This window comes from Phoenix dactylifera, chromosome 2, assembly GCF_051530095.1.
Source record: "Phoenix dactylifera cultivar Ajwa chromosome 2, Ajwa_hap1_PhDact_Kaust_v1.1, whole genome shotgun sequence".
In the NCBI taxonomy this organism is placed as follows: Eukaryota; Viridiplantae; Streptophyta; class Magnoliopsida; order Arecales; family Arecaceae; genus Phoenix; species Phoenix dactylifera.
Genome location: NC_143191.1, coordinates 2,600,115 through 2,724,586, shown reverse-complemented (window position 1 = coordinate 2,724,586; position 124,472 = coordinate 2,600,115). Strand labels below are relative to the sequence as shown.

At 37.9% G+C, this 124,472-nt stretch overlaps 10 protein-coding genes and 1 pseudogene across 28 annotated transcripts; 5 read left to right on the top strand and 6 right to left on the bottom strand.

Annotated features, from left to right (window-relative positions):
• The first annotated feature begins 7,255 nt into the window (after window positions 1-7,255).
• On the top strand, window positions 7,256-11,847 carry LOC103716614 (amino acid permease 6-like). The gene is made up of 6 exons (XM_008804680.6): window positions 7,256-7,443; window positions 9,288-9,521; window positions 9,611-9,704; window positions 9,792-10,140; window positions 10,755-10,982; window positions 11,108-11,847. The coding sequence occupies exons 1-6, from the start codon at window positions 7,389-7,391 to the stop codon at window positions 11,537-11,539; spliced, it is 1,392 nt and encodes a 463-aa protein (XP_008802902.3). The 5' UTR covers window positions 7,256-7,388; the 3' UTR covers window positions 11,540-11,847.
• A 4,229-nt stretch (window positions 11,848-16,076) lies between these two features.
• On the bottom strand, window positions 16,077-16,879 carry LOC120110170 (uncharacterized). The gene is made up of 2 exons (XM_039124348.3): window positions 16,696-16,879; window positions 16,077-16,589 (listed from the first exon to the last, which is right to left on the bottom strand). The coding sequence occupies exons 1-2, from the start codon at window positions 16,732-16,734 to the stop codon at window positions 16,227-16,229; spliced, it is 402 nt and encodes a 133-aa protein (XP_038980276.2). The 5' UTR covers window positions 16,735-16,879; the 3' UTR covers window positions 16,077-16,226.
• Window positions 16,880-20,561: 3,682 nt separating this feature from the next.
• On the bottom strand, window positions 20,562-23,167 carry LOC108511633 (serine/threonine-protein kinase-like protein CCR4). The gene has a single exon (XM_017845076.5). It carries the CDS (start codon window positions 23,025-23,027, stop codon window positions 20,778-20,780), a length of 2,250 nt encoding a protein of 749 aa, XP_017700565.4. The 5' UTR covers window positions 23,028-23,167; the 3' UTR covers window positions 20,562-20,777.
• Window positions 23,168-32,519: 9,352 nt separating this feature from the next.
• LOC103716635 (uncharacterized) lies at window positions 32,520-39,998 on the bottom strand. Of its 5 annotated transcripts, none has more exons than XM_017845073.5 (4): window positions 39,618-39,979; window positions 37,626-37,825; window positions 33,651-36,249; window positions 32,520-33,137 (listed from the first exon to the last, which is right to left on the bottom strand). In XM_017845073.5, the coding sequence occupies exons 3-4, from the start codon at window positions 36,223-36,225 to the stop codon at window positions 32,788-32,790; spliced, it is 2,925 nt and encodes a 974-aa protein (XP_017700562.2). In that variant the 5' UTR covers window positions 36,226-36,249; window positions 37,626-37,825; window positions 39,618-39,979; the 3' UTR covers window positions 32,520-32,787. The 5 variants fall into 5 exon arrangements, with proteins under 5 accessions (XP_017700562.2, XP_026664066.2, XP_088571093.2 ...); XM_026808265.4 differs by having other exon boundaries at window positions 37,626-37,828; window positions 39,618-39,914; XM_088714967.2 differs by having other exon boundaries at window positions 37,626-37,828; window positions 39,623-39,871.
• A 3,820-nt stretch (window positions 39,999-43,818) lies between these two features.
• LOC149768173 (large ribosomal subunit protein uL3 pseudogene) lies at window positions 43,819-49,979 on the top strand (annotated as a pseudogene).
• Window positions 49,980-50,695: 716 nt separating this feature from the next.
• Window positions 50,696-61,515, bottom strand: LOC103716615 (KTI12-like, chromatin associated protein). Of its 3 annotated transcripts, none has more exons than XM_088714965.2 (9): window positions 61,207-61,515; window positions 56,915-57,018; window positions 54,812-54,868; window positions 53,987-54,072; window positions 53,472-53,557; window positions 52,470-52,585; window positions 51,762-51,842; window positions 51,606-51,691; window positions 50,696-51,059 (listed from the first exon to the last, which is right to left on the bottom strand). In XM_088714965.2, the coding sequence occupies exons 1-9, from the start codon at window positions 61,358-61,360 to the stop codon at window positions 50,891-50,893; spliced, it is 939 nt and encodes a 312-aa protein (XP_088571091.2). In that variant the 5' UTR covers window positions 61,361-61,515; the 3' UTR covers window positions 50,696-50,890. The 3 variants fall into 3 exon arrangements, with proteins under 3 accessions (XP_088571091.2, XP_088571092.2, XP_089784778.1); XM_088714966.2 differs by having other exon boundaries at window positions 51,762-51,812; XM_089928652.1 differs by lacking the exon at window positions 56,915-57,018 and having other exon boundaries at window positions 61,207-61,336.
• A 6,256-nt stretch (window positions 61,516-67,771) lies between these two features.
• On the top strand, window positions 67,772-70,031 carry LOC103716636 (uncharacterized). Its single transcript, XM_026808285.4, has 3 exons — window positions 67,772-67,912; window positions 69,311-69,642; window positions 69,864-70,031. The coding sequence occupies exons 2-3, from the start codon at window positions 69,349-69,351 to the stop codon at window positions 70,011-70,013; spliced, it is 444 nt and encodes a 147-aa protein (XP_026664086.2). The 5' UTR covers window positions 67,772-67,912; window positions 69,311-69,348; the 3' UTR covers window positions 70,014-70,031.
• Window positions 70,032-72,106: 2,075 nt separating this feature from the next.
• On the bottom strand, window positions 72,107-80,450 carry LOC103716616 (prohibitin-1, mitochondrial). Its single transcript, XM_008804683.5, has 6 exons — window positions 80,302-80,450; window positions 79,983-80,209; window positions 76,856-76,972; window positions 73,541-73,711; window positions 73,205-73,417; window positions 72,107-72,668 (listed from the first exon to the last, which is right to left on the bottom strand). Exons 2-6 carry the CDS (start codon window positions 80,151-80,153, stop codon window positions 72,471-72,473), a joined length of 870 nt encoding a protein of 289 aa, XP_008802905.2. The 5' UTR covers window positions 80,154-80,209; window positions 80,302-80,450; the 3' UTR covers window positions 72,107-72,470.
• A 6,623-nt stretch (window positions 80,451-87,073) lies between these two features.
• On the top strand, window positions 87,074-94,473 carry INH3 (inhibitor-3). Of its 5 annotated transcripts, none has more exons than XR_015974936.2 (4): window positions 87,074-87,548; window positions 89,733-89,793; window positions 90,206-90,282; window positions 94,158-94,473. XR_015974936.2 is itself a non-coding variant. In XM_039133920.3 (2 exons), the coding sequence occupies exon 1, from the start codon at window positions 87,148-87,150 to the stop codon at window positions 87,514-87,516; it is 369 nt and encodes a 122-aa protein (XP_038989848.3). In that variant the 5' UTR covers window positions 87,075-87,147; the 3' UTR covers window positions 87,517-87,548; window positions 94,158-94,473. The 5 variants fall into 5 exon arrangements, 1 of the variants encoding a protein (XP_038989848.3); XR_015974934.2 differs by having other exon boundaries at window positions 90,140-90,282; XR_015974935.2 differs by lacking the exon at window positions 89,733-89,793.
• Window positions 94,474-95,065: 592 nt separating this feature from the next.
• On the bottom strand, window positions 95,066-102,506 carry LOC103716618 (protein YLS7-like). 7 transcript variants are annotated; one of them, XM_039133910.3, is made up of 5 exons: window positions 102,197-102,506; window positions 100,870-102,105; window positions 97,689-97,966; window positions 95,851-96,675; window positions 95,066-95,572 (listed from the first exon to the last, which is right to left on the bottom strand). In XM_039133910.3, exons 2-4 carry the CDS (start codon window positions 101,537-101,539, stop codon window positions 95,887-95,889), a joined length of 1,737 nt encoding a protein of 578 aa, XP_038989838.2. In that variant the 5' UTR covers window positions 101,540-102,105; window positions 102,197-102,506; the 3' UTR covers window positions 95,066-95,572; window positions 95,851-95,886. The 7 variants fall into 7 exon arrangements, with proteins under 7 accessions (XP_038989838.2, XP_088571090.2, XP_088571087.2 ...); XM_088714964.2 differs by having other exon boundaries at window positions 100,870-101,680; XM_088714961.2 differs by having other exon boundaries at window positions 95,851-96,671; window positions 97,685-97,966; window positions 100,870-102,505.
• A 5,335-nt stretch (window positions 102,507-107,841) lies between these two features.
• LOC103716619 (D-isomer specific 2-hydroxyacid dehydrogenase family protein) lies at window positions 107,842-118,909 on the top strand. 3 transcript variants are annotated; one of them, XR_015974932.2, is made up of 11 exons: window positions 107,842-108,035; window positions 110,870-111,008; window positions 112,523-112,667; window positions 112,802-112,929; window positions 115,078-115,149; window positions 116,380-116,497; window positions 116,588-116,712; window positions 116,795-116,836; window positions 117,326-117,538; window positions 118,655-118,778; window positions 118,858-118,909. XR_015974932.2 is itself a non-coding variant. In XM_008804687.6 (10 exons), the coding sequence occupies exons 1-10, from the start codon at window positions 107,947-107,949 to the stop codon at window positions 118,721-118,723; spliced, it is 1,140 nt and encodes a 379-aa protein (XP_008802909.3). In that variant the 5' UTR covers window positions 107,842-107,946; the 3' UTR covers window positions 118,724-118,909. The 3 variants fall into 3 exon arrangements, 2 of the variants coding, with proteins under 2 accessions (XP_008802909.3, XP_008802910.3); XM_008804687.6 differs by having other exon boundaries at window positions 118,655-118,909; XM_008804688.5 differs by having other exon boundaries at window positions 107,857-108,035; window positions 110,875-111,008; window positions 118,655-118,909.
• Window positions 118,910-124,472: the final 5,563 nt, after the last annotated feature.

Below are 124,472 nucleotides of genomic sequence, written 5' to 3'. Positions count from 1 at the left end.
TATCTGTTTTGAAGTATAGAAAAGCTGTGAATTGTGAATGGCGTAAAATATTCAAAATGAGCACATGCCAACGATGACTGTGAATATATAGGGCATGCAAGATCCATATATTAGGTTGTATGATGATGGTCATAATTTTGCTGAGATAAATTATGTCTAGGTAAAGTGAAGGAAAAAGATCAAACATAGTTTACAGACATATAATATTTGTGATGATAGATGTTCCCTTGGGCATTGGCTACAGCAGAACTATGGAACATTGTTTCCAAAGAAATTTTCCAGTGATTGCAGATGCAGGAGAAATATCTGCATGCTTACATGTTTATTTGGTTTTGTAACAATTGCTAAAGTTCGGATATCAGATGGTTCTTAATTCAGTCTTCATTGATAATTGTAATTATAAACTAGGGTCTGACTTCTTTCTTTTCAATGAATGTATATATCCAATGAAATATTTGTTGATCCAATAGTAAAGAAAAATAATTCTTTAGCTAGTGGAAATGCCTACTCATTCAGCATAAATGAAAACAGCCTTGCGTTACAAGCAACAAAACCAACAAACATATTTTCATCAAGCAACATAGAGCATATGCAATGTGGTTGCCAATTTACAGAATTACTCAATAAGAAAGCATGAGTTGTAGCAAATTAAAGTTATTCCAGGAGTTACCAAATTTAATGCATAAGATGAATACTTCTACTCTACTAAGAATGACATGGTGACAGCAACTGATCCAGAGATCTTTGAGGTAATCTAAGACTTTTAAACTTTAAGGGATGTAAATTTGTCATATATGGCTAAAGAAACATCACAAAGGACCTCATAAGCACCCCTACTTATTAACCAAGGCTACAAGGAGAAGGACACTTAGAAAACCTACTCAAACTTGATGTTCCACCTAAAGAACATGGATTTTACTCCATTAAGCAATCCATTTGAAGGACCAAACTAAGCGGCCCCATAGAAACATGATCATTATCTCTTGTGCAGCTCCATGATTCCTAAGCCCCAGTTGAATCCCTTCCATCATCTCCTCTTTCAATTTCTAAAATTAAACATAAATAAATGTTGAAAAAAAAAATTATTACAAAACTATAGGGCTTGTTTGGTTCGCAGGAAAAGAACGGGAAAAAGTGTGGTCAACGGAAAAGTAAAGAGATGCGTCTTGTTTGGTTGGAATTTTCAAAAAAGAGAGACGAAAAAGTTGTATTCCCGTGGGAATATGATTCCCACGTTTCATGGAAAGTCTTTCCCATGAGAAACATGAAAAAGTTACTTTTCCATGATCCGAGAATCAAAACATTTTTATTTTTTTCCAAAAAGGCCCATCAGCATCAAATCAAGGATCCTTATTTGATCCAAAGTATTAAAGATCTAATTTTTATTATGGGTATAATAGGAATTATACATAGCTTTTTCTGGAAAATGGATGGTCAACTAAACATAAGCACTCTGAAAATCTGTCACTTTTCTATGGTCAACCAAACATGCCAAAAGTACTTTTGCAGACATCCTCTTTCTAGGAATCTGCTTCCCAGAAATTATATTCCTATGAGGAAAAATGCTTTCCGCGAACCAAACGAGCCTATAGGGTTCCAAGTATGGAGAGCTATGAATTGGTGTAATTTGAGAACTTGAACACATCAGAGGAAGGAAAAAGAAAAGAAATTCTTTTGTTTCTGGACAAACACAACAAGAGTACAAGAGGGTTGTAGTTTACAATGGTATCAACTAGAAACAAATTTATTAGTTGAAATCATGGCCTCAATTGTGAAGAAGAAAAAACCCTTGCTTAGTTCGAGAGCCCATATCGGAAAGACTCGTTCCAGAGCCTGGGCATATGAGGCGGATGTCTCCAAATCCTGCAGACGCGTTTTGGGTGGAAAACAAAACCGGGGAGGGGTGAAGGACGCTTGCGTGAAGCCCCAGAACCAGACAATATCTGGCAAGGGAGCCTCGTGTTCCCCCCTCATGTGGCCCCCACGTGGGCACTAGGTGCCTCACGTGCCTCGCAGAGGCGGAAGCGTGACATTTGGTATCAGAGCCGAGGACGGCTCTTGTCCGATGGTGGGAAGGGTGTGAAGCCCAATAGTCCTACATCGGAAAGACTCGTTCCAGAGCCTGGGCATATGAGGCGGGTGACTCCAAATCCTGCAGACGCATTTTGGAAGGAAAACAAAACCGGGGAGGGGTGAAGGACGCTTGCGTGAAGCTCCAGAATCGGACAATATCTGGCAGGAGAGCCCCGTGTTCCCCCCTCATGTGGCCCCCACGTGGGCACTAGGTGCCTCACGTGCCTCGCAGAGGCGGGGGCATGACATTCGCTACAAATCATATCCTATTGTCGTATTGGAAACATTTGACTTAAACATATAACCCAGATTAAAAGAGTCAAAAATAAAAACTGGTGTCTATGTGAATATGGCCCACATCTGCATGGGATCCAATCATACCAGATCCAGCATAAAAGTACTATTAAAATTAGTTTAGTATTTATTTATTAAAAGTTTTTAAAACACTTAAACAATTGAAAATCTCAATCAATATATTAAAGTAAAAAAAAAACACCATAATGGTGGGTGCAGTATACTAATAATACTGATCTGTCACTGAAAATGAAAACCTTTGAAACATGGTGAAATTGATGTAGGATTCTTTTGATCGCCAGCAAAAGTTTGAAGTAGAGGTGAGAGACAATGAAAACTAATAATGACTATAAAATCTCCCTAAGGAAGGAGGTACGATGGGGGAAAAATAGAAAAAAAAAAAGAGGAAATGTCCAAAGACAATTGTGTTTAAGCTTAGTATAATTCAATATATCTAATTGCATTGGCTTGGGCTCATAATGGTCTAAGATTTTTTTTTTCAATAATATTATGCGTCCGAAATTGGTTCCCGTCCAACATTTCACCTTCAAAGGAAACATCCACAGGGAAGTCAATTCAACCTCCCAGTGCCATTTATTTGTGTTTTACCCTTCCTTTTCATGTTGCACAGGAAGGTTTGGTACTTGTTTGCCATAATTTGTCCTTCTCCAAAATCCAAACCCATACCCATGCATGCGAGACCTTCTTAAATGGCAAAAGACCTTGTGGAACCACACCCAAATCGCATCCAATCATGCAAGGCCACCCTGACCTAAATTTTGCTAAACCAAGCTAACTTGTGTCTGTTTGAGTCAAACTGCCAACACCCACTTAAATAACAATTAGAATTCGCACCATAGAGTGTGGTACATCCTGGGATGGCTGCTACCAAGAGATGGATGGCCAGCAAACTACAGGCATCGTGTATGACACAGCATATGCTCATAGACTATCTTGTATGATGGCTGCTGATCTCTTGATGGTGGCTATCTATGACTACACAGCACTGTACAACACCGTGCATGCATTACAAAGGACCGTAGAGGATATGTGCTCCTCTAATACGTCACCGTGCTGGATATGTTTGTGAGGATTCGTGCGGGCATGTGTTTAATCCCACATTAGTTATTCGTCGTGAAGATCTTAAGTACTTATACAAAACTAATAAGAAGACTAAAAAAATATCTTTCGGCTGGCCATTTTGAATGATTCCTTGGGTTGTTACAATGTTGAAATGCTCCACACCCTTTTCCATCCTCATAACCAAGCCATGCAGATGTATAACTACATCAGCAGTGCAATCGATAGGTCCAATATCTTGTTGTTGACATCTCTCTCTCTTTCTGTCTCTTCCTTTTCTTTTCCAAAAAATGGTGTAACAATCCAGGATCTCATCTAAAATGGCTAGCTGGAAGGTATTATTAAAGTTTTTTGATCCTGTATAAGTACCCAAGATCTACCAAGTGAATAACCAATGTGGAACTAAACACACGCCCACACGGATGCTCACATACTTCTTCCGTTTAAGCTCTAACATCCTCGTCAGGCTAAAAAAATTGTCCACAATAACACAAAGAAAGGAAGATACCACTAAGTGTCACTCTCTAGATCCGAGAGCATGACATAGTCGTGCTACCGTAGAGAATTGCTCACAATAACATAATGCCCATGATAACACTTCATATAGCATGATAAAAAAAAAAATCTAATATCATTTGCTAAACAAAAAGAGGCAGGAGCATCTAAATTCAATATTTAAATTTTTTCGACTACATAACTAAATTTTATAGTCAGAACTACACTTATTACTAGCTTGCAACTATGCTTCAAGCTTTATTCTTTCATCATTCATTCGTTTATTATTCTCTGCTTCTATCAACCTTAATTATCTGAAACAAAAAAAAAATATAAAGAGACAAATGAGCTTTACGCCTTAGTAAGTAAACATACACTACCTTATCGGATCAAACATAAATTTTACATGATTCAATGCATCATTTAGAAAGTAAAATTATATTGTAAAATAAAACTTTCATAAACATAATAACAAATTGTCGTAGCAAACCAATCATGTATGCACAAATCATATAATTTCATAAAGTTGAAGGTGCTATTTAAAATATCCATAATCGTCAAATATTTGCCATTTATCTATACTTTTAATCAAAACAATGCTCATAGATTTTCACGTTATGGTCACTATAACCTGTGACAGAGATATCTTCATAATCGACAAGATTTTATAGTTCATATTCGTTACCAACTTTAACCCGTTGGCAGATCCATTTTTAGAGACGGTTACAGCTATATAAGAGCTCGTAAAATATTTCATATTTTTCATAAATCATACCTTTATAAATAGGTTGGAAATGCTAAATGGCATCGCAAAAGTTTTAAATATATAATCATGCCACAAAAATTATTTATAATAAAATAATCAGTAAGGATGATATTTGGCCAAAAACATGGAACATCCCGCACAGACAAACGTTCCACATCCAAAAATCTGGTTAATTTCGGCAATTACGACGCACAACCAAGATGGAAAGTCAGCACTTGCCATCCCGCATGTACAGACGTTCGGCACCTAAAAATCTGCCTAATTTCGGCAATTACGATTTGCAGCCAAGATGGAAAGCCCGCACCCAAAAATCTGGCTGGGGTTTTGTGACGACCCGTGCGGGCGTGTGTTTAGTCCCATATCGGTTATTTGCTGGATAGATCTTGGGTACTTATACAGGATCAAGGAATCCAAATAATACCTTCCGGCTAACTATTTTGGATGAGGTCCTGGATTGTTACAAATGGTATCAGAGCGGACCCGGCCCATAACCTATGTGGACTAGGGGACACTGCAGCATGGATCCAGTGGGGCTGACCACGAGCCAATCATGGTGTTTGTGATTAGATTTGAATAGATATGAACCCTTAGCTTGACGAGGATGTCAGGACTTGAACGAGGGGAGTATGTGAGGATCCGTGCGGGCGTGTGTTTAGTCATACATCGGTTATTCGCTGGGTAAATCTTGGGTACTTATACAGGATCAAGGAACCTAAATAATGCCTTCCGTCTAGCCATTTTGGATGAGGTCCTGGATTGTTACAGGTTTCTTCCTTTCTTTCTCTCTTTTTTTTTTTTTTTGTCCACATATTACGGGGACCAACCAAGATACACATGGGGGAACATGTGATAGTCCACGGGACCATAGTTTGGTCCCTCCCGGTCACAAGGCCAAAAGTTTTCAAAAGATAAAGATGATAAGAAAGAAGAGATTTCTTGTGCGAGATGTTAAAGATATATATATATTGCCGACCCATACTGCCTGCTTCCACATCCAATCCACATGTGCAACTGAAACTGTTAGCATCCCTCATCCAGAAAGACATCTCGTTCAATATGAAACACTGAGGCAACAACCACTTTGTTAAAGAGAAGCAGTTGCACCGGAAGGAATGGCTTTATTGTGGCGTCTGGTTTTGAAACTCTAGACCAAAGTTCTCACTTGAGACTTAGTAGGTCAGCTGAATGAGTTTTCGTCTGGTCCTAAAAAAGAGGTCAATTAATTTGGAGATCCAATTGTGGCATCCCTTGCACGATCATGAAAGTAATGCGTTTGCCGAATTGAGTGGAGATTGGAATGAATTCTCCTACTGCTGTGCTGCAGAGTCTAACAACCAAGACTTCACCTAAAATGGCTAGCTAAAAGGTATTATTTGGATTCCTTGATATTGTATAAGTAACCGATGTGGGACTAAACACACGGCTGCACGATTTCTCATACAAAGAGTTGGTGACATAGCTCTCCCTTGGTTCAAGTGAATGTTGTGGTTTCAGAAGCCCAAATGGCACTAATTGATGCACAATGAAATGATGTGCTCCACTACCATTTGGCTCCGGCTTTCCAAAGAATCCAACCACAGAAGGTTGTCGGAAACTTTGGGCGCACAAAGTAATTCCAGCAAAGTTATTAAAGCAGTCCCTTCGATACGTTTCATAAAGAACAGAAAACTTTTCAGAGGGCTCATTTTTGCTAGCAGACAAGCTTGGAATAAAGAAGTTGGTGGACTAAACTGTAGCAGAAGGTGAGTCCTACGTAGATTGCACCATGAGGTAAAGGGTGACAAGAGGGGTGATTTTTTGAACCTGTACTCATTGCCAGCCATGCGAAAACAGCTAAGTTTATCCATACATGATATTTGCTGCCTCGCTAGACTAGCACTTGATATTGATGCTTCCATCACTCTTCCAAGTCTTTAGATTAGGCTCTTTTCCATCTAGCATTGGCTCCTTTATATATACCTCTATATATTATTTGCAATGAGGACATTATTTTGTGTGTTCTTTGGCAAGCTATTAGAAATATTTCAGGTGCTTTTCCAAGGTATTATCATGGATGTTGTCATGGTGCCACTTTAGGTAGGATGTGGGATTTGAGCATGATCAGGATGCGCATTAAGTTCCCTTTGATAAAGGGTCCACTAGCAAAAGGTGGGAGTCATAGATCAGTCTGTGCACAAGTTTCTTTGTCTCCGAGACAACTTTGTGCATGCGTTGCACGCAAACACAACAGTATTTACTTCAAATTGCTATCCTAGTAGTGGGTGCCTAGCTCCTTAAGGGACTGGAGATCAGGTCCCAAATTTGGCAGGGCATTGAATTGAGCTTTGTTTTATTTTTTCAGTTCTCATATTAATAACAGGTTTAGGTTCTCATAGCTTTTATTTTAAATTTCTTTTGAGTGTACGTCATTGCCACAAAAGCAAGTAAAGTGAGAGGAGTTCAGCATACGAACGGAAATTAATGCACAACCACCCTCTTTCTTTTCTTTTCATTTGATTTTTTTCTTCTCATTGTTTATGACAAGGATGAGCACTTATATCCAATCCTGTGAGAGAAATCAATGGCACACTATATATAAACATCCTAAGACCATTCCTCTATTGCAGCTCCTCTATCACTGTCTCACATGTGAACCGTGGAGGCCGTCAGGATTAAGGACAGTGCGAGGAGAGAATTATATATGGATCAGAAAAGAACCATAGAAGACATTGACGGGGGTGATCACGCAAGACAAGGTAAGTGCCCATAATACTACTTTTATTAACTCATCCACCTATGTTTGATCTGCTGAGTTCACTTCAGAAACATGATGTAACTTGTTAATTTTTTATGCTAAAGGTGATGAGCATGGTCATGGCTTTTCTTTTCTACTTGTATTATGTTACTCGAGACAGATTATCTTTTCTTTTCTACTTGTATTATGGGCACTTACCTTGTCTCGTATGATCACCCCCCTCAATGTCTTCTATGGTTCTTTTCTGATCCATATATAATTCTCTCCTCGCACTGTCCTTAATCCTGACGGCCTCCACGGTTCACATGCGAGACAGTGATAGAGGAGCCGGATAGAGAGTTAGCTGGGATGGGCGGCATGGATTGGGCCGGATAAATCTATAAAAATCAATTTTATTTGCATACAAATAATTTTTTTTTTAATATCTTAAAGAAAATTTGTGAAGAGTTATATAGGTGGTTTGGGGTGGGTTTTTTTCTTTCCTCTATCTGCTACAAGTCGGGTAAAACCAGCTACATTAAGATCGGGTCGAATCAGGTATCCGATGGGATGGAATAAATTACCATGGAGAATATATATTAGATGTGGATGCAACTCCAAAGAAATCTACATGGAGAATATATATTTTGAAGATAGAGAACTCTGCGAGTAATGTTAGTTTCTCTTTGAAGTTATATCCTCTGTAACTTGTTGTGGCTCTTCTGAATGCGTTGCAATAGAGTTGTCCAAGGACAGCCCACATGAGCAGAGATACTGGGCCTGAGCCTGTACTTATTCTACTGGCCTATGTTTAACAGGCACTTGTTGGGCCTCTTAAACAACAGCATGCCATAAAGAGGATGTGGCTTCGAACTTCCGAGTCTAACTAGCTTTTCCCGGTCGTCATCACAACCAGTCTAATGGTGGTATTAGTTAAGGTTCCATTTCCTTATTCTCATCAGAGTCAACATTAATGATCTTGCTTTAATCTGCCACTTGCGTGACGTCAATGCTTTCCTTCTTCCTCTCTTTCTACCCCCATCAGGTCCCAAACATTAATTCTCCAGCACGGCTCCTTTGCAGTTTACACCTTATTAGTGCCGTGAAGTATCTGATGGTCGTCGCTATCAGAAGATGGATAGCTATCAAATAAAATGGCGTGACATACTATATGCGGTATATTGCTGTTGATAGCCGTCTATCTCCTGATGGTAGATGTCGACCCTACAGTATTCTGCAGTGCAAATCGTGCACGGAAGAAAATTCTGGTTCTCCGTGCTCACACCCGCGTCAGCCACAACCAACTAAATTAATTGGGTGGGGCATATAAGCTGTCTGGATCATGGATGCTCAAAATAGATATGGTCAACCAACAACAAGCCATGTTTCACTTATCTTCGCTTTTGCTTGTTATATGTAAAATTAATTTTTCCTAAACCGAGTTGAATGGAGAAAAAGGATTCATACAGCTAGCCGACTCCAACTAATTTGGAATTAGGGTGCCTTAGCTGAGTTCAGATGAGTTGAGTTTATGGGAAATCAGTTTTAATTAGGGTATTTTGCTTTTAAATGAATACTTGTTGTATGTTGAGTAGTTGGATGGTGTCATTAAGAGGCAGGAAAGTTATGCTTAAAGGCAGAGTAAAGTGATAAATGAACCGTCTGGTATGGGCTAGAGGCATCAGGTGAAAACTAAGAGGAGTTGTTAATTTGCTTCAAAGGTTAAGAATGAGAGTAGCAAGTTGCTTCTTTAAGTGTTAGCACATGCACAATCTGTTTGAGGTCAATGCCTTGCTCCTAATGGCTGGCATTTTCGAACCCTTTCATGGAACCCTGTATTGAATTGGACTCGACCAACGTATGCAGGAACCTTATGGTCTGCTACAGCGCATATTGTTACCGCGGTCATCGGCTCGGGGGTGCTAGCCCTGGCATGGAGTGTTGCACAATTAGGCTGGATTGCAGGACCGCTCGCTCTCTTCGGCTTCTCCGGCGTAACCTATTATACTTCCACCCTCTTAGCCAATTCCTATCGATCACCCGATCCAATCACCGGAGAAAGAAATCGAACATATATGGAAGCAGTCAGATCATACTTAGGTGACCTAACTGCTCCTTGGTCTGAATTTTACATGTGTGCCATCTTCCAACTTCTGCTCATTAACAAAATTGCATTGCTTCTCCTCAAGGCCCTAAGGAAGTATTCATGTGTGGAGTTGCTCAGTATGTGAATTTATGGGGGACTATGGTGGGCTACACTATAACAGCTACAACCAGCATGATGTGAGTAATCTCTATCTAATAGATCAGCATGAAAGATTTTTGCTAGCTAAATGAGATTTCTTTGTTCCTCTTGTGTGGCACCCTAAGCGCGATAAGGCGATCGGACTGCTTTCATCGAAACGGGCACGGCGCAAGGTGTGAGGCCTCCGGGACTGTGCTCATGGTAGTGTTTGGGGTAATTCAAGTTGTGCTCTCTCAATTTCCAAGCTTGGAGAACATAACATGGCTGTCAGTGGTGGCAGCTGTGATGTCATTTGCTTACTCCTTCATAGGGCTTGGTCTGTGCATAGCACAATGGGCTTCTAATGGTGGAATCAGAGGGGGGCTGGCCAGTTCCAGTGCGGTGTCATCGAGCAAGAGGGCATGGAATTCACTACTAGCATTGGGGAACATAGCTTTTGCTTACACTTTTGCTGAGGTCCTGATTGAAATCCAGGTACTAATTTTCTTGGTCATTTTCTAGTTCTTCAACAACCCTTTTTTCTGTTTTTTTTTACACCATCAGAATATGATTACATCCATTATTGCATCGTTATGATAAAACATATAGTCTAGCCCTTCCTTGGTGGCTCATTAATTTATGTGTAGATGCATCTTTGAATGAATGCAAGATGGTTGGAAAGAATTTTAAAAAATCTTACAAGGATTGAATGAAAAAAGATTCCATAGAACTAACCAACATGTTGGACAAGGCTTGTTGGCCTTATTAGTAGGGGAAAGCTTGTGAGTTTGCGTCTAAGAATTGTGAGGTTCCATAGAATCATTCTAGACTACTCTAGACTGATTCCATATATATTCTAGTTGACCTTGATGATTCTGGTGATCTTGTACATCTTTGATTAGGACTTTAATTGATTTGTGATTGATTATATTACCAAACTTAGTCAATCTCAGTACTATATAAAGGCTGCTCTTGTACATTATATTAGACACAGACAGAAATACAATTCTTATCTCATTCTTCTATTCTCAACATACAATTCTCTTATCTCATTCTTCTATTCTCAACATACAATTCTTTTCTCTCATTCTTCTATTCTCAACATGCAGGATACATTGAAGTCCCCTCCACCAGAAAACAAAACAATGAAGAAGGCAGCCATGTATGGAATAGGGGTCACCACAATCTTCTACCTTTCTCTTGGCTGCATCGGATACGCAGCTTTCGGGGATGATGCTCCTGGAAACATTCTCGCTGGTTTCGGAATCTACGAGCCCTTTTGGCTCATCGACGTTGGAAATATATGCCTCATCCTTCATCTAGTGGGAGCATACCAGGTCTCTCTCTCTATATATACATATACATTCATCAAGCAATGACTAGCATCTAAGCTACATTACTGCTGAAGGCCAGTATCATGAACAAAACCACTGACTAGCTTCCACGTACTTTATACTTTCAGGTCTATGCACAACCAGTCTTTGCCACTATAGAGAGACGGATCGCCTCACAGTGGCCAGAAGCCAAGTTCATCCACAGGACCTACACTGTAAGAGTGCCCCTCATGGAGGGCGGCCCCTTAAGCTTCACGCTTTCGAAGCTTCTCCTCCGATCGGTCTTCGTCCTCCTCACGACATTGGTGGCAATGCTGGTGCCATTCTTCAATGCTGTCTTGGGCCTTCTTGGTGCATTGAGCTTTTGGCCGCTGACCGTCTTCTTTCCAGTGAGCATGCACATAGCTCAGAGGGGGATTGGGTGGGGAGCTCCTAAGTGGGTGTTGCTGCAGAGTTTGAGCATGCTGTGTCTTCTGATTTCAGTTGCAGCCAGCATTGGTTCTGTGGCTGACATTGTGGATAGCTTAAAGCTCGCCACCCCTTTCAAAATTGTGAGCTGAAGGTGGTGTTCATATAGCTCCGAACTGCTGAAGTTTGTGCACAACTAAATCAGAGTTAGGAGTCTGATGCATGCTGAAATAATTTACATTGTGATCCTGGTAGAAACCAAGATGACAGTTCTATGTGCAGACAGTCCTAAACGAGAAGATTTTGCCTGTGTCTTGGGTCAATTTTGGACTCTGTCATGGCATATGGAAATCCAAAGAAAGACTTGTCGTGGGCTCACATATCTAAACTAATCAAGTTGGAACATTTGCTAGGCTTACTGAAATTTGTTTGATGCTAGCACTTGGAAAGCTGCCTAAAACATGCTTTCATTGACCTATCAAATTGGCATTCCCTCTATCAGACTTTTTGTGCATGTAGGAAGTTTGAGACAACATTATTCTTATATTCTCTGGGACACAATTGCGTCAGGGCTAGGCTTAGGTTGTCGATGTCTGGATTAGTTAGTTGCTAATGCCCAAAGTCTAAAGTTACTAAATTGCCGATTGATATGGACAATAACGAAGATAATAATCAACGGCGACTCTCTTTTTATCGCCCTATTGCAATATTTTATCAGTCAATTATTAATATTAATTTTTTGACCAATTTGATGGTAATGTGCCACCAAAAGGGACTGATCCATGGACAACTCCTAAGAACAAAAATGGAGCATTTGGATTAGCTAGTTGCTAATTCCCAAAGTCTAATATTCTTAAATTGCCGACATGGACACTAATGAAGGCAATAATCAACGGTGACTCTCTTTTTAATTATTGCCCTATTCAGTCTATTGTTAATGTTAATTTTTTGACAATATGATGGTAATGTGCCACCGAAAGGGACTGATCTATGGACAACTCCTAAGAACAAGAAAGGGGTATTTGGATTAGCTAGTCTAATATTCTCCAAAGCCTAATATTCTTGAATTGCCGACGTGGATAATAATGAAGGCAGTAATCAAAGATGACTCTCCTTCTTCTTTTTTTCCATTTTATCATTTGATCAATCCATCATTAATGTTATTTTTTGACCAATATCATGGTAATGCGCCACTAGAAGGGACCGAACGATGGACCACCCCTAAGAACAACAAAGGGGTGCCAAACATTGGATCCAAGTCCGGGGCCTACCATTAGTCTTATCCTTGCACATCTATCTCACAACCAAGATAGAGCTCAAATTGGTCCAACAAATACCTGCTAGCAGCACAAAAATATCCAATTAATTTTGGAACAATTATTGGGTATGGATGTAACTCATTAACTATGTTTATATTTTATCTCTATGCTTTATGCATATTATTTGATTTTGGATATAAGTGGACACAACCCCAACCAAAACCTGCTCGTTGACAACCTCTAACAGCCCCTTTTTTTTATTTAGAAGAAAGAAAAAATTGGGGGGGCAGTTAACTGAGCTACCTACCATTGCCTATAATATCTATAGGACTATAATTTCATCAATTTTTTTGCCATAGTTGCATAATGTAAATCTCCTCAAGTCCAACAAATTACTAGAGCTAAAATAAGAAGTGGGGATGAGCTAGTTGTCACACCCCAAACTCATCACCAGGGTTGACACGAGACATGGTTTTTCGACTGTGCAATATGCAGCCATGTCATGTATCAACTTAGATGATAGATTTGGAACATGACATCAGTCAGATGCACCACACATTACAATCATCTATCAAATAATATTTTTAATTCAATACGTGTGGGTTCCACATGCCAACTTCTACTCGAAATTAAAATTGTAATTTTGAAATTATTTTGTCACACGAAATTTGCACTTCAATGGAGGAAGGATCTGATGACCCGCTCTCTGCCCCTCTCCAGTGGACTGACTATCTTTGAATATATAGCTGACATGAGGAAACAATCATATAACCACATATAAACCCAGTCTCATGTCAGTATTATATCATTCAGTTGTACTTATCTCTAAAAGCTGAGAATATGGTATTCTTCTTGTCCCATATTTCGTGCCCACGTAAGCTTTTGCATGAGTTTTTGGCCACCTATATATTATGGAGGAGGAGGAAGAGGAGTGTCACGCCATAAATTCTCCTTTGCCTTGGTCACAACTTTTTGGCACAGCTCTCCATCTTATTCCCTGCGTTCAAACCTTGGGCATGACTTCGCTGCTCCGGAATAAAGTAGGGACTAGGGAGCAAAATGGAGAATTTGCCGGCCAAGTTGTGACAGTTCTATGTTTAATATTCCCAGGTTCCCTTTTATTTTTGGTAGACTCCCAAGTTCACATTTCCCATACCAGAACATCCTGGACTCTCACTAAAATTGTTAATGAATCGCACAGCTCAGCTAGATGTGTCATTATCCGACCTATGAAAGTAGAAGGTTGGGATGTGATGTGCATGATTAACACAGTAATTCTTCTTTTTTTTTTCGTTCAAGAGAAATGCAATTATAAAACTTTCATGAGAGGAAAAAAACAAGATTGGAGTTGGGTGGCACCCTTTTAGTCACCTAGAACCGGGTTGTATCTTTCGCACAATCACATAAAGCCACCGTTGGGTTGTTCATTGCATAGATCTCAAAGCATTCCAAACTCTATCATTCATCCGTCAATATGGATCTCAAAGTGATCAGCTGATGATTTATTAGTGGATTCATACGAAGGGAAGGTGAATCCTTCTTTTGCGCGAAAGACCTTATTCCTATGCATGAATACTAGTGCTTCTTTTATTGATATGATGTACGTTAATATATATGTTCTTATATATGCACGCATGTCCCATGTAGACAGATGCATGCATGCATATGCATGTGGTTCTAAATTTTATAAGTATTTGATAAACATCTGCCAATTTTTCTTGTGTTTTACTTTTCGCTTCTAGTATCATTTTCAAATGCATTTAACATGCAAGCTTCATATTTCCCACTAAGAAATGGTTATGCAAGACTATTGAGGCACAACCAACTCTATTAACTAACATTGTATTGGATCTAATCCAGTTGCATAGTCTTTCTAAACCTACTTTCCTTTCGAACCCAGCGCATATTTGTTAAGTCTTGAGTTCAACATAAGCCTACTTAGTGGACCATACTCCTAACTAAATTTGTTTCGATGATGCTACCCTATAGTGGGCAATGGTTATGTTTGATGTTCATATGATAGGAGAGGAGTAAACACATAGGATGGTCCTCCAATCAATCACAAGAAGTCATAAAGGCATAACACATAACTGCTCTACTAAGGAGTCCAAAATCATAAGCCAGATTATTGCATGAAACCAAAATTTTAGGTAAAAAAACCAAATTTCCTTGAGGACTAGAATCAATAAGTCTAGAAATCTGACATCATCCACTTCATAGTAAATTATACCACCAGAACAGAAAGGGAAACAAATAAGACCTAACACAAGCTAGCCACAACATTAAGAGATGTAAAAGAAAGCTGCATATATAGGACAAATAAAACTATATACCATAGGAAAATGCTCCTTTTCTCGTGAACTAAAAAAGAAATGATGCAACTAAGAGCATGGGATCAAGTGGCACTTACATTTTGTTGACAGATTTGGTTGGAAAGAAATTGTAGGATATATATTCTCGAGAAAGAAATCCCCGACGCACTCTATACTTTCCAATTATCATCTAATCTCTATTGCGAGAAGAGAAAAATAGGATATCTAATCTTAGAGAGGAAGATTGACACTATACTCAATCATTGAGATTAACTATGTCTTCTACATCATCCTCCATGCATTGTCTTTACCTCTCTTGTAACCTGATATTTTTTGCTGTCTCTCAGAAAATCTTGGGGAAGGTCTTCATCCCTCCACCTGCATCAAAATAACAAGGTATAAATGAAGCTATATGCAGCAAGCAAAACCAAACCATATATTAACAGGAATTCCCTATACACTACTTGTTATGGAATATTCACTACCAGAAAACACGCGTATAGTGACGGAGATTCCCGTCACTATACCGTGTTTCCGGTTACTAATATGGAATTTGTGACCGGAGCTCCCGTCACTGACTTGGTTACAAAAACACGCGTCACTAAATTCTCAGTGACGGCGGCGATTCCCGTCACTAACCTCCGTGACAGAACCGCCGTTACTAAGCCGTTACAAATTCAAGAATTAAATATTTAAGAAATTATGTATTTTCCGTCACTATCCAGTTGCGGAGTTAGTGACGAAGGTAACTTGGTCACTGATTTTGTCACAGAATGCGGTCACAAGTTTGGTCACTAATCTGTCACGACCTTTAGTGACAGATTTAGTCGTCACAGACATGGTCACACATTTTGTCACTACATTTGTCATTAATCCCGTCACTGACCTAGTGATAAGTTTACGGTCACTAATTGGTTACAAACGCGCTGAGCAAAATCAATTTTTATTGACCAAAATCCTGTCACTAAGTTTATGACTGCTCGTCACAATACTTGGTAAACAATTTAGTAACCAAAATTTGGTCACCGATCACAATCTAATAACCTGGTACATTTGGTACATTGATTGGCACATAATAATAATAATAGTAATATCATTAATAGCAAAGGCATTCAACATTACGCAAAAGTCATTTTAAATGTCATTCAAAATTGGCATCAACATGTCCTGAATCCATCAAAATCAAAGTCTAAAAATATGTCATAAAGATCAACAGAGATTTCATTCCTCCTAGGAATGCAAAGACCTATCATCTAAGGCAAAAACAATTATAATGAAGCATGATCAGCAGAACCAGAATCACCATTACTCCCCCGATCTGCATGCCTTGGTCCAAAGCCAATCTCTTCTCTCATCTTTTGAAGAACCTCCTCTTGCCATTTTTTCTTTTCCTGCTCAAGAATACGTAGAAGGTCTTCATGAGTGTACAGCTCTGGAGCTTGACCTGTAGAGGTGGAAGCAGATGATGATTGCCCAATAATTCTAGTGAGATCCTCTAGGGGACTAAAGCCATAGACATGGCCATGAGTTGGGACACCAGTTGCCTCAAACCACAAGTCATAATCACGTGGAGGAGCATCTGAGGTGGAGGCATCACCATATTTTTTGGAGTATTCAGCTGAATACTTTGCCTGCAAGTTGATTTAAAAGAAGAGAAAAACATTATGGTGGATCAAACAAGAGATAAACATGAGCAAGCTCAATAATATTTATGAATCATAAAAAAATTATACTTACCATGACAACTTCACTTCTCTTATCTACATATCTTCCCATGCCTTGCTTTGTCTTATGCGTCCGATTAAAAGATTCAACTATTGTTGGCTCCCTACCTAACTTTAATTTCTACAAAAGAGAAAAGAAAAAATTCATTAACATATAATGGGCTAATTTAAGATGATTGAACAATAATATAAAAATTATTATAGAAATCTAATTGAATAAAGATATGTACTAATCGTTCGTCATGATTGACAAATGTGATTGATCCTCCACAGTTTATAGAAAATGGATTTAAGATTTTTTTAAACAGAGCTTATTTTAGACAAGTCTCTCCACTCAAGCAAGTTGGACTGCAAATGGACAACAAGGAGAACATAAATCAAAGTAGCAATTAAAATTTTGAAAATTCTAATTCTATCAGCAGAGTAACAAATAGATGCATTTACTAACCAGAAGAACACCTACATATATACATACCAAAACCAAAAAAGAGAAGGGATGAAAAATCCCTCCTCTCGGGAAACATATGTTTAATCAACATACAAATGGCAGTGGTATCATTATTGCAGAAAGTGCGCTAAGGAAATCAGTGAATAAAATTGCAAAATTACAACATCTAGTCAGAACGTTATAGTTGCAGACTGCACTCATCCAAATATATTTAAAAGTCTTTTGAGGCTGGTGGTGGTGGCTTTCTGGTAACTGCTACTATACATGAGCTGCAAAAATGACTATTGAACCAAATTTTTAGGACCACCGATGAAAGGCTGGTAAAAGGACTAGTATAAATCATCAAAATAAGAGTTCAAAAGCTGTAAAAATCCATCCAAGTGGCAGTTTCAACTTTTAATAGATCATAGCAAAACAATAATCAGTGAAGCAGTCTAAATATATGCAAACCATTGGTAGGACTAACAAATGTGTCAGAATAAAAATGCATAATATTAAGGAGCTCCTCAAGTACAACATTATTTTTGTCTATTTTAGCAACAGTAAATTCGACACAGTGCCGGTATCATGATTTACCCAACCAAGTGATGTGTCCAAGTATCATAATAAAAGCAGCTACTCAGATATATCAAAGTTTCTTTCGTCTATTTTAGCAAAAAAAAAAAAAAATCCCTCCTCTCTTTCTCTGTCTCCTGTCTCCACCCAAAACAAAACCACTGTCCCCACTCCCCACTCTCCCACTGTTCCGAGCTCTCTCGCTGCCCCACCACCTCTCTCTCTCTCTCTCTTTCTCTCTCCGGGCTTGGGCAAAATCTACCGGGATCGAGCTTGAAGAGGAGGAGGAGGAGGAGAAAACTCTTACCGGTGATTGTGAGTCGGTGACCGAAGCCGCGGAGGTTGCCGTCCGGGGGAGAAGGACGCGAAGAGCCGCCGGCCGGTCGTTGAAGAGGCGACGACACCGAGAGGAGGCGGCTATCAGGCTCTCAGCGAGGGAAAAGGGGGGGCGGGGGCGGCGGCGGCGGCGGCTCTCAGCGAGGGAGGGGGGCCGGCGGCGGCGGCTCTCAGCGAGGGAGGGAAGGCAGCGGCGGCTCTCAGCGAGGGAGGGAAGGCAGCGGCGGCTCTCAGCGAGGGAGGGGGGGTGCGGCGGCGGCTCTCAGCGAGGGAGAGCGGCAGCGGCTCTCAGCGAGGGAGGGCGGCGACGGCTCTCAGCGAGGGAGGGGGGGCGAGGGAGTGGGGGGGCGGGGGGGGGGGGGGGGGGTGGGGCGGCGGCGGCTCTCAGCGAGGGAGGGGAAGGGAAGGGAAGGGAAGGGAAGGACCCAAAGGTTAGGGTTTTTGTTAAGTCGGTTTGCAAGCCAAATTGTATATCTAAGGCTGATTTGGGCTAAATCGGTTTGCAAGCCAAATTTCATATCAAATTATTTTTTATTTATAAGGCTGATTGGACGGGACTTGCAAGGCAAAAATATTTTTGAACTATAAAGTATGGTAAAAAAATTCTATAAAGCAGGAAACTTGCAATAGGGGTGCAAATGGGTCATGGCCGACACCATGAGATTTTAAAATGAGAAGAAGAAATTTGAGTTTTATAGAGAGCGATTGGAATTTGGATTATCGAAGAAATTTGGGCGGAACGGCGGGCACACTTAGTTTCATTTTGGATATTCCTCCTTTTATCTTTTATTTTAATTTAGGTTTACTCAAAAATAATATTTTTAATATTTTTGGAATTAAAAATTAAATTTGGTGACAGAAATTTTTGTCAATAATCTGTTACTGCCAAAAATAATCTTTTAAAAATTTATAAATACTAGGGTTACTATATTTGTGATGGCTGCATTTGTCACTGTCTGGTTGCAATTTTGGTTATCATATTGCTGACAGATACCCCGTCACTATGATGGTCACTAAGGTTTGGCGCCCATCCTACCCGCGCATTCTGTGACCGGTCTGTCACTAAACGGTCACTAAGTTTACACCACGGTGACCAAATTTCTGTCGGTCACTAATCCGTCACAAATAGTAACTGATAACGGTCCGTCACTAATTTTCCGTCACTATACGCGTGTTTTCTGGTAGTGATTCTTCCTTGGCTTCTTCTTCTTCTTCTTCCTCCTCCTCCTCCTCCCAAATGTCTAACCCCTTCAAATAGCATCGATTTTACTTGAATTTTGTAACTTTTCTTTTACTTGTTACAAAACATGTGTTAGATCTTCGACTATATTGACACACAGATAACCATGTCTCGTATTCTTAGAAACAATTACATCAATAGCCAAGGAACTCAATAATAGGTTGGACCAACGATCACACATGTTTCCAACGATTACTTAACATCAACTAGAGCTTTATAATCTTTTTCAACTATCAAATTCTTGAATTTGTTCTTCGATCTATATTACCTTAGTATTGACAACTCCCAGCTACAGCGCGATAAACAACTTTCTTACTTGGTAGTATTGGACCATAATGCTAACCTTAACCAATCCCAACCTATCCTCTCTCTTAGCCAACTAACCTAATCTAGACCACGACTACAAACAAGTCGGATCGGACCAAGCCATGCTTGACCCCGATTCAATTCAATTTTGTATTTAGGTCATGATTTTAGACCTGACCTAACCCATTAGACCCGATCAAGTTAAGTCAAGTCAAGTTTATGGAAAGGATTTTAAACTCAACTACTTAATCGGGTCAGGTCGAGGTCAAGCATGACCCAGACCTAACCTAATATATTTTGGTTCGAGTCGAGACTAAGTTAGGTTAGATTTGCAATTCAAGTCATGATCTAGTTTTTCTTTTGTAGCTCAAATACGATAATCAACAATCAAATATAAATCATTAAAATTTAAATAAAATTATACGAGTTAACTTAACTTCGACTTTTCATTCAAAAGTTTTAAATTTCATCCAAGTAATTGATGATCCTCAAATCTACAAACTACAATTTTCATATATAATACATATAATGATATACATGAGAATATTATAAATAGTTAAATAAACCTCGGTCATCCGACTTGACCCCAACCTCTCCAATCTAATCCAAACCTGACCTACCCGATTTGACCTAATTTTATCCAATGTAATCCAAGCATTGGACCCAATTTGACCCTATCTTATTTACCTTAACCTAATCCTATTCGCTCTAACCCGACCGTGTCAAATTAACCCCATTTTGGGAGCCAAACATACATATGCTTAGTTAGACCCAAATTCATTCATACATTGGTTCTTAAAAATAAGATCTGTATTGATGGACTATTGCCTTGGTCCAAACAATTCTCACCCTTCTCCTAGATGAAATCATGGTCCGTGTTCCACCAAGATGCTTAGGTTTTCCATGCACGTGGCAGCGGGTGCACGGGAGGCAATTTGAAACGAGTCCATGTTTACACAGGAAGAAAAGAATGTTTTCGATTTTAAGTCTGACATTGGGGGAAAAAATATCGACTTTGTTAATTGAATGAATTACACGGGGAAAAAATCAAACACCAATTGTTAATTGATTTGTTTACGAGCCAAGCAAAAAAAAAAAAGGAACAAAAAATCAAAAAGGTTGCGAGCGACATGTCGCAATTACTGAGATGCGGCCATCACACGTAACTCTCCCACCTCCACTTGCGAACACGGTCCAAAACCCACCAGTTCTACCGAGACCGCTGCGTCTCGGACCGGTCCAACCCCGCCACCCAACACGCCGCCACCGCCCGCTCCAACGCCGCCACCACCTCGCTCATCTCCGGCCTCTCCCTCCCCTCCGGCCTCACGCACTCCGCCGCCACGTACCCCACGTACGCCACCGCCTCCACCTCCGCGGGAGTCGGCGGTGCGATCCTCCGGTCCAGCACCCGGTCCACTTCATCGGCCTCGATCCACGGCACTGCCATCTCCACGACATTCCTCGGCGAGTCGCTCCCCTCCCCACTCCGATGGATCGCCTTGCACCCCGTCACCAGCTCCAAAAGCACCACCCCAAAACTATACACGTCGCTCTTCGCCGTCAGCCGCTGCAGCCTGTAGTACTCCGGGTCCATGTACCCGACGGTCCCCGCCGCGCTGATTTCGTCGCCGGGGCTCGTCAACGACAGCCCGAAGTCCGCCACCTTCGCCGTCCACTCCACATCGAGCAAAATGTTTGACGACTTGATGTCTCGGTGAATGATCGCCGGCACGGCATACCTGTGCAGGTACTCGATCCCCCGCGCCGCGTCGAGGGCCACCTTCAGCCTCGCCTTCCACGAATTCAGCGGCGAGTTCTTGAGCTTGTGGAGGTGGTCGTGCAGCGTGCCATTGGCCATGAGCTCATACACCAGCACCTTCTCGCCGTGCTCCTGGCAGTAGCCGAACAGCCGGACCAGATTCTTGTGATTGACTCGGGACAAGACGGCGAGCTCGGAGAGGAAAGCTCGTTCCTGGACTCGGCGTTTGTGGATGGTTCGGGAGGAGGAGCTCGCGAGGTGCGCGCGCTTGATGGCGACGACCCGGCCGTCGGCGAGGGTCGCGCGGTAGACCAGCCCGAAGCTGCCGGACCCGATCTTGTGCGACTCGGCGAAGTCGTCCGTGGCCCTAAGGAGGGCTTCCATGGAGAACTCTTCAACAAATGGACCGAGTCGGCCGTCTAGAATCGGCCCGACTCGGGGAGTTGGCCTCATCGAACCCATCCCCAACGTGTCGTGGACCCGGCCGTCGCTTCTCTTGGTACAATGTTTGAAGACTACGAAGCCGATCGCGGCTGAAATTCCCAGACCGAGTCCAACCGATCCCAGCACTATGAAGACCAGTCTTCCCTTCTTGCTGCTGCTGGTGCCGCCGCTGCTTTGGGTTGAATTGGTCGGCGGCGGAAATGGGGGTGGGCTGCTTGACTTGAGCCGGAGGTTGCAAGGCTGGCAGATGACTTGGTTGTCGGAACAGAAGCTGCCGGAGCCGGGGAAGTAGCTGCAGTTACAGCGCGAGGTCGGCACGCAGGTCCCCGGCTTGGCGCGGTCGTAGACGACGTGGTTTTGTCGGAAAATTTCGCTCCCCCAACAGACCACAGAGAAGTTTGCCGTCAGGATGCCGCAGACCGCGTCGCCCTTCGCTTCGATAGTGATGAATTCCTCGGCGGCGATGTCGCAGGGCAGCTGAGGGTTGTCCCCCCAGCAGAGCACAGTCCCATTGGCACGGAGCACGCATGTCCGGTTAGCTCCCAATGCCATGGAAACGATGCCGGTGGGGAAATCAGGTACCTTCGGGGCTCCGGCGCCCCAGCAAGATAATTTGCCGTCGGTGGTGATGCCGCATGCATGTCGGGAACCAGCGGCAACCGAGCTGAAGTTCCCGGGATGCTCGCGTCCGACGATATCGGAGTCGTTTCCAAAGCACTTGATCGATCCATAGTTGGATAACCCGCAGACGAAATCCCTGCCGACGGCGATATCGGTGAAGCTTAGGCCAGCCGGGAAGGAGACTTCGGGCCACCGCCAGCAAGTGGGCTTGCGCGCATCGCCGATGAGCCCGCAGACGCGGGAGTCGCCTGCGGCGAGGGCCACGAGAGATGGGCCCCGGTAGATCCGCTTCCCGGGGTCGGAGCCATGGATGGCGAAGTGCCACCACCTCATCGTGGCATACGAATTGTCGGGGGGCGACGTGAGGGCGCACAGGAAGTCATCGCCTGCGGCGACGGCGGCATAGGGCACGGCGCCGGAGGGGTAAGAGCGTTGGGTTCGATAAGGGAGGGCGGTGCAGTTCAGATCAAAGAAATTGGTGGGGGAGGATTGGACAAGGGCGCAGACTAAGGTGAGGTTGGAGAAATGGGAGATGGATATGGTGGAGAGGGGGGAGGAGAAGGTGGAGGGGATTGAGAAGGAGAGGAAGACTAACAAGAGGAAGAGACATGGAGAAGTTCTTGAAGGAGACATTGAAATGAAGGTTGGTTGTTTATGGTGGTGGTGGAAAATTGCATTGTAGCTTGGAGAAAAATGAGGTGGTGGTGGAGAGAGGAGGGATGAGAGGGAGGAGGCGGTGGTGTTTGAAGGGTTAATGGAACTTTCTTTTTTGGTATTTTGTTCCTAAAGGTGGGGGGATTCAACCTAGCGTCATGCATGAGGAAGAGGAGGACACGGGGGAGAGCAGACGCGGCTTGGTAGACTAAACTGACCAAAGACCAAGTCTATCGCATTCTAAAAAGACCCCCACCCAACAATCCCCAACCCACCCGACAAAAAAAAAAAAAGAAAAAAGAAAGAAAAGAGTAAAAGAAGTTGAGACCTATACTTTACTAATTCAAAGGTTATACATATAGTTGCCTCTCTCTCTCTCTCTCTCTCCCTCCTTCTTTTTCTTTTTTTTTTCTTTTTTTTCTAAAACCGGTATTTCGTATAATATGTGTATGAATACATCTAATAAAGTAAGAAAACAAAAGATCATAGAATGCCCGGTGCAACTCTCCCTCTTCGGCGTATATGGTACTTTCGGAATGGTTGGCCACGTAGACAGCCACCCAATTTGCAGCTTCATTAGCCTCTCTAAATATATGGCCTGAAAAGTAATTATGAGTGTTTTAGGAATAGAATAAATGTTGTCACTCTGAAGGCATTTTATGGACGGAGAGAGAGAGAGAGTTACTTGGAATATTCTGAGATTTGCTGTTTTTTGTTTTTATTGAATGTATCTACATATAAAATGCCCGTTAAAAAAAAAAAAAAAGGATAAATGTTATATGTGATCTTTATTGTTTGGGTGAATAGTGTTGGTGTGGAAAGGAAATTGAATGAATAGTCAAGAGAAATAAAGAGATGATATCATGGTGATTTATGTATGTGGGATTTGGAAGCTGCTAACTAAATAGGTATGGTTTGCAGAGTTCAAGGAGTGGGTCAAATCCATGGAACGAAGGCTTTGTCACCTTGTAGCAGGAATCAGAAGACAGGAGATGACATGGCAGTACTTGTCAACCATAGGATCAGCATCTGACTGCTGTGAGCCTGGGATCATGAATTTTAAATGACGCAGGAGATACGTCATGGAATTTGGTTGACTTTTAATAGGTTGGTGGTTTGTTTTACATGTCATCGCACCTTTTCCATTATTTTTTTGGTTTTTAGGGACTTCTAAAGTCCTCTTGGAGCCTCAACTCCGTGGTGAAAACTAAAGCAGTGCAATTAACTAAGCCCGGATTTTAAATGCATTTTAAGAGCTATCACATCTCAAAGAGGGACTAAAAAGTAATGGCGAGGGGCACGGGCTAAACTTTATTCATCTTTAGATGGGGGACAGGTTTGAATGAGATCTTTGGGCATGATGGGAACTTGGCCTTGACTCCTAAGACAACTTATATTTCTATATTCAATACATGGACAGATGACCGGCTGAAACTTAATTAATTGAAAGACATAGCATTGGATAGTCATTGCTCAGGATTTTGCTAATCGTTTTAGAATAGTTATGATCTAGGTTAGTTGAGATGGAGTCCCTAAACATTATTTTTTTCAATGCATTATAATATTTTGTATTATTGTTATGGTAGAATAAATTAGAACTGTAAATTGGATCAAGTTAGTGATTTGGTCAATATAGACATGCATAATCCTTCACGCAAGTACTTTTAGAAGTGAATTTCTGATTTCAAATGCTGATTAGCTTGAAAAAGCAATCATCTTTCTCATCCTAGATTTAAGCAAATTAGTATTGTTGAAGATGAATGCATGCATGCATGTCAAAGGACATTAAATTTTAGTATCAACCTCATAGGTGCATTTCTATAAACTGTATCTTTGTCAATTTTGATGATAGTTTTTCATCTGATTCACAAAGAACAAATGAAAAAAAAAAATAGAATCGATCAACCTCAAGTGGAAGTGGATCTAAATTTCTAGCCAAGATCAAGCATAATTGAAATGGTCATGACTAATAACTCTGACTAATATCCAGCCACATGCATGCCGTGCCATCATCACCACGAATACGCCTCTTAATCTCTATCACCTTTGCTACCCTAATTCAATGACACCTTTTAAGTCCTATCCCATTAAACGAACTAGTGATTCTACTTCACATCTACTCTAATTTGAAATTTCAAGTGCTTTCTATGTAAATCAAACCTAGGTCCTCTTCAAAAGGGAGAATTAGAGTAGATTAGGGATTGGTGCAATACATGGGGCCTAATGCGTGTCGCACGCGAGTAAGCTATGGAAGTAGAAACATTTTCCTTTTAAGAGTTATACATAAGCATTTTCCTTTTAAAAGTTGTTCATGTGACAGTATAGAGAACACAAAACTTTGATATGGTTAGAACATTGAAAACTTTGGATGCTAACCATAGGGGAAGGTCTCCCATTTTATAGAAAGACCAAAGACTCTGCACCTTAGTCCTCCTCTTTTTCTGTTCTTTTTCTTTTGAATAGAAGGGGATTTGACCACACAATTTAACCTTTAGTCCTATCTTATTAAAGGAGAGGCAGCCATTTCAGAGTTTGGCATGAATATGCTTGTGTGTATGTGTGTGTGTGTGTGTAACCGCGTCCGCCAATTTATATATGTTTCATGTGTGAAAGCAAGACGTGTATCCCAGTTCAGGCCAACCAAGGAAATCTACATGCAAGAAAAAGCGTAGGATGTTTCTTCCTTACAGTGGTTGAGTGGACTCGGAGACGCGGACGCACGGCTGAGGACCGGCCATTGATCCATAAAATTCGCAGGTTGATAGAGGAGTGCGACTCCCACCATGCTTCACGCGTGTTTAGGGAGACTAACGGAGCGGCCAACTGAGTGGCCTTCTATGTGGCCTACCACTCCGACGATTTTGTTTGGATTGGGAGAGGGTCTGTTCCAGAACTATTACATAGTATTTTATTTTTTGATTTTGTTGGCCGCATTCACACCCGTAGTGTGTAAGCCGTCGTTGCACCAAAGAAAAAGAAAAAAAAAAGGAACATGTAAGGTCAAGTTAGGACTCAATTTGTCATCCATAATTTCGTTTCCCCTTCTTTGTTTGTTATTTTTCTTTCATTTTTTTTCTTATTTACTGTGCTTGTTTCATTTTATTTTTCAATGAAATATGAAATGGTCTGCCATTGTTGTGCTATTATTAAAAAAAAAACAAAGAAAGAAAGAACATGGTTAGATAAAGATATATGATGTATCTATCACCATTTAAGAGCTAGCTTCTTGAATTAGGAGAAAAATTCACTAATCTGACGTATAAATTTAACTTATAGCATCTGTTCTAATCGCTCGTAACAGCCATATTGAAGAGCTTTGATAAATATTTTTCGCATATGTTGAAACTTTCAGAACTGATATTTAAAAATAATTATTATAGATTATGAGAGAATCTTGAATTTGAAAGGCTTTTCCAACACTTGTATTATAAATAACCCATGCCCCATGATGCACCACAGCGAGCCAACTGCCTAGCAAATACATGATGTTTCAGAGTTCAGAGAATTAATAGATACTGGAATGGTGCTGAATCAATGCGTAGACGTAGTTCTAATTGGCTATGAGGAAGGAGTCATCTATGAGAAGTCTCAAGAATTCTAATATGGAAAGAAAAGCAAAAAGAAAAAAAGAGTGAAAGGATTTCATCCAAAACAAAACCAAACCAAACCAAACCGTTTGGTGTTTTTATGAGTTTCGATTCAAAAATGTTATAATAAAATACAAAAAAATATATTTTGTATGATCATCAAGGACTATCATTTTATAGCCATTTTGTTTTTCTCTACAAATCTCTATTCAGGTTTGTTATGCTGTCATTGTAATAATCCAGAACCTCATCCAAAATAACTAGCCGGAAGATATTATTGGATTTCTTGATCATGTATAAATACCCAAAATCTATCCAGCTAGTCCACATGGGCTATGAGCCGAATCCGCTCTGATACCATTTGTAACAACCAAGAAGCTCACTCAAAATAGCTAACCGGAAGATATTATTTAAGTTCCTTGATCCTATATAAGTATTCAGGATCTATTCAGCGAATAACCGATATGGGACTAACCACATGCCCGCATGAGTCCTCACAATCATCATAGTATTCCACCAATTAATCTGTCATCAAACATCAGCTGAAATCCATCTCACATGTCCGGCGATACTTTGTCATCATTTGTGTGACAAAGTCTTGGTTGTTAATTTGTTGTCTTTTTTTTCTTTGAGACAGTAGACAGTCTTCTTCAAATCTCTGTGTAGGTGTGTACTGTAAAGATATTTGGAAAGCGGTACACCAGAAAAGTTAAAAGTCTTTCTTTGGCTTGCTTTAAAAGAACAAATTATATATAGATGAGACGTTAACTAGAAAAGGATGGGGAGTTAGTCCAGGATGTTCCTTGTGTGGTGCCAACATAGAAACTGGTTCACATCTTTTCATCAAATACCTCTTTACTAAAAGTATTTGATTCTCTTTAAAGTTTCAACGCAAGATCGAAGCTTGGCCAACAAATCTACAGGATATTTGGACAACATGGCAGCGTAGAAAGATAAAATTTGAATCAAGAAGAGCATAGGACCAGCGCACTATGCCGGCATATTTGATTGGAAAGGAATTGTCTGAATTTACCTCAGAAACAGGTCTCAATCAATTCAATCCTCTACAAGACTCTAAAATCCTTTCAATTATGGGGGCACAGACTGTGAAAAAGCAGATGAGAGCCACCAAGCACTACCAAACATCCTAAACTCCATTTTTTCTGAAAGAACTGTCTAATTCCTTTTCTCTCTTTACTTTACTATCCTAGTCCTGTAAATGGAACAATAATCAATAATAAATGCAGGGGGAAGTAGTTCACTTCCTCCATTTCCCCTCAAAAAAAAAAAAAAAAAAAAATCGAAACCAGACATGGAGAAGTCCATGTCATTCTATCTCAAATCACATATAACAAGGTTAACTCACAAATCAGTAGAGTTCTGGATAAAAGAAATTGAAGAAAGCTTTATAGAGCAATCAGTCCGAGGGCCAGGAATTAGATCCTTTATTTTCAAATGTTTCGGTGTCTAAGTCAACAGCCCCCTACAAGTGATGACAACCACAGGAACTAATTCTAGATGCAGATCTCATATCAGACATTTGGAACAACTCTGTACAAAGATTAAAACAAAAATTAAATAGAAGCAGCAAGTGTTCCAACTGTCACCATAAAGTTTGAGGAACTCAATCTAAATTAAATTACCAATCCATTTAAGATCTCAGCTGACTTCCAGACCTTGATAGCCATGTTACCACTAGCTAATCGATGGCCTGGCCGGCAACCAGATGGTCAACCCATCGAGGAATCCAACAGATTCCAATGGATATGAGTATGATCCCAGACAGGGATCCTAAAAATACTTTAGTTTCCATAAAGGCTAAAATTCTCCATAGAATAAAGAAATAACTAGACAGATAAAACATAATGTCATAAGTCTGTAACACCTAGAGATTAGGTTATCATCTTGTTGTCACGAGCACTTTATAAATTCCAGCATCCACTTGAAGCTTATATAAATTAACCATGTGAAATGCCTGTCTGAAGTTTTCTAGCAGATCACATCTTAACCAGCCCCACCATCACTCACTGCTGCATTGCTTGGGGAACCACCTTAGCATGGCTCTTCCATTATCGAATATAATATCTGGTTAATAGCCCATGCATTAGCTACCACTCAGCAAGTTCTATGCGGTTTCCATGTCTGTATGATATCAAATTTTTCTTCTCTAATGGTCGACAAGAATGCGACACATGGCCAACAAAGCAAATTCCAGCAAGAAAGATCCTGGCAGATACCTTAAGACCTTCAACCCCAACAACAACACAACAACAACAACAACACAAGCAATTCATATTTTAATGCTATTAAACTCAACAAGAGAATGAAAACAATAGCTAAAATAGTCTATAATATTCACCCCCAGTAAGGTACTTGTATTGATGATAATAAAGAGAGATGCTGACTGGTTAACTGACTGGTAGGATTTCTATATATATTATGCGAGAATACCACAAAAGGTGCAAAGACAGCTGATAACATCGAGGCATGTCCGAAAGCAACGATTGCAAGCTGTTGTGACATTGTTATTATTAATAATAAATGAAGCAGAGGAAGTTCTATGTTTAGATGGAAATGAAGGGTGGATCCATAGTTTACCATAAGTCCCCAGGGGTCAAATCTCTAGTTCAGACCATAGTAAGGGCAAAAGAACAAAGAACACCTAAAGAATAAAATAGAAAGAGAAGAAAGAATAAAAATGATATGATGAAAAGATTTTAAAAGAAAGTATTTTAAGAATTCTCTCATTTTGGAAAGAAACATCACATGGTGGAGGTATCCACCTATCAGAGTATGATGGTTCTTTCCAGAAGGGAGAGTTTTGATGCATGTTTTGAACTCTGGCGTGAGCACGGCATCATTTTTTTGAAAGAAGCGAAGAATAGGTAGTAGGAATCTGGCCTTAGTTTTTTGCTGTTAGTCTTAAGTTTCTAAGAGGATTTCTTGAGAAAGATTGCGTTCTTATAAGGGGTACAGCATGTGATAGTGTCCACAAAAAAAATAAAAATCAAGTTAACAGCACTCCATGGGTTAGAAATAGGTAGAAGCTAATGTTGAATAGAACAAGAATGTGACACGCAAAGGAGTTTGATGGAATATAATGTTATTCAAGGTAGGTAGTTGGCCAATTTGCTCAAACATAGTGACAATTGGAAACTACATAACATGCTGATATTCTCCTCCAGAGAATTGATTCAGTAAAATTTATACAATATAAACAGGAAACCGAGGAACATCTCTGGTTTAGGTGGGTAAATCTTGTGATGGAAGACCAAAGTAGTTCTGTAAATTCAGATATGAATGATGGTATAAAGACAATAAGTTGTCTACGGAAATAGTGATCGACATTCAGATTCTGTTATATAAGGTGACAACATATAGATTACCAGTTAATAGACCAGTTACAGACTCTGGTCATTCTCATTGTCCAGATCAGATAGAGGATGTTGATCATCATCTCTCTGATGCCATGTTCTTGGATGGTTACAGACTGCTGGAAATCAGATGGAAAAACACAAAATCATATTTATAAAGATGGAGATCTTCATGAAGTAAAACAATGTTATATACAAGAATGAATTGGTCGAATAAGTTGGACATTGTTAGACACATCTGGTGAAGCATAATCCACTTCGTTCTCTCGCTCTGCTCGCAGTGCTCCTTGCTCGCGGAGCAGCATACTGGAAAAAAAAATCGTCCCTTATCGGAATTGAACCAAAGCCTTCTGAGTATATTTGAACCAGCGTCAAGTTAACTCTAGATGCTAGTAACTATGTACACGAATAGAGAAGCATCAAAGACTACGAAGAGACATAAAATGGTCATTAGTTTCAGCAATCAAATTAAGTTGACCTCTAAGACCAGATGAGTGTTACAGTACAGGCCTCCATTCTAATATAGCAATGGGTCGCCTCTTAATGATCAAGTTGTTTCATCTAGGGGTTCATTTCCTGTTCCATGACCCTTACAAACTATCATGATATTGGAGAGAAAAAAGTTCTTTAATTACTGATCCAGAGAGAATCACTAATAAATCACGTGAATGTCATAATCCTGATCATGAGTATATAGAGGGAGAGATCAGAGATATGCGACTGACATTTCTTATCAGCATCACATTTTGTACTAACATAATATTTTGTGGTATCTGATTCACGAATGTGGAGGGAAATATGCATAACGTCAACATGCAGACACCATTATTACTCTAACCAGCATGACCATAGATTATACTGCTCTAACACGCCAAACCATGACCATTTCTGTTTGAAATGGCAGCAATATAATAATAGCATTGTAATTGATTCTTGGATATTTGAACTTCATATTCATTATATGAGTTTCCGAATACACATAAAAATCAAAGCAAATTCTAAGTTCAGAAAACTATAAGATGTTGAAATAGATTTAAATTGATATGAAGTCAAGACATATCCTGAGATAAATGTGGAAAACCACCTTCACCGAACCTATAAATGGTGAATCTCAATGCGAGGACCCATGCAAGCACATGTTTAGTCTCACATCGGTTATTCGTTGGAGAGATCTTTAATACTTATACAGGATTAAGAAACCTAAAAAATACCTTCCGGCTAGCCTTTTTAGATGAGGTATTGGGTTAGACCCGGCTTACAGCCTATGTGGACTAGGGGACACTGCAGCACGGTCTCATTGAGGCTGGCCATGGGCCGATCGTGGTACTTGTGATTAGATTTGAATGGATCTGGATCCTTAGTCTGACGAGAATGTCATGGCCTAAACGGGGAAAGTATGTGGGGATCTGTGCGGACGTGTGTTTGGTCCCACATCGGTTATTCGCTGGGGAGATATTGGGTATTTATACAGGACTAAGAAACTCAAAAAGTACCTTCTTTTTGGATAAGCTCGTGGATTGTTACAAATAATAGAGGGGTGATGAAACTTGAACTCCAAACCTTAACAAAGTCTAACCACCATCTTTACCGCCGAGCCACATGATCCTACTTGAGGACTCATACGAGCGTGTGTTTAGTCCCACATCGGTTGTTCATCGGAAAGATCTTGAGTATTTATACAGGACTAAGGAACCCAAAAAATACCTTCCGACTAGCCATTTTGGGTAAGATCCTGGGTTGTTACAAATAGTATCAGAATGGACCTGGCTCACAGCCTATATGGATTAGGGGACATTGCAGCACAGTCTCATTAAGGCTGGCCATGGGCCGATCGTGGTGCTTGTGATTAGATTTGAATGGATTTGGATCCTTAGCCTCATGAGGACGTTAGAGCTTAAACGAATGGAGTATGTGAGGACATACGCAGGCGTGTGTTTAGTCCCACATCGGTTATTCGTTAGAAAGATCTTACGTCTTATACAGGACTAAGGAACCCAAAAGTACCTTTCGGCTAGCCTTGTTAGGTGTGGTCTTGGATTGTTACACTCAACATAAATGGATCTTAGCAACCAAGTTCCGCAATTACAAGCAACAATAACCGCAACCATGAGGCGAAGTGAATGGAAGCCAGTGCGCTAGCCATTGTTCCTTCTAGGTCCTCTGACGGGGAACATGTTGTTTTTAGAGAGAAGGTGAGAGGGGTACAGATTTTGACATTAAAGCTTGTAATTTATTGATACACATTGGAACTTGTAAGCAAAAATTTGCTTCCATGTACTTGCACCAAATGGATGTTAGGAGATAAATGATAAGGTACCAGGACTTTGACTGAAATTTCAGTTTACAACACGCATAGAATGCTATTCAAATGTGTGCAGATTTTTCTTTCAGAAAACTCGTATCATTCTGGCATTTATCAGTTCTTAGTTTTTGCATGAATGCTAAAGATTGCTTGAAATACTTATCAATAGAAACCTAACTACTTCAAGTTTAGGATAATGGGATGAAAATTACAAAAATTAATAATTATTGTATTATACATTCATAAAATGGAGAAAGCTACAGCCTATTGTAACTATACAGTATAGATACAGAAATGTCAACACATACAACATGAAACAGCACAGGTTTGTCAATCCAATGCCTCTGTCAATAAGACCTATGATACAGGGCAAGCATTCTAGGCCAAAATCTCCATGGGCCTAAACTACCTAATTACAAGCATGAATGCCATTAAATAACTGATGTCCTTATGCAGAAGAGCTGCTGAAATGAAATCTAGCAGTTCTTACCATAACTTTTTGCTGTTGTGACCACAGTGCAAGGATCTGCATCAATAAGCATATTTACTACCTCTCTCATGGTAGGCCGCAAAGATGACAACTTGGTGGTGCATAGGATGGCAATTTTCAAGACTTTTAGCATGTCATCCTCAGAATTTGACAGCCTAGAATCAAAAACTTCTCCAAGATTTTGGACATCAAGATGGGTTGAAACCCAAAAAACAATATCTTTTCCTCCGAAAAATTGAGAGTCTGTTGGACTAAGGCCAGTAAGTAATTCTAGCAGGACAACACCAAAACTATATATGTCGCTCTTCTCAGTCGCCTTGAAAGAATACGCAAGCTCTGAAAAAAATTGATAAAGTATAGAATAGAAGTGAGATAGATATGTTTAAAACAGTGCCCAAGATGCATGACAAGAGAATGTGATAAAATATGAGGCACAGATGATTATATACACTTAAATTGGTACAAACTCAAAATAAAACTGCTGTAAGCTTTATTCCTTCAAAATCAGATGCAACTATTGGCCATAAGATCTTTATATGAAAAGAAAACTTTCAATACGGAAAGAAAGAAGAGAAGGCAATAATGTAGCTACGTTACTAGCAATGCATAAACCATAATCTCTACTGGAAAACAAGCAAGACAGAAACATTGAAACCTAGGATCAACATTTTAATAGAACTGATGGATGTTGGTAAGCTGATATCAATAAGTTAAGAAAAATGAGACAGAAGACAAGATATCGGCTGCAACTTCATCGGAAGATAAAACATAATTATGTTCAAATAGATACTGTTAAACCAAGCAATCAAAGGAGAGAATGGTGGACCTAAACATGGTTTGTTAACATACCAGGAGCCATGTAACCATGTGTACCAGCAAAACAACTCATTTCTGACTCTTCAACAATCTTTGCAATTCCAAAATCAGCAATTTTTGCTTCATACTCCTCATCCAGCAATATATTGGTGGATTTTATGTCTCTGTGAATAATTGCTGGTGAGCAGTCATGGTGAAGATACATAATACCCTGTGCTGCCCCCAATGCAATCTTATATCGCTTGTTCCAGTCCAACTCAGGCTGTCTGCCCTTGATCTCCCGACGAAGAGCTTGATAGAGATTACCATTTGGCATGTATTCAAAAACAAGAAAATTTGATCCACCTCCTCTCAAGCAGGCATATAGCTTCAGTATATTTCTATGCTTAATCTTCCCCATGATATCTATCTCTGCCATTAAAGCTTTTGCACTGTCACCTTTCCATAATTGTTTCACAGCGACGGTTCCTCTGTTCTTATTCAAGTCCACTCGATAGACTTTCCCGGTGCTTCCACATCCAATTAAATTCTCCTCTTCCAAATTACATATTTCTTCTGGATCAAATTTGGTGGGATGGAAAGACTCCAGAATCCACTTTGAATCCTTTTCCATGCCTTCCTTCAGCTCTCTCCTTTTATCACATTCTTCAAGCTTGAAGCTTTTGTAACTCACAAATGCCAGAGCAGCCAAAAGGATGCTCATGGCCAACAATATTACAAGTACAAGAAGAATTTGCTTTCCAAATAATTCTTCATGGCTATGACTCACATTGCAAACCATTATGTCAGGAAACCTCTGACTTTCAGGAATCTTATCAATACAGAGTGCTGTGTTGCCAAGAAAGGCTTCATCTCCTGCCATCATCAGAAGCCCCGGTGGAATCCTTCCTGACAACTGGTTTTCAGATAAATCAATTAAACTAAGCTTCAGTGATTCTAGGCCCTCTGGAATTGAGCCTGTCAATTTGTTATCTGATAGATTAAGTGAGTTGAGTGAGGTAAGCATGGACAATGTCTCAGGAATGTCACCACTCAATGAATTTTGTGCAATATTTAGATCCACAAGTCTGTTGCACATACCAAGTTCTAATGGTACATATCCTATAAGCTCATTATTTTCCAAATGCAAAGATGACAACTGCTTCAGGTTTCCAATTTGAGAAGGTATCTTACCAGAAAAGGAATTATTAAAAGCAAATAATTTCTGCAGCTGGGGAAGCTTTCCCAACTCTATTGGAAGCTTGCCAGAGAATCTGTTGTTCTGCACATACAACTGTGTTAAACTAGCTGAAATCCCTATATCAGAAGATATCCCTCCAGTAAAACTATTATCTGATACATCAATGATAACTGCAAATGGCAGTCCCCACAGTGCATCAGGGATTTTCCCACTGAAATTGTTCTGACAGATCCTGAACCTTTGCAACGACTTGCAGTTAGCATATGAATCAGGAAATTCACCCGAAAAGTTATTATCCAGAGCAAGCAAGAACTGCAGGTTGTTACTTTGGCATAGGAACCTCGGGAATTCACCAGAGAAACTGTTTTCAGATATGTCTACAGCATTGAGTGACGAGAAACGACCAAGGTTTGCTGGGAATTCTCCCGAGAAATTGTTCTGATATATGGAGAATGACACAAGAAACTGAAATTCACCAAATTCTTTGGGGATTTCACCCCAGAAGTTGTTACTGTATATATGAAAAATTGTCAAGTTCTTCAGGGTACCAATCTCAGCAGGAAGCTTCCCAGTCAGCTGATTTCGAGAGATGTCAAACTCACGAAGTTGGGACAGATTGGCAAGATCAGGTGGGATCTCTCCAGTTAAATTATTCTGGTAGAGCTCAATTTTGTAGAGGTTGCGTAAGTTTGAAATTGCCTTTGGGAGCTTTCCTGAAATTTGGTTGCCAGAGAAATCTAATGTTCCAAGTGATGTCAATTGAAAGATGGAGGCTGGTATCTCTCCTCGCAGATTACATTGTGCCAAGAAAAGCCACGTCAAGTTCTTCAAATTTCCAATACCTTGTGGAATGTCTCCCTCCTGAAAATTATTCGCTGCAAGGCCCAGTTGAACTAAACCTGGTAGTTTCCCAACCCATGAAGGAAACTTGCCAATAAATCTATTTGTTGATAAGTCAAGAACTCGAAGATTTTGCAGAGTCGAGAGGTCCGGCAACTGGCCTATTAAACTATTTGTTGAAAGATTAAGCACTTGAAGATTTGTGCAATTGGCCAATGCAGCAGGAACAATGCCAGAGATGGCATTTGCTCCTAGATCTAGGGAACTTAAGCTGTGCAAGACAGAAACTGATGGTGATATCTTGCCAGATAATGATAAATTTGCAAGAGAAATTCCGATCACTTGGCCAGAGTCATCACAAGTGACCCCAACAAATTGGCAGGGAGGCTGGGATTCCTTCCAGCTCTCAAGATAACCCATAGGATCATTTAACTGCCTTCTTAATTCAAGCAGTGCTTTAGTCTCCACTGACAGGGAGGTAGAGATTGGTATAAGAGCAACTGGAAGAAGTGCAGTTAAGAAATGGAGGGAAAGGAAGAGATCCAACATTGATGAGAAAATCGTTTGAGTTAATGTAAGAAATTTCATCTCATTCCCAGCATGTTGTTAGACCTGTAAAAAAAAGAAAATGGAAAATCATTAGTTGGTAAGAAGAATTACATTATGGGTTTTCCTTTAAAATGCAAGAAATATACAGTTTAACATATTTTGAACATATAATCCATATGAGGCTGCTTATTAACTAGGTATGCCTTAAGCAACAAATCTAACTATATGGCTGAAACTCTAGTTCACAATAGCTGCCACTTAATGGCCAACTATATCAAAAGAGAGCAGTTCATAAGGCAATTTTTACCAAGATTAATTAGCTCTCGGGTTTGATAGTTATGCTGATGGCCAGCTCCATTAGTACAAGCAGTTGGCCCTATATTTGGATAAATCCTCTGCAACTATTGTGGAAGGTAATGCTTAATAATGTAAAAAGATGATTAAAGAACTGATTCTAAGATGTCGCTAGTAAGATTGCCACTGCCATGAGGAAAAACTAATAAACCAATGTCTGCAAATATGATGCAACTCAACTCACCATCAAAAGTTAGACAAAGAGTTTCTTAGCTAGAAATTTCCATGTTTCTTCACTTGGAGACATTAACCGAATGAAGAAATTTTGTACAAGTGATGATACTAAAAGACAAAGTGCTTTCACAAATACTAAATACATGTTGTGTAGCAATGCAACTCTCTCATATAGCATGTGTCAATCTTTCATAGGTCAAACACTGGGAAGGAGCTCCTTGGGCCAAAGGCCGGAATTGTATCCACAATTTTGTTTCACTGCTCCCATATTAATTTAGCTATGCTGCTTTTACAACACCACCCAGCATAGCAGCCAAGGCTGGAACAAGAATGGAATGCTGAAGAAGAATAATCCATTGAAAAGGCGGAAAAGAAGAAGAAGAAGAAGAAATGTCATGCAAAATATGAGAAAGAGAAACGAGTACTTCATAAGGTAACAGACATAAAGCACCTGGTTTCTAGCTTCCCCCATTATCATCCTTCTATTAAGCACTCAAACAAGAAACATATAATGGTTAACTCTTTGATTATTAGATCTTTCGATTCTATGTAGAAACTCAGTGTTTACTGAATTAAGTGCTCCCCATATGTTTCCAAGATTTGCTTACCATGTGTTTGCCTCCATTTGGAGAAGTGGTTTTCCATCAGAATATACTGATTAAGCCTTTCAATAAAAAGCTTCTGGCAAGATGCTAAGCATGGATAATAAGCCTCCTTGTGACTACCATGTCTACTGATTTCAACTGTCAGGTCAATGTTATAGCTGCCTCTATTATTATGATGCATGTTTTATAAATAATTGAATCAGATGGGATTATCAAATTCTCAGAGCTCAATATATAAGTTACAAGTGTTCTACTTCATGTATATTAGGAAAAAAAAAACACTTAGAAGTAACAACAGTTCATTACCAAACTATCAGATTAGCTTTCTCCAATCTGAAGTTGCAGAACTCAATTATTTTTGTGGTTTGTGTGGAAAATTGCTCCTAATAATTTCAGCGTCTTCAAGTACATTGAAGAAACTCGAACGCCTTCAATTGCTTCCTGTGTCTGTGTCTTCTTCATTCTCTTCTTGGTTTAGCTGCCAGCTGGCCAAACACGGGCAACACCTACTAATTCCAATCACAAGATTGGATCAGTCTGTAATTGAACTCAATATTGTTCATTTCTAAAAGCTTAAATTGTCTTAGTGTCATATTCTGAAGCAGGATCTCTAAAAAGAGGACTTAATTTGGTCATTATGAAAGAAAAATGAGCTTTAAGTCTTGAATCATGATTTCTACAAGTTAGCATCTTTCAGCTCTGTGATTCCCAAATCCCCTTTACTTTATTCTTACACACTAATTTCTATTATTGTGCTATGTGTAACAAGACACTGCTTATATTAAATGCACTGTGCAGTCGGGATCGCATCCACATATGTGGCCACATATACAGCTGCATACACTGCATTTTAAAACAATGGGTATATTTATTCATTTTTGGCTTTTCAGTTCCATTCTGGAGCCATTTGTTCATTTATTTAAATATGTTTGTGTAATTAGGATCAACTATGGCTTTCTTCTGAGCCAACAAAAGGGCCCAAATTACATGGGATAAGATCTGGCCTAAGTGAATTGTCTAATCAAATAATTTTTTTGGAATTTCTAATCAATATGCAAAGTTTGTTTGATAAACATATCTAAAAAAAATAGATTTGTCCTCACATGTCACAGAAATATATAAGTAGATGATGAAGACTACTTCAATATGTTTTAACTTCCCCCAAAAATATCAAAAAAAAAAATGCAAAAGATAATAGCCATCATTGCTACATAGAGTGCGCATAATTCAGAATCTAGTGTGGGATAGGAAAAATAAAAACTTCCAATGGGGAGAGACTTATCATCAATCATTGCTATGGTATAGAAAATTAAAACCAGCAAAACTGGTTTAAAAATAAATAGGCGAAAACTATAGCTATATTATCATATAGTATGTATGTAAGATAACATCAAAAACATTTTGGTCAAAAAAAATACTGGCAATATAATCTCATAACGGGGAGTTCTGACAATGAGAAAACGCATCCATAAGATATTCCATACATGAGGAGAGAGAACTTGAAGGGACATTTTGATTAAAGCAGAGTAGAGGAGGCAAAGAAAGAGGTAAGTAGGTGGGATAATAGAAGCAGTTGATGTTCTAAGATTTTTGTAATGCCAACAATAGCCTCTATCCAAACAGCTCGTAAACCAGAGGAAAGAACTTTATAAAGAGTAAGCAATACATACAAATCAAAAGAGGAAAACAGATTAAAATCACAAACCACTTAACAAACAATCCACCATCAAACATAAAACAATACTACAGCAGGAAATCAATAGATGAGCAACTTCTCTTCCGCATATTTCATCGCAGACAAGGGAAAATAATAGGATCATTCTAACATACAACACCATGGCTTCGCTTCTTGTTAAATATTAACAACAACAACAAAAACTGCAGCGATTATAAAGCAGAATTTTTTATTATTAAATATCAATTTCTCCAAATAATCCTTGAACTGAATCTACCAGGATACGATCTGTCTAAGAATGCTGCCTCTACTTCATTTTACTACCGTTTGTTTTTCTTCCCTCCTTTCGACAAGCAAAGAAGCTTTTCACCTACTAAAATTCTAAAAGATTTACAAACTGTGACACAAAAACAGAAAGGCTTTTCAGTTTCGCAAATTTAACTCCTTTAATTGCCAGAAACAAAGAGTCAAAAACAGAAACTTTACTAAACAGGCCCATAGTTTTTCTTATTCATACTCTTACCGACTACTTCCAGCTTTCAAGAACTCAAACCAAATTAGTTTCCCCTTTTCTTCCCATTTTCTAACTAAAATCTCTACAAGTTGGAAAAGGAGTCTCTTACCATACCAGAGCTGGTTTCTTCGAACTCGATATCAATTTTAATAGATTCCGAGTACTAATAGACGCCACCATGCAATCCTACCACCACGGCTTGCAGCTCCAAAGACCAGATGAGGAAAGAATGCCAAACAACGTATCTACGGAGGTCGCTGGTATGCTGGAATTCTTCCAGCCATAGACATCGATCGACGAGACGGAGAACAAAGATACGCCAGAGAGCGGAGATAACCCTATCCGAGCTCTCTCTCCCTCGGCAATGGCGAAGGAAGGATGAGGCTCGGTAATCAAAGCTAATGGTGGGGAAAAAATCGAGCGCCGCTTGGTTTTTTAAAGCCCCCCGTTACTGTGTTGTTGCTCCAAGACAGACAAAGTGGCCGTCGATATTTCTGGGAAAGACAAATATCTAAAAAAGAAAATATCATGGAAAAATATTATACGTGGCAAGTTTTACTGGATGTCAAATGAGGAGTTCATGTGAGCCATGAGAAAATATTTTAATGATTCAGAAAATATTTTAATAAAAATGTTAAAATGTTTTATATTTAATATTGTGACATTATTCTCAGAAAGTAAAGCAAATGAAAGAAAAAGAAAAATCAATTACGCGATTTTTTGGTATCTAATAGAAAGATGATTTTATCTACAAAAATATACATGTTACATGTTGTATTATATATATTAAATATGCTACATAGCTTACAAAAAAAATCTACTTCATACGTCATGCTACAAATAGGAAATATTTTTTTTTTTTTGCTTTGAAAAAGAGGAATGGGGGAGGAAGGGACAATCCTATCCCCGCTTAGCAGCTCACACCCTGCCAGAAGAATGTTCGATGCGGGCAGAAATGACCGTATGTTGAGCATCCCGGCCGGTTTTACTCATATCCTGCCCACCCATGAGTTCGGCTCGTTACCCCTCTGGACTCCGGTACGGTTATCTTCCGTGTGAGTACGTCACACCTGGCATCACCGAGGCTACCAGCCGACCAGTAGCACTTCTAGACCCCGTATCCAGGCATGGGGCATCCGGTCTTCGAATTTAATCGACGTCCGTGCGTTTCGTATCTGGAACCACTTGGTTAGAAGCAAACGTTTCGTTCCAACTGAGCTACCATCTTGATTAAAGCAATACTTTACAATAGGCTTTGATATATATTCTATTTAATAATTTTTTAGATAAATTCTAATTTATAATTATTTTAAAAAAAAAATTAATGGGTGCAGCATCTCTCCACGTATAATTTAGAATTTCTAGCTAATGCGAGAGCTTGTCGAGATCTCATTATCCTTTGAAGCATCGGCTAGGTTAATTTGAAAGGTGCAAATCTATTTGCATTTCTCGCATACTTGTGTGTAAGATCCATGGCAAGAAATTCACTGTAAAACAATCCAATTTCCATATTTTTCTAACAGCAAGAGCATATATGGCAATGAAGTAACTGAAGGTATTGCAGTCACCATCCAAACAGGATTTTTGCAGCTCTGGTTCACGGACGACCAATGGGAGAAAAATATAGACAACCAGTCTCACAAGAACTGGACCAAAGTCTCCATCAAAGATATTTAAAATCTATATATTATTATAGAAGACTCAAAATATAGAGATAATGTCCGCTTAGTTCATTATTCTAAAGCCTTTTACTCAACCCCGTGAACGCCTACAGTAAACGACGGGGGCCTCGTCAAGGTTCATCAATTTGCAACGTTTTAAAGAGTCCTCCTTCATACGACATGACGTTAGAATACTTTGACAAATATTTAAATGGACAAGAGAATACTTGTTTTGTTTCCTTTCTCTCTCTCTCTCTCTTTTTTTTTTTTGAGGTAAACAGAACATTTGCTGCTCACATCATCACTTAAACTATGAGCAGAAGAACAATCCTTTCATTTTTAGGTCCAACTCTGAAGTCTGAAGACAAAGTATATACCAAACAGAGCTAACATTAATAATTGAGCATATAATTTGAGAATCACAGTAGACGTACACCCACTCCGCCACTCAGAAACTAGGCACCTAATATTGTGGGAGTAGCAGGGCAATCGATGTAAGGTGAGGAAAAAATTAAGCTAGCAACGTTTGTTGTCATAAACGGTATTTATTTTTGATAGAATTCGGTGCATTAGTGCTAATATATATAAAAATATGTCAAATATATAAATAAATCTATCTTATCTTATTAACTTAAGTTTTTGGAACAAGTTGTGATTTCATTATGATATCAGAGTAGAGGTTTTGAGTTCGAACCCTGTCTCTTTACTCTTTAACCCCATTATTAAAAATTTTCACATGTTGGACTCACCCATTAAAAAAAAGTCCAGCCCACATGTGAAGAAGAGCATAGAAAAATATAAAATATCTAAATAAATCTACCTTATCTTATCGACTTAGAGGTTTTGAGTTCGAACTATGTTTTCGCACTCTTTAATCTCATTATTAAAAATTTCACATATTGGGCTTATCCATTAGAAGAAAGTTTAGCCCACATGTAAGAAGGAGTGTAAATAAATATAAAATTTATAAATAAATCTACCTTATCCTATAGAATGTGAAAAAAAAGCCATGCTGGTAGTTGATGGATGGTCCACGCCCTGTGACTTGTACCAATTCCCTCATGCCGCATCTACCGGAACCGGAGAAATACAAATGCAGCAGCTGCATGCACCAATCTAGGAATATTTGTGGTCGATAGTTGTAGGTGGTGGTAACTCCAAATTGTTTGGTGCATAGTCAGCAGTTTTATTTTTTTATTAAAGAAAATTTAAAGGCTCTTATGTTAAACTATTTGAGTTTTTCCTATTTAAGTTGCGACCTAAGAGGCATCTCTTTGATGGAATGCCTTGCCAATTATTGGACTTAATCGTTTAAAACAAGGTGAATGGACCCAACTCCCACCCAATTATTATTATATGAGTTTGAAAGCATTATTTCTTCTAAATCACCGGATATTATTTTAGCAATCTTTTGTTTTCCAGTAGTTTCAATACTATAGTCTGCAGACTTTGTCAATGATGTCACGTCAAAACTATAAGATAAAGAATGGGCAAGATGCATATTGCTCCTCAAAATATTCTGCCGTCTTTTGGAATGAAGAAATTATATCCTACACTCAGTGTACCAGCTTAGCAATATGTCGGACCAATAATATGCTACCATATCGATACACTGGCTCCGCATCATCCTTGCCGCCTCCGCCAGGGCTTGGATCTAGGGCACCATGTCCTCGGCCGCCATTCCTTGGCCTCCGTCGATGATCTCTCCTTCACAATTCACGTTCAAGCAACGATGTAGCCATTGGTTTTCCATGTCTTCTGAAGGACCAGAAAAGAGAAGTTATTTTTCCGGAGAGTATTAATGCATAAAAGAAAGACACCATCTATATTGCATGAAAATAACATATTTGGACTCAACTCTCAAATCATCAAACCAAATGACATGAACATAGTTTTTGGGCGGCAAGCCAGATAGCCAGGAAGACCTTTCACCATCATCCTTGCTAAATTATTGAGTACTATTATTCTAATTATCCTTGCTATATTATTGGTATGGCCTGAAAGGACCCCATGAATAAGAACTGATCGAGTCCAATCAGGCCGTCCGAGTAGCCATGTCCATCTGATCGGTGTTCCAAACTCCCTGTGGGGCAAGATGACATAGAAGCTGCGAAACAACATGGAACATCAATTCCATCGATCTCAATCTCATTGCCTCATTCCATTCATGGCTCAATTGAGACAGAGAGATGGTCAAAGTTCAATTACAGGGTCTAAATCAGTGGACCCATCTGCAAATGGACAGTGGTGATGGACACTGCAAGGAGGAAAATTCCATGGTTGACACACACCCAAGTAGGGTGACGGAAGCCTTTCATAAGGTCCTTGTCTTAGTGAACTTTACGGCGACGGAATCCCTTATATAAAAAGTTATGATAGATTCGTTATGTGTAATGAGCCAAAAACCAAGGAAAGGTGACGACCATGCAATCCATGTGGGACCAAATTAGTATCCATTTGGAGGCGAATGGAAACAAAGGACACATAGGCAACGACTTGAGGATAAGCAAGGGAGATGAGCCAAAGAGCCATCAATGGCTGGATAAGGGAAGTGATCTTTCTTGGTGGATTCTCTCAACCAAAAGGAATTTTAACAAGAGGATCATAGCATTGCTATCCTTTTACTACAAATTAAAAGAAGAGTTAACCATGAAAGCGATCGCAGCCATCGAGAATGACAATTGCAAGGTAATGTAGAAAGAAGTAGTAATTGTAATAACTCAGGACCTCACTCAGGTGAGGTTAAACATACGCTCGCAAGGGTCCTCACATACTCTTTCCATTTAAGCCCTGACATTCTCGTCTGACTAAGGGTTCAAATCCATTCAAATCTAATCACAAACACCCATGATCGGCCCGTTGTCAGCCCTAATGAATCTGTGCTGCAATGTCCCCTAGTCCACATAGGTTATGAATCGGATCCGCTCTGATACCATTTGTAACAACTCAAAATCTCACCCAAAATGGCTAATGGAAATATATTATTTGAGTTCCTTGATCCTGTATAAGTACCCAAGATCTACCCAACGAATAACCGATGTTGGACCAAACATACGCTCGCACAGGTCCTCACAGTAATAAGGGTGTCACCGTTACATACTTCACTTCTCTAATCCTATAAAAATGTTTAAGAAACAAGTAATCATTTGCTAACGACAAGCGATGCGAAATGATTTGTCCAGCTGCAGAATGATATAATCATGCAAAGGCAATAAAGGAGCTCTCAACACATGTTTTAGCGTAAATGGATTAGGGTTGGCTGACATGCAACCTTATGGTTTACAGTTTATGCAGTGTTCTGATAGCATCGAAATTAATAAAGAAACAAAATAAGTAGCACAGCTACTGTATTCCATTCAGCATCTCACTGATGGTGCAATGCAAGGTATTGACTGTTACTGAGAGGAAGAACAACAAGGGTTGCAGATAAGTTATGCAACCTTTTTGTGTGAGGTTTATGTGTCACACTTGAATTTCTCATGCAATTTTGACAAGGGATTCCATGGGCATTGAAGTCTTCTGAAAAAACAGATAGCCTGCATGCAGCTAGTTGATGTGCTTATCAGATGTACAGCACAAGGAGCAATGGAGTTGGCCTCGCTCTAGCATTTTGATGGCCTCGGTTATGTCCATGATAAGCTGAATGGGATGCAAAAATTTCCATGGAAAGCTGAAATTTTTTGCAGCAGGACCAAGTCTGCATGCAGTGCATTAATGGGCTAAGCTAGCAAGTTAGCAAGTGAGGTAGCAAGTCAACAAGACACCTCACATGTGACTTTGAACTCCTCTGCTATGGATTTTAATTAAACTCCTTAGGGATGGTCTGCAGAATATGCTTCTTTTTTTTGAGTAGGTAATGTTACTTCGATGTCAGATGTAAGCTTAATTGTTTGTCGGTAAATCTAACAGTGGGCCTGTAAAAGGGACATTAAATTGAAAAAAAAAAAAAAAAAAACAAGATGAGCTTATATATTTATCTCCCATACTTATTTGATTTTATTAAAAATGTGTAACTCTTTAAAAGAGGCAAAACTATGGAGTAACTGTGTGTCATGTATAAGAGTTAGTAAATAAGCTAATTAACAAAAGGTATGTACCAAGTTCTCCTTAGGTTTTTATCATCTACATAATCTCAAACACATCAAGAGATTATATAGATGGAGATATATAGGTATAGATATATAAATAGATATATAAGTATAATATAATTGCATCCAAGAGTCATTGTTCCTTGTCAGAGAAGAAGTCCAAATAATAATTGATGGCAGTCCTGAAAAGATTAAACAGGCCAAGAAAATGACACTTGACAGAGCATCAGTCTTTGCTTGTAATTGGTTGAGCAAGCTCGGCTATTTGACATGCCATATATGGAAAAAAAATTTGTAACTTTCTTTCATATGCACTCTCAAAGTTTTGGTTTCACTGAGCTGCTACTGTATGTTTGGTTTGTCCCTTGGTAAGATCTACAGTTCAAATGTCTGCCTGCAGCTCATGTAGGAACCTTTATAACCTCTGCACAGTACCCCATAAGTGTCAAAGGAGGCAGAATATAGAAGTAGCTGAGTGCCAACTTGTGCCAGTTATATGGAGGGTGGCCAATGAAGAACAAAAACAGCCCAGTTAGGGGAGAATGCAATCAAAATGGTCACTGATTTCTGTAGTTAAGCATGACATAGCACCAAGGATGCTGCACAAGCACACATATTAGAGCACATCAACAAGATACTAACATATCATCATTGGGAAGTGCAACAAAAAGGCTAATTTAAGCCTGACATAGCACTGAGAAAATTCAAGCACAATCACATAAACAGATGTATATCAACAACAAACCAACACACCATCACAATAATTTTCAAGGAGGTGTCTCCAATCCAAAAGAAAAAAAATGGTGGCTGGAATTATTCCAGGTATAATGATTGCATTATTCCTGCTTGAGCACTTGGTATCTTGGATGCACATTGGAGATTGCAAAATGCTATTTGATGGTTTTTGGGGATAAGGGTGATTTCTTTTAGACAGTGGACAAGCTTGCCCTTCCAATCCTCATTATTCCAGGTTTATTGCATTGGTGAATCATGAATGCGTTGTGATAATTTTCAAATGTGATGAATTATTTAACATTATTAGTTATATTATAATGATATATCGTATTATATTATCATAGTATTTTCATCGTTGTATACTGTATTAAAAGAATTACATGGAATACATAACAGACTAATGATATAATAACATCATAATTTATTGCATAGGAATAATAATTCATTTCCAAATTCTTAATTATAATTAAAATAATATAATATATTGTGTCATATTACTGATTATGAATTAATGGTTGTACAGGATAATATGATATTAGAACATGATAATACAGTTTCTTGGGCCATGTATGACATAATAATGATACATTAATTTATTTCAGTCATGAACTATACAATATATTATATAATGTTCATTATTAATCATTTAGTTTTATTTTCTATCCCTTAAGAATAATTCTCGTCGAGCTGATAAATTCATATGCAAGAAAGTGAAATAGGATGCACTGGCAAGTCATTACAAGTGAAGAGGGTATGCAAGGGATACACTTGGATAATTCATATCACACCTAATAATTTTTGGTAGAAATCTGCAGGCTGATATAAGGTAATAGAAAGTAACTTGCGCAGATGATAATGCATCGATTTCTTATGGAAGTAAACTACACATGAAGATTCATAGTATAACTTATAGAAGATTTCAGATGAAGCTAGAAAAGGAGACTATCCAAATTAAGGATATGCACTGTATGTTTTTCATCACAAAATTTCTAGATTATGTTGCATGAGTTTGGGTAAGCATGCATCGCAATGTAGCAAAAACAGAGTGCATCTTTGCACATGTCAGCATGGAAGTTACATAATTAAAAGCATCTACGTTTTCCTTATGATCAATTATTGTGACTTACTCAACCTCATCATTTTCCTGCATAGAGCCTTTGGCCTATAATCTAATTGTATATATTGGAACCACAAAGAAAATGAGCACTGTAAATTATGGATATAGATGGAGTAGGCAAGAAGAACAAATGGTTATATGGAGGATCATAAAGATGACATGAGGTATCGGCAAAATTTTAAAATGACAATAACAGATAATATGCATGCAAGCACGTTCAGAAATGCTTGCCAAGGAGGTTTACAGTAAGCTTTTTTAAATCTTTAGCAAGGAAGTCTCAGAGTGGTGTAATCTGTTAGGAGTTTCTCATAATTTTTGAAGCACTTCAGACAGTGTTGACAGCAAACAGGTTACCTTGAAACAACTTAAATTTTGTTGTCACCTGGCACATCAGCCAAATGTTTAAAAAATAATCATGAAGGACATAACAACACCCACCTTAAAGAGTACGCCTCTTACCACCGAGAATGTTGCAGACAGACCAATTCTAATTCCAATCCATAAAAGGGGAATGATGGAATTTAATGATGGAATGAATTCAAATATCTTGGGTGTTGATTTTTGAATTTAAATAGAAATCAAATATCCCACCCTCGTAATGCTCTATTTAAAGAGAACTTTGGAGTCTCCTTTGGTGAGGTGTGAGAGGGCCTTCTTGTGTGACTTAATTTTTTAATAAATTTTTTTTTCTCTGTCCCAAATTTTTTTCCAACATCTCTTTTCTAATTTTTTTTTTTTGTATTTATTCTGAGTCTTGGGCCAGCACGGTCAATCTATTCCAGATAGAATGCCATAGAGATTTATAATTATTTTATATTTGATTATCTAATTCTGATATTACGATTTTGTGCATAAAACTGAAAATTCTTGTTCACTGGACATTCTGTGAATCTTTCTTTAGTTGCCTGTGTTTCATGCCCATTGTCCTATCCCCCTGACTTTCGTACAGAGGTCTGTTTCATGTTTCTGTTTATTTTTGATGTGCTACAATTCTAAAGAAAAGCAGAGACGCAAATTTTTGCAAGCATCTCATCTTCAAATAATAGTGGCACATCCACAGTTTGTGGTCAATTCCAAGTGCTCCACCACCATGCATGCAAGCACATCCAGAGGTGGAAATCAGGTACATCCCTCAGGGGAATTTACTTATTCGCGCACACATGCGCGCTGTAATGACACTACGTGTCATTTTAAGGTGGATGGAGCACTGTTTCTATTTCCTTGGTTTTCTACCTCGTTTTGCATGAACAAATTTTCATCTGCTGAAGATATGAAGTTACTTGGAACTCCCATGGCTAGGATTCTGTCCATACAGCACCAACTTTATTTCCATGTTTTTGTCTGTAGATTAGAAGAATGAAGGGGTTGAAAAAAAAAAAAAAAAAAAAAAAACGGTGTCAAGCATGTTTTGAGTTTAGAAGCTCTAAAGAGGCAAAAAGTGACCTTTTTCGTGGAGCGAAGCGAGTAGAGAGAGAGAGAGAGAGAGAGAGTGTGTGGGTGTGTGTGTGTATCATGTAACTCTAAAAGAAAATAGTAATTACTAGGGTTTGAGAGAAAATCTTATACTATGTAACCTCTAATTTTTTATAGTAAAATTTTTGTATTACCTCTACCTCATGGACATAGGTCAATAGATGGAATCATGTAAATATTGTGCATTCTTATCGTGGACTGCCGAACCAGGCCAAACCATTAAGTTCGGGCAATGCCAAACCTACTCAGTACGAAACCGGATCGGTTCGTCTGTTACATTCGATTCCAACTCCGTACTGGCCGAAACCAGTCGTTTACTGACCGAAACTAGCCGATAAGTGCCTGAATCAGCTGGAACCGGCTGATTCGGTGCAAACTCGGTGTGAATCGGCCGGTTCAGTGCAAACGGTGTGAACCAGCCAGTTCACATTGAGTTAACCCAATTCCAAACATTCTGGCACTATAACACTGTAGCACTTCACCCGACACACGATGCAACTGCAGATGACTTCGTACATAGAGTAAGATCCATAAATATATCAGGCTCTAAGTCGTATACTAGATCTTATTACCCGCAGCCACAGGTAGCCTATGACCCATACAGATACGATATGGATATGGCGCGTCTGAGGTATCTTCCGGTGGCTACTATCCTATGCAGCCCGGAGCATCTAATAGGTTGGATTTTGCTATCAACATATTCGAATGAGCCCCTCCATAGCCGCATTGTCAACTAAAAGACACACCTCTGAGCTAAAGCTTCGGCGAGAGATTCGGGAATGCTTATAATCCAGCACACGTTTCTTATGAACTGAACGTACAAGACTACAACACCGCTTAGTTAGAGGGATGAGCTGATGTGCCTCCTGACTATGCTAACGATCCGGATATCTATAAGAGGCATCGCCACTAAATTCGATTTTAAATATTGGTATGTATGTTGGACTTTAAATATATATAATTGATTGTATTATTTTTTGATTTTTACATCACCACTTGATTTGAAAATATTTTATATTGTTCATTTTATGATTTGTATCATATTAAAACAATAAGATATATCATATAGATTAAAATAGAATTATAGAAACATCAAAAAAAATATTAAGAAAACATAAAAAAATTATAAAATTAGACTTAAATTCATTGAGCAGGTTGACTATCTTTTTGAGAAGCAAATTCTTGTAGATGCTGTTATCCAGAAGTATGAGATGATGGACATCAAAGGAGTTACCAAGGGCAAGGGTTATGGTGCGGTGACTCATTCACGTATCACCGGGCAGAATGGTTACGACCACCGGACAGAGTTGGCCATGAAAATCTATAAGCTTGGGAAGGCTGGAGAGAAGTCTCATAAGGCCATCACCAAATTTGACAGGTCAGTCATCCTTCGCTAGATCTGTTTGCTGGTAATGCATGACAGTTTGAAGAATGTTCTGTTCTTAGCTAGGTCTGTGATGCAATTGCGAGCAACATATAACCACATGTGCCATAGAAAATGGACTAACCAGCAAGGTTTTTCTCCAATAATCTACTGCAGCATCACTGGCTTATAAATATTCGAAGACTAGTAAATTCAGAATGATATGATGATAATTAAAAGTAGCACAAATATGAAGACTAGTGAAAGATTTCCAGGATACAAATGGTAGTTGCGTACAAAAGAAGTGTTCCACATAAAAGCAAATGGAGGGGAAATGTAGCAATATTCAAACATAAGGTGGCATTAGTTGTGTATTTATTTATTTATTTTGAAGTAACTAGGAATCTTTAATAAAGTTCTTAAACTTTTCCAACCCCTGGATGGAATCTTGCTGCAATCAATGTGGGCATACATAAATTTATTATGTATGCCTTCTGGTTAGAGAGAATCAATGTGGCAAGCATCCATATCTCAAGTCATCCATGCGCATTGTGTGTATGGTGCACAACTGAAATCATATTTTTAAATTAAAGATATGAAGGTGGCATAGTTTTCATCCTAGAAACTGTGAGCATACAGCATTTAACTATCCATCCTTGTGCTCTCAATGCCAGCAATCAGCAATTATAATTTATAAATAAAAATAAACAGAACTTTGCTGAAAAGAAAAGAATAAGAAAATACCTAGAATCAATCAGCAATAAAATTTCTACTACATTGCAAGAAAGTTTTAACATCCTTTAATCTATTTCCTCAGTATTTTTTACTCAATTCAACAATACACATCGTGCAGAACACCAAGTGACTACCACCACACAACAAAAAAACTGTCACAATATTGTTGCTATAAATTGGAAATCACAAAGTCAAAGCATAAATCTGCATCTACACAGCTCCAATTTCCCTATTCAAGTAGTCTATAAACATTCTCTTTGCACTCTCTGCATCTGATGGTGGAGGAGGTCCACTGAGACTGGACTGTCCTGCTAACTTTATAAAGGTGCGCCGCAGGCTCCGGAGCTCAGGCAGGCCAACTGTTCTTTGAATGTCGATGTAATTTACCAGTCAAGGTCTCATTATTTATAAACGATGCTTCAAGAATTGCTCATAAAATAAAAAATTAAAAAGAAGCTGATTGTCAAAACTTCAGGTTGTAACGTCTTTGGGGATTGGTACCAAGGACCTGGGGTCGAGTCCTATCTTCACCCCAACTTCGGCTAGGATTTCTCCTGCCCTAGTTCTCAAAAAAGAAATATTTAGATTGTAAAGATTAAATGGATCATCTAATGACATAACTATTGGAAACACTAGTCCAGAGACCTAACCATTTATCTGCTAGTTAATTTGATGAGCTCCTTGATGTGTATAATGTACAGTCTTGCAGGGCATGGCTGCTGTTCGAATATCTTTTGTAGGCTAATATATTGAGGACAGTCAATTTAGAGCAGCCAAACCAGTGAGATTTGGGTGAGAAAAAGCCAAGCTTAGGCCCAATAAACAGGTTCACCAGTTAAAGTAATGCTATGATTTATCGACAAAGGGAGTATGGTCTAAACCAAACATAGTTAGCATTTCACTAGTTTTTGCAGCGAAGGATATGGTTGGCAAATGTTGACTGAGGGATATCTTGTTCACTGGGCCTGCAAGCCCACACGATTGTGCTTCAACAATTGCATTGATCACCTCCTAAAAAACAATGAACTTTAGTTGAAACCTTTTACACAATTCAGAAAACCAAGATTATCCTTGGAGATACCTGTGTTGCCCTATCCATCTCATACAGAGAATTGGCCTCTGTTGCACGTACCTGAAAGAGCTCCAGAGGATCAGAAAGATTCTGCCATATACAAATGCAAAAACAAACAATAGCGTCCTTCACAGAATGTTTCCATACCACTGACTACACACATGGAGAAAATGCAACAGTTGACTGCACAATCAATGCAACAAAGAATAAAATTTGTGAGAGTGAATATGTGTCTCTGTGCGTGGGAAAGAGAGAGATTCTGAATCCAAGCCCAACAAGTCCCAGCAGCTGGCATTGACATGTAATATCTTGATGCCAACAATTGACCGTATTCGTGATGGACAACATATTTGTTCAGCCCTAAAATCCATGCCAATTTTGAATGCGTCATTTTTAGTTTTTTGAGAGTAGAAAAAATGCAAAATAAAAATAAGAACATTCCGGCTTCTGAATAATACCAAACACAGGTATATCCTCCATTCGGAAAACCAAACTCGGACTACTAGAAAAATGCCCATTCGGACATGAGCATCAGAATAACAAGAGAATGGATGCTAGACATGGAAAATCGATGACAAGAATACTTTGCTCAATTGAAGCATATATGTGAAAATAAATAGTTCTTAAACAGGATCAGCCAGCCGAAGTCTTACAATTATTTATGTGCATACACTAATAGCAATTTATTTATATGTAATGTTTATTGTAAGTACTTACATTCTGAGTTGCAATAGTAGGCTGAAGAACTCTAACATCTCTTGTTTTTGAATCCACCTTTTTCGTCAAATAGGATACCGCCTCAGAAATGGCCGGAGATGACTGCTTTACTCCATCTTCAAAATAAAATCAGTAGGAAAAAAGGATTAGAGATTCTAGATATTTGTTAGGAATAATAAATATCAGGTGGTTTCACACACTCAAGTAGGCTGGAGGCAATTCAGCTGCTCACTACTTCACTCAGTCTCCGTGCAGAGTAGTCGATATGTTTGCATCCTATGCAAGCAATATGAACAACAACGGCTCATGCCTTTACATGTTGCAATTAAATGATCTAACAAATTTCTTTGACAGAATTTGAATGGCTGTGACTAAGAAAACCTAAGAAAGAAAGAAAGGGGCCGCATTTACATGTTGCAACTTTTCGCAACTTAAATGATCTAAAAAATTTCTTTGACAGCATTTGAATAGCTGTGACTAAGAAAACCTAAGAATGAAAGAAGGGGGCCTTACTAGGCAGTAATTTCTCCTTGCCCTTGTTTAATAATGTCTACGAAGTGGCATAAGGAGGAAAAATGGCAAGAGTGCACCTATCATCTTCTCAGGGTCAAAGTTTTGTTTTGTTTTGTATATTTATTAAAATGAAGAGAGAGCAGAGCCATCTCCACCTATGACCCAAATGAGTAATAAGATACTTCATGCAGCTATTATGTATCTGCCCCAGAATTTTGATAGTATCCATTTCAGCTCTAAAATTGCTATAATTGCTAACTGGAAGCCCCTGAAAATGATCGATCAGTTCAAGCTAGTATATGAATTCTCAGCATGCTATGAAACCATTTAGGTAATAAATCAATGTTTCATTCTGATAGGTTATACCAAAACTGGCCAACCTGAGGATAGCACCACAGGAAATGCCAACTTATTCAAGAATATATATATAACCCACATTAATTAATACATAAAATCTGGATTATTAAAGACTCCACAAGCATTAGTTACCTCTGGACGGAAACAATTCAAAAAGTGGGGAATCCCAACGGTTCCGACTATCAGGTTTCTCAAATCTCCGTACCAAGTCTTCAAATCTGTTCAAGCAGAGTATCAGTTAATAATGGCCAATATCACATGATCAACAGAAGGGCAAAAATCCATCCTCAGTCATAAACTGGAAACACATGACACCAAAAGAACATAGAGCTTTTTGAACCAGGTAGACTCTACTTAATGAAATAAAGATTTTTTTTTTTGTTGCACTTGGTATCCTTTGTATGATAGGACTGAAGTGCAGACAACCTTTTCAGATTGAAAAGGTTTACTGGTTTTGGACCACTCCATGTATAAAGAGAAAACATGTTAACAATGAATTAAACAAATCATGTCCAACAAAATGAAATGAAATTAAATGGATTCATTAGTAAGATATCAGCTGTTTAGCAGAGTTAAGCATAGAATGAAATACCTAGGTTGTGAATTAAAAAGCGCACACATAAAAAAATAAAAATGATTTTACTTACATCTTTGTATCATATGAGCATTCTCCCATTTCGCTGCGCTTATTGTTCCATTCCCTACAATGGTTTTCTTCCGTATCACAAAAAATCTGAATTACAAAGACGAAAATGAAATGGACCTCATTTTCCATATGAACATATCAAGTTAAGCTAGTATAAGTCCACAATCATCATTACAATCCTTCCAGCAATGCACTTTGCATTGGCCCTTCAATGTTCTCATTCCACATAGGTCATTCCTCATAAATTAGCTATCAAACTTTGAGACTTATTCCCATCCCCTCCAGTGCCTCGTTCAATTAAAAGGTTCACCTTCTCACCTTCTAATTTTATCATTAAGATCAATATTTTTTCCCACTTTTCTTCTTATGTTGGCACTAATTTGCTCAAGATTTAATTATTCTTAATTAAGATTATAAAGTGAGAACTTCCCATTCTGTTTTATGGCATCAATAGATAGATATCAGCATTAGCTTCATGAGAATTGTGGTTTACAAGGACTGTTTCCAAAAGAATTAGAGATATATTGACAAGGAAAAGATGTCAATATACTTAAACAACAAGTAGTTCCTTAATAAGATCAGACTGAATAAGAAAATTGGACCATATTATTGTAATATTTATTGCAAACACTTCATTAAGCTATAAAAACCTAAATATGACACATGTCGAAAGTTTTACAAAGCATCAGCGCTAATCTTTATTGCAGCATATTGGTGTGCTATCCTGAGATACATGATGAATCATAATGGCATGATAAATTAAATTAAAGTGGCTAAAATGGAGAGCATGAAAGAACATTTGTAATTGTCATCGAGAAATGATTACCACACAATATCTGAATCTAGAAGCTCGAGCAAGGCACCATAACTCATATCTATAACCCTGCATTTTTAACAGAAGAGATAGCATATGAATAGGTTATCTCAAAAAATCTACAAAAATGAAGCACCAATTTTCAAAACGGGATTAGCAAAAATAATTTCCTTTAATAGAAAATAGGCATCCAAAAAATGAATCAACAAATTAAAGAGAAAGCATATCGTACAGTGGATAGAAACTTCGGTCTTTCAAATGAATTAATATCCAAGTACAAGCATTACAAAGACTGAATAAGTTCATTAAATTGAAATACGTAAAGATGAGTCCACACTGAGAGAAATTCAGGGTTCCAAACAGTTCCCGCAGGTGAACAATATGCAAGAATGCCTCCGAAAAACAGATCATTCCATATGGTCACTGACACCACAGAAGTAGAAACAGCCATATGCTACTAGAGCTCACTCATCAGGAAACTAAGGTCAGGAAGGCTGAGCTTCTCACTTGAACTCTATATATGTTACCCTAGGTCTTCCCTTCCTCTTCCTACATTCTTAAACAGAGATCACAAGTACTTTTTTTACTAGAAACTCTTAGATCTTTCTTGTACATGCTTATAACATCTCAATAAATCTTCATTACTCTATCCTTAATTTGTGCAACTCCTATGAATTTTTTCATATACTTATTTTGTACACTTAACTTTTCTAGTTTTACCACACATGACACATCCATCTCAACATTCTCATTTCAGCTACATTTCACTTGTTTTTATCGGATAATCGCTATTTCCCAATACTTTGAGCAATATAATATTACAAACCTTGTCATTTATATATTTTTCTTTTAGCTTTCCTAGATGTGTGTCAAACACATAATACCCCAGAATCATCTCTCCACCTCATCCAGCCTGCTCTAGTTCAACACATATCTTCACCTATCTCTCATCAATTTGTACAGTAAATCAAGAATATAGAACCCCTCACTTTTGTGGTATCTTGTGTCCATCAATCTTGAGTAGGCCCTATTCATTTCAATTTTTTTCTGAAATTATATGCCATGTATTTGGTCTTTCTTCCATTGATTTTTAAGCTCCAATCTATGTCTTTTTCAAATAATCCAATTGAGCATTTAATCTTGGCCTTTTCCCATCAATAAACACTGTATTATTTTGATTATATAAAAGGTTCAAAAAACCAACATGTACCACTGGTGTGGGGTGTGACAAACCAACCCATTACACTACCAGCATGGTATGGGGGCTTGCTATGCCCCAGCATTTACACATGGCACACCTGCTGTGAAAGCCAACTCCAACGGTGTACCATGTAATGATACGAGGTCATGTCATACTGACCTAACTCATACTAGTAAAGTACCAATATGGGGTCTAATACTGAGACTTAAAACATCGATTACACATATTATTGAACAAGTTCATAGATATTAATAACTTAATTATATATTGATATACATGATGATGATTATAATTCTTGAAATTTGTTGGAACTAAGGGCCTTATGCAGCATTAACTATAAAAATGCATAAAAATCCAAAGTATCATATACCTACTTGGGGTCCAGACTGAGTACTATTTTACTTCACTTACATAGTCAGTTAGCAATTTGTTAAAATAAGCATTGCACTAGCAGCCCTTATAGAATTGTAACAACAATAGTAGGTTCTGGATGAAAAGGGGCCTCTAAAAAAATGAGGGTAGATATGACATCCTAGGCAGAAAAATACCCCTTTTTGGGCCTCTATATTTGTTTCATGCTCGCAATTTTCTTATGTCTCATAGTAAAGTTTGTACTGTCTAACCATTAACTTTCTTACTTTGCAATACATGTGTCTTTTTTAGATGTTCATTAGCCAACCGAGTAAGCCTTTGAGGATTATAATGGTTAAAGATTACCTACAAAATTTTCAGCATGCCATGTCATCATACAAATATATGACCAAACACATAAGCATATATTTGATTGGTTTGAGTTAATAGGAATAAGCCAGATTATCTAAATGTTTCACACAAGAACATGTTCATACTTTACACTAGCTGAAAATAATTGAAGCACAGACATTAAATCAAATAAGTTTTACCATCTTTCTCACCTTAATATTGTTCAAAGAGTCCACAATGATAATATTGTCTCTTGATAAGGATCTATCAACTTCTGATCTAAGAACACCCCTTAAATTTTTCTCCACGGTCATATCTATAACAATGCAAGAAACACATTATTTAAAAACTTCCCCCAGAAAAACAAAAGAAAATGCAAAAAGATTATTTAAGGCATGTATTTTATTCTAAATATGTAAAATGTGCAGGAGATAATTCATGTTTAACATATATATGCACATGTAAGTTGGCACCATAAAAGTAGATCTCTTTTTTTTTTTACTGTCAAGGGGACAACCACTTTTTTTATGGCAACTTTAGTTAGTCAACATAGTATGCCATTATCACATAATTGTTTTGCATTTTCCTATAGATTTCTGGCCAGTAAAATGCCCAGAATGAATTTGATCTGGAATAAGATCTGTAAGCCATGGAATAAGTTTTGGATGAAACTCTAAAACCAAAACTGAAACCCTTTGGTTTGTTTGGAACCAACAAAAAAGGAGGCTCGCTTCAGAGATCAACTGAAATTATATGGCCATATTCCATGCACATGCGCAGCTTTTTTTGAGGTCACCAAATTGCTTATTTAAATTTGGAAAGCATTTTATTAGCATCAAACTTATGTTTCGCAAGTTTTCCTTTTGAAGAAAATAGCAAGCATATACGTGTTTGATTGAGAAGGAAAAGATAGACAGTTTTTGGCTTTAAGTATTTTTTTTCTGAGCTTTTTGAGAAATTTTTGAGGGAAAGGAGAAGAGGGTTTGTTGAGTAGATCTTGCATCATGATTAATGAATCACAGATATCTGAGTTTGGATTTGCAAGATTTGAGACCAAAATCCCCTGCACAAGTGTAGAGTAATTTTTTGAGAGTATATCATGAAACTTATGAGTAAATCATGTGATCCTATCATGAAATTTTCTGAGTTCTATGAGAAATCCTTGCAATTTTTCTAAAGAGCTTCAAAAGGCTTAGATTCTAAGGGCGCTACTGGGGTGTAAGCCCCGAAAGCCTTTGGTACTTACGTAGGGTGAGCAGCCCTTAAACAAAATCAAAGGCGCGACCATCCCCCCTTCCCTTATTTCTGCATTTCATTCTCTATTTGGCCCGCCTCATGAAAAATGAGAGGCCTATTGATTTGAAGTTTTTAATTTTTGTTATTTCTGTAGATTGGCAGGAGTTAGAATGTCATCAAAGACTTGAATAGTCCATTACTATGAAGTGAAACGTGCAATTTACCCTTTTCTTTACTTTTCTTCTCTGGATTGTTAGTAGTTATGGCCAAAGTTGTCAAAGGCAAAAGATGCCTTAAGGTGCTTGAACCTCATGTTGCCTGAGCCTCTATAGTCTAAACAAGGCACTCATCTAAATAAATCAAGGGACTAATTTATGGAACATTCTGCAAATCATTAGAAATTAATAGCACTTGTATCTTAGGAGAAGCACAAACATCAAAAAAAAGAAATCAAATTCCAACATCACAATTGTTACGGACTAATACTGATACGTAGTCAACAAAAATAATCAAATGAAATATAGATCATAAAATGAGATAATAGAAAGCAGAAAACTAGGGGAAAAAAGAAAGAAATATGGAATCAGAAAACAGAAAATCAGAGCAGGGAAAAAAAAAAAAGTGCCAGAAAATGGATGTAAAGAAATAAAGAAGCAAGATAAAATGTGAAACCAGAAAAAGGAAATAAAAGGATGATAACAGTAGCAAAAAAGGAACTAAAAAATAAGATATAAATCAGAAACAAGGGCAAAAGAAATTTTATCCTGGCAGATCTGATTAAGCACACACACTGACAGAGAGAGGAGGGAGATGATTGTAACTTAAAGCCCTAATCCAACCAGAAGAGCGAAAAGGGAATGAACTTCTTTTATTTCTTTTAATCTTTCATTTTATAACATTGCATTGGGCCAAAATGCCCCTCACTTGTACCTAATGAAACCCTTCCACAATAAAGAGCAGAAAGTATTCTGAGCACAAAAGTTTACTTTCGAGAGATGCCTGCTTGAACACCTCTCACCTGGACTAAGGACTCGCCTAGGTGTCACCTCAGTAATGTCACCTTGCCTGGCACACCTCAAGGTGCTCTTTTGGTGCCCAGGCAAAGTGCCAAGAGTGCATTTCACAACAAAATTTATGGCTGAGCCTGAGAACAAGTAATGTAACCTCAACTATTATAGTGCAAAGTCCTTTAAGACTCCATCAGCAAAGCCCATAAGTCCCACATCTTGAGCCAACTATCCACAAATCCCATTAAAATATAGTCCTTTTCTAGTGAAAACACTACCTCATTTTTACTCTCCAAATTAAATGACTACTGAAGGATATATATATATATATAAACAAAAGAAACTACAATAGAAAGTATGTTTATCCAATGTACAGCAAATAGTCTTGATTGATGGGAGTGATCCATCAAATTCCTTAAGAAAACCACACTGAATCACATGCAAAAACCCCTAGACATTGTGATGTCTAACATATTCTCTTGACATGTGTTATGTATCCTAAGCTCCTAGATATTTGAACCTCTTTTTTACAAAAAGATTTTTTATTTTTGGACCAAAATATAAAAACTAAAATTGTAATTTCCAGAAATAAGGCAAATGAAAGAATAATGAAAAAAATTTATTTTTTTATACATACAATACACATCATTAAAGAATAATCCCTCCTCAGACACAAAACAAGGCAAGAATAATGTGACATTAGAAAATTACCATCGTAATTGTTCATGTACCATGTATCATCATTCTTTGCTTCAATTTTCTTTTTCAACTGAGACTCCTACAAATTGGAAATACTTTGAAATGACAACTTTAAGGGCATACTTGGTGAGAGAATAAAGCTATAATATTAAGTGAAATATTGCTTCATCAACTCAAACTATTTTTTGCTGATTCTATCTTTCCATAAATCACAGTTCCAGTATATGTGCATAGGAAGGGGAGACAATGCAAAAAAAATCTTGGAATTGAAGGATCAACAGCCTCTCCAATCTATTTAACTTCTCCATTACTGTACATTCTTTCCTTGTATTAGCTAAAAGTTTCATGTTTAGTTTCCCACCCATGATTTGGATTTCATTAAAACAAAAAATCTTGCCGAGCATCCAAAAAACCAATAAGACCCTATTTGGCATTGCTTTTGGAAGGCCAAAAAGCATTTCTTGGAGGGCCAAAAGATCTTTTGGGTGATTTAGAGGTGTTTGATAAAAATTTGAAACAGCTTTCTCATCCTCAAAAGCTGAAAAAGGTCTACTAGAAAAAAGCTCCAATTTTATAAACAACAAACCAACTCAAGTGTGTTTGGTATTATTCTCAAATGATATGAAATCAGTGGTCAAGGAAATGCCTCCATATTTATTTAGGTGCAAAAATAATGGTTTAAAACAATAGCTCTTAACACAATAATAGTAATTATATAGATTTGGAGGCTTGGTCTCTCTCTCTCTCTCTCTCTCTCTCTCTCTCTCTCTCTCTCTCTCTCTCTCTCTCTCTCTCTCTCTCTCTCTGTGTGTGTGTGTACTTATTTAGCCCCGTTATATAATCGGATGAGCAGTTATTTAATCTTTTCAATATTCATCTATGTTACTTGGACTCTCTGATTTGCCTTAGAATATCTGCTACTGAAACATGGATATTGGTATGATACTTGGACACAGCTCTTGTATGAGAAAATTCTTATATATTAAAAGAATGCAACATTTAGACACACATCAGCACCCAATACATGAACTTGAGACCGTGTAACATAACCTTTCATCTTATTAGCATAATTGCTTTTCGAAATCAACCCTCTTGCGTCACTTCTAAGAACAATATTTGATTCATCAAATAGTGATATAACACCATCTGTTATTTCTGCTACAATGGCTAATGATAGCTGTTAGAGCACCCGTTCTCTTACTTTGAGAAGGAAAAAATCATCAAAAAGCTAGCGGTAAACAGTCGATACTATTTCTTTAATAAGATCACAGTAACGGTACAAACCTTGGGAAAATTAATACATGCTTCATAAATTACTTTACTTCGCATATATCAAATCATACATTATGATTTTGCTTTCTTTTTCTTTTGCTAAAATAGTTTCCAGCGAAAATCCACACCTCACTCTTGCCAAGTTAACCATCGTTAAAAAACACAATTCAAGAACTAGGCTTAGGTGTTATTTTTCAGTAAATAATTCTTCCTTTCTTTTCAAAACAAATAGAATTAAGTATTAGTCGAATAATTAGGGTTAGGAGGAGGGAGGGAGGGAGGGAGGATACCGGCATAGCTTTGGTTGCGGCCGAGGTGAAGGAAGGACTCGTCGATGATCCTGACCGTCGGTTTGGGCTCGACGGCCTGGAGAGCTTCGGCAAGGCAGCTCGCCGCCGTCGATTTTCCACTGCAGGGCTGCCCGCAGATCACCACGAGCGCCATCCGAGATTGGATACAAAACCCTAAACCCTCTTCCGATCCGAGAAAAGGAGAAAGGGGGGAGAGAGAGAGAGAGAGCGCTTTCCAGAGAGAATTCTTCCTTGAGAAGCTGCTCCCGATTGGGAATTATTAGCGTGAAGGTGACGATGGCGAGCGGAGGGCTCGAATTGGACCAGGCCGGGTTTCTATGAAGCCTGGACCCCAAAAAAAGAAACTGGGCTTGGGCCAGTTGGGACCCGAATTTCTTTAGAACCTTTCGACCCGAGCCCAAACAAGAGCATGGCCGGAAACTCAATTGGACCGGCAGGAACGCAGGCCCAAGCTTTTCTTTTAGGCCCAGTGAAAAATGAGAGGGAGAGGAGGGGGGGAAAGGAGAGCGAGGGGAGGAGAGTGAGAGATCAAAATGCTATATAGCCTGGACTCCAATCCTATTTATCAAAAAAAATCATAATGCTATATAAAAAAAAACTGTATTTCCAATTTACAATGACATGGCAAAAACTCAAGCCTATCTAGATTAAGAATGTAATATATCATTAAATTTCAAAATCTATCAATTTTGGCATACTAGCACCTAATTGATGCATTCTTACAAAATAATATCTTATATCTAAAATCATTAGTAGTAATCATGTGTTTTTGCATGTGTTATTCTCATAAAAAAGTACATAATAAAAGACCCATGCCCTCCAAAAGTTCCTAAATGATTAGTAAAATTTAAGCTTGTCTAAAATAAGAATGTAATAATATCAAATAAAGCTTAAACAATTTCATAAGGAAGATGTATTACACTTAATGCATGCTATATTTTTCAAAAAAAAAACTTATTCTAAAATTAATTTTTTAATTGTAACAGTATGCATTTGCATTTGCATCTACGTTATAACTACTATAGATAATAAGGAGGAGAATATAATAGCTATTATAATATATTATTTAACATTATAAATGTCCTTTATAATGCAAATAACAATCATTACTTGCATGTACCATTTTCTAAATAAAATACTATTTCTCTCAAAATTCAAATTTTTGAATTGATTTTCCTACTATAAAGATTATATGATTTGAAAAAGTAATATTTTTTTCTCAAGTGAATGGTGATTGGAAAAATAATGCCATTATTTCTTTTATTATTAGCCACTATTTTCCATGACAACTTTGTTGCCCTGCTTGACTTCTATCCTTGGTGCAGGAGAGAGGGAAACACTAAACAGCTAGATTGGGTAGATATGATGGTGTGTCAAGTTTGAATTAAAAAAGATAAATGATGATGGGGTTCTGCTATCTTGACTTTGAAAAACTTTCGCTAATTGGATGTTACCTTCTTGCGAAAGGAGGTGATGACCAAAAAATTACACTACAAAAGATAAAAGCTAAAAAATAAAGTAAAAATAACAAAAATAATTGAAGAAATAAAACAAAATTTCCTGATCATTTACTACTAGGGCGCAACCTTCTCTTTCCAACATTAACACCATATCATCTTAGGTTAACACCACTCCGATCATTTTTTTCTTGATGGTTTCTATGGCCATATTTAATCTCTGAATTGTTTATCTTCACTTCTCGTGTGTTGGCCTCTCGCTAACCGCTTCAACGGCTTAGATTCTCAGATTGTACTAGATCGATGACTTTGCAGAGGGTCTCTTTTAATAGAATGGATTCCTCATTTAGACCTTGGTTCAAGTGTGGTTCTTAGCAAGGTATGATAGTGGTATAGTGTGTTTTTAAAGATGAAACAAGAGAGATACATTTGGTTTTATGATTGTCCAAATCTAGATGCTACAAATATATCACTCCACGTTCAAGAGCCTCCAACCTTCGCTTGCCTCGTGGACAAGTGCCACCATTTGATTTTAGCTTTGGAAAATTTCCCTCTATATAGTTTTTTCCTTCCTGTTTTCTCTATGGTCAGATATTAGCATATTACAGTAGTAAATATTCAATTGTAACTAGTAGAGCTGTAAAATAATTTACAAGCAATAAATTCTTGGTGAAGTCTACAATTTGGAAATTATCTAACCTTAACTACCTTCTGAAAATAAAAATGGGACATCAGTGATCAGCTTAAATAAATGGTAAGAGAACTACCTAGGTGGAACACTTTGGAAACTTCCCAATATTTGAATACAAAACCTACTTCAAATAGTGATGGGTGCAACATTTGGCTTTTACCTTGATTCAGTTGGAGAGAAGGGAGTAATTTTCTCGAGTCACTCAACTTGATTTTCTCAACAAAAAAAAAGGTAAAAAAATTGATGAAAGTAGAATTTCGATTTCCTTTTCTTTCATCGATAATAATGAATTGAGATACATAACCTCTATGTATAATAGTGAAGTTTGTTTGGATTCTATTCCTACTTAAAATAGGATTAGCTTTCCCAAAATAAACATGAATAATAAAAATAAATATGAAAAAAACTAAAATTCTATAGAAGGTAGATCTTGACTTTACATCAGTTTTATTTATGGTCATTCCATCTAATTCTTTCCAGATTGAGAGATACGTCCAATCAAAATCTTTCCTAAAAAATAATCAGTTTGAGTGGCCTATTTTGGAATCCAAACAATAAAATTTAAACATGATCACTAACTGCACCGCACTCTTTAAGAGGTAGCACCACATCATAGATCACAAAAAGTTTCTAGATTTAGAGAGAGATCATTTCAATTGGATATCGTATGGTCGGGTTATAGCCTTCATAAGTTCGATATATAATTCAGCTTTCTAGTATGGCGGATCTCATTTCTAAATCTCGTCCAACCATATCCCTAGTAGCAAAAATGGTCCATATCTTTTTCTTTTTTTTTTTTTTGGGATCGTACCTTGTTTACTAACATCAACATTATAAATGGATGTAACGAGAAAAACATCCTATGTAATAAGCCATGAGCTTCGACCTGTTCATCTCAGAGCTAATCTTGAAACAATCGACAAGCTTCTGGATGGACCCAAATAGATGCTAAAGGGGAAAAAAAGAAACTTTATGAAGCACTGATAGTTGCAGGCCTTCTCATGGTGTCAAGTGCATGGAAACGATCTGCAGTATTCCTTCGCCAAGCTATTACCCGGAAAACTAGGATAAGTGATACCAAAGCATCATGAAAGGAAATCACATGATCAAATAAAGCTTTTACAGCTGACACCACAAGCAGCAAAAGAGTGAGGACACATGGTCCTAGGTAACTTTATCCCTCTACTACTTCCCTTGATGAGAACTCTAGGGGAAAAGGTTCTTCTGGTGCACCTTCTAAGTTCTAAACTATCATCCTGCCATTGGAATAGCATCTTCTGGTGGACCTTACCAGTTTAAAACAAGAACTAAAAACACAAACCAATGCAAGTAGTGTAAGATGAATTAGGCAATACTGAAAGATTTGTTGGGTTTGAATTATGTGGAACCGATAAGCACATCTACAGCAAGGACACATTTGTGCTTCTACGTATCTCATGGTGTGTTTTCTGAATGATGCGCCATTGATGACAGATCAGGCCAACCTGCTAATTAAGGCACCTGGCCGAGCCACACAAGCCTGTACCCAAGTCATGACAACAAACAAATTGATGGCAGATTGTCTTAGTATAATTCCTGCCGACGCTACTAAAAAGCGTCGGCAATTTTTGCACGTTGCCTAAATTGCCGACGCTTCCTTCTAGCATCGACAAGTCAGAGTTGGAGAAAACTATTTTTCTTGTAGTGAGCTGATGCATGCAAGCATGTTGTGTTCAACAACCACCAGCAATAACTCACAGAAAGAATGGTGCAACACTTGAGAAAAGCGAGTTGGAGTTTGCTATTATGATTAAACATCACAGAGTTTTTTTTGGCAATGATCCATTGTCTGCTCATAGTTGTTTTCGAGGTAGCTCTAATGGATATAGTAAAAATGGTAAAACCATCCAAGAGCACCCGTTTAGTAAGCCGGAGTTCTTGAGTTCAAATCTCAAGGAAAGAATTATTTTTTGTTCTTTAAAAAAAATTTAATGATCAAAATTCCAAATCATGTTGTCAACTTTTTGCTCAGCATCCTTTCTTTTGTGTGACCCCGCACACGCACGGGATGGCAGGAAGGAACACTGCAACGCAGCTCCACAAGTATACCTCTCCTTTTTAATTATTTCATGAGCATTCCTAATTTTTATTTTTATTTTTTTCAATTTTTGGTTAAGCCTTTTGTCATGTACCTCTTCTGATAAGCATTCCTGAAGAGTTTGAGAAGTAGATTTATGGTGTGCAAATTTTCCTCTTCTTTTCTTTTTTGTTTTCTCTTTCTTTTTCAATGAAATAATCTGATTTACGGCCTATGCTTCTTGACCCTTTATTATGAATTGATGGTGATAAGAAGATTTCTTGTGTGTTTTAACATTTACATAGGTTTGCATGTAATTTTCTTTTTTATTCTAGATTTGTTGTTTTGAAATGGATTTTCTATTGGCTAGTTACTTCAGGAATCGCTCTAACTTGTCTATGACATGGATTTTCTTCTGGTTTTTGGCAATCATCACAATTTGGTTAGTTGTTTCTACTTATTCTAGATAAGTTTTTTTTTTGTTGTTGTTGTTGGATTGGGGAGGGGGGTTGTAATAGGCTTTTATTTTTCATAAGGCATATCATCCCAACCAATGTCTTCTCTTTTGCAATTTGATTGAGGTATTTACATTTTTTTTTGCCAGCCCTCTCTTTGTATTCAGGGATTTGTTTTTGGTGAATGATTGCTTGTTTGTTGGGGTTCTGATGCAGCAAAAACGATAATTAGGGTTTCAGAAATGTTCTTGGATTTATTTCTTTAGCTCCTACTTTATGTCTTTGTTGTTTTCATGTGGGGACCCTTCGCTTTTGGAACTGAAATGACCATTAACAACTCATATGTGAATATTATATGGACGAATATGTTGTTTTTTCTTAATTCTATTTCCATCAATAAAAATGTTATCCTTTATAAAAGAAGCTAGGACTTGTTTAGCTTGTTGGCACTTCTCTTCTCTTTGGAGAGAGGTTCCAAGTCTTAGCAGGAATTATGGCATTCTCAATGTAGTTCTCAAAGAAAGGGTTGTTCCATTTGATGATGATAAACAACCTAAACTAGCAACAATTTTCCATATAAAACATTTCTTCTCAGCAGATAGAAGAAGGCTTCGGATTGTAGAATTATATTTCTTTTGTTTTACCGTAATCACCTCCATCTCAAGTCTTTGGGTTTATATTATTTTTGCATAAGTTTCTCTTAAAACATATTAGCCTGTTGTCGGTCTTGTGAGTCGTACTAGCCACAACTTATAGAAATATAACACCCTTTAATTACCCAATAGATCAGTATAAAAAGATTTATTTTTGTTCTCTCAACTCTTGTCTTTGAGTTTTGGCTTTAAGTCTATGTTATTTTTTTTCATTATGAAACTAAACCTTCAAAAACTTTTAATACAGGCACCTCCCTTATGAAGAACCTTGCAGACAAATGCATTTCAACTTTGTGAGAACATTTTGTTATTTTTTTCATGGACGATCCATTCTTCACAATTAGGTCTTGGTAGGCTTTCAATACCTTAGAGACATAGTTATACTTATGTTCATAGTGGACCCTGAATTCATTATATACTTTAAAAGTCCTGTTTCCTTGTCTTCAATTTTCTCTTGTATCACACCACTTGTAATTATGGCACCTCTTGTTCTTGTTTATAAATTTAACCTTCAAAGCTAATGGTGTTCGCGCCTCGATAATCTTTTCCACTTCCCTTGCCTTTTCTTGCTACTCCATGTGAGGTTTCAATGGATAATTTGGCTAATTGGTTTCTATTTCTGACAAAAGTTGATGGGCCCCTATAATGGGTATCATCATCATCATCAAGGTGAAAAAAATTGAGAAACTGGCATCTCTGATCCAACTTCAATCCTCTTTATGTTCTTTGGCTTCTCTTGTCATGCCGAGGCTGCTTCGAGTCTTTTTAGGTGATGCTTTCTTTCCTCTATTGAATCATGGTACCTCCACCAATGTACCTCTGTAAGATTTCCAGCCTCAGATCCTCTTTTCCTTTCCTTCATGTGGAATCCTTCAGATTGTTACTGTATGATATCAAATCACTCTTTTGCAGTACTGAAATGTTTTAGAAATATTTTGTACCATGCCTGCAGCCTTTCATTTGTATCTATATTGATAGCTTTCATGGCAGCTTTTCTTCACATGAGTGGTGGTGGGCAGTATGCAGGATACTGCACCTGGTCTCTCTTTTCTTCTTTCTTTTATTCCCACCACCATGGCATTGCCTGCGTGATCTTTTGGAATGTGATATTAGCTTTTTAAAATAAGCTACCAACCGTTCTAGTGAAGCTCGAGGTTGATGGTGGTCTCTAAGAAACAAAGTACAGGAGGTTGTAAAGCAAAGAAGAAGATCAAAGGACACTGAAGATACCCAAGCACTATTGCAACCTATGCCTCGTTACAGTCGGTTTTCGTGGGTAATTCCGTTACAATTATATTAAATGGTATCAGGGATCAACTATTTTCTCCCTTGGTCGCGAAGTTGCAGTTAAGTGGAACTGAAGCTCTTAACAGGTTAGCTTGTCTCTCTATTCCCTCATAACATGGCCACCTGTTGCTAGTTTGGATTAGTCTGTGGGTGAGCTTTCAAGCAATATAATTGCCACCATCCCTTTCTATGAAGTACTTGCAGCTTTTTAACAAATTATGAAAATTTAGCCAAGGTAAAAAGAGAGCTTTTCTGAATGGAAATTATTTTGTGAACAAACAATATTGTTTTGTTTTCCAGTGGGCCTTTATGAAATTCTCGTTATGGTTTCTGATGCCATCAGACCATGAAGGTCAGGGTTTATACATCTGTGATGCTCTAGCTATTTTAGATATAATTCTATCAGACATTTATGAAGTTCGCTTCTCGGTGCAATTTTTTAACACATTCTGAAAGATGTTTGGTCTCGAAAATTTTATAGCTTACGTCATTGCAGTTTCTCTTCACATTGATCAATCATCATGTGTTGATTAACTAACAGAAATGTACATTAAAATTAAGATTGAATTTATATTATATGAGTTTAACAGAAAAGGTTGCTTTAAATATGCCAATATGCTGACTGATTCTTTTATTGTATCATTTTGAATGATAAAGTAGTCAACTATTCAATTGTCCATTTTGCAGTTCTCAAAATGAAATGAAGATGGTGATCTGTTTCTCATTGATTGTTACTGAAATAAATCATGGATTTTGATGCATGTTTTGGTTCCAAGGTTGTATTGTCTGTGTCTCTCTCTGTGTGTTTGCTTGCCCTTTGTCTCTCTTCCCCTTTCTTCTATCTAAATAGTTCATAGGAGTCAAGGGGCTGCATTTACTGGTTTCATTAAATTGTCCTCCATTTAAGATATATATGCAGTTCCCGTTTGCAACTGTGCAATCATATCTTATGGATGCAGCCCAAAAGGTTTGGAAAAATAATCCCCATCTGATATATGCCAAATAAATGTTAGTTCTAGCAATGGACTAGATAATATAGCAAATGCTTCTTGTAACCTTAGAGACCATTCTCAATAATCTCTTGGTTTAGCCAATTAAGCTCTGTATGCAACATATGGCTCTTCGGCTTTCAGCTTGTTGGTGATCAACAAGGAGGAGCAAATCAAACAATAAAACAATCATTGCCTGGAGTAACTTTGACTCATTCGTGAAATTTTGACCCAAGAGTTGATGTCTAGTTTATCTTTTGCTAACTAATTCAACTGTTAGTTTTTGTTTCATGTATTCCTGGAGAGGTTAAAGTTCTCTTAAGTCAATCTGATTTTGATTGCAGAATTTTTCCTATGTTGTGATACTTTAATTCATAAGCTGTTTGAGGGTCAAAAAGTTGATCTCTGCACCAGACTTTGTTATAATCATTATAATGCTTTGTTGTTTACATACCTAATCACGCCAATTCTCTAACCAAATTCATTACCAAACAGCAATATTTGCTGTGAAATAGAGGTCAAAGCCGAAGACCATGAATGACTTTGGAGAGAGAACAAAGTCATGGAGTGGAGACCCAACTCCATCAGAATCAACTAATCGGGATGCATCTTCGAAGGACATCGGCACATCCATGAATGCCATCTCCTTTGGCTTTGCTGCAACGGCGATCCTGGTTTCTATGTTCCTCATCATGGCAATATTTGAACATTTAATCAAACCAAGAGCCACCTTCCTTCGGCCTCGAAATGATGCCCGAGGATCCTTGGAGCCAGGCCAGCCAGAGTCTCAGAACCATTCACCTGGAAAGCCTCAGAATCCACCACTTGTAAGTTTCCTTGCAGCAGTCATACTTGATAATAGATTCACAGTTTGTTGGTTGCTGTAACATTTAACTGCCATCTACCATCCATCTCTACTTAATTTTTAAGCTGGAGGATGGATTCAGCTGCCTTACTTTCTTGTTCTTTCTATTTAATCTCTGATAAACATTGAGCAGTTACTGAATTTTAAGAGACAACAAATATCTAAGTTTCCAGGTGATTGCAGGCAGGAACTTCGTGCCGGTCCGGTTTCTCTGTGTTGATGCCTGGACAGCAATATCCTACGTTTCTTGCTCAACCTGCTCCTCTTCCTTGCCCAAGAGAAGGGATATATTGGCCACCCCACGATCATAGTCATGCCGTCATCTCTCCATAGTCCTGTAATTGTAGTGGCTCTATGCAAGTCTTGCACAACAGGGTAGAGGTAGAAAATGTTCATGTTCCATGGCAGCTATGCTATATATTAGAAAGGATGGAACCAAGAATGTGAGAAATAACAATCGTCCACTGTATTTACCTATAAATTTTCTATATGAAATTTCCGATACATCTGTTCATATATAGGTTCCATTTCTAAGCCTGTTTTAACTCAAGGAATAATAGTTATGAGCTCCTTCTCCTTCCGGTCCTGAGAGTTTATATGTTACTTGTTCATAGATTGATAAATCCATCATCAATAAATAAGATATTCTCAAGGTCAATTTTGATGGGTCGGTGCTGGATGAAGGCCCAAAGGGTGGAGCTGGTTTCGTCATTAGGGACCTGAACTCCAGGATCATGGCAGCGGGAGGCTGTCAGTTATTTGACTGCACGGTTCCTGGTGCGGAGTTGAGGGCTGCCTGGGTGGATCTTCGACATGTTCAACATGTACTCTCAGCTGATTCAGTCATTTTGGAGGGTGATTAAGCTACGATCATCAGCTATATCCAAAGAGGTCCAAGAGTCGCTGCTCCTAACCATCCCTTGCTTTGCAATATCTGGATGATGGTGGAAGATCGAGGAGTTGTCCAGGCGAAGCATGTGTTTAGAGAAGCCAACAGGGCAGCGGATTGGGTGACCTACGTAACTGACCATGCCGATAGCACCCTGTGGATGGAAAATAGAGAGCTACCTCGGAAGCTCCATGATATTTTATTTTCCGATTTTATTGGGTGTGTTCGTACATATGTTGTATAAATCACCTAGTCTAGCACAATAAATAAATAAATAAATAAATAAGATATCCATAGGCCTCTGATGTGTTATGAGTATCATCAGATCTCACCCCAGGCGGACGCGCGCGCGCATATATATATAATATTTAGGTGCTTCTCACAAGTCAGCTGCAACCATATTTTAAGGATGTGATTTACCCAAGCAGCTTTGCTGTGGAGCTGGTTGCAGGTTACAAGCAATGCATCTGATTAGCTTGCAACTCTTGATGTCATGGTCCTAGCACGAATTCTAGTCTTCATTTGTGGTGTTGTTGCCCATGTTTGTCTCTGTTTTCGACCTGGAATAATGCGAGCACTTTGGTACCACAGCAACAATTACAGTAATGCTGGTTTCTGAGATTTATGACCAAAGAGAAGCACAAATGGTTTCCCAATAGCTCGTACAAGCAACAACCCTGCTCTACCTCAAAGAACAAACAGCTTAAAACGGCTAAAACCATCTCTCTGATTGACTGACAAGTCTATGGAATTGTTTCTGCAATTTCTAAATGAAATAATTTTTAGCTCATCTCCTTGCAGTCCCCCACCAAAAGCATGGAGCATCTCATGCTTTAACCATCAGCATAGCTACCTAAGATCTTGGCTTGAAGTTCCAATGCCTTCTAAACAAATCTGAACCTCGATAATAGCTTTGCGCCTAAGAAAGGAATGAATTTTCCCACATGAAATCCCACCTGTTGTACTCAGGAGCAGCAACTTGACACTCTCTGTACAGATTATAAGAAGTCAGCACATACAACTGCACTTTCGCATGGTACTTTGTTACGAGTGTACCAAAATTTCGTTGTCAAACCGCGGCTGCCTGCAGTAAACAACATCAAAAGTTCAAATGATGTCACATTTTAAGAACAATACAATTACATTCTCTCCCCACAAGACATTTGGAGTTTGTAGGAGCTAAGGATAAGCAAGAACAGAACTCTTGCATATATGCGTACACCTCATGGACGAGATTGACTAGCAACCAAAACATGTAAATAAGCCACCTACTCATGATCTGCAGCAAGACAAAAATGGTCTGCAACAGCCATTATTATATCACGGTTTCCACTTCTTGTCAACAGTTTTTGATTCAACCACCAACGATATCTAACATCGTCGTTGGCATTAGTGAAATACTTCGCTAAAGTTTTTCTTTGTTCTCCACTGGAGGCAATTGCTCCCCTGAAGCAGCTGCATTGCTGCAGGGACTGATCACTTCAACTTGCTAATCAATGACTTTAATGAACATATCCACAACTAAAACACAGAACTAACAACTTTCTCGGAGGGATAAAACAGAATTAACCACCCCCAGTCTCACCTAAATGCTGATAGCCCAGTTTAACAAAAATACAGAGACAGAAAAATGAAAGACCCATTTGGAGAAGAAAGAAAACAATAAAAGATTACAGTTGACAAAAGGACAAAAACATGAAATAATGAGAAAACATTTCGAGACAATGTGTCTTATGAGGACTGATGCAAATTTCCTCTAGCAAAAGTTAAAATTCCACTTGTATGACAGAAGCTCGAGTTTTCAATCAAACATAGGGAATGGAAGAAACTCTCCCAATTATCATCACCGTTTTAATTAGAAGTTTCCTTTTCCTACCATAGGGGAGAATCAGACTATTTTACTACTTCAGTTTGGTTGAGCCGTCCACATTCATTTCTTGAAGGTTCAGCAAGAGATCACTGGAATTCAAGAACACTCGGTTGGATGAATTTGCAATTGTCTGAGCTATTTCCCTTGCAGCTTCAATCTGCCTTAAGGCAAGAAATGCAGGGTTACTTGCAATAGCTTGACCTATAAGCTGGGCACTCTTGGCCTCACCCTGTCAGTAAAAAAGATGAGAATGATTATGATTCTGAGGAACAACCTGCATATATAACTGTTTTATTAAGAATATACTGAAGGATGGCTCTTTGATTGATGGGCCTTCTATTCTATAGGTGTTGCAATGATGAAACAACTTTCTTTAGGGCTGCTGCTATCACATATGCAACATATTTTGCATTGCAAGTGATTGGAAGGGCCATAACTATCAAAGAAAATTACAGCTTACATTATATTTTACGTTATTTAACTGATGAAACAAAAGCTCATTTTCAATGGCCAGAAAAGATTGGCCAAAATTGCCTAAAATGACAGTTTAGGCCGATAATGACATACAATAAATAGGGTCTTTTGACTAAAATTGCAAGTGACCTATTGATGGGTTGTGGGGCATTGCGGAGGGTGTAGGCTAAGTTTCGTCTTCTATGGATAACCATCTTAATGCAATCATGTGCATGCAAGACAAACATCCCAACATGACCAAGGTTCTTACAAGAACTGCAAGGAACCACTTGATTAAGGAAGCTTACTCACCTGGGCTCTGATAACAGCACTTCTCTTGTCTTGCTCTGCTTTTTCAACAATGAACTTAGCACGCTCAGCTTCTTGTGCAGCCACCTGTTTAGCTTCAATCGCAGTAGTAAATTCTTTCCCAAAGCTCAGGGTCGTAATGGACACGTCATCCAGTGCAATATTGAAGTTTCTAGCCCTCTCCGTCAGTATCTTCCGTATCTCCCTACTTACAGCCTACAACAGTGATCACATTCATCAGTTTCCATCCATGATTTTCCTACTTATTTTCTAAAGTACAATACAAGACATATTAGAATATGGGAGAGTAATATCGAAGCGATTTTTGCTAGAGAACACCTCTCTTTGTGTGATCAGCTGGCTAGCATTGTACTGTGCTACCACAGCCTTCAAGGTTTCATGAATAATTGAAGGCAGAACCCTCTCATTATAGTTCTCCCCTAGAGTTCGATAGATCGTAGGTAGCTGGTCTGGTAGGGGTCTTGTAAGAACCCGAAGCCCGATTTTCACCTAAGAAATTATAAAAGCTTCAAAGTTCCAAATTATCATGGCAGATATATTGATGAAGATAAGGAGAAGCAAATTGACTATGGCAAAGACTAGCTGTGAAATATCAACATATGCAGACACGAGAGAAAATGACAGCGCACAACTTAAAAATGATTACTAAAACCACAATAAACAAATCAAGTCAGACTCGGGCAAGCTCAACTATTGTTAGGTCAAATCATTAGATACTGCCATCATTGATTATAACAACATGGAACAACACCAACAGGATTGCTGATCTAATAAAAAATAGTAAAGTCTAGAGGCAAAAATAGGTCTTAATCTTATCAAATCAGAAAGAACAAAGTAACAAAAAAAAAAACACGGCCCTTGGACATGTAATACACTAATGATTAAAATAAAAAAAATGTGGACAACCACCTAGCAAAGAGAAGTAATTTAGACTACTTCCTTTTCATTTCTAACACTAAGTTTTCCTCTGTGAAAAGTATAAATAGTAGTTTCTACTAGGATATGCAAGGAATGGCAGTTTTCTTTTTTTAGCCACTCAAAGAATATTTGATGTGATTTATTATCACAAATCTGTGGTTAAATCTCATCTCATCAGTGTGTCAAGACATATCTATTAAATGTGGGTTAAAGGCAGGCTCCTTAATCAATTGTTGGAAACAAAACCTACATGTTTTGTTTTCAAGAATCTACTAAGCTGACATAACAAGCAATAGCAGGCTGAGTTATGGACCATATATACTGTACTGGATGGTTTATAAATCATTAAATCATGCATGTGCATGCAATAGACTCATAAAGCTTATGAGAGGGACTTGTTAATTGTAGCCATATATATCATGTTGTTTTTTTCCTACTAGCTTCATGACATTGTTGTAACCTCCAATTGCTTCACATTACATTGTATTTGAGGATATGCATTTAGTGGGCCACACCAGGGCATAAGTGGTCTTTGTCTCAGCATGTGTCACTAACTCCGTTGCACAATCTCAGCCTGGCCCATGCATGGGCTAACATTTTCAACCCAAGCTTGGACCCAAGTGCTTGCATCTCAATGTGTTAGATTATTGTTTCTTAGTCTCAATTATCAGCTCACCAGAAATTTGGGATTCATTTTCCACCTTAGAATCAAATGGGGAAGCTGGAAAACAAATTGATGTTGGCCAAGCTTTAGCGCCTACATTATGTGTAGTAGAAGAGATAGCTGATGAATTAGACCTATGAGTTTATTAAAAAAACAAATATTATTTGATAAGAGACATGCATGCATGCTAAAATCAATACAAAGTTGTAGTAATTATTTATTGATGCCCATGAAAGATAATATAACAAGAAAAAAGGGTGAAAAAATAGTGCAAGAAATAATGAGAACCTCTTGTCAACCATTCCTATGATGGCTATTGGTGATTATTTGGTTAACAGGTTTGATTTTGGAGTCAAGATCAAGCCAGAACTTTATGAAGAATCAAATGAATCCATGTGGACATTTGCCTTAAAGGGGATAGTAGACTCAAGCCACCGTAGGTAATCCTCGTAATTCAGCCATTTAGATGTATTGGAAAGATCACCTTTAAAATTTACAGTGAGACGGTTTCAGTTGACACCATTTCCTGCACATTTTGAAGCTTGTGAAGGATGAATGAGACTCTCCGCAGCACAGTTTCCATGCAAACAAAATTTACAGTGAGCACTTTCAATTCACACCATTTCTTACACATTTTGAAGTTTGTAAAGGATGAGTAAGAATCTCCACAACACAGTTTCCATGCAAACAATGTACCCCCGACCTGTCAAAAGAGCACTAGTCAATACAAAGTATTATTGCAGGCAACAATGCTCGAAAAACCCATAAACAAAATCCCTATGTCCAGCTTATTTCTTCCCCCTCTAACCATCAACAGAATCACACCTATCCATCAAAGCATCTCAAGTTCTTCAACTTTCACCTTGTATGCTGACATGGCATCACATTACTGAAGCATTTAGGTCAAGAAAAAGGAGCCTAGTCTCACTTGATGCTATCTCTTTCTCTGATTTGAGTTTAGATCAGAAAAAAGGAAAATGGCCTTTTGAGGAAATATCTTTCTTACTTAATTTGTAGTAAAGTTTAGAAATATTCTATGTGGAGTCACCAAATATGTGTCTAATTTCACAGTAACCTTCCACAATTTTTAAAATTTTATTAAAATAAGTGCACGAAGAGTAGCCCCCATGGAGAAATCAAAGCCATCCGAACTGCCTTCCACATGCATGACACATGCCCAATACTATCATGGTAATCCCAGCCTCTCACATGCATGGGGCATGCCAACATCTAGTCTCTCTTTAACCAAATAGACAACCACATATAAGAACGTAATAAATGGTTGCTTCCATAATTTCTGAATATAAACAATAGATCATCATGTGATCATGGCTGCTTTTGAAGTTTCTGGATAAGCATATGCTTACACTGTAGAACGACTAAATAACATAATGGTATCACAAGAAGCAAAATTATAATATCCAATGACCATAAAATAGCCAAAACAATAACCGTCATGCATTGACAAAACTATTTTATTAAAATAAGGGCATGAAGAGTAGCCCCCATGGAGAAATCAAAGCCATCCGAACTGCCTTCCACATGCATGACACATGCCCAATACTATCATGGTAATCCATGCCTCTCACATACATGGGGCATGCCAATATCTAGTCTCTCGTTAACCAAATAGACAACAACATATAACAACGTAATAAATGGTTGCTTCCATAATTTCTGAATATAAACAATAGATCGTCATGTGATCATGGCTGCTTTTGAAGTTTCTGGATAGGCATATGCTTACACTGTAGAATGACTAAATAACATAATGGTATCACAAAAAGCAAAATTATAATATCCAACGACCATAAAATAGCCAAAACAATAACTGCCACGCATTGACAAAACTATTTTGAGGCCAAATGACCTAATTGATGATTCCTGAGCCTAGGATTGTCAAGTTGTTCCTGTAACCCATTCCATGAATAGAAATAGAAACTAACAGCTGATGTTTGTCTAATTACATGTTGTCCGCATAAGGATAAATTTAATATGTATATTTTACATATTCTTGCCATAAAAGTATATTAATAAGTAAAAACACAAACCATTTGAAGATCACGACTCCCAGAAGTACTCTCCACAAGATGGGGGCGAGCACGAACATCATATATGATAGGTCTTTCAAACCAAGGGATCATCAAATGCGTTCCCTCAGGATAAACCTGCAAACAAGTTACATGTAGATAGGTTATGAAGGAAATAGCTTTCCATACTGATAAGTAAAATAAATATACATAAAAATGGTTCAGAATAAATACAGAAGGAAAGTGCACTCCAAATTCCTTTCTTATTGATAAATCTGAAAACCATTCAACTTATATATATGGCAAACAGTTGTCCAAAAGATATATATAACCTAAAAAGGAAGACCTACCATCTCCCTAAAATTTATGCAATAATCCCCAACCTCAACTGTCAGTTTGCTTCTCCCCCTTCATACCATAATCCCAAATCCTGCATTAAGGATTTTAATGTCACATGCTAACCCAAATGGCAGTAGTTTATTTTTAAACTTCAGTCCACTTTTTCAATTATTCAAAAACAGCCGAGTTTAATTATTTCTCCTCACTACCTCCTCTTACTCAAATCCCCATGTGCAGAAAACATTTAGGGTAGTACTGCATGTAAACGTCAGAAGAAGATTGAGGAATTGAAGAATGGATCGGTGGTCTTAAGAACTAAACAGGATAAAATTTTAAGAAAGGAAAAGAGACAGGTTTATTTTGCTCTATTTTCTGGGAACCATGATGCCGAAAGGCCCCAAAATACTCATCAAACTAACAGAAAGAAATGATCGCCTTAGACAACGCCTGCGGAAGCCATTAGGACTGTAACTAGTATCTATTTGCATGATGAATGCAACTCTATTGATACTGTTTCTCTATCGGTCCTCATCCCAAGTGCTATCCAGAACTCTCTTTTTCAGTTTTTCTAGGGTGCTAATACTCTGCCACTTAGCCAAAATATGACATGGAATGACAATCAGCTCTTCAAACAAATTTAGCTGGACTTGCATCATTGTCAAATGCAGACACTTGACACAAGATATGAAGTGTCTTGTTAAAATATAAGCTATTACACATTATTTCTGTTGGCACTCATTCATAGCACCATACGTAAAAAAACAATGATCCCTGGCACTTGACACTTTTAACAAAATAACCAAACCTTTCATAATAAAATATACCATAGACTGCTTGCCTTCACATGATGTGAGATAGATAATTTTAGGTGTGCCCTTCAAGCTCAAACTAGAAAACAAGAAAATAAAAAGAGTGGGACTATGGATAGTTTACAAGAAAATTTTCTCCAACCAAGAACAGCTTCAGCAGCCTCTGTCATTACCCTTGTTGAAGGAGGCATTATCCAACCACCATAAGAGATGTTTCCATGTCCACATTCAAAAAATTCTGAAAATAAAAGTTAGAATACCAAAATGACAGCTTCTAACTGAAACAGCTAGGCCAGACTTCCTTCCTAAAGGTCATTCCATAGAACTTTAATGCGGGAATATTGATAGCCAAACATCATTCACAAACAAATACAAGTAAAGCTTTCTTTACTTCTAGAAACATTTTTAACAAAAAAAGAGGTGCTTGAAAATAACTTGGCCAATTTACAAAGCAAAGACTGAGTACCAAACATCATGAGAAATGTCACATTTCACACAGATCCATGCATCAGTATAACTTGAAGAAGGGAGGTCAGATAATAGTACCAACTCTCCAATCCACTCATAGTTCACCACCCTTGTTTTAGTACCCTGTTCACAAATTTCTTTGAGATACAAATCCACACACTTTAGGATATGGAGATATAAATTGTGCTTGCTCCCATTTCAGACCAATAACTGACATTCCGTCTGCATAAACCTAGAGTCAGCGACCATGATGCTATATACCTCATTTTGCCTCAAAGGAGTTCATAATTCATATTGGTAAAATATACACTATTCAGGAAAGAATGGGGGGGAACTACTTCACCTCCTATAAAAAAGATGTCCATCCAACATCTCAACATTGTAAATCTTTTTTCCTTTAATAATATTTGTTTAATTTCCCACTTTTAAACATTACCATAAGTATCATCTTCATAGGTCTAATCACATTTTTCAACTAAATGACCATAAAATTGTTAAATTTCAAGCAAAACTTTACCCCATATAAATGTAACTGTAGATTCTTATAATACATCAGATTCTTGGAATCTAGAAGATTCGGAATATGCCAATTCATCACTTACATATTCATTATGGATCAGTTTGATTCTTGATGCTTTTATTCTTTTAGAAACATAATAAAAATCCACATCATTAATTTTAAATATATATTCATCAGAGACATCTACACTAATATCATCCAAACTTTTCACAAATTTATGGGTTCCCCCAATGTTAAAGAAAACAAGATTGGCTCTTGATTTAGCACTTCCAAGAAGGTCCATATGGTTAGACATATAAAAACTAGGCAACAGCCGCTTCTTCACAACAATCCAATTTCATAAGCAAGGGCCAATTAGACCATGTAACTCTGAGTGGTCTATTGATATTTGTAATTAATGCAAACATAACTTGCATCATATTTTGTAGCTCCCCGGAATTAGTGTAGGTTAAAATACCCATTTGATTCCTAAACAGTCAAAGGACATACAAATGGCAATTTAGAATAGGGAACCCAATCTATTGCCCGCGCTCTGCATAGTATAACATGGTGATGGTTCCCTAGGCCTTGAAACAAAGAGGTCTTCGAGTTAATAAACTACCAAATTTAGTAATTGATGGAGCAAAAGTACATTCAGTACATACTTTCACTGGAACCCTAAAACTCGCAACATGAATCCAAAATATTTTCTGGGTAAAAAGCCAGGCATGAAATGTAACTCACTTCAAAAAGAAAATCCAACAACAACAGCTCCATTGCGCCGTCAGTTTATGCAATGCACATTTAATGAAACAAACATACAAAAAGAAACGGGAAATAAAAGCATTTTAAAGAACGAAAAACATAAAAGAGGAAACAATAGATATAACCTGCGCGAACTTCTTCGAGAATTGAAAAGTCATAAACTATAAAAAGAATCCAAACATATGTGGAAAAACTAGCAACCATGAAAGCTTAGTAAGTTAGACTGAAAAAGAGAGAGATCATTTCCTTTTTAGTCAAATTTCCAAACCTTTTCCTTGATGCCTTGGATGCGGTTGAAGACGATAGCCCGGTGGCCACCATCGACATTGTAGAGACTATTGAGAGCGCCGTAGACGGCGGCGCCGCCGAGGAGCGCCACCTTCACCAGCGTCCCCGCCCCCGAGCCGGGACTCGGCACCTTGACGTTCTTGAAGTTCATCTCCACCTCTCTCTCTGTCCCCCCCTCCTCTTCTCCTCCAAAGAAACCCTAAAACCCTAGCGAGAAGCGCAAAACAACACCACAGACCAAAATGGAGGTTGAAATCTTTCGTGAGAGGAGAAAGATGGGGGAGAAGAGGGATTCTTACCGGGCGGTGAGGCGATCGCGCGGCGGAGGGCTTTGGGCCTCCCTGGAGTCGTCTTCTAACCTAGGGTTTTATGAGGGTTTAAAGGAAGCCGGCAGCTCGCTCGCTCGCTCTGTGACATTTTTGTTATTGCTTATTTTTTATTAAATGGCGATGTCTTGGGGAGGAAGGAGAGATGGGATGTGATGACTCGTGGCCGTCTGATTCAACGATAGTTGAAAGCATGTTTGATTGGACGGTCATGATGCGCTAGTACATGAAATATTTAAGAGCTAGTCACAGATAAAAAAGACCTCACCTCCAAGATGTGGTGTTACCATACTGTGAGAGGACTCAATAATTGGGTGGCAGATCGCCCATGGCCATGGTATCGTCGGAGCCCCTCACCAATCGATGGAGGCGTTATTGGATAATCTAAAGGATGGTCAGAGCAATGATCAGGTGATTACTCCTTGCTACATCATCTATCATATCTCGTCCTCAAGGAATGCACAAATCTTTGTGCCCCTCAGTACACTCGACCGTGAGAAGACCCAGAGCAATCACAATACAAAACACGATTTAATACATGCAGTACACGATCGAAAATACCTCATAATACAAACCTGGAGAATTTTTGTGCTCTTTGATAACTTTTATGAGAGTGCATGGGAGTAGAGGAAAACTGGATTTGCTATAATGCGCCTTCTATAGTAACCAGAAATCCTCATCTTTTGGCTTTCTCAAGATCAACTTTGATAATAGTATGCAGAATTTGCAATTCGAAACCAAGGATCGATATAGATGCAGAAAAATACCACCTATATGTATCACAGTAGCCCTTGTAGAGTTGAGAGGAGCGTGGGAGAACTTGGTCTTTACAGTTATTATTCTCAAGAACCTAACGTAATCCTAAAAAGTGACTCCAAGATGGTAGTCAGTCAGTTGGCTCTTAGAGCAGCAGACATGCAAAAGATGTTTATATCATTCTAGGGAATATGAGAAGGATGATAATCACCCTACAATTCTTCGTGGCCATTCATATTTACAGGAAAGTGAATAGTATAGCAAACTTGGTAGCTTCCTATATTGCCAGACATTGAGACTCAGTTTTTTGGAATGTAACTGTGAGGATCTGTGTGGGCGTGTATTTAGTCTTACATCGGTTATTCGCTAGGTAAATCTTAGGTACTTATATAGAATCAAGGAACTCAAATAATATCTTTTGGCTAGCCTTTTTGAGTGAAGTTCTGAATTGTTACAGTGACTTAGAGCGTGCTTGCGTAGAGGGAGACTTGTTGTATGCAAATGCTGGGGGGCTATATTCATTCCAAAGTGGTGTAATCGAACCATCCCCCCCCCCCCCCCCCCCCCCCCCAGAAAAAAGGAAGAAGAATAAAAGTTATAGATCACCATTCAACTTACTGGAAGATGTGGAGGTCGGTGATTGGCAAAGTGTAGAAGGGACCCGATGACGATGAGCATGCAGATAGGGGTTGTATCTTTTGCACAAAAGAAGGTTTCACTTTCCTTTGCATGAATCCACTATTGGATCATGCAGTGGTCCCTTCAAGATCCATGCAAATGGATGAATAAAGAATGAGAGTGCTTTGAGGTCTATGCAAGGTACGATCCAATAGTTGATGTTGCGAAAGAAGACCAATCATTCTTTTGTGTGAAAAATACAATCCGAACCCTAGCACGATCAATCCCATTATGTTTGGCACCAATCCCTCGCTGCCATGTTCCTAGGTGATCTGGGCTATGATCACTAGTGGTGATCGGTAGCAATTTCTACCATGTATGGCTAAGAATACAGTGTATATAACACAAACTAACTAACTTTACTAATCATATGAGCACTTATTGTTCTTTATAAATCTTATAGTCTAACATGCAAACTTTGTCATTATCCTAAAACAAATAGGACCATAACAGTCTTGGGCAATATAAATAAAGATTTAGCGCAATGGCATCTGCGACACTAGATACATGTCATGTGGACCATGAAGTCAGCCCTAGCATGCATTTCAATTTTCAAGCAACTTTTTCCCATTTACTTACTGAATGATCAGGTCATTTGGGATCAATCCTACCTTATATATATGTGTGTGTGTGTATAATACATATACTTCAGATAGAGTCACACCATCCAAAAGTTTACTATTAAAAAGAAGCCTCATTATTTCTCAATAAAATCTCACAAAACTTACCATAGCTATAAATCAAGTTTCATCCTAAGTAACAAGGTTTTGCGGAGTCATTGCTTCTCACTACCCCTTATTGATATATAATTTACACTTGTGAAGTATATAGAGATAATAAAATGACAACTATTGCTTTATAGTTTATTCAATCTCATTAAGACATTGTGCCGATTCACGCCGTATCTCCATGAGACAATTATAGATACTCCATTCCCTATACCGCTTCGAGTATTTGTTCCTAAGATTTTTGGTTCTTTAGTGCATACAAAAAATACTTACACTCCTTCCTCTCTTCCTTCCTTCTTCCCTCTCTCCTAGCTTTTGGCGCCCGAATAGATTAGACCTCTAGAGTCATCCTCTCCAACGGTCGGCCAGCACTATTTAGCAGCCGGATCCAATCTCCCTTCCCCCCTCCATCTCCCCTTTCCTCTCTTTCTCCTTCTCTTAAACTTCATCAATCTATATAGAATGGGCAAATTCATTAGATTTAACTCCAAAAACATTTGGTCCAACAGTATCAAATCCAACAGCATCGGCTCCACTTCCTAATTCCTCAGCTTCACTAGTGTGCTTTTGCCTTATAGCTTTCTACTTATTCTTAGCTTCCAAATATTCTTCATCATCTATCACAAGCTCATCATCACTCAAATTGTCCTCGGTTTTACTTGGCTCAATTGGCATATAATCAGGATCATCATGTTCATCATTGTTAGACATAGACTAAATATTATATAAAAGACCATCAATAGCATGCCTATCACTAACCACAAGTGTTGCAACCTAACTATTTGCATTATTTTCATCCAAAGTTTCACAAACCACAGCCTCAGCATCAGCCATCACCTCTAACTTCTCTAACGCCCTCACCTATATTCATGTTTGGAACTCTGTACCATATTTTTGACACCTCATAATATCCTAACTTCTTGACCATGTCTACCAACTCGAAGTATGAAATATAATCTAGATCACAATTGTCCCAACTTCCTAGGTATATCAATTCCAGATGCTTTTGTAAAGCACCCCTATGATGCATCTGCTTGTTTAACCTATCTCTCATTCTATACGCATGATAAAACCATATTGTTAGCAAACAATACAATATAAAATTCATTAACATTATCATCATGTCACTTTGCATTATTTTAATTATTTTAATTATAATTATTCAACTTTTCTAAATAGCATGACTAACCCATGTTATGCAATGCATGTAACAATGCAAATTTTTAACTCAAGCTCAATAAACAACACTTCGTTAATTAAACAACCTAATAAGCTCTACTTGGTTGTCACCCTAATGCAACACAAAACTATAATTATTTAAACAAACAAATAATCGATGAAATATAATAAAAATCTCACATCCCCGTGCTTTTCTTCAAATTGTTCGATAAGAGACTACTGAGAGAGAAGGGAATCACTGCTTTATTGCTGAGGTGGCAGTTTCCGCGGCCATATCAAAGCTCTCAAAGTACTCCAACTTGCAATTTCCCAATTACAAACTCTAAACTCGTCCCTAACCTTTAAGAAGGAGAAAAGAAAGGCATCCATTGCAATTTCTCAAATACAAGCCCTAATCTTACCCTCACCCCTAGTCTTCTTGATCCCTAATTTCCTAAATCTTTCTCTCTGCAATAGTTTCAGTCTCCCTCTTTCCTACCCTATGATTATGAACCAAAGAATTTGATATTTTCAACATATATTTGAATACATTTCCACGTCATTTCTATGGGGAAACATTAATGGAAAAATTGGACATTTTATAAAGTATTTATATTCAATTGTAAAAATTAGAATGATATGCTAAAATTTTAAATAAAAACATCTAAGTGCAGTTGTTTTTTTGAATAATTAAGCTAAAATTTAAACATGTATCTGACCATTTAATTAAACAGATAATCCACCTGATTTGCAATATTTTGAATTAAGTCAAGCGGGTTAAACACGCCCATGGATCAGGTGGCCCAAGAGATGATGTGGGATCTTCGACGGGCCCCGAAGCGACATTGCCTGATGGCTGTTAAACTGGATATGGAACGTGCTTGCGATAGAATCAGGTGGAGCTTTCTTAGGTTAGCCTTGGAGAGTTTGGGGTTCCATGAGACATGGATTAGGTGGGTTATGGGGTGTGTTCGGGGACCGAGGTTTTCTATCTTAGTCAACGGTTCCCCATCTCCTTTCTTCAGATCTACTATGGGGCTTCGGCAGGGATGCCCGTTATCTCCATACTTGTTTATTATTTGCTCTGATGTCTTATCTCGCTCGCTGCGGAATGTATGTGCTGCCGGTGAGCTAGGGGCCTACGTCCCAGCTCCTGGGGCCCAGCCGATATCACATTTACTCTTTGCTGATGACTGCCTCCTCATGACTCGGGCCCGCGTTGTGGATGCTCAGACCATCAGGAGGGTTTTGGCTGCTTATTGCTTTGTATCTGGTCAGAGAGTGAATGTCCAGAAATCCTCCATTTCCTTTAGCCCTGGTACGACACTCGCGGTTCGACGGAGGATCCGGAGGATTCTGGAGATGCCCGAGCAGGATGGAACCTGGACCTATCTGGGTGTTCCGATCTCGGGCAGGAGATTGCGTGTGTCCGAGTGTACTGGACTGGTGCAGTGGGTTCAGGGTAGACTAGAGGGGTGGCGGGCAGCATCCCTGTCGATGATGGGCAGAGTCACGCTGATTCGATCAGTTTTGAGCTCTATGCCCGTCTATCTTATGGCAAATACGGTGGTGCCAAAGTCTGTTCTACTGAAGATTGAGCAACTTTTTCGGGGTTTCCTATGGGGCTCACATGGAGGAGGACGGGGGGTGCATCTGGTGGCGTGGGAAAGCATATGCCTTCCTCTCAGCGAGGGTGGTCTAGGGGTGGCATCTCTCCTCGAGAGACGAGAGCTGCTCCTTGCCCGGCATGCCGCCCGAGTCATTCTGGAGCCACGGGGGTTCTGGAGTCGGATCATCACTAGCCGCTATGGACGGGCAGGCCCAGAGGGCTGGGCCCGAGGAGGGCGGAGTTGCTCCTTTCTATGGCGCGAGATAGCGCGGTATTTGCCGCTAGTGTCTAGTCACACCCGATGGTTGATCGGCGACGGGTGTAGTATCGATGTTGCCAGGGACCCATGGATCGACGGCCTTCCTTTGCGGCTTTGGCCGACTACGGTTAGTGTTGAGGCTGGGGAGGGTCTTCGAGTCTGTGATCTCATGACTCCCGGGGTGGCTAGCTGGGATGAGACTCGGTTGGCCAGGTTCTTCGGGCAGTATTTGGCGGAGCGGGTTCGCTCACTCCCTCTACCACAGAGTGGCGGACCTGATGTTCGTGTGTGGAGCTCCTCGACCAGGTCCCGGGTTAGGATGGGCGACCTTTCCCGTCTCCTTAGGCGAGGTAGTGAGCCTGGTCCGGATTGTGCCTGGATTTGGCGATTGGGGCTCCATCCGAGGGTAGCGTTGTTCCTCTGGAAGGTGGCCTGGGACCGTCTTCCTACGAGTGCTGTTCTCGGCGGTCGGGGTGTGAGGATCCCACTGGTGTGTGGGGCTTGTGGTGCGACCGAGACGGTGGACCACGCCCTATTTCGGTGCACATGGGCTAGGGCTACTTGGCGTCTGGCAGGGGTCCCACATGGGGTATGGCGATGCAGGGATATGTTCCTACAGGCCATGCGTCAGGGATCGGGGTCCCCAGTGCTTCGTCAGGCGGCTATTCGAGCGAGCTGTCTTGCCTACCAGATTTGGCTGGCCAGGAACGCTCGCCTGTTTGGTGAACGACGCATGTCACTGCGATTCGTGGTCGAGAGTGCTTGCGCTCGGGCGGCTGAGCTGTGTCATACTAGTCCTGTTGGAGGGACCTTGACAGCTCGGGACATCTGGGGTTCCCACCCTGCCTCGGCAGTATCCCGTACGGTGTTTTTCACCTGGGAACCCCCACCCCCGAGTTTCCTTAAGGTCAACTTTGATGGGTCTGTTCTGGATGGTGGTTTGAGGGGAGGCGCGGGTTTTGTTATTCGGGATCCGTCTGCTAGGGTCGTGGCTGCTGGTGGCAGTCAGTTATTTGATACTTCGGTTCCATGTGCGGAGCTGAGTGCAGCCTGGGCGGGCGTTCGCTATGCCCGATGCGTCCTACGGGCTAGGTCTATCATCCTGGAGGGCGACTCAGCCACCGTTATTAGTTGGATCCAGGGGGGTCCGAGGGGTGGCGGGTGTGACCATCCCCTGCTCCGGGACATCTGGGCCATGGCGAGGGATGGATGGGCCTTTCAGGCCACGCATATTTACCGTGAAGGTAACGGTGCTGCGGATTGGGTAGCTGCGTTTGTAGCTTGTCACTCCGGAGACATCTTATGGCTTGGTGATGGGGAGTTGCCCTTGGCACTCCGAGGTATTTTATTTTTCGACTTTATTGGGTCTATCCGCTCTCGCCAGGTATGATCGACCCGCACTAGCAAAAAAAAAAAAAAAAAAAAAAAAAAAAAAAAAAAAAACGCCCATGGACATCCGCAGGGTTTTTTTATGAACGTAAATAAAGGTTGACCGTACGTCAATGAAGCGAGAACGACAGAGACGGGTTTTTTTTTTTTTTTTAATCGATATATAGGGTAATGGATTAGATTAGATTAGATCCCAATCCATCTCTCCCTTCGATACTTTCGATCCCAATCTTGAGAGAACAATGGCAACGTCCGCCGCTCCGACGGCCGCTCCGCCCACCGGATCCCTAACCCTAACCCTAGAAGAGCCGCCCTCCTCCTCCTCTTCGCAGCAGCGGCAGCAACCGGCCGAAACCCTGGTTCTCCAACTCCGTCGGCGCCAGAAGAAGGTAACGTGGAAGGAGGGGACGGTGGACAACGAGTTCCTCAACCGGAAGAGCTCCAAGAAGTGCTGCATCTTCCACAAGCAGAAGCCCTTCGACGAGGACGACAGCGACAACGACGACGGCTGCGGCGGGGGCGGGGGCGGGGGCGGGGGCGGGGGCGGAGGTCCCACAGGGGAGGACGGGGCCGGCCCCAGCGGCTGCTGCTCCCATGGAAGGGGGCACTAATGGGTGCGATCCATTGCTCTGCGATCATATGGGTTCGATTCTTGCCTCTTTTTTTAACTGCAAGTGCCTAGAGTTGGAAAATGATATGATTTTTTTTTCTTAATATTGTTTTATTTGTGCGTGGAGTTGTAATTCTTATGGATCGCAACTATGCTCTATTTTCCCTCTTCTTTGCGGTTGAAATTTGGAGAAAAGTTTTGATCTTTGTTGTTTTTTTGGGAGTATTTTTTCTTTTTTGGATTTGGATTTTGTGGCTTTGAATTAAAGGAAGGCGTGCATTTTTGCGATTTCTGCCGTTCTGTCCTAGGTTTCGTTAATGAAAATTAATTGCCTCTGAAAAGTTGAATTCGTCAGGGAATGCAATTTAATTCGTGCCCGTGCAAACAACTGCACTGGATTGTCTGTTATCCTATCAATGACACACTGGGGACTTCAATTTTTGGATTCAAAATGCATTTTTTCAGGTCCTGCTATTTGTTCGTTTACTGATAGTTGGTGCATACGAGGGACATGATTTCATGGAACAGACATGATGACTCGAGGAGTTGGCATGGGGAAAAAATTAAGTTATCAATTTATTTTCTGATTGTCCTGGTGGTTCCACATTGATAAGAGTCATTTGATATTGAGTAACATATAAGAAAATACATGAGTAGAAAATACAAGAACTGATTTATATATAAAAAAGGGCATCACAGTGCATCAGCTTCTACCACTACAAGATTTGAAGGAAGTCAGATATGCACAGCCTCGCCTCTGTATGCGGAGAGATTGTTTTCTTGTTTTGAACTCGGACCTAGGTCAAAGTGGCGCAACCTTTGCATTTAAAAAGAAATAATTTTTTAATATAAATAAATTAGTAAATGACTCGCAATAATTGTATAGTCTGATGACACCCAAAGGTATATTTTCTTTGATTTTATTATGAATCATTAGTAGCCAACTTTTCTTATATGAAATTTTAATTTTTCAACATATTTTATTATAAAAAAGGTAAAAAAATCTCCTAAAGAGGGGTGTTAAAAATAAGTATCCAAATGAAGGGAGTGGGTGAAAGTTTCAGATCTTTATTCTTTTCTTCTAGTTAGTAGTGGTGGTTCTGTTAATAGACTTTTGGATGATAGGCCAGGCAAATGCACTAGAGCTTGTCGTACAATATTAGGTTGGCTTTCAATTGGACTTATTTGAGTGAGCCAAGCAAACAACTAAAATGCATCCTTTCTTTTATTCTCTTACATTGCATAGGGTGGAAGTGTTCCGCAAAATCGTCACATGTGTATGCTAGAAATTTTGTATCTTGTTCTGTATATTGCAGGTTTATGTTATACTCTTAGGATGGGAAAATAATTTTAAAATTGAATTTTTTCCCCATTTAGGTAGCTAATTGTGTAAAATATGATTAGCAACCAAAAACATATTATGTCGTTATTGATTATTCTTGTTCTAGATATGATTTTATATCATTTGGATAATATCCAAGTAGTTTATTCAAAATTGTATGGTTTATATCATGGTTTGCCATACCGGCCCGAATCGGACAGTACGGAGCATATCGTATCGTACCGCTACAGTACAAAAGGTGTATCGACACTTGGTATGCTAAAAAGATTCTGTACTGTACCATACCGACACCGGTACGGGGTTCGATACTGATATGGCGAATCTTGGTCTATATATACATGCTAGAATTCATAGAAAGCAAGACACTGACTATATTCCTATGTTAGGTCTCTTTTTTGTTTGATTAGCATTGTGGACAAATATTTACCATCAAGCAAACTTTTAGGTGTGGTTGGTGCAATATTGATCAAAAAGTATGCCACAAGAGACTAAGGGTGCACAAGAAATACACCAAGTTGATATGTTTCATTGACTTGCTGCAGCTTATTTGATGTATTATGTTTTATTCATTGGATTACAATGGAAGGCATGGTGGAAAATCTTTGATTTCATCTCCCTCTTACTCCTATTGATGCTCCAAAGTCCCAACAGGACATCCAAGGAACAGGCTAGATAATGTCCCATTGCATTCAAAGATAATAAGGGCTAATATGAACCTTGTAGGCTATTTAAAAGGAGATCTGCTATTTGTTATTTTTTACTGTTTTGCGAGTATTATTAACATTTTAAAATATTATAATGAAGGAATTTACGGCCGTAGTATCCATTCATGATGTTTGTTTTACCCTTTTTCTTTCAATTTTGATTACAAATAGGAAGCTGAGACTTTTCAATGTACTTAATATCAACTCTTGGGGGCAGGCAATTGGTTACAAGGTGAGTAATGAGTGATCACATGTCATGGGTTTCATGTTTAGAGGTTTGAGTTCTAGTATTAAAATATACACCATTTCTTATTATCTCTCCATATTTATGTGTCTGATTCCTCATTTCTCTTCTTCTTTCCCGTATTCCTTATGTTATAGAGACCTATCCGATCTTTCATCATTATGTTCTTAGCTCATGCTAAAACTATTCACAACCCACTCAACTCCCTTTCCAATATAACATAATGATGAAAGATCGATCATCATTGTTGAGTTTTTATTAGTTTAAGCAGAGTTGTTTCAAATCATTCATGGGGACATATTTACTGTATATTGGTGATTAATCTGATTATTAGGTCAGTGCTTCTTCGCATTTGAGTTTTGAGGGATCAGCTTGCTTCAACGATTAATCTTGCTTCCAGGAAATTTCTCTTTTGGAGATTTATGAAGATTATGATTTTCGACTAAGCAATCAGGTTTTGGATTTTAAGTATTTTGGGTAAGTAAAATTTTGTTCACATTTCTTGAAATCCTAATTTTTTTAACATTTTTTGTGTACTTAGGAAAATCAAGTTAAGTTATTAGTAGAAAGATGAAAATAGTTAGACCATGCTCAAAAATCATGCTCACTTTTAAAGTACAGTGTGCTACTTTTTTTTCATTATTTGTTTCTTTGATAGAGAATGAAAATAATCATTTTTTTCATAATTACTGGGATATGTCGTTTTTTTGTTGCTTGGCTTTTTCCCACAAACAAATTACTGGAAGTTTATTTCAAATGGGCGTTTCATGATTCCCTATCTTTTCTCAAACCAAATAGATCCTCAACATAGTACGTACAATCTTGAGGAAACAAAATAAACATTTTTAAAGAAAAAATTGAGCTAGCGAGCACCCTTAATGGGTCCAGTTTCTTGGTTTCTACCAAGGCCTATTGGGCTGCGATTTTACAATCGCGATGTGATTCTATATAAAATAACTAGAAGCAAAAATTGCAAGAAGATTTGGTAACCAAAACATGTTAAAGAGAGCGAGAAGTTCCCTAAAATCTTAGTAAACATAGGAAAATGTGAGGAGAACTCGTGTGTCCATTTTTAAGTAAGTTATATAATGGAGGGCTTTTTTATAAAGACCTAGAAATCACTTTAGATTGCAAGACTGGCGGTTAAGCTAGTTTGCAGCCAAGGTAGGATATCTACTAGAGCGACTAGTCAGATTAGGACTTCCAAAGATGTTAAAGATCATTTTTTTGCGATCGTAAAGTATGTTTTGAGCAATCAAATGGTGATTCCATGAGTCCAAAGGGATTTCAACTAAGTGTAGTTGTCAAATGTATACTCTTAGGTTGTTTTTGGTTTGGGAATGAAATCAGGTTTAGCTAGATTATGTGGGGTGTTGGATGTAGAAATGGAGGATTAATTATTCCAACTTTTCAACGAAGTAAATTATTCTCGGGTAAATGGTCTGCGAGGAGAAAAACTGAAACATTTATTGCATAAAGTTTTTCTGAGCATAGTGGCACAAGTGATCATATATGTATATATATATGTGTATATATATATATATATATATATATATATATATATATGCATGCAGAGAGAGAGAGAGAGAGAACTTGACCAGGATCGGTCAAGTGGATCTTCACTCAAATCCGGTCAGATCATGAATGGAAGGAGGGATCCAACTTCGATGATTCGAGCCATTCGATGTAATCTGCTACTTCTAAATTTCTTACACGCCTAAAATTATGTATACACATAGTGCGGCTGAATAAGATGGAATAAATGGAACAAGGAACTTTTTCCCCAACTTCACTGTGAATCAAAAAAAAGTTTTTATATAGGTTTTTAGGATGCATACATGTAACATTAGAATAATCAGTAAATATAAAACTTGTTAAGTGCCCAAATTTAACATCAATTCAAGTTCAGTAACTGTTTTGGAGTTACCATTTTGTTGTTACTAATGACTTGTGTCCTTTCTTGTACCCCAAACTATAGGTCTTTTTCCTTCCTTCTTTATTGATACTCAAGGGTTAATATTTTTACTTAATCATGCTATTCTTCTTTTACCATGATGGGAATGAATGATGGTGTGAATGCCATGAGCACAGTAGGACTGGGTGAGATTTCTCGTCATAAAGGCCAAAAAGTTTTGGGAGTTTTGTGTAAAGATGATAAACAATATAACTAAATCGTGAAAACTAGAACAGATCATTCTACTAGAATTGGATATTGGAGATTGTCATCAAGCAGGAGGAGGATTGCTACAAAGATTCTTGCTTCAAAAGAAGTTGTGGGAATAACTGATCTGTAAAAATGATCAGGAGGGTTACTCATTGAGAACGATGGAAGCACAATTGTTTGAAGCATGGGAGAGAATATGGTTGTTGCTCTTTTGGAGAGGATGGAAGGCTGGGGCACTTTTCAAAAGTTAAAAGCTTTATGAGAGAATGGGAAGTAAATGGGAAGAATTATGTGTTAAACTTTTTGGGGCTTTTCTTGGAAGAATCAAGTCCATATAGTTAGCTTTTTAAGAGGTATTTGCCAATGTTGGGCTCCGTGAATGATTGTTGCATGCATGTCACATTTGTGCTCAACTAAGGGTATCTGTGGGCGATGGTTACTTTTAACCATCTAGTGCCTTCACTAGCGGAACATAATTATCACATAACATGCATTTCGTTGCTCCCCACCATGTTAATCTTATTTTAAGACATCATTTCAATGATTACAAAGTTTACACAATTAAAACCTCTATCAATTTCCTCCAATTTTGTTCTAAAACATATTTACCATGTGAGCAGCAGAAGTAGCATGCCGAAAGTAAAACTAGTAGCTATCTCAGCTGATTTGTGTAAATACATGGACAACTTTTAGTGGGAGTGAGGTCGAATTAGCCTTATATTCTAGGTTATAATAGTCTTTACTACTTTGCCAACCAGCATGCTAGTAGGATGGGTCCTAACCATCTCTTCAACTTCTTCACTTCATGAACTTGATTTAACTTGCTCTGTGCATGACTGCATTGTCTTTTTCCCATTTATCTTATTCCTGCATGAATGAAACTTATTAGTCCATTATATGTCACTAGCGGGAGACCAGAAGTTTGTTAGCATTTCAAGTCATTCTGATGTAAAAAACAGGTATATATTAATTTTACTATTACTATATAAGTGGCCCTTCAGGTTACTGGGTGTTAGCTATACCGAAGTCATTTAATTTGGAGGTTTCCTCTGGTGCTTGCCCAATACCCAGCCAGACTGGTTCAGGTTTGGGGTTAAAGAATTTCTACTCCTCACTGTTGACAAAACTGCTCGGATGTCACTTTTAATAGGAGGAAGTAGGAGTAATAAAGAGCCGGGTTGGTTCAGGTTTTAGGTCAAGGATTCTACTTCTTACTGATTAGATAACTGCAAGTATGTCATAGTTCAATAGTAGAAGGTAAGAATAGTAATTTTTTGATGCTTTACAGCAGATATAGTCAGTGCCTCCTTGATCATGAGTTTTAATTGAAGATAACTCATTGTAACTTATGCTTTACAATGTGGTCATACGTCAACTGCTATGTATTCTTGAAATCCCTGGTACATCAAATTTTTGGCTCAACCACTATGATACCATAGATGAACTGTCCATCCTGGTAATAAGAGATCATGCGATGTGAACAGCTTCCAACTTATTTGGGTAGTTGCTGAGCAAATACTGTGCTCATTCATTTTTGTCGAAAAAAACACTGAATATGGCCCTTTGCGAAATATGACCCAATTGTCAGCTTAAAACCAGATGAGATCTCAATATATGTTCATCGATATCTCCTCCCTACTTGAGATGAGTCACATTTGTGGATAGATTCTGCATAGCATGACACCACATTAGGGGGCACCCTTAAGTATCAAAAGAGTTGGTTTTTTTTTTTTTTTTTTTTTTTTTTTGTTTTTTGGAGTTGGAGGAGATGTGCACTTTGAAATAACTTGGGATGCAATAACTTTTTAATTTTTTCTCTGTGAGATCTGCGATAGATACGGGAGCAAGTGTAATTGACTTGATGACTCGACTTGCATTCCTACTCCACATGTTCCTCGACTTTTCTCTTGACTTGCTTGTGAGGTATAGAGTCTGCTCCTGGCCTTGTTTTACCTGGTATGTCTATGTGTACCCACCCGCATGCTCATCAGCAACATTGATTGGATAATATGCGACTAGACAATTTTGCCTCATCGAACACTTCTGTGAACCTTTCTTGAAGCCATTACAACTGAATGTGTTTGTGTTTGTTGTATTATATACTTTATGATCTATCTTAGAATTGAAAAAGGATGACGTAAAGTCTCTGAAATTCAACAAAGTTAAATGACTCTTCAAAATTCTGCAGATGTGCTGTAGGTCTGGAGGACTTTACACCAAATTGTCTCTGTAACTGAGCTACATAATTGGAGGTTCGATATAGTACCAGGAAGCCTGAACCTTGCTTATTCCATTTGTGATTTTTCATAAGATTGTCCATGCAGAGTTCTTTGCATCATGACTTTCTGTTATGCTGATCCAAAAATATTACTTTTATAACCTGCCACTTTATGTGATTTAGGGCAAATGTTTTGTCCTGTTGATGTACTTGTAAAAGTTATACCACTTTGCAGTGCAAGTGTATGATCTTCTATTTTGAAATGTGAATGCATGGTTTTCTCTTCTTTTCTTGAGTTCTGGAATGTAAATGATAATCGTCCCTCCTGCATTCATGGTATAGCATTGCACTCTGCATGAAACAATTTTTGCTCAATTTGGATGAAGCCAAATGTTTCTGATGTTTTGTTGTTGCTGTTTGGATACATCATCTTATTAAGTGATGCTAGGGGTGCCAGGTTTGTGCGCATGAAAAGTTCTACAAACATGGCTTAGGGGGATTGGTGTAACCTGCAGGGATTGATGCGATGCATGAGGGTCGGTATATACCGGTACCAATCGGTTCGACAAATCTTGATTCTAAGAATTACTTTGTCTATATCACTTTTATCTATGTACGAACATCACTTGATCTATGTGTAGGCCTTCATATTGGCTGGATCACTTGCACTGGATGTATCTATCTAGTGTCCTTATCTAATCGAAGAGGAATGTCAAATATCTGAGGCAAGTCAAGCCTCACCACTTTTCGAAGAAAACTAATCTTTGCCTTTCCTCTCTGTTCTAACCATTTGGTGTCCTACCACTTGGAAATTTAATAAAGTAAAATATGATAGTATACTCCACCCCTGTCTGGATAAAGTAAAATAAATTTTCAGATGGATGTAAGCCAAGATCTCTCATTATAAATCATCACAGTCATGCAATAAAATTACATCCTCTCAAACCGGACATGGTTGATGGGATCGTAACCATTACTCCCTTTTAGCTCATTTATCTACAATGCTTGTGCTGGGTTCCAGGGGAACATGAAAGAAGAGAAGAGAATTCTAGTGCGGTGCAACAGAATTCTCTCAATTGAATGGTAGTAGTAATCGCTGGTCCAAAAAGAAGACAAGATACTTCTCATCAAAGGGAAGTTGGCGCCCAGGCGTGACAGAGATACAAGGTGGATTACGTTGCAAAAAATGATGCCCAAATCAAACATGGAATCACCTAATCCAAATTTTCGTTCATGCAATTCTGGTAGTCGGTACTTCGAGAATCCAGATCACATCCTTGCATATGGAATCAACAATTCTAACATCATTCTCGGTGCAATTCCACTGGAATACATGAGATCTAGTTAGGTGGGCGCCCTCTTGGTCCACCAATTTGCTTGGAACTCTGGAAGAATTTACAAGAGATGCTCAGTAAAATTTAATGCAGGTAAACGATATTGCACAAACACAAGAACAAAAGAAACAATTCAGTGCCTAGCAGTCAGTATTGAAGAGGTCTTTCGCCAAGAATACAGAACATACTTCCTATCCATATCAAATAAATCATAGTGATAAACTTAAACATGTAAATGATCCACCAAAGAACACCTAGATACCCCTTGTTCCTACTTACAAGACTAAAATTTTTTCCTACTTCTCTCAGGAGGTCATGGAGATCGTTACCTCAAGAACAAAAGAATCTGTAAGCTTTCATCAGTTTCATGCTCCCTCGAACTCTCTCCGAATGATCTCCAGCACAATTTCATTCCATGTATCAATTGGACCTGGCATGCACCAGTGCAAACAGTCCTGTGGTGGGGGCTCTCCATTTGGTCCTCTCTTCGTCAACTTGTTCGGGTCGAGGCTCCTGTACGGGCCCGGATGCCCATCAGGTCTGTACCCGAAAGGCTCAGTGATGTCCATCAACCTCAACTTGGCACCACTTCTTGCCTTCTTCACTGCCTGTTCGAATCCTGTAACCTGCTTCTCATGCATAATATCTGTGAATCCATTCCTAACCACCTCGCTCACTGGCCTAACCTTTCCAGTGCATGACCCTCCTGTGTTCCAAGCTCCGCCCTCATAATGGTCAGGCGAAAACGAGCGAACAATTGCTAGACTCGTGTAGTTTGGATGAGAGGCAATAGCAGTCATGATGGTCTCAACTGATATACCGAAGGCTTCAATATTGTTGATCTTCATCTTACCCATCTCTTTGGGCCACCAGAGCTGTCCCCCGACAACGGTATTGTTGAGAATGTACACGGATTGCTTTGCAAACCAGTGGCCAGAAGACAGGACCACCACATCAAACTGTGGGAGGAATTCCATGAAGTTCTCATCAGGGATGTCCAGGTGGACCTTGGTAACCCCCTTTGGGATAGATTGGAAGGGCTCCGGGGTACTATGAACGAGCCATGAGGACCATATGCGGACAATGCTTGTAGAGGTGGACTTGAAGTACCAACGCTGCATCCGACGGTTGCCACGGTTCTTGGGAACTTCTACCTGTAAAGGAGCATCAAACATTGTTAATGGGCGCTGAGAAAAGTAATTTACTAAGAGCAATCCATCCAAGCTTAACAAAGTCAAGAACCTAACTAAAATTCAAGGCATATGCTGAAGATTGGTAACATTACTATAAAAAAAGTAAATACATGATGCATGTATTTTATGACGTAGTAGATAAATATAAACAATGAAAGTATGCGTACAAAATTAACAAAAATGCATGCAACCAAAAACATTTGCACTTGCCTAATATCGTTTGGATGCATGCCCTCCATCACAACCATTACTAACATCAACAAGAATTTCAGAACCCATGCTTGACCTGATGATACATGAATGCTTATGGTATACAATTACTTGTACCACTTGGAACTTCTAGCCTATTCAAAATTTGTCTCAAACTCAAGCATAAGTTGGCTAATTAACAGAAAGGGCCCTTCTAAATTGGAAATGCAAATCTTTCCAGATAATAAATTGTTTGCAAATTAGTACAATATGCCAAAAGGAGTAGATAAATAAAAATATAAATCACAATCAAGTCTAGCTGCATTTTGGAATTGCAAGGAAACAAACCCTAGATGATCAACTTCATCAGTATGATTAAATAGAATAAACATTTTCAAAACATTGTGGTGGGGTTTTTATGTGCATATTGTTCAGTTAACAAGGTGGTTTCTGGCTGGTGCAGATGCTGCAATGAAGGTGCAGATTTTCTGCATACTGTAAACTAAAGGCATGACGATAACAAAAAAGGGTTTTCCTCGTGCTTTGTCTTTGTTTATCCATTGTAACTTTGTATGCACTGGCCTACTCCATTCATTGCATTTTGTATGGACCCACAACTACAAAACATGCAAAAATACATGGTCAATAATCAAAATACAGAGGCTACTGTTTACCAAAGCATAGCTTGTAGTGCAAGAACTTGCACAAAATAAATTTTCCTACTATGAACTAATCATCTAAATTATTCCATATCATGTAAAAAAAATTGCAGGTTAGCAACTTGCCTGCCATATAATGCACATCATTGATTCCATCTGATTCCGAGCAACTGAATCCCCGATAAAGGCCAGTGTCTTTCCCCTCATCAACTCTAAGAATTTCCTGGCATCAAAGCGTGGGAGGTCACACTGTTCAGGTTTCCACCTCCAGTTCTCATAATCCTTGTCTGGTCTCCCGTTTCCCTGGCAATTTTGCATTTGTGTTATGATGGGGCATGAGTTGTTTGTATACAATGGTCCAGCAGCATCATAGATCCATTTCCCATGGTACAGATCACAGCTCCCTAAACAATAAAACAAAGGTGGAAGCACAGATATTTGTCAATAACTAATTCTTATGCGGGTTATGGAAAGCAGCCTACATAATTGTGACCTCCCCCCTCTCCCTTTCAAATTTGAAATCTTGAATAACTTATACAAGAAAGTAGGGAACAAAACTTTTTTAGTAACACTTATTTCAGCAAATGCATCAATTACATCAGGCTAGCAATTTCCAATGGTGGATGGCCTTGGATTCAAAAGCTTTGAGTGCGAAGCTGACTATGAGCTACTACTGCTGCACTAGCTTTAGATGAAATAAGCTTCACACTGTCCTTCCTGGTCCATCCCCACGGCACCATACTTGACCGGGGAGAGAGAGAGAGATTAGGTTTTGTCATCTCGGTCCATTCCAGTTAGGGTGGTTGTGTCCTAGCACTTTAGGATGGCCAGCTGTCTCAAGACACCAATTTTTAGTTTCTTGTTATTAATGGCCATTCCGGTCCATCTCAGTACCACAAAGAGCCAACCTAAGACCAAGACAGGCCCAGCTTCCGAGACTCAAACCCTTGGTTGACAATAATGAGGAGGTTCCCTAATGTCAGCTATTAATAGATACAATATTGGTGCAGATCAGGAAATAAGTGAAAATGATTTTGGATTTATAGAAGAAAGATTTATAAAATAAACGTTAGAAAATAATTAGGTTAAATCAGAAATAATTTGATTAACTGCAAATTAAGAAGGCATAATAAAGAGGCCAAGACTGTAAACAAGTGTGAAGTGCAGGAGATTCCCCAAACAATTCTTATATCAGTAGTACATTAAAGACTCCATAAAAGGACGGAAAGATGGACAAGGATATTCCTATAAAGAAGTTTTGATGCTGAGGCATATCTAAAGTGCTTGCAACAGTTGGCTCCAGGCAGGCAATGTTGCATTAGCTATAGGATGGAGCAGCAGAAGGGCTATGAGCATCAGATTGCCTCATTATAAGATGGGAATGTCATAAAACTAGGAAAGAATATTCATAGACTAAGTGCATAAAAGGTTAAGCGATTTATCTAACACTGCTTGGAAAGTTGCTAGAGAATCATTTCACATGAGTTTACTCATCCTCCTACACAAAGGAGTGATCCCTGAATCCTTGAAGTAAGGTTGGAGGGCTGATAAAGACGGTAGTAAATGCAAACTTGAATGGGAGCACTGCAAAATTATTTGATGATTCCTGTTTTGGATGTGCTAACCTTGATATCTACCAAAAGCAGAGTAGAATTCATATAGGCAATCACAAACTAATGGAAAATGGCCTGTGTTAAAACTTATATCTATAATTATATATGTTAATGCGAATCAGAATGATTGCATGACTGCACATTCTCAATCAACAAAATTAAAGTTAGAATAGAAACAAAGAGAAGAAAAATTACTACAGAAAAATAAGAAAGAGAAGGAACAAGAAAGAAATACATACAGGGGAAAGGTGAAGCAAGATCCACCAAAGAAATATAAAATGTTATCTTATTCGAAAAAATTCAAGTTTCACAACATGAAATTTTAATATTTCATTTCTTAAAAAAACTCCTTCAAAGACATCAAGCTCAATTAAAAACAAAATCCTTGTGAATCTCTGAAATCTAATTTGACAAGTTAAGACTACCTCTGATATACATTGGACCTTGCAGATACTAAATATATATGTTAAGAAGTGCTCAAATATCCCTCTCATATCCTTCCATGTTATTTCTCTATTAAGAGCAATCAGATACTTTGATGTCATCTACTATCATTTGATTCCATTGCTTATGAAGTAATCCTCGATTTTATTCTAATTTCAGGCTCATCAATTTTCACTGTGTCTAACAACCAAATGATAATGAAAACCTACCAATAAAAGTGGTCTCTCCATATGTCGCTCAATACCATAAAAAAGCTTCAAGGACAACCTAGCTTTTTTTCCCCATTTCAAGTCCTTGACAGCAGGATGGTTGATCATCTTCAGGTAATGATGTGTTGCTCTTTAAGGAGTCATGCTAAAAAAACCCTGAATCACCTCTTTATTTATTAGGTCCGATTCCAAGTTTTAAGGATATACAGCCCAAATTAGTACAGTGTCTGCATCAATCTGGACTACAGGATTTTTCCTTCAATACTTGCAAGTTATTTATAAAGAAATACATTTTGATGTACAAGAATCTGATAATATTGGAAATCAAGCATACACATAACATACAACACCTCTAGGCCATCCTCTCACCCCCTCGAAGATCATGTTTAGCACCACATTTTAGAGAAGCAATTGCATTATTTGGATTTTGTGAGAGCAGAGGGAAAACAGTTTGGACTTTGGAGAAGCTGTTAAAAAGACCAGTTAGAAATCTCCTGGCATGTTAGAGAGTTGCGACAATCCAGGCATGTTTTGGTGCTTTGCTTAAAAATATAATTGCATTATGTTTCCTTGTATACATTTGGCACTTCTAGTAAAAGGTGCCAACTTTTACAGCAATCCAAGAAATGTATGATAATTTTATTGACCCCTAGATATCCGATCAAATTGTTTACATATGATATAAGTTACAAAAAAGAAAAAAAAAAAACCTTACATACATACACATGAATAAAGTATAGATTTATTTCTTAATAAATGCCTTAATTGCTTTAGCTCAGCAATCTACTGCACCTTATTTACGTTTTTATGTTGTTATTATACCATTTTTTTTCATATACATTCTGCTTCTACACAGGTGGGAGATTCAACAGGATCTGAGGCGTAAAGCCTCATATAATTGCAGTATAAATGCAAATTTTAACAAGAATACCTCAAAACCAGTCATGAAAATCCATTGTTAAATTCATCCATCAAGATTGCAATTTCGGTGTCAAGAACAAGAACAGGAGGCAGAAGGGAGAAAAGAGAAGCAACACTTACTAGAATCAACCTTCTTAGCATTGTCTGATGAAGCTGGAAGGGGCACCGCAGCTGCTGGTGTGGAATTTGAGGAAGCAGAATCAACCTTCTGAGAGTTGTCTGATGGAGTTGAAGGGAGAGTTCCAACTCCCAATGTGGAATTTGACGAAGCCAAAATGACCTTCTCGGAGTTGTCCGATGGAACCGAAGGGAGAGTTGCAACTTCTGGATTACCTGGATTGGTATTCCCAGAATCATCGAAGGCACCGAAGGAAGAGGAGCTGCCAAATTTTACAACCTCAGTACTATCTGAAGTAACAGAGCTGTTAGCAGCCCCCATCTCTACTGTTCTACCAGAAGATAATGTGGTAGAAGCTGCTGGATTATCTGGCATCTCATGCCTAGATAAAGGTTGCTTGATAACCATATCCTGCTGATCATTTTGCGAAGGCTCGGGCGGCGAAGTCAGAAGTTTGGTCTGATTATTACTGAAAGCTATTGGCACTGGTTTGCTCAAATGGTCTGCACCAAGGAGATAACCTTGGAGGGATAAACCGACAGGATATGAAACTAGAATCAGTGATGCAACCACAAGAAACAGAGTCAGGGCTCCCACTGAAACAGCCATCGAGGAGAGGGACCGTGGAACTGCCACAACACTGGAATGGCTTTTAGGCGAAGATATCGCCATGATTCCCCAAACCCACTATACTTAATAGCCAAGAACAAGAGCCATGCTCTGAAGAAAAAGCCCAACCTTCTGCTTCTAAACTAATCTCGGAGCCAGAACTTGCACAATTATGCAATCTCCTCCTCCAACAAAGGAAAGTCTCTGCTCAAACAAAGATGGCCTGTGAAATTCCAAGGAATCCGAGGAGAAGCCTATTTCCCAGATCTTAAACAGTTAAAAATCCAATCTTTCGACCTTTTTAACCAATCAAGATCCAAAATACTTTCAATACCTATCTAATCAAACAGGCAATAACGATCAAAACTACAGAGTTTCTACTACAGTATTTCGGATTTCAGCAGCAAAAGGCCCAAAAAAAAAGCTTACTGACCAACCAAATGATTGTGGAGACGGCCAAAACCTAAACTAAATCCGTCAAATCTCCTGTTGCTAATTTCACAAATCATTTAGAATCATACCATAAAAAAAATGTCCTTAAATTTCTACAACGCTCCTCCTTTCCTTTTTCTTTTTTGATAAAAACAACGCTCCTCCAAAAAGCAAATCAATGCGAGAAATCCAACAATCTACAGATAAAAGGAAAACTCGGAATTAGATGCTTAGAGGCTAAAACTTCTAAAAATAGAAATCATAAGCAACGAATCGGACTCCAGATACCTTAAATTCCAACCTCCTTTCCATCTAAATCGGAGATCTCAATCAAAATTGTTAAGCTCCATATTAACACTCCAATCCAGGGATGGCAATTTTATCAAAAAAAATTTTAAAAAAATCTTCAGATACTCCTCCAAAAATCCATCTCCCAGCGTGATAACATCGCTGAAAAAGGAAAGGAAAAGGCGAGAGAGAGACTTTGGGCTGCTCGTAGAGATTAAGAGCGGAGCGATGAAGGCGAAAGATTAGATTTCCCACACGAACAACTCCCCTTCGGGCCGATCGCCGACCATAAAGTTTTAACACCAAACAAAATAAAAGCGAGGCGCTCAAATGACCGTTTTACGCTTCTTCGCCAACAAGTTTCCATAAGTACGATTGTATACAAATTTCTATGCGGAGTAAAAACTGCCGTTGATACTATCATTCACGTACGGCTAAATGCTCACATTAGACAAGGACTTAGAGAGAGAGGAAAAACAAACAAGAGATGGGGATGCTGACAATCGTGCGAGTTGATAATAGAGTAGTTTATTATTAAAATATTTAAAAAAAGAAAATAAAAGGAAAAAAGAGAAAAAAATTATTTCTCTGTTTCATTATATATAGTTTAGGAATTATATATACTCGTATAAAAACTCCATATAAAAATAATAATATATACTAATATAAGATCATATTAAAAAAAATAATACTATGATTATGTAATTTTTAAAATCATTCTAATAAGATCATGCTAATAAAGAAAAATAATACTGACCGATACAGAATCATACTAATAAAGAAAAATAATACTAACCGAGATCAAAGAAAAATAATATGGGTTGATATAGATTGTGAATGTACCTAAAAATTAACGTACTAAATCAAGAGCTGAAGTAGCAGCTCAAAAAATAAAATGATAGACTAGAAGCTGATATAGCAGCTTAGAGACTGACTTGGTGGTAGATAAAGAACTGTGTGGCAATATGGAGCATGATGTGATAAAACACAAACTGTTATAGCAACTTAGAAAATATAGTAGTAGATTAGGAGTCGATATAACAACTCGTAAGCCGATATGGCAGACTGATACGTCAAGCTGATGTGACAATACATAATTTAATATTGCAAAACAAAAGCTGACATAGCAGCTTAGAAATTGATGCGACAAAGCAAGGATCTTATGCAACAAACTGATGTATTTGATAATGCCGATGTAGCTAATTGACACGGCAAACTAATTGTCCACTAATACAGCTGTCTGACATAGTAGACTAGTGTCGTGACTGACATGACAAACTGATATGCACGTCAATGTAGCTGATTGACTTATCTGATGATGTTGCAGCGAGAAAACATATATAAGATGGCAGTTGCAACGATGACAGAGCTCAAAGAGAAGGCAACTAAAGGTCAATGATCCTCGTAGATGGAGGTACCATGAAAGAGGAGTAAAAGATCTCGAACTGGATAGTAAGAAGCCAAAGGTAGCAAATAAAACTAGAGATGAAAAAAAAAGGAGCCGAGCGAGAGTGAGGAGAGACAACTAAAGATTTGAAGTTGAGAAAAAAAAACAGTGAAGAGGAGCTAATCTACTAATGAGATCTTCCAATGTTGATTTATTAGGAAATAGAAGATCTTCGGATGTTGATTGACCTAGAAACAAAGATCGATAGATCGATAATGGAGTCTTCAAAGCTTCTAGACATTGAAACGACGGCTACAGCAAAGGCGGAAAAGAGGTGACAACAGATTAGGTGATCGATGGCTCTGATACTATGTTAAAATATTTGCAAAAGAAGAAAAAAATATAAAAAAGAGAGAAAGAAAAGTGATTTTATTTCTCTGTTGCATCATATTCGGTATATCTCAGGGGTTATATATATTCGTGTATAGACTCCATGCAAGAAAAATAATATTGGTTGATATAGGTTGTTATGTAATTTCAAAAATTATGCTAACATTTATATTGGTAAAAACCACAAAAGATATAGGTCATTCCTTTCCTCGTCTTAGAATTTGGCCAGATTTTTATTCACCTTAATTTTAGAAAATAAAAATATTATTAATAAGATTCAAATTTGTGTAATTGATAGATACAAAATGCTAAAGATCAATTAATATTCACTCATTTACTTTATCACTTCTATATGGCAATCATTTATTGAATCGAGCTCATCTCCTATGTGGTGATCATTTATTAGAATAAACTGCACTACTACATAAAATTACTAAAGATATGTAACAACTCCCTCTTGGCAAAGTTGGTAAGTCTGTTTCATTTATCTTTTTTCTAATTTATATACATAAATATCCTTATCATCCAAATTGATCTTGTTGATAGAAGTTCCAATTTGATCTTGCTTTCATCTAATAACAGAAAATGAATCCTTGCATTTGTCAATAATCCTTCCTACGATCAAAAAGGAAAATATATTCTATATATAAGCAGATATATTGGATCTCATCTCTTGAGAAATTATATACCATACGACGTGTATAATATAGTTATACATTACGCCAATTACAGCTGTTCGTTCTCGTAGACCTTATTTATTAGATGCTTATCTTGATGCACCGTTAAAAAAAAAAAAGAAGAAGAAGAAGAAGAAGAAGAAGAAGAAGAAGAAGATTGGTAGCATGTACTGTCATATGATGCATCCCATGTAACATATAATTTCTTCTCATCTCTGATGATCTCCATCCATTCTAAGAAAGGACAAGCATCACAGTAACATGCAATCTAGATTATTGTTGCTGATTTATTAAATATATTGCCGGAAGAAAGAAAAAAATATTAGATATACGTGTCGGTGGACGCACTACTTTTTATTCCTAAGAAAGGAAAATTTAGTATGGGTATGTTGGTCTTTCAAATTTATTCTTTGACGGTCCACCTTTTGACGAGTTTACTGGATGATTCCAGACGTCGCCCCCAATGGTTTTCGGCCACCGGTTTCGTGGGCAATGAAGCCGCGGTCCCGCCGCTTTGGGAATGTGGATGCCATCTAAAAATAAGAACTGTTGGAACCAAATATATGACCAAGTATATGGACTCTCGGGATTGTTTAGGACCAGGGAATGCAAACACGTGCTATCATCGTGCCATCTGGTTGATAATAATTACAAAAATTTAAAATAGATTCAGGATTTGGTGAGATAACAGTAATATATAACATATTCTTTTCTTTTTTTTTTGCTGAAAAATAGGGGTAGGGGGGAGGAAGAGACAAGCCCATCGCCGCGTAGCAGCCCCCACTGGGCCCCGTCCCGCCAGGAGAATGTTCGATGCGGGCATAAATGGCCGTGTGTTGGGCACCCCGACCGGTTTTACTCATACCCTCCCCACCCGTGGGTCCGGCTCAGCTACTCCTCTGAGCTCTGGCTCGAGTCCCACGTGTGAGTACGTCACACCCGGCACCACCTCGGCTACTAGCGGTTCAAGAGCGGTCCTACACCACAAGTCCAAGCAGTGGCCAAAGTAATGAGCTCCGGTCCACAATTTAATCGTCGCCGCAGCGATTCGAATTTGAAACCTTGTGGTTAGAATTGCTGCCCAGTACCACTAGGCTACCACCTTGGTGGCATATATAACATATTCTTTGATGGAAATTATTTTACTAACTGTGAATGGCTGTTAATAAATGGTACATTGCTATTTCTTTCCTTGCTCATCAAAGAGATCACACTTTCACGCCATGGTGAGGGCCGGAGGTCTTACAAGCCAAACATATTTTCCATGAAACTAATAGGACTGCGAACTGGATGGCCGATTATGTAGCCAGTTACTTCGGTAGTATCATGTGGGCTGGAGATGGAGAGTTGCTCCGGGCACTCCAAGGTATTTTGTTTTTTGATTTTATTGGGTGTATCCATACTCGTCAGATATAATTCACCCGCTTTAACCAAAAAAAAAAGAAAGAAAAGAAAACACTTTTTTTTGCTGCCCATCACTCCGAAAAAGTCTTATGGACATGAACTGAGATTGTATCTCCATCTTTATGCCATGTATTATATCTTGACTTAGTTAGTTGCACTCACACCAGATTAACGTGAACGACCATTTTATCAAAAAAAAAAAACACACTTTTTAAAGTTTGAACTATACGTTGACTTATAAACACATCATAATGCTTTTGAAAATTTATAGAGACAAATTAAGTTAATACAATGAAATCAGTGATTTCACACAAGATGATGTTACTGTTGCAGAAGCAAATTAATAATTTCGAACAAGATAAGCAGCAATAGACAAATTGAATAATGAAACAAGCCTATGTTAAATGAGGATGCGAAAAAGCACTTTATCTATTTTCTTAGTTGATACAATCATGTGAAGTATAGAAAGGAAAGAAAAATGATTACTGATATCCACCCAAATAAAAACCTTCACGAAATCTTCGTCTTAACATGTTAATAATGTAGGACTAATAGATTTGATCATGTCTCGTAATAACAAATCTTTCGTGATAAACTAACAAACCGTGCCTTGGCCAAGCATAATACCTGCATGCACAAGCAATACATCCAATATATACATAAATTTAAAAGATTTTTATATTAGTGGTTGGTAGCAACATAGAACTTAAAACTTTAGACTGATTGTATGTAAAGAAAAATCTATGATAATGGACATAGAAATTACAACTTGATATAAGTTTAGTATAGGATAATAATTAGTAGCTTGATCAATGCAAATATGAAATAAATTACTTGCCTAATTTTATTGCACGAAGGAGTATAACATATTAACATGAATCGTTTTTTAGTAAGACTTCTTTTAAAGTAAAAATGTCAAATGAGCATTTTCCCAGAAAAAACTAGTATCCAACTAATATTCCCTGTATGTTAAACAATCTCATGGACAGTCTTTCATAACTATTATCTTTGAAAACTACTATCATGCTTCAGATCTTCAAACCTAGAAACATCAAGTGGTTTTGGTTATCATGCCTTTGCTCTTCAGCAGTGAATATCATTATTTTTTTAAAAAAAATTAATTGCATAATTCAATGGTGTCCCTAGTATGCATCCCCCATATAGTTATGTTATAATACTTAGAACTCGTTCAATTCGTAGAAAAAGTAGCAGGAAAGTGTGGTGAATAGAAAAATAAAAAAAAGCACATGTTTGGTTGGAGATTTCAAAAAAATAAGATGAAAGATTAGCTTTTCTATAGAAATATTTTTTTTTTCATTTCATAAAAAAGAATAATGTAGGATATAGAAAAGCCACTTTTTCATGTATGGTAATTTTTATTTTTCCAATAATACTCTTAAGCCATCACAATCTTCTTAGCTATTTTTAATAGTTAATTTTAAACTATTTAATAGAAAGAAGTTATGACAATTTTAAAAAATATTAATATATTTGTATATTAATATATTAAAATTAACACAATATAAAAAATTATCTAACTATTAAAAATTATTAGAACTCTAAAAGCTTAACTCAATAAATACTTTTGATAGATAATTTTAAATATCTAAAATATTTTAGAAATATTTTTAGATTTAAAAAATTATATAGATATTATAATAGATTATATATATATATATTCAATCAAATATAAATTACTCTAAAAATTATATCTTTTATATTTTATTATAATTAACCAAATGTGTAAGAGTTATTTTCTAGTATGATCGTAGTGCTGGCGATGGCATTGTGGGCTCTACCGAACGCAAAAGACAAAGATCTCGCCCCCGGCTGTCGCAAGTCGCAACCTGAGCTTCTTCTCAATAAATTAAGACGTCATATCTCCCTCCCGAATGGCCGGAGCCGTCTTCTTCTTAGGTCACGCCCTCCGGTGCACGGTTCGCCGAGCTCTCCCTTCTTGCTCTCCTGCTTGTTTCCTCGGGTACGTATTCCCTCTCTTCTTTGATTTTGATGCTCGATTTGCTATTGATTTCTCGATTCTTGGCGAAATTTATGGTCTCAAGTTGCCGTAGGTTTTAATTCGAGGGCTTATTGGGAAGAAATTGCGGGTAAGTGGAGAATTTTCTTTTTCTCTCTTTTTTTTGGGGGGTGGGGAGAGGAGAATGCTTGGTTTTGGTCAGGAGGTGATTGGAAGCTGCTTGATTCATTGGGCTGTAATTGAACGGAGTGCAAGGAGCCAGAAATTAGAAAAATTTGTCGATATGTTTGATGTTATGATTATGAGATTAGAAGATGATATTGTGTGCAAAGCGAACAAGCTTCATTTTTGAATCTTGGGTTCTACTACCCAAGATTCTTGGATACGGGAGAAACTAGAGTTTTTGAGGAGGATTGAAGTGTTGAGATGTGCTCGACACTGATATGACCTGCTAACACAAGTAGGAGAAGGGGATGGTTTTAGGGTTAGCAGGTCATGGTTATGCAGTTTGCCGAAATGCATGGTGGATGATCTAGGTTAATATCATAGAGGACGTGGACCGAAAATAAAGTCGTTCCGATGATTTTCTACCATGAGTTAAGATAAATTATTTGTTGTAATTCTGAATATATAATCTCTGTGACCGCTTTGTCTTGAAATACAAGAAGCAACTTTCTGGTACATCTCAAATCTATTTTAGGCATTCTGGACAATGTTGATTGTGATTGATAATATGGATAGTTTAGAATTTAGATACTTCACAGCTTGCATTCTGGCAAACATTGAAGGTGCTCTCATAGATGAATTCAGACAACAATAGAATCTACAACACTCTTTACTTTTATCACTTCTGCAGGGTATGTGTTGTTTACAGATATAACAATCAAGTTTCTCTGATCCTCTGGATTATCTTATGCATCTCATGTGCTTGTCCATTTTTATTTTATTTGACCAGATATTCTTTCAAAAGCAGTGTTTGTTTCTAAAATAATACGAACTATCATTTTTATTTGGTCGTATAAAATCTTGAGATTTGTAATTTGTCTCATAAGGTTCTCAAATTTATAACTTTTATTTTTCCCTAGCAATTTAACAATTGAAAATTGCAGTAAAGCGCTTGTAGAGAAGCGAGATGGTTATAAATGTTGTCAATATGGAATATAATGCTTCTGGAAGTCTTAAGGATATTGACTTGTGATACTTTTTTGCCATACTTGCTGCAATTTATATAGCTATGCTCTTATCAATAAAAAAGAAATTTTACTCATTGCATTATCCTTTGATGATCGGCACTTACATAAGTCATTTTTGAGTTTTGATTCCAAATTTCTCTAAATATAACATGATGGTATATTCACATTTTGTAATTCATGTGAGATATGCTGGCATTGTTCATTGTTCATTGTTTTTTAAGCACATATCTAGCCGAAATTTTTGTTCGCCCATTTTCCTCATCTCTTCCTCTAAAATTAAGGGCTCTTAAAGAAAGAGGCCTTCTCATTAGCTGTCATAGATTGAAATGTCTTGTCCACTACTGTATCAATAAATCCATATGCTGAGATTGATTACTTGAATTAAAAGCAAAAAGAAAGAATTTATCATTATGGCATGTGCATATTGTTTCATATGTTGACAAAAACAAAAAGATTGATTAAATTCATCAAATTAGTATAATATTTTCATGAAAATTGGAATTTTCTACCCCCAAAAAAATCTAGAAATAGTTAATTCCATAATACCAATATATTATATTTGATATGTCTTACCTAACAATATAAACATTTATGAGATGGTTGGAAACAATAGATGCATTTGTCAAACAGCATTTGCTATTGCTCCTTATTTTTGATAAATATACCAGCCACAAACCTTTTTCCTGCAATCAAAAATGTGCTTCTATGAGTAGAGTGTGCAATTGGGCATTTTTGAGAACATGTAAGAATATGTATACATCAACCTGTTTAAGCTAGATCGATGCCCAAAATTGTTAAAATCATTTCTAAGAAAAATGAATAGTCAGGGTTCGAACTTTATATGTAACCATTTAAAGTAGTTATTCACCTCCATCAATTAGAAAGTGTCTTAAAATCAATATTCATCAAACTGACTTTGGGATTGTTGTTATTGTTACGAGCTTTGGACCGTATGAGATTGTAAATTTTTCGCACACTATACAAGTAAAAGAGATCTCAAATTTGGAGTGCTATGAGTCAAGGTCTGCAAAACCGATACCAAGAACCATATCATACTTTGATAATAGTACGGTATGCATCTCGTACTGAGACATGCTTCTAACACTTTTTCTTACTTTCCAAAATGAGACAGTACGTGTTGGTTCACTTCTACTCAAATTGGTTTGGCATATATAGTAAGCCGAACCTCAGTGTTGGTACAGTATGGTCTGGCCAGTATGGCAGACCTTGCTATGAGTATCTCCATACTCATAGCTGGTCATACTTGTGGCTGCCATACCCGCCCCTCAAGATTAACCTCCCGCATCCCTCCCCCCCCCCCCCCCCCCCCCCCCCCGCCCAAAAAAAAAAAAGAAAAAAAAGAAAAGAAAAGGAAAAGCACCCCTCAGAAAACAGAAAACAATTTTCATTTTCATGATGTCCTTATACAGATCTTGGTTACATAGAGTTTGAAAGCCATAAGCATATTTGTTTTTTTCCTTAGATGCAGTTGTATATTTTTAGTAGTCAGTATATAATTATGTTAACTTCTCCACATATGTATTTTTTTTAAAAAATGAGATCTTTATGATTTGAGGTGAGGTTACATATTTGAGTAGTTAAAAATTGACCATTCTGCCAAATTGAGCTTTTGAAGAGTTCCAGTGCAGGGTACTCAAAAATGGCTGAGGTAACAGCAGAAAATGGTTACAATCATATCACTCGTGTGCTATTCTGCGGTTTTTATTGGTCTGCTTCTCAAAAATACACAAGGGAATATTTGCAGAACTATCCATTTATTCAGGTTCTCTGCTTCTCTAAGTTTTAGCATCTTTGTACTTTCGATGCACCTTGACTTTATAGCATTTTCAGTTATACTGATCTTGTGGCATCTTTGTATTTTTGATGCACCTTGACTTTATAGCATGTTCAGTTATACTGATCTATAGATATTTTACTGGTTGTAATACTGATTACAAATCTTTGTTGGTGTTTCTTCACCCATTTTAACCATATTCTATTTCTATTCTGGTGGTTCCTATACTTGGTGTACCTCAACATGTGTTATAGATGGGTACTTAGAGATTGTTAAGACCTTTATCCTTTTGTTTCTTGTAAAAAATTAGATGTGCCACCATACTTTCATGTTATCACCAGAACAATACATTTCTCTAGCTTTTCATGTTATAACCAAAACAGAGTACTATCTGTAATTTATATGTTCTGAAAGGACCCTGTTGGTTAGTTCATATTTTTGTTGCCCATCATAGGTATGAAATGAATAAAACAGATCAATAATGTTTGACATATAATTATCTAACAAGGCTGCTAAGTTCAATAGTCACACATTTGAGACATAGCTTGATGCAACTGCCTGGCTTTTGATCTATTAAATTTTGTGTTCATAAATGTATCTATTTTGTTATTAGAAGGACCATGATGAGATGATTTTCCTCCCTATTTCAAATCCAACAATCATGTGTTACTAATCTTGGCCCTATTACGGATATTTGCCATTCAAATCCATCCCAAATAATGATTTGAAAATCAACTCATCTACATTACCTTTAACCATAACTAGGAATCTAGGATGACATCCTGACTACTTAATCAAAGCACCTTTGCCAATTCAAGTCTGAAGGTTATGTCTTCTTGATGTGCTGGATCATTACTAATATTATTACCTTCTTCTGAATAATTCTGGAGACTGAGCCAGGACCTCTGTGGGCACTGTACATTTGTTTGGCATTTTCATTGATAAAAAGATTTAGTTTCCATCTTTCACTAGGAGGAAAATTTACCTTGAATGATTTATAAGACAGCTTCACCCTTTACCTTTCTTCACGGCACACTCAGGTTTAAAAATCATGGAAAAAAGACAAGATCTTAGTGGTCTGATGCCAAAGAGCCACTAGAGGTTATTTTCCCATCCATTCAGTTTTGCTCTAGAGCCCATGCTTCATGATAATTGGCTTTTTGCTGATTTCAAGATGTTGGGCTTGTCCCTGGTCGCCACATGCTCTCTCTCCATATATCTTGTTGATGCTAGAATGCTTACTCCTCTCTGCTGCAGATCCTTTACACAAGTAAGACTTGACATGTGCCAGGATTATCTTCACAGCTAGCTTCAACTAATTATGGGATCCAAAAATATTGTTTATTTTGATAAATGTCAGGATTATCATATTAATTAAGATAATTTGATCTTCTATAAGTTTGATGATACGCATGATTGCTGAGTTTTGTTTCGCTTAAAGCTGGATACTAGCTCATATTATATACGACTTCCATGATTATGATTTTATTCACTTTGTGCAGATTGATGAAGTAGCTCTTGATGACGTGCCTGATGTTATTGACAAATACCATATTTGTGTAGTGAAAAATCGGCGAATGGACTCAAAAGTTATTGCAAAAGCAGTTCAGATGAAGCTTATAATGCAGTTTGGTGTTGGGTTAGAAGGTGCCTGATGCACTTTTGTTGCTTTTTCGTTTCATCTATGTCTCACTTATCTACCAATCTGGCTGGGATGGTTCTCTACTATATTATCAGTTGGAGCTGGTCATCATCACAGAATCTTATGAACCATTTTGCAGGTGTTGATATTGATGCTGCCACACGACATAAAATTAAAGTTGCAAGGATACCTGGAAGTGTAACCGGAAATTCTGCATCTTGTGCAGAAATGGCAATATATTTGATGTTGGGTCTTCTTCGGAAGCAAGTAAATTTTATTGAGCTAATAATTTGCAAAAAGTTCTTTTCTGTCACTTTGCTTCAGTGATAAGATTCACTAGATGCTTTCAAAAGTCAACTGTCATTGCTTCTCTTTGTGCATTAGAATATAATCTCTCAGTTGAAGTTAAAACTTGAGTCTAATAGTAATAGCGGGCCATGAAGCCTTTCATCTCTTCAGTGATGTCAGATTTTAAATTCTATATATCTCTCTTTAGAAAAGTTGATTTCATGTTTCACCACAGTTGGCTTTTACTAATGGAACAAGATTAATGATTATACAGAGTAAGTGTGAATCTCATGTCCTTCTGGATTAAAGAGAATACTTGCTAGTGCATATAATGGTTTTCATTTGGAAATCAACAACATTTTTTTTTGTTACATGTTAAATTTATTTCTTTCTGTATTATGAAATTCAAGTGCTTTCTTGCTGTAGAGGCTTCAAGGCTTATTATGAACTCGATCAGTTTCTTGACAATGTTTAGAGAAATCTAAATAATGTCATCCTATATTCTTCTTTTTTTTTTCATGTGAATTGTTAACTCTTGCTTAGCTTATTTCCAGCTTCCTCAGTTTTCTGGTCAACATTTAAAGAAACTTAGATGATGTAAAGATGAAATCCTACTATTTATGCATTAGCCATCTTTTTTTGTAATGTTTTGATTTTTGTCAAATTAAATTCTAGTATTTATTCTTTGAAAAGTTAAAACTTTGTTTCCCTGCTATTGTATATGCTATTGTATATGCTATTGAAACAAGAGAAGACATCTGATAGACTGCATTTGAACCACCTTTATTTGAACCAGCTTACCGAAACAGAATGCTTGTGAGTACATTAGTATGACATTGATCAGAATAATTGTTTTGAAACAAGACATTAGACATACTGGTTTTGAATCACCTTTGTTTAAACCAGAGCTGCCAAACAGAATGCTTGTGAGTATATTTAGTGTTACATTGCTTACAACTATTTCTTGCACTCCTGACATGCCAATTTGTATTCACAATTTCTTTCCCTATTATATGCTAGAAAAGTGTTTTCTATGTATAATAACTGCTAGTGAAAGGTGCCAGCTTATTTATCTTGCCAAGCTGCTAAGGTTTCTTCGTGTTGGTGGTATGCTAGAGACCTGGGTTCAAAAAACCAACTTTCACCATGGTTTGGGGGTTAGGGGTATCTGGGGGTGGGGTGTCTGCCTATCGTAGCCTATGGACCTTCTTTACTAATAAAAAGAAACTGCTCGTCAAATGCTGTTAGTTTTGAACTCGGTCAATTTCCTTTTATCAAATTTAGAGAAAGTGAAATAGAGCAATCGTATTTTTTATTCATCAAACTTTTTTTTTTTAGATTGTTAATTTCATGTAAACTTATCTGTTAGCCAGTGATGCAATTTTATAAGTTAATTGTCTGCCTACTGAAGCTGAATTCTTGATCAGAAAAAAATATCAAACTATATTTTTCTGAAATTTTTAAAAGAAGCTGTTCTGCAGCTGGGGTCCTTAAAGATCAATCTCACTTGTTGCTTAAAGCAAACACAATTTCTCTACTAGCAGAAAATCCCTCGGAATCTGAAGCTCTGCCGCATTTGTGCACTTGGAGAAGTCAAGGAGCAATTCTTACAACTCTTTATTAAGTGATAAATGTATAATTGACTGTTTGCACCCAAGATAGGGTCCCTTGAGAATGTTCAATTAGCAAGATCCGAATCTCTGAACCTTGAAGGAGGAATGCCAGTTTATGAATCACTATAGATTCCCCATCTCCATGATGTATGACCTCTGAACTGCTTGAAAGTTTATCTAAACCCACAAATCTTTGACCCGTATGTCATAGTTTCTGGAGATATTTCCTCAGATTTGTTGAAACTGCATATAAATGACAAATTTCGGCTTTTGATTTGAACTGGTTTCTGTAAAACCATCCTTACTTCTTTATAAATCTTAAGGAGGACTCATGATATAAACTATCTTTCCAGTTGTGATTTACAAGAGCTGTTTGTTTTATTTACCCCTTCTTATTGTCAAAATTAACTTAATTGTGCTTTTAGAGGTAAGATTCCTCCATAAGTAGTACTGTTTAATCTTCCTAACTTTTTCCATACATTGTGGACTAAATTTCGAAGATCTCTTGCTGCAGAAGGAGATGGATGTTGCTGTAAAGCAGAAAAATTTGGGAGAACCAACTGGGGATACGCTACTTGGGAAGACGGTAGGTTCGCTTCATCCATTTTGAGTTCATAAGTGGTCTCATGCCTGTATAGCATAATCAGAGGAATCTTATACTTCTCTAAGGAATTGTTGAGGTAAAAGGTGGAACATTACATGTCCAAGAAAATAGTGATATGCCATATACTTTCTCTTCAACAAACTCTTCCTTCTGTCCTATCAGGTTTTATCAGGCAGGTACCTAAAGTGTGATTTATAATCAATATTCTTTCAACTTTCTCATGTTCAGTAAAAAGTCCTTCCAACTTTCTTTTTTTCTTCTGCTTAATAAGATCATTGGTTGCTTCAGAAGAATTAGTAGAATTTGAAATTATGCATACCTAATTTGTTGGCTCACTGGTTTGGGATAAGATTTAACCAACACTTTCTGAATGTATAGTGTTAACAAGGGGTAGGGTGAGAAATGTCTTCAGTTCTTCTACTGATTTGATATCTTGATATCATAATAATTTTGATGCATAAATATGTACGATAACATGATTTCTATTCATCAAGAATTATGAGGTAAATAGAAGAAACTTGGAAAGGAAAAGACGAAAGGGAAAAGTACATTTGAGAATTGCTTGAAATATTTTTAAATTTGATATTTAACATTTTTTCTTAAACCACTATAATGTTTGCCCATTTTGTACTACTTACTGATTTACTTAAATCAATTAGTTGACTACAATTAGACCACAACTGGCAGAACTTTATTTTGTTCTTCCCATGAACATTGTTAGCATTTTAGATCTTATATGTCTTTCCATTGCCCTTCACCACCGAAATCTGTTGTTGTATTAGGAGGTCATGGATATGCATTGAAAACCTTAAGCATTTATTGGTGCATGCTTGTTCAGTCTTTACCAAAGCAATTGAACTTCTCATAGTCGGTTCGTATTCTGTCCGAGACTCCGTGGCTAGTTATATCAATATTTGTATTTCACGGAGGAGGGATCTGCTTATATGGCTATAAAACTTCTGTCTACCAAGTGAATAAGTTATTATGACATAAATCCCCACCATATCCCTTCGTTGAAGTTCAATTTAGTTCCAGAACTACTGCAGATTGTGGAAGATTTATCTTCTGATATTCCAAAAGATTTTTTCCCCCTCTGATGCTTTCCAATTTTTAAACATAATATGTTGGGCTTGGTGGTTGATATTTCAGAAGAAATCTCATGCAGGGTTTTTAACATTGATTCTAAATGTGATCCTTTACTCCCACATGTAGGTCCTTATCCTGGGATTTGGAGCTATTGGAGTTGACCTGGCAAAAAGATTGCGATCATTTGGTGTAAAGATCCTTGCAATTAAAAGAAGATGGACATCAGATTCATTGCCAGCTGGTGGTATGAGGGCAATGTCTATATGAGTTCTGAATATTAGTTAGCAGCTATATACGTGGTTGTGTAATTGTTTCCCTTCTCTTTCTGATCCAGTCTCAAATGCTCAAAGTGATGGGTTTGATGGCCTGATTGATAAGAAAGGTGGTCCAGAGAATATGTATGAATTTGCTAGCGAGGCTGATATAGTTGTCACCTGCTTGACATTAACCACTGAATCAGTGAAGTCTCATCTTCCTATGTTGTTGTTATTCTTCCATAAATTTGTCTGTTTCCTATCTAATGAATTGTTACAAATTTCAGGCTGGCATTGTCGACGAAAAATTCCTCTCACATATGAGAAAGGTTTGCATATTACTCATGAAGACACAGTATGTTTGTTAGGACAGATTGTTGCTGTTGTCCTCATCATTGTCATTATTGTTGGTATATATCTATCATGTTCATGTTTCTTCTACTTCAATTCTCATATTCAGCTATTAATAATCATAGTGCATGTATATATAAATAAGCACAAATGGGTCTTTTGTGATATACTATATAGGGCTTTTGTTTGGAAAAGTTAGAGCTTTGCATGCCGCTCTGTGGACATGTCACTTAAAAGTTCAAATATACAAATTATTGGTCATGAAGGAAGAAGTTTTTTCCTCTCTTGTTTGTAGAATGAAGAAACATCTTGTTGCATATATTGTAATTGGATCTATTTGTATAATTTGATCTGGACTTTAAAAAAAAACAGAGATTCTTAATTGAATAGTAGCTGCAGTACTTCACATAAAGTTTGAAATCATGTTCTCAGATACATACTATATTGATGAACCTTTTTATTTCAAGGGTTCCCTTCTGGTCAACGTTGCTCGAGGAGGTCTATTGGAGTACAATTCTGTTCTTCATCACCTTGAATCAGGAAACTTAGGTGGCCTAGGCATTGATGTTGCTTGGACTGAGCCATTTGATCCTGAGGATCCGATTCTGAAGTTTCCAAATGTTTTGATCACACCTCATGTTGCGGGGGTTACCGAACATTCCTATAGAACTATGGCGAAGGTATTCATTTTTGTGTACTTTGCATTTAATTTATCATAAGAGGCTATGATCACAATATGAAATGACAAAGTGTAACCTCTTCAAAAAATCCAGTCCAGTAAAATTTAATTTTCCTAATTGACATGTTGTAGTTATAAATAAAAATAAACCATTTGCATTGCACTCCTAGGCCCTCTTTCATTGCACAATAAGTTTGCATAGAGTAAATGGTTTAAACTATTCCTAACCCACTCTTTTTGGAGTGAATTATTTTAGTTTGTAAGGTGGAATTGTTTACTCCCGTAAAAGGAGAGGTAGTGATGTGAAATACTTACTTGATATGTTACCTGGGGCTAGAATGGGTGTTAAAAGGTGTTGACTCCCGTAAAAGAGGGGGGGGGGGGGGGGGGGGGTGGTGGTTGTGGTGTGGTGGTGGTGTGCAGTGGGAGGCCAATTTCTTGTTAACTTTGATCCAACATAACCTTAGTAGATGTGGAAAAGGGTATTTCATAAAACCCCATAACTTTACCCTATATGTGGTGTTTGATGAGATTCATGGCATCACATACGGCTCCTATATTGTTGTACTCTTCATGACCCTTTACCTAGAAGCCCCATGGAGGGAAACTGATGCAATAAAAAAGGTGTTAGTTTCCAATAGGATTCCAAATGGTCCTTTTTCTGAAAAAGGCTAACTCAGAGATGAGATCTGCTGAATTTTGAAACAGTGCTTGCCTGAAGCTTCCTTGCTTTTTTTTTTTCTTTCTTTTGAAGAAATTCCTTGCTATACTTGCAGTTTGGATACTTTTTGTTGATAGCCAATGTGGATTCCTTGTACATTATAATGATTTTGTCATAACCAGGAACTAGGAAGTGGCTTTATTTTTGGTACCCAATATAACTATTGACGAATCTAAATGCAGTTTTCAAATTTTTATTCGTTCGCTGACAAATTATTTGGCAAAACTAATATTTGTCTGGACTGCAATATTGAAGTCTATATCAATAATGGAGTCCATATTGTTTTTTATGTTGCTTTTACTCCTAAAGATGAACTTGTTTCATTATTATAACTTCGATCATGCTGTCTTTGAGTAAAGCAATGACTTTGCTTTCTCCATTTCCCTAACACAACAGGTTGTTGGTGACTGCGCCCTTCAACTTCATGCTGGAAAACCATTTTCAGGAATAGAGATTGTGAATTAGATGGTAGAGCTCGGTTTTGACCAAGGAAAAAAGAAAAGAGTTCAGCCATGGAAAGGTCTGGAGGGCTATTGGACCATGCTCGGCCATTCATTTTAAAAATAAATGTCTAAAACAAACTATTTGATGAATCTTAGGATGGTCGATATTGGACATCCTGCCCTAAATTTGAATCTGCTTTTCATATCATTATGCTGGCTTAGGTACCAGGATGCTTCTTGCAAGGATGGCCGAGTAATATGAGACTTATCCTTGGATTGGTAGGTAGATTTTGCAGACCTATACATCTCTGCCAATTATCTAACTTGTTGCTTGTTTAGAACGTAGGGAAGTGATCACAACCGTTTGAAGTGCAGTCCTTTTATCCCTACGGGATTTTGATTTTTAAGATAAGAAATGCCAACAGTTGGATGAGCCTTGCCACCTATTTGGAGAAACCAGGTAATTCTGTGCCTTCTCATATAAGTGATCCGTCAATGCCATATTGTACCAGTATTAGTGCAAACACCAAATCACTGCACAGGAGTTTATTTGGCTGCTTATAAAAAAAGAGGATGATTATACTGCAAAAATTCGGTAGTCACAAGAGTTTTTTTTTTTTTTTGCAGTTTTAGAACCAAGTACGAATAATCATGCAATAAATCTTTTCTAGAAAAGGCTAGTTTTAACCACATTTGCCTTTCCTCTCGGCCCTCAGCTTGTCGCTTACTCGCTTCATGAATATTGTCAAAAAAAAAAATATGATTAAAAAGTTAGATATGTAAAGATATCTTCCCAAACCAGTTGATTTTATTTTTTTTAAAAAATTCATCTCTTATCCATGTCTTCACCTCGTTGGATTCTTTTAAAAGTTTAAAACAAAAAAAAATTGTTGATACTCTTTATTAAATATATATGTTTTATCTATTTTATCCCTAAATTATTTTAATTTTTTATTAATTCATTTTTAATATGCATTGTGCATGTTCATTGTTAATGTGTGTGTGTATATATATTATTAAAAAAAAGTAAGGCGGGATTAGTAGTCAAAGATTGGTTCGATATGCCTTCTTGATTCCATGCGTTGTTTACGTGCGCTAAACGATTGAAATATTGTTTTGGTCTTCACCGGGCATATGGCTTAAGACACTAGACTTTTTGATAGTTGACAACCTCTATTTATGAATTTATGGTTTTTATTTTTTTAATAAGAGGTGAAAGACTTGGCACTCGTTAGATTATTCCATAATTTCCATAAGCGTGGCTGGCCACGCTCGGGGCATTTTAATCATGAAGGCTTGTGGAGCTAGTTCAGGTTGGCTCCTTTATAAGGATCGCAAGCTGTGGAGCTTTATGCCTAGTCTCGTTATCTCATATGCCCAATTGCAACACTTACAAAAGGATTTGTGTACCTAATGACTCGTTTGATTTATGATTTTTTTTTTGCTGAAATATTTTTTTTGAAAAAATAATTTCTGTGAATATAATGTCTGAAAAAATGGTTTTAGCATGTTTGATTGGTTGATCATGAAAAAGTGTTAGCTTATATTTGGTTGAGCATCTATTTTTTTGAAAAAGTTTTATAAAATGTTTATTATACTCTTAATAAAGATATAGATCTTTATTAATGGATTTTTATGGCTTAAGAATACTTTTAGAGGAAAAAAGATCTTAATTTTTGACTAGTAGAAAAATAGTTTTTTCATGTCTTTCATAAGTTTTTTTTTCTTATGAAATATAGAATTTTTTTTTTATATCTTTCTCTTTTGAAAATTTTAACCAAACAACGTTTTTTTTTTTTTCTTCTTCTTCTTCTTATTCTAACCCGAGTTACATAAATTCTGCACGAAGAACATTGTCTTACTTGGCATGGTCAAACCATAGGCCAAAGTGGACCCCCTTCCCATGGATAGATTTCAAAGGCTTCTGACAACTTGTTGAAATCTTGCACCAGCTGCTGCTTGTTGAAGCGTTCCAACAGTTCCTCGTGTTATGCACGGCTGGACTAAAGAAGTCATTCCTCCGTTGCCTAACAAATTCATATCTTGGTTGTGTCATGTACTGAGAAAATACTTAATTGATACCCAGCAGTTGTTATATTAACCTACCGTATGATATATATATATAGATACATACATATATATACATACATATACATACATATATATATGTATATACATATACATACATATATATATATGTATATACATATACATACATATATATATGTATATACATATACATATATATATATATATCTATGCAATAGGATTATATTTGCTATTAGCATTATTTATTAATTTATTTATTTATTTTCCGGCTAGGTTCAACATCCGTTCGATAGAGTAATTGAGATATTAGTTAAAAAAATTATTTTTTTATTTATTTCAGAAACTGACAGTGGCTACCTGCCTAAATATTTTGATGTATAGTCAATTGAAGCATGAATGTGGAAACTTCTCTTGGATTCAAATAGATAATGATATGAAATGCTTCAAATATTTTTGAAAATATAATAGGGTAGTGGAAAGCATCTAGATTTTGAAATGATGGATGTAAAGTGTAAGACATCCACAAATTGGATACAGGTTCAAATCAATTGATTACCATAACTCTAACCACAGTTCACCCTAGTCATTACCTTAACCATATCCATTTCCATGGTCCTTATGAGCCATCCATCTTGCAAATTTCTCCCAAATTAATTACCCAACTAACTCAAGCTGTCCAAGTGTTTGTCAGCCCAATTAACCCACCATATGACCATCTTTTAATCATGGTGGTGTTTGATGCCAATTGAAGGTCCAAATACTAACTTAAAATACTATCAAACTGTTGTGGAGTATTTCAAAACATTAAACCGTTAAGATGGACGGACCCATGGGATGCCTTCCGTTAGGCAGCGAGCCATGCATGGAATTGAGACGGCTCGAAGGACTCAAAACCTGGGCGGTGGGTGGGTCCCGCTCTTAACGGGTTGGTGGGACCCGCACTTGACCGGCCGGCAGCGTCCAGCGCGATGATGCCGGTTTCTACTTTGGACGGACGTGTGCTCACAATTCAACGCCAAAAGAATTCAAAATCACGTGAAGGGGAGATAACCTGGAGCTGGTAGATACGATTCTGGAGCCCCGACCATTTCCCGGTCCCCCCTCCCGTTTCCAAATTTTGGTAAGAAAATCCCGCCTTTCTCGCGAATGGGAATCGAAGTTATAACTTTCCTATGAACTTTTTGCAAGGGCCCCCCTGATGCCTCCTGGACTACAAAGATGGTCCTTACTTTGCATCTAAAGGGGAAACGAGTTAGATAAATTCATGCAGGGAAACGATTTTTGAGGGCTGGTAGAGGTGCCGGGGGCCATTATACAGCTAAATTCTGATTCGATTCTGGATGTGCACATCCTGTAGAGTTGTTGGGTTTGCAGAAATTTTTTTTTTCAAAATTTATTTTTTTATAATGATGTTTAGAAAAATAATTTTAGCATATTTGATTGATCATAAAAAAAATTTGGCATATTTCAGAGTAGTTTATGATCAGTTGAACATTACTTTTTCTGAAAAAAATATATAAAATATCTATTATATTCTTAATAAAGAAAAAAATTTATTTATGGATTTTGATGGTTTAAGAATAATTTTGAAAAAAAATCCTAATTTTCAACAAGTAGGAAATTAGCTTTTTTATGCCTTTTATGATTTTTTATAAAATATAAAATTTTTATTCTCATAAAAATACTATTTTTTTGTAACCACGCTTTTTCTCTTTCTGTTTTCGCCGAACCGAATGGTTGATATAGACAAAAAGAATCTGGACTCTCCTGGCTAGCCCATTCATTTGTACGGCAATATTTGCTATTTAGCCTCTCCAAAATTTGAAAAGCACTTACATCCATGCTTACAAGCTGACATGAGGACAACATTGAGTAGGTTCCATCTGCTTGGAGAAACAATTTAGCTCATCACATTATGATGCGGCTGCATCAAAATTATTTAGTTTGGATCGCATTTTAAAGCGATTCCATTGAAGCATTGGTGTCTAGGGAACAAAAGAGCCAGTTTGAGAATGCAATACCCTCTAATGTATAACTTATGTTGTTCTTCGCTGCTGTTTCGCACCTGGGCAGGGCTGAATTCAAGAGGAGCAATGGATTTAACTTCTTGCACTCCAGGAGCCGACTCTAATAGGATGCAAACTAAATATGTTTTTATTTTTCTTGGCCATTTCTCACAAATTTGGTTCACTTCAAAGGAGTGCAAAATGACAAAAAGAGAGTGGAAATATAATGAAGTGCCTTAAGAGAAGGGTTAAAGAGGGCCCTCAGGGAGCTGTCGAGATCCCACCTTTCAACACTCTCAGTATGATGGTCAACAGCCTGCCCCATAAACTCCCAAAATCTTGTTCACACTTCAAGCGACCAGTCCACCGCCCTCACACTCCTCTTAAGCCTCCTCACTTCCATATAGTCCACATTTAGGGCTTTGAGTGGCTCTTGGTACTCCAATCTGACTCAGTTATTTACAAATAATTAAGGCTATTATTGTTATTGGACAAGGTTCTTTCCCTTTCTTAGTCCTCGGGCCTAATTTTCTCTAAAAAAAATTAATTCCTCTTCATTTTTGATTGTCCGATGAACTCATCCAATGAAACCCTAGTCGTAGTGTACATTTCATAAAATTTATTATCTAATATGAAAGATTATACTCCGTATCGAAGGTTTATACTAGGCTTCAATGTTGGAATCGAAAATCTAAAATTACAAGAATATGGCTTGATTAATTCTAGGCAAATGTGAAGTGCACAAGGGAAAAGCATAGAAGGTTGCAATTGCATGAGAACATTGTTCGTCGTGATTTTTCATTCGATACACATATTTTTACTTTTAATTGATGCGCATGGATTTGTTAGTTTATTTTATATTTGAGAAAGGAACATGTATGGAGATCTCGCACATGGATAGCTGGTTCCGTTTTAGCATGGACACAGACTATTTCTGAAGGCTCAAGTTGGATACATTTATAATAATTGAGATCTGGTAACATCGAGCACTAAGGTATCTTGTCTATAAGCATGGATTATATATATAGACATTGCAAAGTATACCAATGTATACAAGTTAGCACTTGTGTATATGCATGCATATAAGAATGTTTTTATCATGCATTAACGCCTAAATAATATTGGTATTTGTCTGCATGCTTGCTCGGTTATTGTAGATAATTCCTTGTATAAATTAAAATAGTTGAGAGCACAATCTTGCCAAAGATAAACTTTGCCCAATCTCCTTTTTTTTTTTTTGCTAGAAGCACCAAAAAAAAAAACGGTGAAAAAAGTTTTTTTTTTTACCTTGAATAACAAAATTGAAAAAAATATATAATTTTTTTCAAGAGAATCGATATCACCATTTTGGGTATTCACTCATCCAAATAGGTCCTAACAAAAGAAGGATTGTCCAAAAGCAAAACGCCGAATTTATTTATAGGAAGGGTGGCAATCAAGTCGAGTAGAATTAGATATGGATCGGGTCAGATATAGGATAGATCAAAAGACCTATCCAATGAAGATAGGTCAAAAATTTAGATTCGAACTTGACCATTTTATTAGATAAGTAATACAATCTAAGCTAGAGCAAGTTGAATCAAGTTAATGGATTTAACAGGTTGAGTGCATGGGCATCTCTAATTTATAGCAATTGGTTGCTTGGAGATAAAAGATGCATTAGCTTCCCCAATTGAGTTTAAACAGCATCTAATTAGGGCAGGAATTTTTGCTTTC

Coding starts and splice junctions, on each gene's coding strand:
- LOC103716614 (XM_008804680.6), top strand. CDS start 7,389: ATGGATCAGAAAAGAACCATAGAAGACATTGACGGGGGTGATCACGCA. Junction 10,141..10,754: donor AGGTCCTGATTGAAATCCAG/GTACTAATTTTC, acceptor CTCAACATGCAG/GATACATTGAAGTCCCCTCC. Junction 10,983..11,107: donor ATCTAGTGGGAGCATACCAG/GTCTCTCTCTCT, acceptor TTATACTTTCAG/GTCTATGCACAACCAGTCTT.
- LOC120110170 (XM_039124348.3), bottom strand. CDS start 16,734: ATGGGAAGATATGTAGATAAGAGAAGTGAAGTTGTCATG. Junction 16,590..16,695: donor AGAGAAGTGAAGTTGTCATG/GTAAGTATAATT, acceptor ATCAACTTGCAG/GCAAAGTATTCAGCTGAATA.
- LOC108511633 (XM_017845076.5), bottom strand. CDS start 23,027: ATGTCTCCTTCAAGAACTTCTCCATGTCTCTTCCTCTTGTTAGTCTTC.
- LOC103716635 (XM_089928653.1), bottom strand. CDS start 37,192: ATGATAATGGGGGAAGCTAGAAACCAGGTGCTTTATGTCTGTTACCTT. Junction 36,138..37,080: donor TCTTCTTCTTCTTCTTTTCC/GCCTTTTCAATG, acceptor CACTTCTTCCAG/TTGCTCTTATACCAATCTCT. Junction 33,138..33,650: donor ACATGGTTACATGGCTCCTG/GTATGTTAACAA, acceptor AATTTTTTTCAG/AGCTTGCGTATTCTTTCAAG.
- LOC103716615 (XM_088714965.2), bottom strand. CDS start 61,360: ATGGCGCTCGTGGTGATCTGCGGGCAGCCCTGCAGTGGAAAATCGACG. Junction 54,073..54,811: donor CTAGATTCAGATATTGTGTG/GTAATCATTTCT, acceptor TTTGTAATTCAG/ATTTTTTGTGATACGGAAGA. Junction 51,843..52,469: donor CTACTATTGCAACTCAGAAT/GTAAGTACTTAC, acceptor TGTATATGGCAG/AATCTTTCTGATCCTCTGGA.
- LOC103716636 (XM_026808285.4), top strand. CDS start 69,349: ATGAATGACTTTGGAGAGAGAACAAAGTCATGGAGTGGAGACCCAACT. Junction 69,643..69,863: donor AGCCTCAGAATCCACCACTT/GTAAGTTTCCTT, acceptor AGGTGATTGCAG/GCAGGAACTTCGTGCCGGTC.
- LOC103716616 (XM_008804683.5), bottom strand. CDS start 80,153: ATGAACTTCAAGAACGTCAAGGTGCCGAGTCCCGGCTCGGGGGCGGGG. Junction 73,712..76,855: donor GGAGTCGTGATCTTCAAATG/GTTTGTGTTTTT, acceptor ATAATTTCTTAG/GTGAAAATCGGGCTTCGGGT. Junction 72,669..73,204: donor GTGCTGTTATCAGAGCCCAG/GTGAGTAAGCTT, acceptor TTTTACTGACAG/GGTGAGGCCAAGAGTGCCCA.
- INH3 (XM_039133920.3), top strand. CDS start 87,148: ATGGCAACGTCCGCCGCTCCGACGGCCGCTCCGCCCACCGGATCCCTA.
- LOC103716618 (XM_039133910.3), bottom strand. CDS start 101,539: ATGGCGATATCTTCGCCTAAAAGCCATTCCAGTGTTGTGGCAGTTCCA. Junction 97,967..100,869: donor TGCTAAGAAGGTTGATTCTA/GTAAGTGTTGCT, acceptor TTTATTGTTTAG/GGAGCTGTGATCTGTACCAT. Junction 96,676..97,688: donor TGATGTGCATTATATGGCAG/GCAAGTTGCTAA, acceptor GCTCCTTTACAG/GTAGAAGTTCCCAAGAACCG.
- LOC103716619 (XM_008804687.6), top strand. CDS start 107,947: ATGGCCGGAGCCGTCTTCTTCTTAGGTCACGCCCTCCGGTGCACGGTT. Junction 116,498..116,587: donor AGATTCATTGCCAGCTGGTG/GTATGAGGGCAA, acceptor TTTCTGATCCAG/TCTCAAATGCTCAAAGTGAT. Junction 116,837..117,325: donor TCCTCTCACATATGAGAAAG/GTTTGCATATTA, acceptor TTTTATTTCAAG/GGTTCCCTTCTGGTCAACGT.